The sequence below is a fragment of the Panthera leo genome, chromosome E3 (genome assembly GCF_018350215.1).
Source record: "Panthera leo isolate Ple1 chromosome E3, P.leo_Ple1_pat1.1, whole genome shotgun sequence".
Classification (NCBI taxonomy): Eukaryota; Metazoa; Chordata; class Mammalia; order Carnivora; family Felidae; genus Panthera; species Panthera leo.
The window spans coordinates 15,285,239-15,400,042 of record NC_056694.1 but is presented as its reverse complement, the minus strand read 5'-3'; the positions used below and the strand labels follow the sequence as shown (position 1 = coordinate 15,400,042).

General features: G+C 40.8%; 2 protein-coding genes across 5 annotated transcripts; both read left to right on the top strand.

Moving 5' to 3' along the window:
- Window positions 1-301: 301 nt before the first annotated feature.
- RABGEF1 (RAB guanine nucleotide exchange factor 1) lies at window positions 302-61,510 on the top strand. 3 transcript variants are annotated; one of them, XM_042923053.1, is made up of 9 exons: window positions 302-395; window positions 19,843-20,028; window positions 23,423-23,589; window positions 33,928-34,097; window positions 47,551-47,632; window positions 48,963-49,095; window positions 50,368-50,459; window positions 55,239-55,495; window positions 59,182-61,510. In XM_042923053.1, the coding sequence occupies exons 2-9, from the start codon at window positions 19,850-19,852 to the stop codon at window positions 59,578-59,580; spliced, it is 1,479 nt and encodes a 492-aa protein (XP_042778987.1). In that variant the 5' UTR covers window positions 302-395; window positions 19,843-19,849; the 3' UTR covers window positions 59,581-61,510. The 3 variants fall into 3 exon arrangements, with proteins under 3 accessions (XP_042778987.1, XP_042778986.1, XP_042778985.1); XM_042923052.1 differs by having other exon boundaries at window positions 19,840-20,028; XM_042923051.1 differs by lacking the exon at window positions 302-395 and having other exon boundaries at window positions 33,931-34,097.
- Window positions 61,511-73,966: 12,456 nt separating this feature from the next.
- Window positions 73,967-114,399, top strand: TMEM248 (transmembrane protein 248). 2 transcript variants are annotated; one of them, XM_042921484.1, is made up of 7 exons: window positions 73,967-74,164; window positions 102,564-102,740; window positions 106,048-106,333; window positions 107,936-108,086; window positions 109,191-109,374; window positions 110,742-110,885; window positions 111,655-114,399. In XM_042921484.1, the coding sequence occupies exons 1-7, from the start codon at window positions 74,063-74,065 to the stop codon at window positions 111,673-111,675; spliced, it is 1,065 nt and encodes a 354-aa protein (XP_042777418.1). In that variant the 5' UTR covers window positions 73,967-74,062; the 3' UTR covers window positions 111,676-114,399. The 2 variants fall into 2 exon arrangements, with proteins under 2 accessions (XP_042777418.1, XP_042777419.1); XM_042921485.1 differs by lacking the exon at window positions 73,967-74,164 and adding an exon at window positions 83,341-83,585.
- The last annotated feature ends 405 nt before the right edge of the window (window positions 114,400-114,804 follow it).

Sequence of the window (114,804 nt, the reverse complement as noted above, 5' to 3'; positions counted from 1 at the left end):
CCCGACAGCACCGCAGGAAGCAGGCTCTGAAGAAGACAGGGCACACCGGCTGCTCCGTCGGCTCCTGAACGCTGCAGGTCGGCACTGCAGGGCTAGCCTGGAGGCCGCCCTCTTCTCCTAGACCTCCGACACTGCGGGTGCTGTCAGTCACCCCCGCGTCCGGCTCGCGCCACCCAGCGCGGATGCCGAGAGGACCCGCAACAGCACCCTCCCACTCCGCGCCCCAGGACCCGGAAATGACGTCTGTGCGTGCGTGACGAGCGCTCGCGGCGCCGGGGGCGGGGCGTGAGGGAGGGAGGGCCGGCGAGAGGGCGGGTTGTGGACTGGCGGAGCCGGGACCCACTCGAGCTACCCGCGGAGAGCGGCGGCCCGACGCCAGTGGAGCCGCAGGCCAGGTACGGAGCAGAAGGACGGGGGCCCAGGATCTCGGCTCTGGGCGGCGGGGCGGCGGCGCCGTCCGGGCGGAGGCTGCTGGGTCATTCGCCCGTGCCGTCTACCCGGCCGGGGCCGTTTCGCTTCGGTGCTTCCAGCCGCCGTCGGTCCCAGCCCGGGGCCCCGCGGCGCGGCCCTGACCGGCCCCAGGCGGTCGCCGGCCGCCTTAGTCCTCGTCGTGCTGAGCCTCCCCCTTTCAAGCGTTCGTCGCCAAGTTCTGTACGGCCCGGCCCAACTCCGACGGACAGACGCTTGTCATTTCCTGGCCGCCTCCTGCCACCCGTCCACCCCTCGCGGGATGGCTTCCTTTTGGCCGGCTTCCTCTTCACTGTCCAGCCCGTGCAGTTGGAGGGGACACCTGTGGTGGCGGCCCGTCGGCTCGTGCCCTGGGTCCCTCGGGGGTCCGTCCGGGTTGGCGGCTCAGACCCAGAGAGCAGCCCGGCCTTGGCAGGGGCTCCGGGGCTTCAAGAACCCGCGTCGTTCTTGGGGAGGAAAGGTCCCGGAGCCGGGAGGGTGCAGTCCTTGGTGATGCGGGGACTTGAACACCGGTCCTAACTCTCGCGCCGTGGTTGAGGGGGAAGTTGTGGGCCTGGAGTTAGGAGCAGAACTGGTTTAGAGGAGAGCAGAGGTGATGCCCATCACGGAAGTTTAGTCACGGGGAGGGAGGGACTCAGCTGCTTTAGAGAGTAGGTCATAGACATCTGGTGGTGCCTCAGCGCTGGTGACCAAGTCCTGTCGTTGGGAAGTGTGTCAGTGGGCTCTGATGGGCTCCTTTTACCCTTTAGATTAGATGTGAAAATTGTCAAGACGAGTTGACAGCATCACCAGGGGAGTCGTTTTTTGAATATGAAGACTTTTACTTTTGTTTGTGAGATTAAAAAATAGTTGTACTTTTTTTTTTCTGTAAACTTGAAACTGCTTTTTAAAAAAGCCTGTTAATGTAAAATAGTTAAAACAAGAAAGTTTGCCTGACGGGTAAGATTTGATTGTATTGTTAGTCCATTTAATGACAAATAATGTTACTTTGTAAGAGTTACTGGTTGTTGTGCGGAAGATTAAACCGAGTTCAGGATTTGAAATTTCACCGATCTTCCAAGCAATCATGTTTCTTCTCTCTAGAAGTTAGAGAGGGACAATAAAGATACTTTCAATACGGTGTGGTAAATAGAGCTAAGACAGAGCGTGAGGAGGGACACTGCAGGGTATGGAGGGTGAAGAAAGATAATCAGGGAATACTTTATGGAAGTATCTTGAAGCACGATAACTTTGAAACTAACAAGGTTGGGTGGGAATTTTAGGGATTGGTTGGAATGTGGGGGTGGGACAAGTAACAGGAGAATAGGCCAATAACTAACTACTAGGAGATGGTTTTTGAAAAGTAAAAAAGTGCAGGGCAGAGATTCAGGAGCTGATGACGACAAAACCGAGGAAGGGTTTTAAGGAGGGTCTTTTCATGATTAAAATGGAATTTTAGGTAGATCTTACACACACACACAGACTGCTGCTATTTGGCTGATGAAGACTGTGTGGGCCCAATGTGGTGCTTGATTATGTGCTCATTAAATGTTTGAACTGAGTTGTTTGCTCATTTGCTAGTTGTTTCATTGTGTAAAAAGTGTCCGACCCTGCTAATTTGTAAGCTTCTGTAAACAGGAATTCTCCTTCTATCTGTTTGCATTCTCAGTCCGAGCTGGGCATTCACAAGTGTTCTATGAGTACTTGTTAACTTGATGAGAATTCATTGATTTCTGATGTTGGTTTCCAGTGGGAAAAAAAATGATCAGTACTTATTTTAATATCTACATAGAGAAGAACTAAGACCTTGTTTCATTTACTTGTGTCAATCTTTGGAGACAGAATTTCATCTTGACTGTGAATTTAATTTTTGGCACATGTGTTTTTATTGTTTGCAAAGTATACATCTGTAGCAGAGATGACCTATCCCTAAAATGGAGAAGAAAGCTATGTGACACACCTGTCTATTCTGTGATTCAGAATACAAATGCTGTTAAGTGGCTTTCTTAACCCGTAAATAAAGTTCTCACACTAAAAGCAAGAGTTTCACAGTAGAAGTCAAACATTTTGAAAGTCTTATTAAATGCTTATTTTTGTCATAAAGCGTCGTCGAAACATTATGCATATTTCATATGACTGTTATGATTGGAAATAATTTAGAGTATCATCGGATAAACACTTAGGAGAAACAACAGTGGACTTACCTTCATCCCACTTGATATTATGTAACTTATATTTTATTTGCTTGATATTTGAATAAAGCTCCTAAAATGCTTTAAGAAAAAGCTGTACTCTTATGATGCGGCTTCCAAGTTACCCTGTGAGATTCCTGTGTTTGATGAAGTTCCTATTGGTGGGGTAGAAAGTATAATTTTTATTGTACAGTAGAACCTTTTTTCATGTTTCTGGTAGCATAGCTTCCTTGTTTATGGTCACTAGGAGGGCAAAGAACTGTAATTATCATCAGTTAGATAAGTACGTGGTTAGAAGTCAGAAGTTATGATCAGAGTATGAGTTCATGAATGGGTTAAATTGCACACACTAAGAGTCTTAAGCTTTTTATTTTCCTCAGATGACATCAAGGAGATTGCTAAAATCCCTGAAAGAGGGCCGTAGCACAATGCCTAAAGCAGGAGTGTAGCAGGAGTCTTTGGGGCCCTGAATTCTGTGTGGTCTCACCTTAAGGTATGGTTGGCAGCATCCTCTGTGCCAGGCACAGGGCAGCACAGAAGGAATTGAAGCTCCTCCTTTTGAATCATCTTTGAAGCTAATCTCTCTAGTTCCCTTTATTCAGAATAAATCATTGAAATTGCATTTATGGTGATTTGGTCTGTGTTTTAAAATTAAACATGACTTTGGGGGGATTTTTACATGAGATATATTTGTAATTTTCTGTGTGCTTCAAAGTTAAAAATACATAATGAAAGTTTTATTTTTGTAGTTCCTGTTGTTAGAATTTCCTAATTTTAGACACAGTATTTGCAATATTTCTTTCTTTCTTTCTTTCTTTCTTTCTTTCTTTCTTTCTTTTTTGGAGCACAAAAAAAAAGGTAATGCCTTTAGAAATTGAACTCATAAAATGCTTATTACTGGAAGAAAGTATCTTATTGTGCTGTAATGTTTTTTAAATGGAGCATGTCATTTACTTATATCACATCGTGTTCCAGAAAGGATTCATAATTACTTACAAAGATACAACATGTTATTGAGAACATACAGAAATAAGGAGCTGATGAATTTAGCACGGAGGGAGAAAAATTAAGATGAAAACTGAGGTCTGTAAGATCTTCATTGAGATGGAATGAGATATGTGCACAAGGTACTTGGACTGAAATCTTAAGTATTTGTTAGAGGGCTACAAATTTGACTCTGCCTTTTAGTAGCCTATTCAGAAAGCGATATAATCAGTTGTATAATTCAATGATCATAAGATAAAAGACCAGTTTCTCTTTGGATTCCCAGACTCCTTGTATTGACAGATTTCTTAGCTACATCCTTAAGTAAATAACAGCATGCATTTCAAAGGGCTGAATTGTGTTTTACTTTTTTTTTTTAATTTTTTTTTAATGTCTTATTTTTGAGAGACAGAGACAGACAGACACAGAGCGCGAGTGGGAGCGAGGCAGAGAGGGAGACACAGGATCCAAAGCAGGCTCCAGGCTCTGAACCGTCAGCACAGAGCCCAATATGGGGCTTGAACTCAGGAACCACAAGATCATGACCTGAGCCGAAGTCAGATGCTTAACTGACTGAGCCACCCAGGCGCCCTCGTTTTACTTTGTTTTTTAATTAAAATTCTTTGTTGCCTCATTGTGTAGGTTGATGACAAAACATAATTCAGTAAAAGCAGTTCTGGTGCTGGCAAAATAATGTGATCTAAGTATGTAGATTTCTACAGTGATTTAATTTAAGGATCTGTTTTAGATGCTCTAGATAAGTAGATGGGGACTGTACATTCTTTAGGTTCTCTTCCATAAATATTTTGTTTCTCAATGGAGCTTTTTGTTATAAAGTTATCAGCAAATCAGGGATTTGAGTTTGTGCTTCCTGACAAGTCCCGCAAGTACATTTATTTTTTATGTTGTCGTTTTATGTTGTCTAATCACAGAACCATATTTTTCATGGGGAGCGTGAAAATGGAGGAGTCTGACAAGGACGAATACTTAAATGAAAGTCACCTCACCTCCACATACAGATGGACTTAGGGAATACCAGACACAGACCTAAGATTCATTTCTGGAAGTAGATTTGGGGTGTTAGCTCCAGCATAGAGTTCAAATTTATCAAGTGCTAGCATGGGCCAGGCACTGTGCAAGTAATAAGCCCTTGACATGCATTATCTCAATGTTGTCCTTTCCCTTCACCCTCCTTCTTAAAAATACAAAGAAATGTGGTTCAGAGTAGTAACTTGTTTCAGGTCATACAAGAGGTGATGGAGATTTGAACTCAGGTAGTCCGACCAACTCAGTGGTCTGCACCTAACCATGACTTTATATTAACCTGCAGCAGACTGGACCATGAGCTCCCAAGGTGGGAACAGACATATACAGTTAATAGAGGTAAGCATATTGGCAAGTATTGGAACCCACCATTACAAAAAGGCCTTTCACAGGATCTTCCTATCCAAATAATGGTCAGGGAGGTACAACTTCAAGTCATTTGGCTGTACTTTGTAAAGCTGGGGAGTGGGGAGTCTTCTAAGCATCAATCGGGATTGGCAGAGTGGCGATATTATTTTATGTGTTTGTTTGCATCTCAAATGCATATATTTTTTCTTTGTGTCTGCTTTGAATTTATCTCAAGATCAGGAAAGTCACAATGATATTTATAAAGATAGTGGACCATTCTAGGAAAAGAGATTTGTATTTAAATTTTAGAGTAAAGCTTAAGCTGGTGATCTCACTGCTGTGATTTGAGATGAACTTAGGTTATAGTTTTGTAATGCCATTAGTAGGTGTATGTGTTCTTAACTCTCATTTTGTTCTGTTAGGAATTGTATTGCATTAGAGTTGTACAGATAAGTAAACCATCATTTATTGTGCATTTTCATATGTAGCTGTTTCAGGTAATTCCAGATTGTTTTGTTTTGTTTGAAGTATTAGAATACAGTTCCTATAGTATATTGTAAATTGTGACCTAGCCTCTGAAACTAGAGAATAGAGAACATCCTTATTCACCTTTCATCAGTAAACAATGGGTGGAACTGTTGTTGCCTAAATGTAGTTATGTAACTTAATGGTTCCTTAATTGCATTTCCATATCACTTTTGACATTGTTTTTTAAACATGTTCCTGAAAAATAAGTTGGGCTAGTGACCACAGTTTTGAATAGGATATTATAAGAAGAATGCAAATAAAAAATGTGAAAAGAAAAAATAAAACTGTAGGCTGATGAAATAAAATGTCTAAAATCCATTATAATTAGTGTCTCCGGAAGTAATATCCTTGGCTTCTACTTAGCAAGATGGATTATATCTTTATATTAATTAATTAGCCATTGCAGTTGTTCTCGTGGTGTGGTAAGTGTATATAGATGTTATTATTACTCTAGGGCTTTGAATGTTGTGTAGTCATGGGTGGACACATCTTAAGTATCACTTATGAGGAATAATCAGATGGCAAAGTGTTTTCATACCTTGTGCTAACTGCTGATGTTCTTTGAATATCAACTATATGTGGACACAACTTTCTCCAAAGAGCCTACTTTTGTTCTTGGACATACTTGAGAACAAAATTGCAGATACTTTTTGTTGTTACCCATAAGAAGTTATAGGCTATTTCTTTGAAGAAGATCTTGTCAATCCCTGTATGGGCTACCAAAAAAGAAAGAGAGAGGGAGGGAGGAGAGGGAAGAAAATTATTGTCTTTCTAGTACTTTGGTCTAGTAATTGAATAAATAAGTTAGAAAATAAAAATCTCAGCTTACTATTTTATTTATATGTAAATAAAATAGGGCTTGAGAAATAAGCTGAGATTTTTGAAGTTTAAAGTTCTTAGATTCTAACAGAAAAGCTAATCAGGAGGTTGGATTCTAGGCCTAGCCAGTTCCAGCCCCAAACAAAACCACTAATTGTTATGATGGTGAGTCTGCCATTTAGGTAAGTATAATGCAAAGATTTCGGTTTCATGCTTCAATCAACACTTGAGCTATATTTGGAGAAGAAGAATCTGAGGTGTTTTTTTTTTTTTTTTAAGTTTTGTTTTTTCCTTTTTCTGAGGGTTTAATTTCAGGAAGTCTAGTTTTTATAGATATGAATTTTATAGATATGAACCTTATCAAACTACTCAGTCTAGTAAACATTTTATTACCCCAGAATATCTTCTGATCTTTATTAATGTTTGTTTGTAAAACTGTCTACCTTTTATTTTGTGTTAAAAAAACTGTTTACTAGTTTAAGCATTTCAGAATTCACATAAGGTATATGCATGAGGTTTGTTTTTCATTTTTTTGGAGAGAGAATGTGCGAGCGAGCGTGCGCAGGTGGGGAAGGGGCAAAGAGAGAGGGGGACAGAGAATCTGAAGCAGGCTCTGCACTGACAGCAGCGAGCCTGGTGTGGGGCTTGAACCCACGAGATCACAACCTGAGCCAAAGTTGGATCCTCAACCGACTGAGCCACCCAGGGGCCCCTGTTTGAGTTTTATCGTATTGCCAAGAAGTCTGGTATTTATGCTCTATATTAATGTGTAGTTCTACCCTTTGAGCTGCCATAGATTTTTCTAAAAAGAGTTGGTTGCAGCAGTTGTTTTGCATTGGCCTTCAAGGTCGTTGGTAAGAGTATGCTTCTTAGCTCCCAGTGATTACTAATGTCTAACCACTTTGCTTACATTAGAATTTTCTTGGTGGATTAGCACTGTTATCTTTTAATCATTAGTAGTGCTTTTTGCCTTCAAGTCCACTTTGTATATCAGTATAGCTTTACTAGCTTTCTTTTGGTAAATGTTGCATGCTGTATATTCTTCCATCCTTATAATTTCTGTTTTTTTTAATTTTGTCCTTGAAAGCATCGTGATGATTGAATTTAGGTTTTTTTTCTTTAGTCTCTTTTAGTATTTAAATTATCATATTTAGTCCATTTTCATGTAATGCGATTGTCACTATATTTCGTGTTAGATCTGCCATCTTTTGGTAAGTTTTCTTTTTGACTCACCAGTTTTGTTCCCTTTTCCTTTTTTCTTGCCATCTCTTGGATTATTTTTTTTTTTAATTTTTTTAATGCTTATTTATTTTTGAGAGAGAGAGAGAGAGACAGAGTGCAAGCAGGGGAGGAGCAGATGAGAAAGGGAGACACAGAATCCAAAGCAGGCTCCAGGCTCTGAGCTGTCAGCACAGAGCCCGACGGAAGGCTCGAACTCACGAACAGTGAGATCATGACCTGAGCCAAAGTCGGAGGCTCAACCGACTGAGCCACCCAGGCGCCCCTCTTGGATTATTTATTATTTAATTATTTAATATTTTCCCTATAGTAATTGCTTAGTTACACATTCTTTCGCTATTCTTTTTGTGATTATACTAGCAATTGTAATATATACCCTTGACTTACTGCAGTCTAATACAAATTATAACTTTTATCACTTCTCCAGTAATGCTAGAGCTTTAGGTACTAACTCAGTTTGGCGTTTTCCTGCTTTGTTGCATTATATAATCAGTATTTGTGTGGATTTACTTACATATTTACTGTTTCCATTACTCTTCGTCCCTTCCTGTATGTATTTCTGTGTTTCTCTTTGGGATAGGCTAATTTTTCTTCCCATTTGAAGAGTTCCCTCTGGTATTTCTTCTAATGCAAGTGGGCCCATAATGAATTGTTTCAGTTTTTGTTTGTCTGTAAATGTCTTATTCTGCCTTTATTTTTAAAGGAAATAGTCACTGAGCACCACATTCTAGGTGGGCATTTTCTTTTTACAGCACTTTTAAGAGGTCATTCTGTTGTCTTATGGCTTTTATGGTTTCTTTGAGAATTTAGCTGTTAGTTTTATTGTTGCACCTATGAAAGCAATGTGCTTCTTTCCCACTGGTTACTTTAAAAAGTTTCTCTTTGTTTTTGATTATCAACATTTTAAGTATGCTATATCTGTGTGTGTGTGTGTGTGTGTGTGTGTGTGTGTGTGTGTGTGTGTCTTTCTGCTTTTAGGTTCCCAGAATTTCTTGGATTTGTGGGTTGTCTTTTCATCAATTTTGAAATTCTCATTCTTTCCTTTTATTTATTTTTTTAATTTTGTTTTAAAGAGAGAGAGCACATGTGGGAGCAGACGAGAAGGGCAGAGGGGGAGAGAGAATCTTAAGCAGGCTCCACACTCAGCACAGAGCCTGACGAGGGGCTTGATTCTTGAACCCATGAGATCATGACCTGAGCCGAAATCAAGAATTGGACAGTCGACTGACTGAGCCACCCAGGTGCCCTGGTTCTTGCTTTTAATATTGGTTCTGTCTTACTCATTCTTTCCTCTTCTTTTGAGGGACTCCAGTTACATATTTGGTAGACTTTTCCACAGTGTTCCTCATTCTCTTTACACTGCCCTCCTCCTGCCCCTGTGTTTCCTAGTAGTTTTTCTCTCTGCTTCTGTATGGATGTATTTTATTGACTTGGGTTCCAGTTTCTAATCCTCTCATCTGCTAGGCCTGGTCTGTTGTTAAATCTACCTTTTGAATTTTTAATTTTAGTTATTATACTTTTCAGATCTAGCATTTCAGTTCAATTCTTATAGATTACAATTCTCAGTTGAAATTCTTCATTTTTAAAGTATGTTCTTACCCTCCTTTTTTCACCTATTTTAAATTTATTTTTTACCTATATTTTTAAATAGGGAATTTAAATAGCTATCATTATTTAAAAGTCTTTCTTTTTTTTATTGTTTATTTTATTTTTTGAGAGAGAGCGAGAGAGACAGAGAGAGAGACAGAGCATGAGCGGAGAGGGGGAGAGCTAGAGAGAGACAGAGACAGAATCTGAAACAGGCTCCAGGCTCTGAGCTGTCAGCACAGAGCCCTATGCAGGACTTGAACTCACAAACAGTGAGATCATGACCTGAACTGAAGTTGGACACTTAGCCAACTGAGCCAACGCAGGTGCTCCTACAAGTCTTTCTTTTGGGGCGCCTGGGTTGGCTCAGTCGGTTAAACATCCAGCTTCAGCTCAGGTCATGATCTCATGGTTCATGAGTTTGAGTCCTGCATCAGGTAAGCTTGTGCCCTGCTTCTCCCTTGCTCCCTCTCTCTCTCTGCATCTCTCCCTCTCTCCCTCTTTTCCTGTCTCCCTGTCTCCCTCTCTCCTTGTTCCTCTCTCCTTCTCTCCCTCTCTCCCCTCCCCCTCCTGGGATTTCTTTCTGTCTCTAAAAAATTAAAATCAAATAAAAAGTCTTTCTGTTAACTCCATTGTCTGGATCATCTGAGCATCTGTTTTTTTCTTTTTGGCTTTTAGTTAGGTAAATGCTGGGTGTTGTGAATAAAATGAAGCTCCAGATGATGCTGTTCTTTTTTTTTTTTTTTTTTAAGGTTATTTACTTATTTTTGAGAGAGAGAGAGAGCACATCCCAAGCAGGCTGTGTGCCATTGGTACAGAAATCAAGAGCTGGTCACTTAGCCAACTGAGCCACCCAGGCACCTCGGTACTATTGTTTTAGAGAGGAAATGTCTCCTCCCTTTTACTAGCCAGGTAGAGTAGGGACTTATCATCTAATCCTTTTAGGGACTGAGCTAATGGTTGAAATTGGGTTGATGGGTTGATAAGGCTAGGTTTCCTTCTGGTTTGCCTTTACCACTACCATGTGGGGCTTCCAACTGATAGTTTAGTGAATTCACAGGCATCTCTTCCCCTGGTGGTTTCTATGCTGTAATCTTTGTCTCTTGAGAACAGTGAGATTACTGAAAATTCCACTCTTTTTTTTCTTTAAAGATTTTATTTTTAAGTAATCTCTACACCCAACGTGGGGCTCGAACTTACGACCCCAAATCAAGAGTTGCATGCTCTACCAACTGAGCCAGCTGGGCTCCCCTGAAAATTCCACTTTTGATTTTCAGACGTTTTCAGTTTTGTTTTGAAGTCCTCTCTGTGCAGCTGTAGAACTTGGTAAATGTCCTTAGGGAAAAACCAGCCTTGTGTTAGACCTTTCTGGCTCTTTGACTCTCCACTTTCCCTGGGATTTTGGCTCCTTGATTCTTGCCTTTGTTTCATCTCTTCCAAAAGCTCTCATGGTTCCTCTGTCTGTAGTCTGGATTCTCAGCCTTTTGCCCCAAAATCAGCAAACGTACTTGGTGAAAAAGTGGCCACAGAATGTCACTTTGTTTCTCTACCATTCGTCTCTTTTTCCAGAATCCAGAGGCTTCTAGTCTTGATTGCTTCATCTGTTTTTTGATGCCTTTAAACATTGATTTAAAAAATGTATCTAGCTTTTTTCATTCTCAGTAGGAGTGTTGGTCTGCCACAAGCTACTCCATCGTATTCAGAAAATAAATCCTCCCACTAGTAATGAAATCACGAGAAGAAATTAATCTATTAATAATTGTTATGCTTACTTTATCACAGTGGTTCTCCAAGAGTAATCCTTAGCCACATCACCTGGGAACTTCTTAGGAATGTAGATTCTCTGGCCCTACCCCTGACCTCCTGAATCAGAAACTGGGGGTCGGGAGCCAGGAAGTACTCTGTGCCTTAACAAGTCCTCCAGGTGCTACTGATGCATGCTAAGATTTGAGAACACCTGCTTTGTAAGTTAGTCATTTTGCTGTTTAATTTTCGACTCTTACCTGCAGTGGGCCCTGGAGAGTGTACATGGGACAGAAGTGAAAGAAAATGGTCTATGCAGGTACTTTGTTGGTCTTCTGAATAAATAATTTAATAAATTTAGGAACTATGTATGGATTATTCACTCTGTTCCTGGCAGAACAGTGCTATGCTGTGTCTGTGTATGTGGAATGGCCACATAAGCAAGTTATTGTAATAGAGTGTATTATAATAGCTATATATATAAAATGCTGTAAGAACCAGAGGGATAGAATTAATCTGTCAGTGGGCAAAAGGGAGTCAGATGCTATTTGAACAGGATGGAATTTGAAGGTGGACTACAGGAGGGTTTTCTAGGCTTGTTCATAAATAAGATGACAGTGTAATTTATTATCCAGAGCAGATGACTTTTGAGAATCAAATGGATGCCTTTTCGCTAGGACAACAGGCATAACCCAGGACTGTTCTCATGAACTGGGAGGGAGATGTGATTATCCAGTTGATAAAGAGCAAGTGATGCTGTGAACCCATAGTTCTCTGTTAACTTGTGGAAACCTCATTTCTTTCAATTATTTGTTTACGATTACAGTTTACAATTCTTACTGGATGATTTTTATAGTTTCCTAGGACTGCTATAAACAAATGGGGTGGCTTAAAACAACAAAAATTTATTCTCTCATCATTCTGGAGGCTAGAAATCTAAAACCAAGGTGTCAGCAGGGCCGTGTTGTCTCTGAAGGCTGGAGATGCTGGCTGGTTGTCTTATAGTTCCTTGGCTTGCAGCCACATCACTGCGATCTCTGCCTCTGAGGCCATGTGGCCTCTGTGTGTATGTGTGTGTGTCTTTCAGGGCCTTTTTGTAAGGACACCAGTTATTGGATTTAGGGACCACCCTAAATCAGTATGATCTTATTCTGTAATTACATCTGCTTATTTCCAAATCAGGTTTCATTCACAGTATTGAATTCAACCTTTTTTGGGGACACAATTTAACCCACAACAGACAGTATGGTTTTAGCTTTTGAAAATTTCTGCAGATTAATTGGATTAAATTTTTATTACACACAAGACACTTCTCGGAGGCTTAGAACATAATACAGATATATAATTCATTGCGCTGGCTAATAAATCTGAATAAATGCATTTTCCATCCAGGCAGTTAGTTGCTTTTTGTATTTCTCTTATGATATATGTGTGTGTATCACTTTGCTCAGCCACAGCAAATGGCTGAGGGTGAAATGGCTGCAGCAAAGCTAAACTGAGATCGAACTTTGAGAAAAAACAAAGCTGTTAGTGGTTGAAAGCATGTTATGTGTTGCAGTTTGTTGCTAGTTTGAGTAGAGTTAAGCCAGAGAATGTTTGGTCATTTACTTATCGAGTAAACTCGCCTTTTGGGGCATTGGCTGCTGCCATGGAAGAGAGGATGGAGCATAGAAGGAAGTAGACCAGAGCAGCCAGTTTATTTGGTGTGCAAGTTTGAGTTGTTAGCCTGGGCAGTGGCATGCTCAGATTGGAATCATAATTTCACTTATCTGGAGAGGGTGCGACTTAATACAATAGAAGATTGTTGTCAAGAGCTCATTCTGTAAGAATGCTGCTCTGCCGGCTTTGCTCATTCCAGCAGTATAAACTCTACATTATATTTCATGGGTTTGATTACCACTTGGAATTATTTGGGCAGGCTAGTGTTTGGATGCTTTGTTTTGTTGTATTTAACATTGGAACTGTGCCACTGCTTCTCTGTGTGGTATTTACATTCATTTTGGAAGCAATGTATTTAATGATACGAAAGTTAGTGAAACTTGGATATAGATTTGAAATATTAACTCTTTGATTAAAACAGTGGTGTCTTGGGGCGCCTGGGTGGCTCCGTCGGTTGAGCGTCCGACTTCAGCTCAGGTCACGATCTCGCGGTCCGTGAGTTCGAGCCCCGCGTCAGGCTCTGGGCTGATGGCTCAGAGCCTGGAGCCTGCTTCCGATTCTGTGTCTCCCTCTCTCTGCCCCTCCCCCATTCATGCTCTGTCTCTCTCTGTCCCAAAAATAAACAAACGTTAAAAAAAAAAAAAAAATTAAAAAAAAACAAAACAAAACAAAAAACAGTGGTGTCTTCATAACATAAAGTGACGGACTAAAAGACGACATAAAAAGAGCACTTATAAAGAGAAAAAAAAGATTATATGTCAACTATACTTCGACTGAAAATAAAGGAAAAAAGATGACACAGAAAAATGAGCAAAAAACACAAATGGTTAAATTCTTCAAAGAAGATATGCTAATGACCAGTAAATATTAAACATGGTTTAGGAAGCGCATATTAAAACAAGAAATGATTTATTTTTTTGCCTTTCAGATGGACAAAATAAAGATTAGTAATATAGTATTTATTTATGAGTTTCCAGGAAAGTAGATTCTCTAATACACAATAGGTGGGAATGTAGATAGACACAGTCATTTTGTGAAGCCACTTTGGTAGTATATATCAAAATTTTAAATGCAGAAATCTTCACAGGCTCCTGGGTGGCTCAGTTGGTTGAGCATTAAACTCTTGATTTCAACCTTACGGTGTGGGATCAAGCCCCACATCAGGCTCCATGCTGAACGTGGAGCCTGCGTGGGATTCTCTCTGTCTCTCTCTCTCTCTCTTTCTCAAAAATAAATAAACTTTAATAAAAATAAATAAAAATAAAATGCAGAAGCCCTTTGACATTCTGTTTCTATTTCTCAGAAGCTTTTCATGTTTTGTGATTGGTCTACTCGTATCCTTATCCTGCATATCAGAGATTTACAGTTTCTTTTTATTCATATAATTTTAAATATGATAAAATACTTCATTGTCCTATTTTCTTAAAATATTTGCCTATTTTCTTTTTTTAAATATTTATTTTGAGAGAGAGAGAGGGAGAGAAGGAAAAGAGAATCGCAAGCAGGCTCTGCGCTGTCAGCACAGAGCCCAGTGTCAGGCTCAATCTCACGAACTGTGAGGCCATGACCTAAGCTAAAATCAAGAGTTGGACGCTTAACAGACTGAGCCACCCAGGTGCCCTTGCCTTTCCATTTTCTAAGTGGGCCTTTTAAAAACTAGATAGAAGTTTAAATTTGTGTATTTGAATCTTTTTCTTTTTAAAATTTTGCTTCAGTTTTTAAGCTTAAATAGCCCTTAGTCCTTTAAAAGTTTCGTAAGGTGCGATTAAGTCAGTTAAGTGTCTGACTCTTGATTTTGGCTCAGGTCATGATCTCATGGTTCATGAGTTGGAGCCCCGCATAGGGCTCTGTGCTGACAGTGCGGAGCCTGCTTGGGATTCCTCTCTACCGCTCTCTCTGCCCCTCCCCTGTGTGCTTGCACACTCTCTCTCTCCCAAAATAATTAAATAAAATAAACTTTAAAAAAACATCTTTTGAGATTTTATTGTCATTTGTAGTAAACTTGAAATGTTTTAAACATTTGCCATTTATATATTTAATTTCCTCAGTAAAAATTGGTATGCCTTACCTTACCAACTACTTTAGCTTTCTTTAGTTCTCAATATTTATTGTAAATCACGTAATTTTACTATTAAAGTATTTCCTGGGTGGTTTTACATTTTGATACTATTGTGAATGGGATCTTTTTATATTTACAAACTTGTTATTGTTAGACTATTGTAAGAGTTCCATAGATTTCATTTACACATATTTAGCTTGTTTTACATAAATACAAATTTTTATGTGATTTTGTAATTCTAAAATTAATTATTTCCTCATTGTTCATAGTGTTTTAAATTCTTCTTTCAGGCCTTCTAGATATATAGTTATATCTCCCATATACTACATAGCAGGTGCCAAAATGACGGAAACTTTACTTTTACTTTTGTAAAGTGCCTGTCATAGAGTGTAAATCAGTGTATAATTATTTGTTAAATAAATGAGTGATGAGTAGAGAAAGCACTACAAGAATATAGTGAGTGTCTCTGGGTGATGTTTTGACTTTCTTTATACTTTATTTTCTACTTGTCTATATATATCAGGTTTTATAGAGTAAGCATCTTATACTTCCATAAGTGGAGAAAATCAAATTTCAGGAAAAAAGCTTAGCTATTAGTTTTATTTCTTAACTGAGGTCAAAGGACAGTGTATCATTTTAGTAGAGTTGATTGGAAGTTTCTTGTAAATTGCGGCCTAGAGGAACGGACTATGAGAACATAGCACTGAACCCAAGAACAGGAAGTAGGACTCTCGTAAGGAAAATAGTGGGAAGCTACTCAGATCCACAAAATGTTTTTTTGTTTTTGCTGATTTTATGAGATCAATCTGGCTTTATGCAGAGTCTTAAGGAAGAACACACCTAACTCTGGGATTTGTATTCCTCTGTCCTTTTTTTTAGTGTACCTCAACCCAGATTGAATACTAGCCTGGGGGCAGAACTCACAGGGCTCTCCATTGTCTCAGCAGTAGAGATCATTTTTACTCTGTCTTCTCTAATGTAGTGGGCCAATTGAATTATGCATTTTTTATGCCCAGGTTGCTCAATAAAAGCCTGCTTATTTGAGTGCAGTGCTCAAACAGGATCTGGATATGTCCCTCTGGCCTTCCTCTTGGGTGCAGTGGTGGTGGCAGCTTGCCTCTGGATTATGGCTCCACTGATTAGGGAGAGAGAGGTCTTTCTGTGCGGGAAAGACAGAATGGAGTCTCAGGCGGTTGATCCCCGTATGTTTCTCCATAACCGAAGGGGATATGCTGTTTACATGTCTCTGATGTCTAATGTAGGTGTGTTGACTGTACCTGCTTTGCCCCACTGAAACAGAGCTATCATCACCACTACATAGCCTTTCAAATCATGGCATGCACTTCTGGCAGTTCACTTGCTCTCTTTGTTTTCCATATTTAGAAATAACCTGAGTTATCACTGTTTAACTGTCTCATATACAGTGGTTCAGTCATACGTGTTGTCATTTAAAATTTAAGGGGAATTTTTTAAACCTCTCTAATTGGAAATGACAGAGTAACAGGAAGTTGCAAAGATAATACAGAGAGGCCCTGTGTACTCTTTGCCCAGTTTTCCCCAAAGGCTACATTTTACATAACTATAGTATACTCTCAGAACCAAGAAATTGACATCTGTCGTTTGTGTGTGTATAGCAGTTTTGTGTCACGGTCAAGATACCGGACTATTCTGTAACCGCTAAGAGCTCTCTCATGCCACCCCTTTATAATCATACCCTTAGTCCCCAACACTCCCCCCAAGTTTGGTAATTTGATGGGATTCATAGAACTCCTGTTCTCCTGGTGATGTTTTATAGCCAGGTGAGAGGATACAAAGCAGGATCAATAAAGGAAAACAGTGCACTGGGCAGAGTTTGGAGGATACCAGGCCTGAGTCTTCTCATGAGTCTTCTCCCAGCGGTGCATTTGATCCCCCAGCAACAAATTGTAGCAACGCGTGTGAGGTATTTTCCGTTAAGGAAACTCACTTATGCCTTGAATTCCAGGGTTTTTTTTGAAGTTTGGTCACATAGGCACAAGTGCCTTCACAGTATGACCACAGTTAATGCGACTCCGGATCCCCCAGAATGAAAGCAGGTGTTCACCATACATCACACTATTTGCGCAGACTGTCTGAAGTGTGGTTCAAAGCCCCGAGCATACAAAACATAGTGACACTTATGACATAAAGACATAAAGACTTCCATTCCCAGAAGCTGACCATGAGCCAGTACACAAGCAGGCCTTTCTGAGAACGTGCACGATTTTTGAGCAACTCAGGCCTGCTTGGTTAACTCTTTCCTTACCCTGCCTTGTTCAATATAGGTAGGATATAGAGCAATAATGCCAGCGTGGAGGTGAGAGTTGGGGATTTGGGGGAGGTCTTCCTGACAGTGCGATGTGAAAGCTAAGACCTACAGTAGGAGAGAATAATCACCATGTGAACAGCAGGGCACACAGCCCTGGGCAGCATTAGAACACATGTGCAAAGGCTCCCAAAAAGAGATGTGGAAAAGAGGCCTGTTAGTTTTCTGTTGTTGCCATAACAAATCGCCACAAATTTAGCAGCTTAAAACAATACCCATTTATTATCCCCAAATTCTTAAGGCAGAAGTCCTGCCTGGCTCAGCTGGGTACTCTGTTAGAGATCTCAAGAGGTCAAAATAAAGGAGTCAGCCAGCCTGGGCTCTTTTCTAGAGGCTGTGGGGAAAATCTGCTTCCAGACATACTCATGCTGGCAGAATTTAGTTCATTTTGGTTATAGGACCGAGGTCATTCTCAGCTTCTAGAAGCCACCCACATTCCTTGGCTTATAGTCGCTCCACCTGCAAAGCCAATATTGAATCTCCGTGACTTCCATCCTGCCTGCCCTCCTCTGTTGAGTTTCACAGGCATACCTTGCTTTATTGCACTTTGCTTTATTGAGCTTCACAGATACCGCATTTTTTTCACAAATTGAAGGTTTGTGTGGCAACCCTGCATTGAGCAAATCTGTCCGCGCCATTTTGCCAACAGCATTTGCTCACTTCCGTGTTTCTGTGTCACAAAAATCTGGTAATTCTGGCAATATTTCGAACGTTTTCATTATTATTTGTTATGGTATCTATGATCAGTGATTACAATTCACTGAAACCGCAGATGGCAGTTCGCATTTTTTAGCAATAAAGCATTTTTTTTAGCAATAAAGCATTTTTAATTTTAATTTTTATTATTTTTTATGTTAATTACTTTATTAAGTACATAAAATGTAGCAATTGTAAGTCTACAATTAAAATAACTATGTATACATCAGTAAAACTACCACTCAGATACTGAACATTTTACATATGAATGCCATGTTATTTACCACATAAAGCTTAAATCCTACAGTTTTATACTTTGTTATAGCTAAAACTCTGATAAAAACGTTGCTCCTACTTCAATTTCTAGGACTTTGTTTCTTTGCTGTTTTTCACACTTCCTCTCCAATCCATAAAACTGGTATATTCTAATTTACCTGTAACCTTATTTCAGTGTCAAATTTGCATTTTTAATTTTTAGAATTGAACACTAAATGGACTACAGTATAGTGTAAACCTAACTTATATATGCACTGGGAAACCAAAAAATTTATTTGACTCACTTTATTGTGACATTTGCATTATTGTGTGGTCTGGGCCTCAACCTGCAAGATCTCCAAGATATGTATTTTAAAAATAACTTTATTGAAGTATAATTCACATACCATAGAATTCACCCATTTAAAGGTTAAACAGTTCAGTGGCAACCATCATGACATCCAACTTGAGAACATTTTCATCCTCTCAAAAAGAAACCTCATACTCTTCAGCTATCTCCTTTATTCCCACCCTCTCCCCCTTAGTCCTAAGCAACTGTAATCTATTTTCTGTCTCTGTAGATTTCCCCATACTGAACATTCATATGAAGGGGATTATATAATACGTGGCCTTTTATGACTGGATTCTTTCACTTAGCAAAATGTTTTCAAGGTTGATCGTGTTGTGACATGTATCAGTATTTAATTCCTTTTTATGGTCAAATACTCCATTGTATCGATATACTACAATTTCTTTATCATTCATCCCCTTTTGGCTATTATGGATAATGTTTTAAACACTTGTGTACAAGTTTCTGTGTGGACATATGTTTTCATCTCTTTTGTGTACACACACACACACACACACACACACACACACACACACCTTGGAGTGGAATTGCTGGGTCATATAGTAACTCTCTGTTTAATTGCTTGAGGAGCTGTCAGACTGTTTCCAAAAGCAGCTGCACTGTTTTACATTCCAGGCAGCCCTGTATGAGAGTTCTCCACATCCTTGCTAACACTTGTTATTATCTGACTTTTTTTTTCATCATAGCCATCCTATTGGATGTGAAGTGGTATCTCATTGTGGTTTCGATGTGCATTTCCTTGATTAGTGATGTTGAGCATCTTTTCACATGTTAGTTGGCTATTTGTATATCTTCCTTGGAGAATTATCTATGCAAGTCCTTTGCTAATTTTTCATTAGATTATTTGTTTTTGTTGTTGTTGAGCTACAGGAATTCTTTATGTATTCTGAATATTAATCCCTTAGCAGATACATGGCTTGCAAATATTTTCTCTCATTCCATACAGGTTGCCTTCTCACTCTGTGGGCTGTTTACTTTTCCATGCAGAACATTTTAGGTTAGATACAGTCACATTTGTCTGGTTTTCCTTTTGTGGCTTGTGCTGTTTTTGGTGTCATAGCCAAGAAATTATTGTCAAATCCAATGTCATGAAGTTTTTTCCCTGTGGTTTCTTCTAGGTGTTTTATAGTTTCAAGTGTTACATTTAGGCCTTTAGTCCAATATTAGTCCTTTCTTAAAGTGTTGTATGTATTATTGAGAGGGAAATAAGAAATGTTTTCTTTTGGATGACTGTGTCAAGAACTTGTTTGCTTTATTTTTTTTTAAGATTTTTATTTTAAATAATCTCTGCACCCAGTGTGGGGTTCAAGCCCATAAACCCAAGATCAAGAGTTGCATGCTCTACCAATTGAGGCAGCCTTGTGTCCCAGGAACTTGCTGTATTTAAACTCTTTCCCTCCCTCACAGCCTTCCTTCCCTCCCTAATAGCTTGAAGATTATGGACTCGCTCATATTTTTGTTCTCAATTCCTGTGCTGATAGAAGAATGATAGTGCAACAACACTTTCTTTTTTATACTTGATTAGCAGAAAGAAGATGAGCCTGAAGTCTGAACGCCGTGGAATTCACGTGGATCAGTCGGAGCTCCTATGCAAGAAAGGATGTGGTTACTATGGCAACCCTGCTTGGCAGGGTTTCTGCTCCAAGTGCTGGAGGGAAGAGTACCACAAAGCCAGGCAGAAGCAGATTCAGGAGGATTGGGAACTGGCAGAGCGGTAAAAGGACTTACCTAGGGGTGGTTTAACAGCGATACAGTTAGAGATATAGCTCAGTCATTGTCAAAATCCATTTTTCTCCCCTGTTGTGAGCTATCAGCAAGTCAGCTTAGTATTAGAAGTGAATTTTTTCTCTTCTTCTTCTCAGTCAACATTTAATGAATAGCTTTCAGTGATTTCTTCATTTTATCTTTGTCTTGTAATTATTTTGTGTTTAGAGTGTGTTAGACTGAGTTCTTTTAGATAGATAAAATAGACTTCTCAGAGAAGAAGAATGGAGATACACAGATTTCATGGTGAACATTAAATGCAGTAGTCTAGCTGATGTACCAAGCACATGGCTCTCATCAGGCATCATTTTTTTCATTCTTTTTTTTTTAATTTTTTTTTAATATTTTTGTTTATTTTTGAGTCAGAGACAGAGTATGAGCAGGGGAGGGGCAGAGAGAGAGAGAGAGACACAGAATCTGAAGCAGGCTCCAGGCTCTGAGCTGTCAGCACAGAGCCTGACGCGGGGCTCAAACTCCCCGCTCAAACTCAGACTGTGAGATCATGACCTGAGACGAAGTTGGACGCCCAACAGACTGAGCCACCCAGACGCCCCTCAGTTTTTTCATTCTTAAAATACATCCAGCATAGCTCCTGCCATGGTGATAAACACATAATAGTAAAAACTTTTTTGATTTGTATATAGAGCGTGTGCATTTTGGAAATTTAACTGTTTCTTAAAAATGAGATTTGTTAGTCCAAAGTAGTTTATATTATCCAGAAATATGATTATGATAAAAACTAAAAGATGGAATGGCTGGTGAGTATAGAGATGAATAAAACGCCATGAATGATGTTAATCTCTTGCCAAAACATTCTAGAAACAGTAAAACTTCTCCATAAAAGAACATCAGACTGAACTCTGACATCTTTTGCTAGTTTTTTAATACCTAATCATCCATATTTGAGTGACTACTTTTCTAGCATCTGTGGTGAACTTGGAGAATTATAATGCATACTCACTGCTTTCAGTAACTCTATGGTCCAAAAGAGAAAATATAGAACATTAAGTATTTGCTCAGATTTCCCACTGCACTCCTGAACATCTCAGTAGCTGATCCTGTTTCATGAAGAAAGCAGCTTTCTCCCCTCTCCACAGCGAAATGTGCTCCTATCTTGATGCTGACTTCTATTTTGTCTCGGAGAGAGGTGTATCCTTATTCCATTCTCAGACTAACACTTCTACCTATGACTTCATGGTTTTTTTTTTTTTCTGCTTCCATTTATGACCTTGCTTGAGTTTTATTACAGCACTCCTTCTCAAATTTGAACAAGCATGAGAATCACTTATCAAAACAGGGATCACTGGACCTCATTTTGGAGTCTCTGACTTTAGTAGGGTGGGAGTGAGGTCTGGGAATTTGCATTTCTAGCAAGTTCCCAGGTGATGCTGCTGGGCTCAACATATAGAACCATTGTTCTATAGATAGCTCTTTAGATTTATTATAAATACCTCAAATACGTTGGACCTGGTCCAAGGTCAAATTTCTTTCTTTTATTTACTCAATCCCAACATTTCCTCCTACCCTTCTTCTGTATCAGTTAATGACATCACTATTTTATTCAGTTAGCTAAAAAATATTGGGAGTCATTCTTTTTTTTTTTTTTTTTTTTTTCAATATATGGAGTTTATTGTCAAATTGGTTTCCATACAACACCCAGTGCTCATCCCAAAAGGTGCCCTCCTCAATACCCATCACCCGCCCTCCCCTCCCTCCCACCCCCCATCAACCCTAGTTTGTTCTCAGTTTTTAAGAGTCTCTTATGGGGGCGCCTGGGTGGCGCAGTCGGTTAAGCGTCCGACTTCAGCCAGGTCACGATCTCGCGGTCCGTGAGTTCGAGCCCCGCGTCAGGCTCTGGGCTGATGGCTCGGAGCCTGGAGCCTGTTTCCGATTCTGTGTCTCCCTCTCTCTCTCCGCCCCTCCCCCATTCATGCTCTGTCTCTCTCTGTCCCAAAAATAAATAAAAAATGTTAAAAAAAAAAAAAAAAAAAAAAAAAGAGTCTCTTATGCTTTGGCTCTCTTCCACTCTAACCTCTTTTTTTTTTTTTTTTTCCTTCCCCTCCCCCATGGGTTTCTGTTAAGTTTCTCAGGATCCACATAAGAGTGAAACCATGTGGTATCTGTCTTACTCTGTATGGCTTATTTCACTTAGCATCACACTCTCCAGTTCCATCCATGTTGCTACAAAGGGCCATATTTCATTCTTTCTCATTGCCACGTAGTACTCCATTGTGTATATAAACCACAATTTCTTTATCCATTCATCAGTTGATGGACATTTAGGCTCTTTCCATAATTTGGCTATTGTTGAGAGTGCTGCTATAAACATTGGGGTACAAGTGCCCCTATGCATCAGTACTCCCGTATCCCTTGGGTAAATTCCTAGCAGTGCTATTGCTGGGTCATAGGGTAGGTCTATTTTTAATTTTTTGAGGAACCTCCACACTGTTTTCCAGAGTGGCTGCACCAATTTGCATTCCCACCAACAGTGCAAGAGGGTTCCCGTTTCTTTGGGAGTCATTCTTAATTTCTCCTTTACACCACTTATCTGACCAATAAATAGAATTTATTCCAGCTCAAAGAAGTTTCTTGAATTTCATCCTTTCTTAGTTTCCAGATCTATATTTTCTCACTTAAATCTTTGTATAATATATTCTTAATTATTGCCCCTCAAGTTGTCACATAGCAACCTGCATTATTTTTTTAAAGTACAGATCTGATGATGGTCATTTATTGGATTTACAGTCTTTCTTGGTTCCCCACTACATGATAAAATCTAGGATTATAATGGGCTCAGTAGTCAAGGTTTCTTAACCACCTGGTCACACCGGTGACTACGCTGATCTTGATCTGCAAAGGAAACCATATGCCTTCACATTTGTAGTTCCCTCTTCCTGGAATGCCCTTTCACTCAGTGGAACCCTATTCACCTCTTAAGACCGGTGTAAATAGCACCACTGTAAAACCTTCTTTGTCTCCTCTAGCAGATTAAGTTGTTCTTTCCTATGTTCTCATAGCAATTAGGTTTTACTCTACTGTAGGAACTATCACATTATATACTTATCTTTTTCCTTTTCAACCTTGAGCTTGTTAGGGAAAAGGACTAGAGTTCCTTTTATGTAACCTTAGTATATTGTTAAATGAATATGATCTATGGAGAAGGTTCCTTTTGAAGTCTAGGAGTGTGTGGGATAGTTTCATTCAGGCACTTCAGACCTATTTGATATGTTTAGCCTCCATTTCTAAAAATTCAAGATCTCCCTGCAATTCATTGAGTAATAGCTTCAGATACAAGGAAAACTTGGAGGATGTCTGGCTCATTCTTAATCTCTCTTGAATTGCAGACTTCAGCGGGAGGAGGAAGAGGCCTTTGCCAGCAGTCAGAGCAGCCAGGGGGCCCAATCCCTTACATTTTCCAAGTTTGAAGAAAAAAAAACCAATGAGAAGACCCGCAAGGTTACCACAGTGAAGAAATTCTTCAGTGCTTCATCCAGGGTTGGATCAAAGAAGGGTAATTTTCCTTTTTTCTTCTGTGCTCAGATGAGATACAGAGTAGACCCACAGTGCATGTGGGCTCTGCTTTTTAATTTCTGTAAGTTGTTCAGTGGACATCAACCCATATTTGAAACCAAAATTGGGTTTAAGGGTCACACAATATATGAAACCAAAAATCTCTTTGGTTGGAGGACATTGTGTGTTAGAGAAACCTGTTTATTACTCTATAGGAGGAATGAAGAAAATTGAAATGGGTAGTTTTGTTTATAAAATTTATTCCCATCCAAATGGCTATCTTTTTGGATGTTTTATTTTTTATGCCTTTAATTTTTGGATTCTGGCTTATTCTGCTTTGTATAATATCCTTACTTAACCATATCTTGTCAGAACTGACTATTTCTAGGCTTAAATTCATCTAAGAAAGAGGTTTTCTGAGAGTTTGAGAGACAGCTTGCATCTTGAAGAAATATATAGAGAATATAAAGGAGAAGGTTTGCTTTAGGCGCTTGGAGGGGTGAAAGTAACCCATAGAAGGCATTTTCTGGTGCATGATTTGTATGTACATTATCTTTTTCATCCGCTTCTTAAAATGCTGTACACCCCGCAAAAGGATTGTTGCTAAAGTTACACATGTTCTACCAGTCAGCAGACAGGCTAGTTGAAGTGGCCTAACTGGAAGCAAGAAAGAATGTCTGTTGTCAGCTTTGTCTTTGAACCTTTATGTTGGTAATCAGAGTTATGCAGTAAATTTGAAATGGTGATGGAGACAAGACTGATGCTATCTGAAGAGATGTTCTCTTGGACAAACCCTGCCATCTGGGGTAATTGTCAGGAGGTTTTTTGTCTGCCTAAAGGCAGGGAAATGAGTAATAATATCACACCTTAAGATCTTTGCTGGCCTTGAGTGCCTGGGTGGCTTAGTCGGTTAAGCCTCAGACTTTGGCTCAGGTCACAATCTCACAGTTCATGTGTTCGAGCCCCACTCTGGGCTCTGCACTGACGGCGCGGAGCCTGCTTGGGATTCTCTTTCTCTCCCTCTCTGCCCCTTCTGTGCTCTCTCTGTCCCTCTCAAAATAAATAAACTTAAAAAAAAAAAAAGAACTTTGCTTGTCTTTCAGATTTAATGGCGTTGTTTGTTTTATTAAAAGAAAAGGTTGCTGGGGTGCCTGGGTAGCTTAGTCGGTTGAGCATCTGACTTTGGCTCAGGTCATCTCACGGTTAGTGAGTTCAAGCCCGTGTTGGGCTTTGTTCTCTTAGTGTGGAGCCTGCTTTGGATTCTCTGTCTCCCTCCCTCTCTGCCTCCCCTGCCCCCAAAATAAAGAAACATTAAACATTTTTTTTTTAAAAGAAGGAAAGGTTGCTTATTACCAAAAACACAGCACTTCTCTTTAATAAAAGCAAATCTTTAAATAGTCTTTCTGTTCACATGATTAATTTGAAATTGTTTCTTGGTCGGCTGTCACTATAGCAATTTTCTCTATTGTAATTAGAATGGGAATAATCAGGACCTATTAGAGATTAAATGAAGAACGTATTTGACTCATGCTTTATTTATTAGGAGGTAGTATAGTATGGTGGTTAAGAGCATAAACTTTGGAGTCACCCTTTTTTGCGTCTCAGCTTTGTGATTTACTAGCTGTTGTGACCTTGAGCAAGCTAATTTCTTTAAGCTCTGTCTATTCTGAGGGACAGTAATACCTATTGTAGGCACGTCTTCAGAATTAAACAAGCTGATCCAATTAAAAGAGTTCAGCACAGTGCCTGACACACTAAGTCTCCAATAAATGTTAGCTAGTTGAAAATACACATTGTTTGGGGCTCCTGGGTGGTTCAGTCGGTTGAGCGACCAACTTTGGCTCAGGTCATGATCTCACGGTTTGTGAGTTCGAGCCCTGTGTCGGGCTCTGTGCTGACAGCTCACAGCCTGGAGCCTGCTTCACATTCTGTCTCGCTCTCTTCTCTGCCCCTCCCCTCTCATTCTCTGTCTCTCTCTGTCTCAGAAATAAATAAACATTAAAAAAGAAAAAAAAATACACATTGTTTTTCTGATTGAGTAATCTCTACTAGTAAGAAGCTCAAGGGTATTGATCAAAACCATTCATTCCTATTTAGCTTAAATTTTGTTTTTTGCTTTGGGAAAGTCTCATTAACCTTATGAATTTATGATATAGAGTGAAATGGTAAACTATGACAGCAGATGAAATAGTAAAGAAGTTCTAAAGCCATTGGCTCTAACTGCCTCATTTTACAAATGACAGTATGAAAGCGCATAAAATATTAGCCCAGCTTACTCAAGGTCCTGTAATATGTTGATATATGAGAACTCAAGTCTCCTGGTTCCATTTTTTTTCCCATTATATCCCTTGACCTCTAGTATATGTATGTGCATGTATATCTACATCTGTATGTATAGCTACGGATAGATATTTAATGAGGTTTCTGTTCCTGAAGAACTTAAGAGTCCTACACATTCAGTGACTCTCCTTGACACTTTTAAAAAAATTGTATCCTAAGAGTGCGTAAAATGTGCATTATTTTATGAAAGAAGATTTGTACTTTATTATTTTTTTTTAAGTTTATTTATTTTGCGAGAGAGCGCACAAGTTGGGGAGGAACAGACAGGGAGAGAGAGAATCTGCACTGAAAGTGCAGAGCCCGATGAGGGGCTCGAACCATGAACCGTGAGATCATGACCTGAGCCGAAATCAAGAGTTCAGACGCTTAGCCGACTGAGCCGTCCAGGCACCCTGATGATTTGTACTTTAAAAGAAACAATCCCAAGTTATTTTATTAAAAAAAAATATTTAGCCAGTATACTTCTTAGCTTCTTTTCACATGATAGATTCTTACCTTAGATTTTTAATCTTTAGTTGTTTCTGGTCTGTAGAAAGCATATGGGGATAAAGACCTCAAAGTATTGAAAAAAGATTAATGTGTATGTATTACAAAAGAAGATTCTGTTTGATCTTCTGTTTCACAGACTGCTTACATAACTTTGCCAGATGAACTTTGCATTTCAGACTGATTATTTGGGCTTTGCATGTGGATAAGGTTAGCCTATTACTAAATGTGGTTTTAATTTATTGAGTCTCTACTAAAATAGACCTTTTGTGTTCTGTATTCTTTATTTCACTTCATTAATACACAATGCCTTTGCTCTTGATATTTTTCTTGCTTCCATTGGTGGCATGAAAGAAAGCTCTTAAACCAGTGAAGGTTGGTTGTAAACAGAACATAAATATGGCTTTCTAAGGAGTTTGAAGAATATTTAATATCCTGTTAAGAGTTGGGTTGCCCTTCAGAGAAAGTTAATGGAATAGCTTGACTGTAAAGACTCAGAAAGTTTATTTAGAGTTTTAAAATCTCTAAAGTAAGATTGAGTGAGCTGTATTATAGCTTACACAATAAATCATAGTTGGTTGACCAAGTTGAAATACTTGCTCACACATTTTAAAAGTCCTTTTTTTTGAGAGCTCAACTAGATGTTGTTGCCCTGAGTAGAATCTTGTACACGTCTTTCACAAACTAATCTAAAGGCAGTGCTCATAGGAAGAATATCTTTTCCATTTTTAGAACAGAAACATACCAATTTTTCCACCCAGACCTTAGATTCTAAATATTAATCTTCACTAAAGTGAACTTGAGGGTCCCTTGGAGAAAAGACTGATTCTGGAGCTGGAGCAGGGGGGCCGCCCAAAATTTGGGGACATGTAAAAGACCCAGCAGCCATCTTCTGTGGATTTCCACTGGTCAAATTTGAGTATTAAGTAAGGACAATAAATGGAGTATACCTGAATAAAGTAATCCACTAGTCCTTTCAACTAATAAAATAGATAAATGATTAAATAAAAGAGAAGAGATAACTCTTTTTTACCATAGAATGTTGACTAGTAAATTTGGAAGGAGAGATGGAGATAAGAAATCACCATTTTGCAGTCATCATACTAAGAATTGATTCAGGCAGATTTCACCAGTGAATGTTAAATCTGAGGTGAGAGAAGTTTTCTGAGGAACAAATTATGAGCATGATCTCAAATTAAGTCCCACAGCTAATTTGTTAATTACAAATAGAGAAATGGCAACTATGTAATGATGGGAAATGGACCTTATGTGCCTCCAGATATCCTTTGAGAAGAACATACCATGAATTATGTTAATACTTAAGCTGAAATTTATAACCTGAATCCAGTCATGAGGAAAGAAGAGAGAAACCCAAACTGAGGGGCATTCAATAAAATGACTTGCCTTTTTATTCTTTAAAATTGTCAATATTACAAAAACAAAGGAAGGCTAGGAGCCCTTAGAGGTTAAAGGGAGACTATGCGTGACCGCCAAACGAAGATGTGACCCTCCATTGGATCGTATGTAAGAAAAAAACCCACGCACTTTTTTTAGTAACTGTACTATAGTTATGTAAAAGCATATCCTTGTTAGGAAACGCTCATATTAAGAGATAAAGAGCATGGGAGGTGGGAGGGAGGGGAGGGTGAGTGATGGGTATTGAAGAGGGCATCTTTTGGGATGAGCACTTGGTGTTGTATGGAAACCAATTTGACAATAAATTTCATATATTAAAAAAAAAAGAGAGAGATACAGAGCATGCTATATACAATCTACCTGAAAATTTAGAAAAAATAATAGAGATGTAGCAAAAGGTTACAATTTCATGAATCTGAGTTAAAGGTATAAAGAAATTATTTGTAACAATCTGACAGCTTTTCTGTAAATTTGAGGTTATTTCAAAATAAGTTAAAAATAAAACTATAATCCTCCAGCATTCAGTGCTGTCCCAAGATGTCCCAGATGCTAGTTAAATAGAAGCATAGTGTTGATTACATCATCTGAAAGATCACTAATAAATTGCTACTTTAATCATGAGGGCCTGTGTGGCACTTAGATGAAACTGAGGTAATGATTCCCCAAGTTGAATTTAGAACTGATTTTATAATTGTGCCTGTTTTCTGATTTTCATTGATAAGGATTATGAGAAATTGTTTCCCCATTATCGCATATTTAGTGTCTTTTATTCTTTGACACCAACTGGGTGTCCCAACAATTCAGTCCTTTTTTGACACTACCCAGAGTCAGCACAAAACCCACAGGTTAAGGGCTCAGTTCCACAAGACTGTCTCCACCCTAAGAGGCCAGCTGCAGCCCCCATGAGTTGGGCACCCATACTCCTGACCAACCATCTAGAAGTTGGGGATTCCCACAGGCCTCTTCTCAGATTTGACAATTTGCTAGAATGACTCACAGAAGTCAGGAAAACACTTCATTAATGCTTATGGTGTATTACAAAGACTACAACACAGGGCTAGCCAAATGGAAGAGTTGCATAGGGCAGGGTATAGGGGAGCGGGCACCAAGCTGCCATGCCCTCTCTGGGTGTGCCATACAGCCAGCACCTCGTTGTGTTCACCAATGTGGAAACTCCCCAGACCTAATTCTTCAGGAATTTTTATGGCAACTTCATTTCATAGGCATGGTTGATTAAATCATTGGCTGTTGGTGATCAAAAATGTCCATCCCCTCTGCATTCTGAAAGTCAGAAGTCAGGGGGTGGGTGGGACTGAAAGTTTCGAACCTCTAATCGCAGAGTTGGCTCCTCTGGTTCCTATAATATTCTGCTGAGTTGCCCCTATTGATTTTTTTTTTTTTGAATAATCTGAGAAACATGGGATTTTTCAGTAAAATTTTTAACATTGAGATATAAAATGTTTTTCGTCCTAGAAATGGTGTTAATCATCTTTACATGATCATGTCCTTTTTTGATAACTGGCATATTCAGATTGTCTTTACTCTTTCATACCTATTCTTCAAACAAATTTAGTGAAGATTTTGCTTTTACAGGTTTACTTTATATATCAAAGACTTAACTGGATTTAGTGTGATCTGCCTTTGCAGGCAGCTTTATGTAGTAGATACTGAATTGCTACTCAATGATTTGCTTAAAAGGGAATAAATAGATGCTGTAATAATAGTAGGGACGTTATGGTGTGGTTGTAAAGAACCCGGGCTTGGAAATTAAGCAGATCTGGTCTCAGATTTCAGCTTTTCCTCTACTTGTGTGACTTGAGGCATATAAGTGACTTAACTTCTCTAACCTCAGTGTGTATGTGGCTTAAAATGGTAGATATTATTATTTCATATGATTTCAGGAATCTAAATTTTTAAGGACTAATGAGAATATATAGTAAAGCACAGTGTCTGCAATATGGAAAATTCTTGAAAGAGCTGTAAATATTGCCAATATAATTCAAAAGCATATGTTATTCTGCTAGGAAGACTTTTTTTTATTATTGTTTTTAGTTTTTATTTAAACTCCAGTTAGATAACATACAGTACAATAATATTGGTTTCCGATGTACAATATAGTGATTCAATACTCCCATACAACACCTGGTGCTCATCACGACAAGTGCACTTCTTAATCCCCATCACCTATTTAACCCATCCCATCCCCCACATCCCCCCTGCTAACCATTAGTGTGTTCTCTATAATTAAGAGTCTGTTTCTTGGTTTGCCTCTCTCTCTTTTTTCCCTTTGCTCATTTGTTTTGTTTTTTAAATTCCACATATGAATAAAATTGTATGGTATTTTCTTTCCCTGACTTATTTTACTTAGCATGATATTCTCTAGCTCCATCTTTGTCATTGTAGATGGCAAGATTTCATTCTGTTTTGTGGCTGTGTAATATTCCATTGTGTGTATGTATGTATATATGTATATGTGTGTGTGTATCTTTTTTATCCATTCATCAGTTGATGGAGACTCGGCCTGTTTCCATAATTTAGCTATTGTAGATAATGCTGCTATAAAAATTAGGATGCATGTATCCCTTTGAATTAGTATTTTTGTATTCTTTGGGTAAATACCTACTAATGTAATTGTTGGATTGTAGGATAGTTAAGTTTTTCAGGAACCTTGCTAGGAAGACATACATTCATTCATTCATTCATTCATTCATGTATGTATGTATGTATGTATGTATGAGAGAGTACACACGCAGGGGAGGGGCAGAGAGAGGTGAGAGAGAATCCCAATCAGGCTCCACACTGTCAGTGCAGACCCCACCACGGAGCCCTTTCGCGTGAACCATGAGATCACGACCTGAATCGAAATCAAGAATGGGTCACTTGACCAACTGAGCCACCCAGGTGGCTCCAGTTAATAATCTTTTAAAGAAATTTTACTTTAATGAGAAATTGTTTTTTTATATTTGCCATTGCTGATGTTCTTTGTTCCTCCTGGCTGTTTGGAAGTGAATTATTCCCAGTCATGTGTGCTCTGGGGATTGTTATTGTTCTGCCTGCTTCTTTATGCAATCTTGGGTACTTTCTCACATATACATGCAGTACTCCCTCAAAGACTCACAGGAATCCCTCTGCAGTTACCTGGAATTTTTTCTCTGCAGCCCCATCCTCTCTGTATTTTGCCATGCAATTTCTAGCGACTTTGGCCTCCCTCAGCTCTAAATGCTGTTTCCCAAATTCAGTAGGTCTGCTAGGCTCTGTTTGAGTTGCCATGGCCTAAAAACTCTCTGTGCAGAGAGCTGGGGTACTTGGAAGACTTACCATATTTGTCTGCTTCTCTCAGGGGTTACCCTCCCATCCACCTGTTGTCCGATGTCTGAAAAGCATTATTTCGTGTATTTTGTCTGATTTTCTAGTTGTTAAGGGAGTAGGGTGAACCCAACCCCTGTTATCCCATCATGACCAGAAGTGGAATTATCAGATTGAGTGAAGGATTAAGCTAAGTGTTAAAGAACTTTTTATTTCTTTTTTCTTTTTAAAGTTTTTATTTATTTATTTTGAGAGAGAGCACACATGTGCATGCGGGGGAGGGGCAGAGAGAGGGGGGGTGAGAGAATCCCAAGCAGGCCCCACACTGACAGCGCAGAGCCCAATTCAGGGCTCGAACTCATGAACCATGAGATCATGCCCTGAGTCGAAACCAAGAGTCAGGTGCTTAACCTACTGAGACACCCAGGCACTCCTTAAAGAATTTTTTCTAATCATACAGACTGTTGAATACACCTTTTGGTATTCCATATTGGTAAAAATGTTTAGAAAGGGTGCTTCCAGTTTTTGTTCTAAGTTAGATTGTACCTGATTAATTTATTTGCTTAAAAAAAAATAAGTAGTACATTCAAATGGCTACAAAATAAAAGGTGTATGGTCCCTCACCCATCTAGTTCCCAGCCATCACCACCATTGTTCTCCCGTATTCAGACAACCTTTGTCATTGGTTTCTTGTGTATCCTTAGGTGCTTTTCTTCATTTCTAAACACATATATTTTTATTATATATACTCTGTTCTATATTCTTATTCACATACTGTCGTTTTTTGTTTTTTGTTTTCACTTTAGCAATATGTTTTGAGAACTCTTTTTTTTTTTAGTACATGAAAAGTACTTTATTTTAAAACTACATAGTATTCCCTTTTATGGATTAAACCACAATTTATTAGTTCCTTAGTGGTGTGCATTGTGCCATTTTTAGTCTTGCTGTTATAAGCAGTCCTAAAATGAATAGCCTTGTATATATTTCATTTTGTACATGTGTGGTTATATCAGAAAATTTCTGAGAAATGGAATTATTGGGTCATAGGATAAATGTATTTTTAATTTTGATGATTATTGCCAAATTGCATTTCATTGCAGTTGTATCATTTTACATTCCCACCTCCACAGATGAGAATGCCTTTTTTTTACCCCATACCCTCATCAACATCAACATCAGATTTGTGTCTGTTCATTTTTAAAATGGCATCTCATAGTAGTTTCGATTTGCATATTTGTTACGAGTGAGACTGAGCATGTTTCCTTTGTTTAAAATACATTTAGGTTTCTTTTCTGTGCAATGTTAGGATTCCTTACCCATTTTCCTGTTGAACTGTTTTTTTTTTTTCTTCTTTATAGGAGTTACTTTACATTAGGGAGAGTAGCCCTTTCTTTGTCTGTGATAAAGCTTACAAGCATTTTTTCCAGTCTGTTGGTTGACTTTTGACTGATAGTATTTTTAGCCATAGATATAGTGGGGTTTTTGTGTGCTTTTTTTTTTTTTTTAATTTTATTTTAATGTGATTTTAGGGCTTCTATAGTTCGAATCATAATTAGGAAGCAGCTGATAATCTGAAAGATCTGCAAATACTTGATTTGAAAAGATAACTATAATGTGCAACTTTGTTCTGCTAACTACTTAATAGTACTGTTGGGAGGAGAAAGGGTGTTTTCACCCTTACTTTGAACATAAGTCCAACAATTTAAGTACCTCATTGGTTTGATCACCAGCTATGTGATGATACAAGAGAGGTAGAATCTTTACTTCACCATAGTTAATAGTATATTCTTTTAGGTAGTCTACATGTGTTTGTCTCACTTGAATAATCCAGTCTTCTATTATCTGAAAACTTTACTGCAACTTCTTTATTGAAATATATCTCAGGTACTACGGTTCAAAACATAAGATGATAGGAAGTTACTCTGAGTAAGCAGGTAACAAGTTGATTTCAGTATCTTCAGAAGATACTTTCTCTTCCTAATGATCTTTCTTTTTATGTATAAAAGGGAACTGTGGGGATATGAGTCATTTAATTCCTTACAGTTATTGGATTAGCAGTTGAATATCAGGAGGCTAGAATGTGATCAGAGAGCGCCTACTGTATTGTAGCACTGTTATCTTTATTCTTTAAAGGTCCCATTTGAAGAGGGGAAAGAGGTGTGTGGCCACTGATTAGACAGTGTTTTACTTACTTTGCTTACCTCTTTGCTGTTCGCTCTGTCATGATTGCTATGTTGGATGCGTTCTTGCACTTAGAGCAGTATGACTTGAAAAATTTTTTTGAAAACTGGATTATGGGTCAGGAATTGTTAGTCTCCACATAAACAAATGAGCCTTTGCCTTTTTGAGAAGTAGAATGGATTTGGAAGAGTTGTCTCACATCTTATAAGTCACCTAACATTTTTGTGCTTCTCCTGATTGTTATTTTGCTAATTGACTAGTTTTGTAAATTCATGCAGTCTTTGAGAAAGTTGTTCAAGATAGTGCCGCCATTTCAGTATTTATAATTAAGTATATGCGTCAAAGTATGATATATTTTGGCTAAGAAAATATTAGTAGAGCAACTTTTATTTGAATGGGAATATCTTTTAGATCGTGTAGTTTTATCTGCTTGTACTTCCTCGTCATAAAATAGATTGAGCTTACTTTAAGTGGTCCAAATATTTAAACAGAATTTAAATTCAAGTTTAACTTTGATTAAGCATAATTTAAATAATCAAGTTACATAGTTTAAGTAATTCCATGCATGGATCTTCTATGTAATGAAACTTACTATGTTTAATTTTCCCAGCAGAAATTCAGGAAGCAAAAGCTCCCAGTCCTTCCATAAACCGGCAAACCAGCATTGAAACGGATAGAGTGTCTAAAGAGTTCATAGAATTTCTCAAGACCTTCCACAAGACAGGCCAAGAAATCTATAAGCAGACCAAGCTGTTTTTGGAAGCAATGCATTACAAAAGGGTAGGTTGAGAGTAACCACTTAGAAACATAGAGTTTTGGTTTTAGGAAAGGTCTTAGAGATAATCTAGTATAACTTTGTCATTTTACACCTGGGAAAATCAGGATCCAGAGATGTTAAGTTACTTACCTAAGAGATGTCACTGAACCAAGTTAAAACCCAACTCCCAGGCTAGTACTTTTCCACTGCAACTCAGTGGTATCTGGGTCATCTTTGCATGGAAAGTCTGACATCGAAGCCACTTGTATTGTGTACTTTAGTAATAAGCCTTCCTAAATTGTCACCTTGTATGTAGTTTAAACCACTAAGGGAACATAGTAGACCTTGAACTCTAGGTAGCAGTAGTTAGGCCAATAGCGTTCATTTTAGGGTTTTCTGTTTTTGTTTTGTATTTTGTTATAAAATACCTCTCCTTGATCAGGTGGGAGAAGGGAAAGCCAGACTTTAGATGTTGAAAGGGACCTTAGCAACTATCCAGTTTCAGTCCCTTTTGTTTTATAGATGGGGAAGGTGGGAGCCTGAGAGGATGAGTGACTTGTCAAGGTTACACAGTTAGATTTTGCCAGTGTCAGAACTAGAACTTGTGCCTTCCACAGGTGTCTCTTTAACCTGCAATTTCTAAACTGTAATCTCAATTGCAGTAATTTTTTTTTTTTTTTTTTACGTTTATTTATTTTTGAGACAGAGAGAGACAGAGCATGAACGGGGGAGGGTCAGAGAAAGAGGGAGACACAGACTCGGAAGCAGGCTCCAGGCTCTGAGCCATCATCCCAGAGCCCGACGCGGGGCTTGAACTCATGGACCGTGAGATCGTGACCTGAGCTGAAGTCAGATGCTTAACCGACTGAGCCACCCAGGCGCCCCTCAATTGCAGTAATTTATAAGACTACTTGTAAAGGGACTCATTTCTGTAAACAACGATCAATTTATTTGTAACATTCTTCACCCATTAAACTCAGAATTAGCTCTAAAAGTCCCTTCTGGACAGTGAGGAAGTCTTAGGAAAAGAGAATAAGAAAAGCAGCAAGGTGATTAACTGCTTAGCTGTATTTCAGCTGTGGTCACTATCACTAGGCTAATAAGCAAACAGCTTCTGCCAAAATACTTTTTAAATATTGAATTCAGTTAATAAGGGAGAAAAGAAGCTTTCTCTCTTGTTTTTTGGTGTGCAGTTATACTGAGAATAAGCAGTCCTGTTTTCTCCTCAGAGTATTTGTAAGCAGGGGTGCCTGGGTAGCTCAGTTGGTTAAGCATCCGACTTCAGCTCAGGTCATGATCTCATGGTACGTGAGTTCGAGCCCCACGTTGGGCTCTGTGCTGTCAGTTCAGAGCCTGGAGCCTGTCTTCAGATTCTGTGTCTCCCTCTCTCTCTGCCCCTCCCCCAGTCACTCTCTGTCTCTATCAAAAAATGAATAAACGGTAAAAAAAAAAAATTTAAAGCATTTGTAAGCAGATAGTAACATTTAAAGAAAGCATATATCATTGATGGGTTTTTTGTTTTGTTTTGTTTTTGTAACATTTATTTTTTTTTGAGAGAGTGTGAGTTGGGGAGGGTCAGAGAGAGAGGGAGACAAAATCTGAAGCAGGCTCCAGGCTCTGAGCTGTCAGCATAGGACTGGATGCGGGGCTCAAACCATGAGATCGTGACCTGAGCCGAAGTTGAAGCTCAACCAACTGAGCCACCCAGGCGCCCATAATCATTGATGTTTTGAGTTAGAAGCAGTGATAGACTTCCTTAGTATGGAATCTTCAGAGGTCATGTGGTATACAACTTTCATTTTTTTTTAATATATAATTTATTGTCAAATTAGTTTCCATACAACACCCAGTGCTCATCCCAATAGGTGCCCTCCTCAATGCCCATCACCCACTTTCCCCTCTCCCCCACCCCCATCAACCCTCAGTTTGTTCTTAGTATTTAAGACAACTTTCATTTTTTTAGCCATAAATAAAAACTAAGCCTTTGTAGTTATTTATTCTTTTTTTCAAAATTTTTTCTAATGTTTATTTATTTTTAAGAGAAGGAGACAATGTGAGTTGGGGAGGGGCAGAGAGAGAGAGAGAGACAGACAGAATCTGAAGCAGGCTCCAGCCTCCGAGCTGTCAGCACAGAGCCCAGGGTGGGGTTTGAACTTGGGAACGGCAAGATCATGACCTAGGCCGAAGTTGGACACTTAACTGACTGAGCCACACAGGCACCCCTGTAGTTATTTTTTCTTTAGTCCATACAGAATGTTTACAGGATATTCATACTATTTTGGCCTAGAGACTACAGTACATATAGCATATATACTGTGTAATGCTATATTTTAGAAAAACAATAAGCTCATTTGATCAGCTCATCAGAACTGATTTGTTCATTTTTCTTTTGCTCAGAACTGTAACGTGCCCTTGTTCTGTAATAATTTAGTTGACTTTTAAACCAATATACTAAAGTAAAACAGTAATTAACTGGGGCAGAATACCATCATGCCTAACTGTTTTCAAGGCATCACTAACCCGTATCTGAGAACTGAATGTGGCCTCAGATTCCTTCCATTTGAAGAGCCATTGTGCAACAGTTTTCTGTTTCTACACTAGCACTAAGTGTTCTGTGGCTAAGTGTCCAAGTCTTAGGCAGGTATGTGCCACAATACCTGGCACATACCTGATATTGAACAGATATTTGTTAAACTGAAATGTCCAGCACTTCTCCAGGAAGCCCTTTTGCCTTTGGCTGCAAGTTAAATGTCCTTTTAAATAAATAAAACAGTTTTTATACCAGAATGAACCAATCTTACCTAATAAGCTTCAAATCACTTAATCATATAAATTTCTTGAGAGGATCTGATTGAGTGCAGTTGGGGATAGTTGCTGAGGTAATGAAGTGTGTGAAAGGTGTCCTCTGTACTCAGGTAACCAAAACTCAAAATCTTAACTTAGGCTTAGACTTAAGGCTCAAAAAACTTAATTTAATGTTAGTCTCACCAAGTAGACTTTCTAAGTCATCTTATTCTAGTGACCTATACAGTATGAAAATTCATTTCCTATATGTTTGAACCCACCCTGTTGACGTTGCCATTAACTGGTGATTCTTTCTTCTGTGCCCCACAGTAGCAGTCTTCCCCAAATCTCTGAGGTCCAGAACAATGGACCGCTCTTGCCCACATCTTTTTCTACTGCATTCCTGTTTTCTCCAATCTGAGTGTATGTCAGTGGTGAGCAGCCTTTTCCATATCTGGCTCAAGTCTAGAAAATTAAATATTTACAGAATTGCATTAAAAAGGTTGGGTTTATTTTCAGCCGTTTTATCTTTATCACAAAACACCTCATCTGCACTCAGAATTTTTTTTTCTTTTTTCAATTTCCTCATCCCAAAAGGATGTCTCTTTGGGATGAAATTTCATTCAGTCCTTACATAATTCATACACACTGCAGTAATACAATGTAATGCTTTACTGTTCAACAAATATTGTTGGTTGCTCAGACTCTTCTGAAGGTGGTTTATTTTGTCATTTTTTCTGTTTGGTTAATCTTATTAGCTACTTAAAATATATATTTCTTATAGTTCCTTTTCATATTATTTAGAATAAGAGGTATTTTTATTGCAAACAAAATAGGCAGCTACATCATTAACACAAAATCCATTTATATTTATGTTGTCATCAGCCACTTTTCTCTTCTTAGAAGTCATCATAGCAAGAATTTAAATTTTACTAAGAAAATGACTGATGGGGGACTGGCATATACAGAAGAAGCTAAGAAGAATTTATAAGGTTTAGTGCTTTAAACTTCTTATCATTACAAAAATAACTAGAATTTAAGAATCTCACTGTAAGAGCCAAGCTTCAGATAGGTCTAAGAGTGGCCATGGATTCTGGATGTATAGGGTCACCAATGAAATGAAGGATGTATGGGTTTCTTTTTGTCATTCGGACAAAGCCTTTTTATGTGGCCAGGGTAATTTTAAAGTATTATATAGAGCCAACTTTCAATATTAACCTTTTCCATCATAACTAGAAAACCCTATTTTCTAACTTAGTAAGATCCCTTCCTTGGTGAAGTTTTTTTCCCATAAGTTTATTTATATGAAAACATTTTCAAAACACAAAACAGACTGCAGTTAAATCAAGAAGTTTCTTTTGCTGCCCCAAATGTTTAAATCCTGCCATTGTTAATTATTAATAAATCACTCAGAAGCACTCTCCCCTATTCTGAAAGTGGAGCCTACTCTATTTTTAAAAGTGGAGCTTATTATACCCTCTACTTCCTTAAAATACATACCTTCTAATTTATTAGATATTGAATTAAAGCTTCTTGATAAGTGAATTTTGTGGATTTCTCGATGCATTATTTTTTTGAGAGGGAGAGAGAAAATCCCAAGCAGGCTCCATACCCGGCATGGACCCCCATGCAGAGCTTGATCTCATGACCACAAGACCACAACCTGAGCCGAAATCAAGACTCAGCGCTTAACTGACTGAGCCACCCAGGTGCCCCTCAATGCAATTTTAAAAACAAGATTCCTTTATTAGCAGTCATTCAAATATTCTTTTTCCTTACTAAAGAAGCAGTCAAGCACAAACGTAAGACCTTTTGTTACTTTCATCATTCTTTTCCCAAGCATTCATTCTATAAAATTCTGATATTGGTTATATTATATAAACTTAAAATTTTTCCCATGTCAACTCTCTTGAAAAACTATTTTTCTAAACCTGAATGAGGAGAAAAAAATTGCAGTTTACAACATAGCTGTATCTTCATTTATCTTCTCTTTCCAAGAATAAATAGAAAGCTAGGTGTCCTCCTATACCTTAAAATGACTTCACTATTCTAGGGGTGCCTGGGTGGCTCGGTTGGTTATGCATCCAGCTGTAGATTTTGGTTCAGGTCATGATCTTGCAGTTTGTGAATTCAAGCCCCATGTCAGGCTCTGTGCTGGCGGCATAGTGCCTGCTTGGGATTTTCTCTCTCCCTCTCTGTCTTTGCCCCTACCCCACTCACATTCTCTCTCTCTCTCTCTCTCTCTCTCTCTCTCTCTCTCTCTCTCTCTTTCTCTCCCTCCTTCCCTCCCTCCCTCCCTCCCTCCCTCTCCCCCTGCCTCTCTCTCTCTCAAAATAAATAAATAAACATTATAAACAAATGAATACACTTTATAAATAAACTTTTTTAAATGTTTATTTATTTTGAGAGAGAGAGAGAAGCAGGGGGAGAGGGAGTGGGCTCCATGCTGTGAGCACAGAACCCAATGTGGGGCTCGATCCCATGAACCATGAGATCATGACCTGAGCCAAAGTCGGACACTTAACTGACTGAGCCACCCAGGTGCCCCTAAATAAATAAACTTTTAAAAATGATTTCACTATTCTAAACCATATATGTGTGCAAGGAGTAGTTTGACCTGCTGTGTATTTACTGTTAGGAGAGCAGAGGTTTGTATCCAAGGCAAGGAAATTTTAATTAACAAAATAGGCTTTAATCATGATTAGAAAATTGGGGAGCTGGGCTAGAGGAGAAACCCAGGACTCAATTTTAAAGTTAGATGAGAAGTGAGGTGACAAGACCGTGGGAAAGCATCTGAGCTGATAGAATCTGTAAGTTGTAAGAACTGAAAATAGATAAAAGGTTGAATTGATAATTATGTTGAAAGTGATGAGTGAATAAAATAAGAATGTATCATAGAAGAATATAGCGATATGTACGAGAAAACTTAAGACATTAGCAAGGGGAACCGTGATGGCTCAGTGGGTGAGGCTGGCTCCCAGCTTTGGCATCGTCTCTCAGGCCCTCTCCTGTTGTGCACAGCTGCAAAAGAAAAGAACGGTGCCCAGAATAGAAGAGGACACGGGTCAAAATGGAACGGAAGAGAGGTATTTCCTCTACAGAGAGGATAGTCATGGAAGAGAGAGTCATTAGAAGAGCAACTAAAAGAGTGTACGGAAGAATAAAAGCAAGATTTGGCAGATACAGAGAACTTTTTGCCAAGGAGCCAAAAGTGGTGGAGGAGGCATAATTATATGGTATTTAGGAATTCTGCGAGGACTTGCTAGAGGTTGTAGGCATTTTAGAGAAAGCAACACAATGTGTGTTCCAAGAGAAAAAAATTAAAGATGATAACCCTATAAAACCTATAGAAGAGCCCCATAATGACAGAAATCCACATCCAGAAGATGTTCAAAAATCACGGCTTACTCAAATGAAACCAGTTGTGGTTCAAACTGAGCCAAGTTTGACCCTACAGATGTGAGGCTTTGTTCTGCATTCTTGTTGAGGGGAAAGAGCTGGGCACAGCAGTGCTAGTTAACAAGGCGAGGTACAAGCTGATGGCCCACACCAGGACCTACCTTGGTGGGCGTGGTGAAAGGAGCTTAGCTGCCTCTAACTAGCTGCTATAACTCTTGAAAGGCTGATTTGTCTTTTCTCATCCATGAGTACTTTTGACCTTTCCCCAAACTTTGTTGGAAAAACCCAAGTGGCTAAGCACACAATTCAATTAACGAACTCTAATTCAGGAGTCTGTTCATTGATTTTTAGGATTCCATGTTTTGTAGTTTCACATACTTAGAGAAGAAGCCACTTGGACACTGCTAGTCCTCTAGAATATCATGAATAATGCTATGTTTGCTGAAATTCTGGTGACATCAAAGTATCTTAAATGAATACAGTGTCTTCTAGGATCCTGTGGGGTTACTTGGCCGTGCCTCGCTGCACTGTGGTTCTTTCGCATCTCACTGTGTAAATGAAAGGCAAGAGTATAAACATTTTTCTTGCTAAAAAAATTTAATGCTGACCTTTGTGAAGAACATATGTGAGCTCATTTGTAATTACTAACTAACCAGGTGCTAAAAATGATCAACTACTGGCTTTACCTTAGAGATGTGAAATGGACATAATGTACCTTAACAATTCTCACCATCTTTATTTTGGCAGTAATTGGATTTGACAAAAACCAATTACTTTTGCTCTGTTTTGTTCATCTAAATGTAGAAATGTTTAAATCTGTGTTCAACTAGCTACTAGTGACCTCAGGGTATATTCCCTAGTAAGATGGACTATCTCAAACTATGAGAACCACATGCTTGGTCTACTTTAAATGTTAATATTTAATTTTAAATTTTTATTTAAGAGGATTGAAGCACCAATGTGTTTATTTTCCTTAAAAAAATTATTGAAGGCAACAGAAACTGGCAGTACAAAGCTAAAACCTAAATAAATTCAACAGTTAACTGCAGTACAAAAGAAACTTAACCCAGAAAACAGATTATGGAATTCTAAATTCTAATGATGAGATGTGCCAGGTGAACTACATAGAAAACATGATTAAGAAAATAGGCAAAGATTTTCAAAACAGAGTGAAAAAAAAAAAAAAAAGATTTCAACCAGACAATTAAGAAGGTATACAGAATACCTCTCCGTATTAATAGTCAAAAGAATACACCCACTTGTCAAACTTTCAAACAAAACAGGAAAATTTTTTAGGAAAAAAATAAAATGACTTTACACACAGACATTATAGAAAAGATGATCCCAGTCAATAGTTTGAAAATACTTTAGGAAAAGTAGACTTTGGTAGACTGTAATTTTTCTTAGAAAACTGAAAAAACATTTTGGAATTTTGTAGAACCTAAAAATTTACCAACACAAACCTGCTTAGCTCCTTTGAGAAGAACTGTGAAGGATCTGAGATTTTCGCTACTCTCAAGTTAACAAATTAGCCTGCCATCATTCCATGGATACTGGCAGAAGCCATGAGTCCCCTGGGTCAGAAAAGAAGGCCAGTTTATTACTCACAGCAGTAGCCATATCTAGAGTATATTAGCCTTTGCACCAATTCCCTGAGTGTCAGTTCCCACAGGGTAATGCAAAGACCAGGTAATGCCTGTGCTTGCAGTGAGTAATGTTAGATAAGAGGATGTTTTAAACTTGTCTGACCTTTGCCTCAGATGGAAATGTTATCTTTATTATACTGGACAATAAACAGTCTACCCTTTTACTTGAGGGAGGTGCTATCTCTGTCTTCCAAGGCTATTTGCTATTTAGCTATCCTTGAAAAGATAGTGCAGAACAAAATCAGTGACTCTCCTCACAAGATCTGTAGAAATAGAAGAAATCTATGTAGAATTGTCTCCGAGTGTTTTTACAGTATTACAAAGAGAGGGGCAATGATAAATGGTCACATTTATTTCTTCATTCGACTAATTGAGCAATAGCCCTATTCCTGGCTCTGTTGTAGGAACTGAGGATATTGGTGGTCAACAGTCCCCTCACGGAGCTCACATTTTAGTGGCGAAAATAATCAACAGATTTGTAATATAACATAGTGGTAAGTCCTACAAAGAATCTGAAACAAGATAAGAGGACAGAGTAGCAGGGGAGTTATTGTAAATTGTAAAATAAACAGTCTAATGTAGTGTAAGTCTGTGTGATATAAATAGAAATATAAAAAGAAATTTTCTGAATAGTAACATAGAATTGCGGTGATTGTGTGGAGCCGGGGGAGGAATAGGTGACTCACTGCCACTAGCAAAACAGGCCATTTAGGCCTTGAAAAGGAGGTCACAGTGTTTTTACTTAGAAGTGAGTACCACTGGGGCACCTGGGTGGCTCAGTCAGTTCAGCGTCTGGCTCTTGATTTCGGCTTAGGTCATGATCTCACAGTTCATGAGATCAAGCCCTGCATCGGGCTCTGTGCTGACAATAAGGAACCTGCTTGGGATTCTCTCTCCCCCTCTCTGCCCCTCCCCTGCTTACTAGCGCACGCTCTCTCTGGCTCCCTCAAAATAAATATTTTTTTAAAAAGTGAGTACTAGTAATCATAAGAATCAGTGTACTGTGGTTTGTTCTAAGTATTGAGATATGGTGCAAATGAAAGGTAACCATGTCTGAGGCATCTAGGAGATAAAAAAGAATAATCTATTGCAGAAAGTGCATAAACTGAAAGAATAACAAGTAAAATTATAGCATGCTAAAGGAAAATTAAAATATTACTGTTAAGATGTTAAGTGAAGCCCCCATATTATAAAAATAAAATTAGATTTATAGTCTTCATAATAAAAAGTTTCATCTCACAAACTCCATAATGATAGTCCTTTTGTTAATTTAAACATAGTCTGCTTATTGAAAGGATTTGAAAAGATTTACAAAATGATTTAAACTAAGAATAGGAGAAGAAGGGACTAATTTGATGGTATTTAGAATTTACAAACATGTTCTTATGGACACATTCTTCATGTAGCTGCTGCTTATAATTACCCACATGAAAGTCCAGGCATAGTATTAAAACTAGTTTTCTGAAGAAATATTACCAGTGGACTTAAAATTGCTCAGTCCATGGATCTGTTTGTCTGGTTATCTACTTTAGTGCAGGGATGAAGCTTATATTTACAATACAATATATTTACAATATATTTACAATATCAAAAGTTTCATTGATCCATTCATAGACAAGGGCTAGATAGGAAGCAAAAAATTGAAGTCTCGTTGGGAAGCGGCAGTATGGAAAGCGGAGCCACGTGTTGGACAAACTGAGCATGCTCTGATAGAGTCCCATCCTCCAGCAGCAGGAGGAGGTGGGTAGAATCAGGACTTTTCTCACAGAGTAGATGTGATCTGCTCAAGTTCAGACCCCAGAGCATGGAGACATCCTGTCTCGTTGAGCTTTACTAGAAACGTCGTTCCTATATCACATAGATATTAGTATGAAATAAGAATACTTACTGCTACAGTATACCCATACCTATTTCGAGAGAATTGTTGAAGGTAGATGCAATAAAAGGAGAAGTGAAGGATTTATCATGTGGCCCATGGCACTTTTTGTCCTTCTGGTTTTTAATTCTCATAGAATATTATGATTACTTATTTGCGTTCAATCTTCCCATTCAAATGGAATGCCTTCTGGGCATTTTATTAATTTTGTTTTTAATACCTTGTCTGGTACAGTGGCTAGCAATTCTGATCATACAGCAAGTGCTTTTTGAGTGAATAGAAATAAAATTTCCATGAAATTTAGGAAAAATGATCTTCTCAGGAAAATCTAAGTGTACTAATAGAGGTGTAAATTTATCGGCATAACAAGATAAATTCATAAAGTTCAGTTACAGTATGACATACTGGTGATAAAAAGCTAAAGAGCCTAGCACAGTATTAAAAAATAGTAATTTGGGGGACGCCTGAGTGGCTCAGTCAGTTGAGCGTCTGATTTCAGCTCAGATCATGATCTCACAGTTCTTGGGTTCAAGCCCTGCATCGGGCTCTGTGCTGACAGCTGAGAGCCTGGAGCCTGCTTCAAATTCTGTGTTTCCCTCTCTCTCTGCCCCTCCCCTGCTCACGCTGTGTCTCTCTCTCAAAAATAAACCTTTAAAAAATAGTAATTTTTAAATATAATAGCGATAAATAGCATTAAATATTAGTAAAAGTCTAATAAGGAAAGTTAGTTCATACAAAGATTTAAAAGACTAAGGATTGTTGGGGCGCCTGGATGGCTCAGTCAGTTAAGTGTCCAACTCTAGATTTCAGCTCAGGTCATGATCTCATGGTCGTAAGGTCAAGTCCCATGTCAGGCTCTGCACCGATAATGCTAAGCCTGCTTGAGATTCTCTCTCCCTCCCTCTTTCCCTCTCTCTCTCTCTCTCTCTCTCTCTCTCTCTCTCAAAGTAAACAAACATTTAAAAAATAAAAGACTAAAGATAGTATCTTGGATCTAGGTAAGAAAAATTTAAATTACAATGTTATGTTTATTCTAGAAAAAAAAGCAAATATATAATCTTTTTGTGTGGTGGGTTTGGGAACAAGAATTTGGTAGGAGAGGTTTCTAAATCTAGCAGACTTCAAAATGTATCCTAAAATGAAAGACATCACAACTAGGTGAGATTTTAATTAAAAAATTAAAATATAGGACAGTGAAATAAACCAGGGATTCCAGAAATAAATTCAGTTTCTCAGGAGCAACTGGGGGAACAGAGGGAGCAGTGTTGCTTTTTACTTACTATCTGCTACTGACAAAGGGAAGTTTGTATATAGATTACTTACGGTCCATATTTCATACTTGCACCTTACATTTCAGAGTTAAACATGAAAAAACTTAGAAGTAAATTAGTGAAGTCGATTAGGATATTTATTTGTGCTGGAGAGATACTTATTTCTGTGGAGAAATTTAAAACAGTTTTCAAGCTGCAGTTGAACTTTTTAAATATTGTTCTTAAGGATCAGGTAAAAGGTTTAGTGGTATTCACTTTTTAAAAGCTGTGTAACGTAAAATAAAAGGTAGAATGGAAGGCAGCACTGGAAAATGGTGGTAAATACAAATGAAAGCAACATTTCAAAACGTCTAAAGTTTACTTAGTATCAAGTTCTTGCTTAGACAAGGGATCAATTTTAATTCAACCAAAGGACTCTTCTGTAAATACCTAGTTAAGAAAGCAGCAGGTGCACTGTGAGTGCTGTGAGGCCCACAAGGCTGTTTGGACTGAGGGAATGAAAGACCGCTCTTAGAAGTAAGGTATGAACACAGCCTTCCTCGGACAGCTGTTGGAAGACTGGAGAGGAGTCAAAGTAATGCAGGCAGAGAGTAACTTTATAGTGTTGGAGAGGTGGAATAGCCAAAAGCAGACCTCAGAACAATTGGGTAACCTGGCAGGGTAAGCGGGAAGGAGGAAGGGGTGGTGATTCTGAGTGCAGGCTTCGGCATTCATCTGATGGACAACCATTGGAAGTATGACGCTCCGATGATTAATCTCATTCTGTGCTCAGATCTGAATCTCAGATGATCAGTTGGACTGTGGGGTGCAGGATAGATTGAAAAGTGAGAAACGTCACAGTTGGGGAGAGCAGCTATACTCGAGGGGAGGGTTGCTGAGGCCCAAACCGGGAAAGGATACGTGGGAGGGACATCGTAAAAGGCAGAACGACACGATCTGGACCCTAATGCGTCTTTCGGGATTTAAGCCAGTGACAGGGTCTGCATGCTTTCACCAAGGCCTTATGGGCCCTTGCCGGCATGCTGTCATTGGCCTGCATAGAGGCAGGCTGTGAAAAACGGTCCTGTGGAATTTGTCCTGGGCCATGATCATGCCCTTCTACAGTGAGTCTTTAGGAGAACCCTTGAGAGAAATTTCTGGGTTTGGTGTCAGAATTTCACCTGAAGGGTTCGTTTGCATTTATATTTTGAACACCCAATTATGTGACTATTTTTGTCTTGGTGTTGATTGCTAGAAAGTTTAGTTAGAGACTAAACTGGACTGACTGGACTAATTTCTCTCTCTTTAAGGACTACGTTTTCTGTTGTTCCTGCCTCTGTATTCTGTTTCTCTCCATGTTTTGTGTTTCTTCCTATCATCTTCTAGTTGTTTTTAAGTGTTTGTTTATTTATTTTGAGAGAGAGAGAGAAAGAGAGAAAGACAGAGTGCAAGAGGGGTAAGGGCAGAGAGAGAGGGAGACACAGAATCCTAAGCAGGCTCCAGGCTCTGAGCTGTAAGCAGAGCCGACACAGGACTCGAACCCATGAACTATGAGATCATGACCTGAGTCAAAGTTGGACCCTTAACCGACTGAGCCACCCAAGCGTCCCTATCATCTTCTAGTTAACTGTGCTAAACTGTGTTTATATTTTTTAATGTTTATTTCTTTTTGAGAGAGAGAGAGAGAGAGAGAGAGACAGAGACAGAGTTCGAGCAGGGGAGGGGCAGAGCGAGGGAGACACAGAACCTGAAGCAGGCTCTAGGCTCTGAGCTGTCAGTACAGAGCCCGATGCAGGGCTTGAACTCATGAACTCATGAGCCACCTGGGCTCCCTGAACTGTGTTTATATTTTATGTAGACTTTATTCTTGAAAAGAAAGTAGGGAATAAGTATACATATTATACCACATAATGAGTAAACCCAAATAAAAATTACGAAGACCATTATTGTAGGGGCCCTGGAGAAATAAATATACATACATGGCTAATGACTCTGCATTGGGAGTTTCTGAGGATTACAATCTAGCAGTAGATACTTAGAGATACAAAGTTGTTCATATTTATGAACTGTTAATGTCACTCTTGAAAATGTATCACAAAGAAATAACCCAAGAGAAACAGTCCACACAATTGTACATAATAGTGAAAAAAAGAGAGGAGCCCAAACGCACAATGGTAGAGACTGGTTAAATACATCATTTAATATAATGGGATGTGAGAAAGCCACCAAAAATGATTAAGTAGATCAGATAAATAGAAATGCACATAAGTGTGTAAATTATCAACATATGCATTATACCCATGTAGGAATACATATATACATCAAAAGAAATAAGAGGTCATGGGGTGTTGTAAATAACATTACAGGACAGACTTTTCTTTTCTACAGGGTTATGTAATTGGTAGGTACTTTTGAGATTAGCACCAATTAAGGAGTGGATTTTGGAAACTTTATAAAATTTAGAGCTTTATGCGTGATCTTTCTTCAGCTACCAAGCAACCTCTTTGTCCCTTTTTTTCAGGATTTAAGCATTGAGGAACAGTCAGAGTTTACTCAGGATTTCTACCAGAATGTGACTGAAAGAATGCAGACTCGTGGAAAAGGTAATACTTTGGTAGCCAGCCATTAAGGGATTGCTGGTCAGTTGTACAGAGTCTGACCTTTGAGTCTTTTAGAACTTTCTCTGTTTCTCTGATGGCCTGGCTGGTTTGCCAACTCTGTCCTGTAAATGACTCCACTGACATCCTGGTAGCTGGTCTTATCCTTAGAGTGTCTTTCAATACCACCATGTGTATCATTCCAAAGTAATCACAGCAGTTGGGTCATTTATTGAACAATGTTTAATAATTCCATTGGGGCAGGGGCAGAGTCGATTAAAACCCATTTAGGAGGCTTCTAAATGAAACCCCCATCTTGGAATCACCATTATGGTGAGTCATTTTTCATGATTATGTATTCCTCAGATGGGTGGGGGTGGAATAAAAATTGAGAATCAGTGACTTAGAGCTGTAGGGTTTTCGAGATTTTCTTGAATTTGACTTCCATTGATGTTGGGTTTTAGGATATACTTAGCATACATGTATAAATGAGAAATAAGCCCCACCTGTACACCTCCAAATCTCCAAGGTTTTATAGTAAACCTCAGAAAAAATGGAAGAGTGGGTTGCTGTCATTCTGTTTTGGGAATTTCAAGTGCTTTTCTAATGTAGCAATAGTGTGAGCCATGCTGAGGTCTTCCCACTTGGCAAGGCATACAACCTATTAGGTCCCGCCAAGCAGCTTAGGTTAGAACTGGCAGTTCTGTGAGAGGCAGTCCCAAAAATTGAGGTTAAGTTTTTAAAGGGTATTTTTTATTTTTTTATTTAAAAATTTTTTTTTAAATATTTATTTATTCTTGAGACAGAGAGAGACAGACAGACAGAGCATGAGTGGGGGAGGGGCAAAGAGACAGACACACACAATGTCTGTCCAGGCTTTGAGCCTGGCTCCAGGCTTTGAGCCGTCAGCACAGAGCCTGACGCGGGGCTCGAACTCACAAACTGTGAGATCATGACCTGAGCCAAAGTCAGACACTTAACCGACTGAGCCACCCAGGCGCCCCTAAAGGATATTTTTTAATGTAACATCTTGTACTTTTGTTTCTGGGTATATTTAATGTATTAACTAGTAAATTAGTTTTCTGCTATGTCAGAAAAACTATGAAAACATATTCTTAATTTAAACTGTCCATCCCTGAGCACCGGGTGTTGTATGGAAACCAATTTGACAATAAATTTCATATATTAAAAAAAAAAAAATGTCCATCCCTGGATGAGCACTGGGTGTTGTATGGAAACCAATTTGACAATAAATTTCATATATTGAAAAAAAATAAAAATAAAAATAAACTGTCCATCCCTCTCTTGAGCTTTTGTGTCCATTTGGATATTTCAGTGCCTCCGGAAAAAGTTGAGAAGATAATGGATCAGATCGAAAAGTACATCATGACTCGTCTCTATAAGTATGTGTTCTGTCCAGAAACTACCGATGATGAGAAGAAAGATCTCGCTATTCAAAAGAGGATCCGGTAGTTGGTTGTTTTGCTTTGTCTTGTGTTTACTACCTACCATGGGAAGAACACACTGTGGGAGAACAGAGCACTTGCATTTCAAACCTTGAGGGCAAATAACAGCAAAGGGACCTGCCAGCCTTAGCACTGAGCTTCTTTGTGGTGTCAGAAAGACAAGGAATATGGTAAATTGCTAGGAGGAAAGGCCTGAAATCACCTTCTTGCTTATCCTTCTGACTCCAGCAGCTTTAGATGAGAAGCAGATCCAGTGTTTGAGATTGTTTCAAAATCTCCAAAACTTCCAAGGAACAGGTGGAAATTTCATTACTTCTCATTGCTTTGTCCTGTCTTGTGAGGCAGGAAGTTAAGCTGGACATACCCATATTAAGGTGTCATGATTCCCTCCCCCCCCCCGCCCCCCCCCCCCCCCCCCCGCAACCAGTGGTGCTCCTTATTTAGCTGTTCCTCCAATTACATCCTCCCCCTAGCACTGGGTTGGTAACACTTCCCAAAGTGCTTAATCTTCCATGGGCAGTAGAGTGGGCTCTATTCCCCCAGGGCTCTATTCTGGTGGCAGTGAAACACTTAGGAAATAGGCCATCTAAATGTGGGAATAGGTCTGAGATTGGTTGTGCACAGGTGTTTCTGGAGGAGGGGCCCTAGGAATCCAAACGGTGTTCCCAGACAGTGGGGCTGGTAATTGGTAGATCTGTTCTTGGTAGTGTCACCCCAGAAGTGAGTACTTGGTATTGGGAAGGTGCCACATGGAGCCAGAAGGAGCTAGATGGGCTTTGGACTGACATGCAGGGTGAGAGCATTTGTCAGACAACCGGTGAGGGTCAGCAGCAGAGTCTCTGCTGGGAAGCTAGGGTGTGGCCAGGAAATTCAGTGATTCAGACTAGGGCGACACACACTTGTTGACCTCTTACTCAGTCTCATAAGTTGAAGGCAGAGCCTAAGTGGACATTAAGGGTGATGGACAGTGAAGAGAGGAAGCAGCAGATTCTTCTCAGATCTTTATCCTCAAATATCTCTTCAGCCTCAGTATAATCTCATTTCAACCAGTAAAGTTGTCTTCTGCTTTCCTTGTGATAAGTGCCGAAGAGAAGCCTCATTTAAGGATTCTAGTTACTTCAGCTCAGCCCCTAATATGTTCAGCAGCGATATGCTTGGGCCTACGATGGCCTCATTAGTCAGTGGTGTCCCATATTTCCCCTTAACTGAAGGACATGACAAGACAAATGGCTGCAGTCTATTCTTGGGATTTTTACTGTCTTTCCCTCTTTGTAGAGCCCTGCACTGGGTCACACCTCAGATGCTTTGCGTCCCTGTTAATGAAGAAATTTCCGAAGTATCTGATATGGTGGTGAAAGCAATCACAGGTCAGTGAAACTGAGAGCTTTCTTATCTGGGTGTTTCTCCTTGAAGTTAACATAAATCCATACTTAGGTCAGTGAGCAGCCAGACAGTAAGGTATATTGCCAAAGGTATATTGGAATGTGGGAAAAGCCTTTTGCAAGAGTGCTAGTTTTATAAATTTGAAGTATTCACCTTAGCAGGTAAACTACATTTCCCCTTTATTTTCTGTGACCAGGGTCTCTTATTTCTTGGGCATTGAACTAAACCAAGGTCAAATGCAGCTAAGGCTAATTTCTTAAAACTCAATGGCATTTGTATATTCAAGATAATTTTAGAGGGAGGAAGGGAGTTGGTGGTACAAGGTACTCCCCGAGCTGAAGTTACATATTAAAATGATGTCTCTCTAATTGGCTAATTAGAGATGTGCTTTGGATTATTTTTCTGGTTTGTCTAAGAAGTAAATGAAGTGCCCTGAATTTGTGGTTCCAGCATCCTGGACAGGTCTAGGCACCTAATAAGGTTTCTGTTTCTTAGTCATAGGAATAGCTCAGCAGAAATAGCCCATGAAAATTTTAAAAAAGCAAAGAACCAAAACAAATTGCTCCTACTAGAGAAGACATCCAACCTTGGCCAGCTTCTCCTCAATTAAGAAGAGTTGGAAAGACTTGCCCATTTAGAGATTGTTGGTGAAATTCTGCTGGGAAAGAAAGTTAGTTGCTCAGCTGCTGTTAGCAGTGTTGGAGGCAAACCGTTAGGTAGGCTCCTTTGTTGTAAGAATTAGAGACTCACTCATGTTACAGGAAGAAATAGGGGGTTACTTAAGAGATTATCAAGGTAGGAAAGGAAGCCACACTCTCATGGAAACTTAGCTCCACAGCCCCTCTGGGGACTGGGATATCTGCTGTTAACATGATTCTTGCGCTCTTTCAGGTTCTGCTTCTCTTTGTATATCTCTGCATTTTAACTCCTGTTATTAAATGAATTGTTTTCTGTAATTCCCCTTGCAGAGTCTAACTGGCCTAGCTAAATACTGTCATCTTTGTTGTTCAAAGCTTTTCTGCAAGGCTGTGTTATAGGCTTCATGAATTGACTCCTTTGGGTCAAGGCCCACCCCCACTCCTACCTTTTGCTCAGGGAACATCATAAGAGATTGAAGGTGAGAAGCCTGGATATGGACATTGTACTTGTGTTTTTTCCCAAAGACTCTTACCAAGTTCAAGACCAATTGGTTTATGTTTAAAGTACTTCAAAGGAGTTTATGTTTGGGACTCTTCTGAAATGCCATAGGATAGACCTTATAAAACCAGAAACTACAGGAGCCAGACCATTGTTTGCTTAAGAATAGAACTAAGAGGATTTTAATACATCAACAGTTTGTTAATAGAATTTGAGAGATGAAACTTTTTTCTCTCAAGTCATCTGAGTTGGAGTTTGAAGAGATATTTTAGTAGTAGAAATTTGGCCACAAGATTTTATTTTATTTTTTAATGTTTGAGAGAGAGAGAGAGGGAGAGAGAGAGGAGGAGCAGTGAGAGAGAGAGAATCCCAAGTGGGCACCACACTGTCAGCACAGAGCCTGATGTGGGTTGGAACCCACAAACCATAAGATCATGACCTGACCCAAAACCAAGAGTCAGACACTCAGCCAACTGAGCCACCCAGGCGCCCCTGGCCATAAAATTTTAAAAGCCTTCTTACTCTTCCTCATCTTAACCCCCATATCTTGCCAATCCAAGTACAGATACGTTCTGCCTCTATGAGGGCCAAAGGTTCTAATGATCACTGTGTTCCTAATCTGAAATTGTTAGCCTAAGTACAGGAGTCCCAGAGAGGACGGTCTGTAACAGTGGTCTTCAATATGGAGACATCAGTTAAATGTCTCTACATTGTCCCAGGTGCTACCAATCAGCACTGTCAGTTTTGTTGATAAATATACCGAATAAGGCATTTTCCGTTTCAGTTGACATCTGTCATCTAGAAGTGGAGGCCACGGATGCTATTAAACATCATGCAAGACAGGACAGTCCCCTACAAAAAAAAAAAAAATTATCCAGTCCAAAATCTCATTAGTGCCAAGGTTGAGGAATCACGACTTGGAGCTACAGCCTACTTTGTTTACAAAACTTGAACGATAAATCTAAGACTTCTGCTAAGATGGAGGACCCACCCTCAGCCTGTCCTTCCTACTGACTACAAGTAAAAGCCCTGGATGGCAGACACAAAGCAGTTATCTGAGGATTCTGAAAAGTAAATAAGAGCAGACAGATTAGGGCAGGAAATCATTGCTCGAAGAAGTAATACGGTGGTGAGTTTCCTGTTGTTATTTCCTCCCGGATCTCCTCCTTTAGGCTTTAGAGCAGTGCAAATCATGGAACTAGCTACAAAAGGGGGGGGGGGGTCCAAAAGAGTTCCCCCCAGAAAACTTCCTTCAGACTAAAGGATTCTAGAGGAGGGGTTGCTGCAGGACAAAGAGTGTGACGGAAATCTATACCCCCTTCCCTCTTTTTTTTCTTTTCCCTTCCCTTCTCTTTTTACACTCTTGGCCCTCCCTCTTGGCAGTGGCAGCTACACATGCATCCAGATAAAAAGTAATTCACTTTTATTTATTTTTTTTTAAGTTTTAAGTAATCTCTGCATCCCACATGGGGCTCAAATTCATGTCGCCAAGATCAGGAGTCCCATGCTCCTCCAACTGAGCCAGCCAGATGCCCCATTTGGCTGAGTCAGTAGAACATCTAACTTCGGCTCAGGTCATGATCTCACGGTTTGTGGGTTCGAGCCCCACGCCGGACTCTGTGCTGACAGCTCAGAGCCTGAAGCCTGCTTCGGATTCTGTATCTCCCTCTGTCTCTCCTCCTCCCCCGCTCACGCTCTGTCTCTCTCTCTCTCTCTCAAAAATAAATAAACATTAAAAAAAAAAACAAAAACTTAAAGAATAGGACCACCTGGGTGGCTCGGTCAGCTAAGTGTCTGACTTCGCCTCAGTCATGATCTCACAGTTCACCAGTTCCAGCCCTGTGTCAGGCTCTGTGCTGACAGCTCTGAGGCTGGAACCTACCTCGGTTTCTGTGTCTCCCTCTCTCTGCCCCTCCCCTGTTTGCATGCTCACGTGCACACGCATTCTCCCTCTCTCTCTCTCTCTCTCTCTCTCTCTCCCAGAAATAAATAAACTTTAAAACTTTTTTTAAACAAAACTTAAAGAATAAATAATGAGACAGTGGTTTAAAATGAGAGAAAGGTTTAAAATAAAAAATAAAAGCCAACAATAAAGGTAGAAAGCTAAACAGGATAAAAACAGTAGTAAAAACAGTTTTTAAAAAGTCTCAAAAATTTTTTTTTCTCAATGTTTTTTCTTGAGAGAGAGGAGGGGGGAGGAGCAGAGAGAGAGAGAGGGGGAAACACAGAATCTGAAGCAGGCTCCAGGCTCTGAGCTGTCAGCACAAAGCCTGATGCAGGGCTCAAACCCACAAATCGTGGAGCCAAAGTCAGACGCTTAACTAACTGAGCCACCCAGGCGCCCCCCTGCCCCAGATCTTTTTTACATACATTCTACTCAAATAGAAAAAGAAAATAGTTTGAGACATAGTAACAATAATTACAACCCATCATTGAAAGAGTAAAGGAACTAAACCATAAAATAAACAAAAGCATACAATAGACATGTATGTACAGGGACTAGAAGCGTTAGGAAGTTAAAATACAGCCTCTGCACTGTCGGGTGTTTCTGTCCCATACATTAGTCTTCCATGGCTGGTGGTCCGTGAGGATTCCTCCCAGTGACCGACCTCCGGGATGAGAGCTGGGAGCAGAAAGAACCGTGACATGCGCCATCACCCCACCTAAATCAGAACCTTTTGTTGCTGCTGTTGACCAGAAATTGCTTTCAAATTAACCTGCCTCAGCTCTCTTCTTTCACGCTGCTCCAGATGGCAGGCAGAAACGCCGATCCAGAGGCGCACTCCCTCCTTCCTCTTCTGTTGTTCTAGTGGTGCTGAACTCCTCCCCACCTCCCGGTCTTTGTGGCACAGAGTGTCCATTTGCAAGAGCCTGGCACTTAGTGGTAGTTTGGGGCAGTGAAGTAATTTTTCTCTGAAGGGAATGAATGAGAGTAAATGTATACCCTTGCTTTATCCCCTGTGCTAACTAGTAGGTTATAAATGTCATAAAAGTGCTGTAGGTGTTTGTAGCTGGTGGAGATTTATATGCCGTGGGGACTGGCCGCTATGGACTATACATGTGATAGATTTTAGCAGCTGTATTTTTATATCCAATACAATGGTGCTTTGTATAGTACCCACCTTTCTAAAAAGCAGTAGGCTTCCTAAACTGACTTTTACAGTGTATTAGAGGAACAGAAGCAGGAAAAACGCTCTTAATTCTCCAAGGAGCTCATAAGCAGTTCACCATTGTGATTAAAGGCATGCGTTAGAGAATCAGACTTGAATCTGCCCTCTGTCACTGGCTGTCTGTATAATTTTGGGCAAATTATGGAACTTCTCTGAATCTCAGTTCCCTTCCTACAAGTAGTATCCATTGTACAATCTGAGGATGGAAAAGAAATAGGCTTGTGGAGCACAGAAATAATGCATATAATGCCTGGTCTGTGGTTCTGTGCCTGGTTACACATTCTGTAATGATGAGCTAGTGTTTACAGTTTCTGTGGTCAAAGTTTTTTATATACTAAGTTACCTGGTGGAGAAAGGGTTAACCTCTGTAATTTGATAGACTAAAAAATGATTATTCTAATACTTCTTTTATGTAATCATTTTCTCATTGGAAGCAGTGTCTTTTCTGCTTTATAGATATCATTGAAATGGATTCTAAGCGTGTACCTCGAGATAAGTTGGCCTGCATCACCAAGTGTAGCAAGCACATCTTCAATGCCATTAAGATCACCAAGAACGAGCCAGCGTCAGCCGATGACTTTTTACCCACTCTCATCTACATTGTTTTGAAGGGCAACCCCCCACGCCTTCAGTCCAATATCCAGTATATCACCCGCTTCTGCAACCCAAGCCGATTGATGACTGGAGAGGATGGCTACTATTTCACCAATCTGGTAAGGATTTGATTTCCTGGAGTTACAGAGAGGAACCGTGAAGGTATTTATTTTAGGGATGTGACACATCACTCACAGGCCTGGGACAGTTTACTGCCCGTGAGTTGAGGAATCAGTAAAGCTAAAGAGGCTTGCTTGCTGTCACACAGCACACGTGACTGGGCCGGGCAAACACCCCACCTCTCAGTACTTGACCAGAGACTGTGATCCTCTTACAGAAGACACGATAGTCACGTGGAGGAGTGTCTGGTGCTGTTGGCCATCACTTCCCCAGGTCCTGGTTCAAAGGGCCATTCGCTTAGTTGGGTTGTTTCAACCATGAATAAATCAGATCATGGACTTTGACTTCTTTATTGAAAGACTTAAGAATTATTTTTTGCTTTATTTCTATAAATGATCTCTTAGAACTGAATCCTGAGATTTTAGGCAAGGGTCAGTCTAGAGGACGTGAAATGATTTTCGACTGTTGTTAACCGTGCTGATTGATTCTAGGCAAGATGGCATTAAAATATGTGTATCTAAGTTGTAAGGCTGAATACTTCCTTTTACTGACCACTTAACTTTTGTTTGTTTGCTTGAGACTAGATTTACTAATGGATTTGAGCCTCAGGATACCTTATGTGCCTTCTTTCCTGGGTAGGAAGTTGTACAGGGTGATAGGGAGAGGAAACCAGGTTACATAAGGCAGCGTTTCTAGTAAATTGTCTAAAAAGACAATTGAATCTAAAAAGACAAGCTTGAATCTCCCAAGCTTCCAGAAATTTGTTGTGATTTATTTTTAAATGCTAAATATGTATTCCCTTTTGTTCCTGATTCTGTATTTTGTTTTCCTTTAAGTGGGTTCCCAAAAGTGTATAAATTTCCAGTGCTGCAAAAACCTGGACCTGCCCCGGTTAACCTCACCCTCAGCCATGGCATCCAGCCGCTCATGACTGTTGTGGTAGCATCTGGGGATGTGGTTTGCGGGGAGCTGGGAATGCTCTTTTCCTTTTTGCAAGCTCTTATGAAATTCCAGTTAGTTAACATGCACCGTAATACTAGTTTTAGATGTAGAATTCAGTGATTCATCACGTACAACACCGCGTGCTCATCCAAGTGCACTCCTTATACCCATCACCCATTTAGCCCGTCCTGGGAATGCCCTTTTTCAAAATGATGCTTGTTCCATTATTTGCAGTAGTTTTCATCCTCCCAGACACATGGTGGTTTAACTATACTCCCCCAAAAGCTTAAGTAGCTGAAGTAAGCATTTCTTAACATAAGTGAAAACATGCACTTGACTGCCAGGAAGAGCCTTTTGGATTTAGTTCTTTATCCAGAGAACATGAGAAAGTGTGGAAAATCCCTGAGAATTATGAAGATGGAGATGTGGCTGGTAGTAGAGAAATGAGCAGGGCTGGGAGGTGTTTGAGGGTCGTCCTGGTGGTCAGCAGTGGAGGCTGCTGGCTCCCCTTTTCCCTGCAGCTTCCCAGCACCTTGACCTACAGCCCTGTTAGCACCTTATGTCTCCGTCCTCTTGCTGATTCAGAGTCCGGCTTCTGATCCCTCTGCTCCAGTGAAACTGCTCCGGCAGAAGTCAAATCCCATGAAAACTGTCAGCCTTCATCTTACTTCTTTAACATTCTTGGTAACTCCTTTGTTCTAGAACTTCCTGCCTTTGGATTTCAGAGTTCCACTCCTTACTTGTCTCCTTGTGAGCTTTGTGTCTTCTCAAGTTGGGTTTTTCCGTGGGGTGCTGTCCTCTATGCATCTCTCTCCCTAGGCTGTCTGCTCTGGTCGCCGCTCTGCTGTCATCTGCACAGTGATGACACACACACGTCACCTGCTTGCCCTCCTGCTGAGCTCCACTTCTGGCTATTTATTGGGCCTCAAATTTAATTTTTTCAAAACTAAACCTACTTCCCCACCAAATGGTTTTCTCCTTTCTCATATACGCTGTTTCCACTTGGGGCAACAGCATCCATCCATGCCAGGAATGTTAGAATCCTCTTAGATTCCTCCTCTCTCCGGGGACTGCAGCACATCCACGGACACCGTGGGCACCTGTATGGCAGGGTCAGATGGGCCCATTCTTGTCAGATGAGTCCGTTGTAGTAGATTTGCTAAATATTCCTCAAAAAGATGATTCCCTTTTTTATGTGTAATAATGTTGGATCCTGGGAATGAGTTCTCAGAAGAAATTCTGAGAGCTGCCCGTTTCCCTCTGTTTATATTGCATGTCTTTCTTGTGAAAATAGTTTTTTAAGAAAATGCGAAAATTCATTTTCTTTGTCAAATTAAATCAATATGAGAAAGTATAGCCAACAGATGTCTGTTTCACTGAGCATTTGCCCAAGGATTCTGTACTAATAATTGCTCCCGCTTGTTCATTTCTTACTGCCGACCTGTGAGCTAAGCACGTTACACGTGCTGGATTGCTTCATTCTCACAATAAATCTGGGTGGTATTTCCCGTTTTACAGATACAGGAACCCCAGAGACAGTAGGTAACTTTCCCCAGGCTCACAGAAACTCCTGGCCAACATATGACGGAGGTGACAACTCAGGTTGCTTGATTTCAAAGCCTGTTCTTTCAACCACTTGACGTTAAAGCACCAAAGGTCCTTAGAGGACCAGAGGTCTGTGTGCCACTCCAGTACCTGCTGATGTGCCCAGTAGCTGGCCAAGCCCTGAGTGAGCATTGTGGGGCTGGCAGGACCTCAAAGGGGAATGGCTTTATAGGACATGTTCCCCAGTCACTTGCCCCTAGAGCTCCCAGTCCCAACAGTGGTTCCTCTTCCCTGCAACATGGCAGGGAAGCAGAGAGTCTCCGAGTTTGAGGAATCATTCAGTTTTTGTCCACGGGAAACTCTGTAGCCAGTGTGGAACAAACACTGAAGGTGCCTCCCCCAATATTTCACTCTGTATAAGACCCCTAGACCTTTGAACAACCCAAGGAGAGGACTGAATTTCTCACAGGCCCAATGGGAGTTGGCAATGCAATTCTTTTTTTTTTTCCTAAGGAAGAAATGTATTATTTCAGGTGGGAGTATAAGGAAACATGATTGGGATGCCTGGGTGGCTCAGGTAAGCATCCAGCTCTCGATTTTGGCTCAGGTCATGACATGGTTGTGAGGTCAAGCCCCACATCGGGCTCTGTGCTGGGCATGGAGCCTGCTTAAGATTCTCTCTCTTTCTGCCTCTCCCCTGCTTGGGTGTGCTCACACTCTCTCTCCCTCAAAATAAATGAGTCAATAAAAGAAAGGAAGGGAGGGGGGGAGGGAGGAAGGAAGGAAGGAAGGAAAAGAAAGAAAGAGAAAGAAAAACAGATTTGCTGTGAGTTGTTAATTTTGTTTTGTTTGGTTTATTTATTTTTGAAAGAGTTCAAGCAGGGAAGGGGCAGAGAGAGAGGTACAGAGGATCTGAAGCAGGCTCTGCACTGACAGCAGGGAGCCCAACGTAGGGCTTAGACTCACAAACTGTGAGATCGTCACCTGAGCTAAAGTTGAGGCTCAAGCGACTGAGCCACCCAAGTGCCTCTGAGTTGGTAATTTTTGAAGCTGAAGTCCATGGTGGGTCATTACCTGTTTTTTCCTACTTTTGATTCTGTTTTAAATTCACCATAATAAAAGGATTTAAAAAGATGTATTTGAATATTTGTACCTTTCCCCTTATGGCTATAGTAAATAACCTTCTGGTTTTTTCTAGTGCTGTGCTGTGGCTTTCATTGAGAAGTTAGATGCTCAGTCTTTGAATTTAAGTCAGGAAGATTTTGATCGATACATGTCCGGCCAGACTTCTCCCAGGAAGCAAGAATCTGAGAATTGGTCTCCTGATGCTTGCTTAGGGGTTAAGCAAATGTATAAGAACTTGGATCTTCTGTCTCAGTTGAATGAACGGCAAGAAAGGATCATGAGTGAAGCCAAGAAACTTGAAAAAGACCTCATAGAGTGGACAGATGGAATTGCAAAAGAGGTTCAAGACATTGTTGAGAAGTATCCACTCGAAATTAAGCCCCCGAATCAGTCTTTAGCAGCTATTGACTCTGAAAATGTTGAAAATGATAAACTGCCTCCACCATTGCAACCTCAAGTTTATGCAGGATGATAAATATTTACATGGGTAGTATTTATTTGAGCCTAAATTGTAGCTAGCCCTTACTACAGTCCATGATTGGGATCTAGACTATAACTTAATGCTTATAAATGCCAGAGCGTTTTTAAAGGTACAGTTTGTGGGGATTGTTCTGTTTGTTTTGTTTTGTTTTGTTTTTCCTGGCAGGGGAAGCTTAGTAAATAATAAAATACTATTTATTTGAGTTACTGAAATAGATTCATTTAAGGCTTATGTGAAAGTTTTGTCTAAATCTGTTTTTTGTCCATGGTTTTCCTACGTGCTTCCTCTGTGGCATTCACTGTGGTTTGGATTTGGGTAAATAATTGCCTTTAAAGGATAAAACAAATGAATGCTACAAAATGTATGGTACCACTCTTCTACAGTTTGAAATAATTTTATAATTGTAAAGATAGAAGATATATTGATAAGTAAATATGTAAAATTGTAAATATGTAAAAAAAAAAAAAAGGAATGGTGTCTGCTGTGCATGGCGTTTCATGCGTTAATTTTTTTAGTTTAAAATGAAGTATATTGAATGTTTGCCTTTAACACCATTTTATTTGGTTTGCCCCACTTGAATGAATCTAGAAACGTTAGACATACTCCCCTGAAGATATTGACTCTATCTTTAACAATATGTTAGCCTAACTTTGAGGTTCTGTATAATCAGTCAGAGACTGTGACACCATTGAGGTTCAGAATAATTTTTAGGTCGTATCAAGTTACTGTTCAAGATAGTCATTTGAAGACTTTGAACCACGCCTCTTGCACCGTCGTCCTCCACTCATTCAGGAGGTATTTATAGAGGTCTTCGTAAAGGAGCTGGTCCTGGGTCTAGATCAGAAGACAGGAGTGAACGGGCCTCCACTGGCGAGAGCCGATGGGGAACTCCTCAGAGCTGTAGCACCCTTCTTTCTGCCTCCGTCTGCAGCAGACCTTTGACTCTATGGGCGACCCAGACGCATGTCATATAAACCTCTTTCAGGGTTTCTCCACCTCAGTGCTACTGACATTTGGGGCCTGAGGACTTTTTGTTATGAGGGCTTCCCTGTGCATTACAGGACGTTTAGCAGTATTCCTGGCCTCGATACCCACTAGACACTAGTGGCAACCCCCACAGTCGTGAAAAATCTCCTCCAGACATCGCCGAATGTTTCCAGGGTGGAGTGGGCGCAAATTCGCCCTCAGTTGAGAACCACTAATCTATTGTGTAGACAAGGAAGCTGTCCTCCTTGTGGTTAATATGATGTAACCAAAGAACATTGTATTAAATGCACAGTGCGGTCAACTGATACTGAGGCTTTACAGCCACTGGCAGTGTGGAACCGTTTTAATCCTAACGGAACCCTTCATAACCTAAATACGCCACGTGTGATCCTCCTTCCAGTCAGTGATTTCTATAGATTATCAGCGTACCTGTGAAATTGTGCATAATTCCGGGGCATCGTTCTGAAACAAGGTCACATGACACAAGCAGTATCTCAGTATCTTCCTAACAGTGTACCACACAGATTTGTAGCGCAGTAATTTTGGAATAAAACTAGGGTGAGTATAAAACTCTGTATCCTTTACTTAAATTTCCCCGTAAGGGCCATGCGGTTGACGTACCTGTTGTCACGAAGCGCTAAAGGCGTGAAGCAGTTAACCGAGTCAGCCGATCACGGAGCTCATGTGGAGTGCGAGGAGTTACTATCCGATGCCAGTGAGAATCTGCACTTAGGAACCCGAGCCCAAGTGATTTTTGCAGAAAGCTTTCCCCCTCTTCCGTTGTTCTTTTCTATGTACTTTCTAGGTGCTAATCCAGGTATACACACTCTGAATTCTCCTGGGAATATATACAGTTCTTTTAGTCTTGTACATTATGTTTGTTAAATAAAATGTGCATATCAGCCTCCCACAAAAACTGTCTTCTTTTGATTTCTTGCGTATCTTTAAGGGAAGCTGTTGAATTGATTTCTTTGTACGTGTCTCATATTAGTTGAATTCTGTAGATAGGAAATCTTGCCTTAGGTAGAGGCTTATATTTAAGTTGGCATCAACCCTGTGGCCACATTTTCTGTTTTCTCAACAAGAGAGTATCGCTATTTTATGTACTATAAACGTGATTGGAATAAACCTTTGGAACGGAAACCCATATTAACAGGGTCTCGTGACCCATCCCTCTTTCAGCTAGATTGAGTTTTAGTTCTTTATTTTAGGAAAAGATACATTACTAATATCCTCATGTTGCAAAGGTTTCCGTTTTAAGCCACAACCGTCAGTATCATACTTAAAAATGAAGCATTGGACATTCCAGTTAGAATCAAGAACAAGAGAAAGATGTTTGCTGTCACTACCATTAGCGCTTTTCTGAAAGTATTACCCCAGGTACTCAGTCTTCAAACAGAAATGAAGGGGGCTTAACCTAACCTATGTAGAAATGTTCTAGCCTTGTGGTTGAGGCTTGCGGTTGGCTCTGAAATTTTGGCTAACACGTAGACATTAGTTCTTTGGCCTTGGGCAAGTCTCTGCTCTTTCACATACCCAATCTGTGAATCGGGTGTGACGATCACACCAGCTTCAAGGGCTTCTGGGGATTAGATGACATACAACAGTACCTAGCAGTGCTAAGTGCTCAAGTGATAGCTATTTATAGGTGCTTTTTTCTACTTAGAAAGCCCAAGAGAACTGATACGGAAACATTACATTTCACTAAAATGGTGAGATATGACATGAGAAGTAGCCATCAAAAGCAACAGTACAAAATGATATTTCTATATCTCATAACTGTCCAGTTAGCAAATACAATGGGAAAATTGTGTTCACTGTAGAAACCTATAAATCAAACAGCAAGAGCTTTTAGGATTTATATGGGAAAAAATACAAAATTGAGAAACAGAAGACATACTCGGACCTGTGCTCAGAAGTTCCCTGCTCTGGGGCTTTAATGTTCTGTCTCTGCCATCTTGGATATTCTTAATAATGTTGTCTTTGGATTCATGTTTTTGAGTGAAGTCTGAGGGGACAATGGAGCATGCACGGTGCGGCTTAGAGCCTCGGTTCATGCATAGTCCTGCCTCCCACCACCCTCCTGGATGAGATCTTGGTCTTACCGCTTCCACTCTGTGACCACTGTAGCTGGGGCCTGGGCGCTCAGGAATGGTCACAGCTGGGTATGCATGCATGGGGCATTGGACCAGGACATGATGGCGCATTTGATGGCTTGCTGGCTGACAGCCGCATCTTGGCCAGTTGGGGAGTGGGAACAGGCGTCACTCACCCTTTATCCAGCATGTTCCGTGGAGAAAAGGCTGGATCTACAGCTAGGTAAGTTAAAAAATGAGTGAAAAGTATCTTTTTGGTCTCAAAGCAAGAAAGTACTTTAAGACTAATGGGTATATCGCAATAGGACATTGGAGTCAGATGGAAGGGGTCCCATTGGACAGTTTGGGGGCAGTCTGAATAAAATGAGGAGTTGTGAAAAACATTGAATCAATATGTCATTAAAAAAAAAACAAAAAACACATGCCTGGATGGCTCAGTCTGTTCAGCGTCCAACTCTTGGTTTTGGTTTAGGTCACGATCTCGTGGTTTATGAGTTCAGGCCCCACGTCAGGCTACACGCTGATGGTGTGGAGCTTGCTTGGGATTCTTTCTCTCTCCTCTCTCTACCCCTCACCCCAGCTTGCACTCTCTCTCTCAGGATAAACCCACACATATTGGAGGTTACCATTATACCAACCAATTTTGAGGAAGAACTATAGTGACACCCAGTTGATGGAAAGCCTTCACAGTAAAATGATAGCTAGTAAAAGTAGGGGGGGGGGAATATAATTTTTAAAAAAAGTTTTTAATGTTTATTTTTGAGAGAGACAGAGTGCGAGCAGGGGAGGGGTAGAGAGAGAGGGAGACACAGAATCTGAAACAGGCTCCAGGCTCTGAGCTGTCAACACAGAGCCCGACACGGGGCTCGAACCCACGAACTGCGAGATCATGACCTGAACCGAAGTCAGACGCTCAACCGACTGAGCCACCCAGGTGCCCCGGAAAATACAACTTTAAAAATCTCACTCATATGTGGAATTTAAGAAACAAAACAGATGAACATATGGAAAGGGGCCGAGGGGAGAAGAAAGGGAAACAAACCACAAGAGACTCTTAATGATAGAGATCAAGCTGAGGATTGACAGAGGGAAGCAGGTGGGAGATGGGTTAAATGGGTGATGGGCATTAAGGAGGGCACTTGTGATGAGCACTGGGTGTTGTATGTAAGTGGTGAATCACTGAAGTCTACTTCTGAAACCAATATTGTGCTGTATATTAACTAAAATTTAAATCAAAAAAAATAATTTTAGTCCAGGACCAAATGGCTTCACTGGCGAGTTCTACCATTTAAAGAACTGACATCAATCTTTCTGAAGCTCTTCTTAAAAATTGAAGAAGAGGGAATACTTCTTATGAGTCCAGCATTGCCTGAGGACAGTCTGAGAAAAGAAAACTATAGACCAATTTCCCTGGTGAACATAAATGTAAAAACTCTCAACAAAATATTAGCCATCAAAAGTAACTAAGTAGCCATCTATAACACATTAAAGGGGTTATACACCATGACCAAGTGGGATTGATTCCTGGAATGCAAAAATGGTTCAACTACAAAAACCAATCAATGCAATACATTAACAGAATAAAGGAATCAAACACCATATGATCATCTCAACTGAAGCAGAAAAAGCACTTAAATACACTTCTTGAAAAAATAAAGTAGGAATAGAAGAAAACAAGAATATAATCAAAGGCATATAAGAAAACCCACAGCTAACATCATAATGGTTAAAGACTGAATGCTCTTCCTCTAAGACCAGGAGCAAGACAAGGATGCCCACCTTCACCACTTCTATTCAAGATATTATCTAACGAGAAATTTTAAGACACCATCATAAAAATGCATCAGTGAGCTAAAATGAACATGCTTAAAACAAATGAAGATGTAGAAAGTCCCAGCAAAGCAAAGGTATAAGGAAGAACCAAATAGAAATGTTAGAACTGAAAACTACAATAACCGGGGGGGGGGGGGGGGGGGGGGGGGGAAGCAGGCGCACCTAGGTGGCTCGGTTGAGCATCTCCTAATTTCGGCTCAGGTCCTGATCCATGGGAGGGGATCAAGCCCCATGCTGGGCTCCACACTGAGCATGGAGCCTGCTTGAGATTCTTTCTCTCTCTCCCTCTGCCCCTCTCCCCCACTTGCTTCTCTCTCTCTCTCAAAAACATGTTTTTAAAAAAAAACTGATAAATTGGACTGAGTCCAAATTTAAAACTTTTGTTCTATGAAAGATCCTGTTAATAAAAGGACAAGCTAGAGACTGAAAAAAAAATTGCAAATTACATGTCCAACCAACAATTGATATCCATGATATATAAAGAATAGTCTGAACTCAACAGTTAAAAATTTTTTTTAAATGTTTATTTATTTTTGAGACAATGTGAGAGACAGAGTGTAAGCAGCAGAGGGGCAGAGGGAGACACAGAATCCGAAGGAGGCTCCAGGCTCTGAGCTGTCATCCCAGAGCCCGACGTGGGGCTCGAACTCACAAACCATGAGATCATGACCTGAGCCACCCAGGCGCCCCAACAGTTAAAATTTTTTTTTCAGTTAAAATTTTTTTAATGTTTATTTGTTTTTGATAGAGACAAAGCATGAGTGGGGGGCAGGGCAGAGAGAGAGGGAGACAGAATCTGTACTGTCAGCACAAGAGTCCAATGTGGGGCTCAAACCCATGAACCATGAGATCATGACCTGAGCCAGAGTCAGATTCCTAACCTGAGCCACCCAGGTGCCCCTGAACTCAACAGTTAAAAAAGAATTCATTTAGACAATGGACACAAGACTTGAACAGAAACTTAACCATAGAAGATACATGCAAGGCCATTCAGTGGGAGAAAGGGCAATATTTTCAATAAATGGTGTTAGGAAAATTAGATAACCTTGTGCGAAAGAATGAAGTTGGACCTTACACCATAAACAATTCAAAGGATCAAAGACTTAAACATAAGAGCTAAAGCTATAAAACGTATAAGAAAAAGGAGGGGGAAATCCCCACGACATTAGGTTTGGCAATGATTTCTTGGATATGACACCAAAAGCACAGTCAACAAAAGAAACAATGGATCAATGGGACTTCATCAAAATTTAAACCTTTTGTGCCTCAAAGGACAGTAATAAGAGAGTGAAAAGACAACCCACAGAAAGGGAGGGGAAAAAATTTAAGGTGTACATATTTAATGTGCAACTTGATGAGTTTCAGTATACATCTGTGAAACCATCACCAACATCCAGACCATAGACATATCCATCACCTCTCAAAGTTTCCTCCTATCTTCTTTATTATTATTAATTTTCATGGTGGGGAGTAATGGTGTTAAGAACACTTAAGATCTACCCTTCTAGAAAAATTTAAATGTATAATATAGTACTGTTAGCTATAGGCATTGTGTTGTATAGTAGACCTCCGGAAATTATTTATCTTGTATAATTGAAATTGTGTATACTTTGAGCGTCATTGCCCATTCCTTCTTCCCCCAAGCTCCTAGAAATCACTATTTTACAAGAGAATATATTTGCAAATCATATACCTGATAAGGGTTAGATATCCAGAATGTATAAAGTACTCCTTCAATTCAACAACAATTAAAAAAAAAAAAAAAAAAAAAAGACCCAAGCAGGGGATCCTGGGTGGCTCGGTTGATTAAGTGTCCGAATTTGGCTTAGGTCATGATATCATGGTTCGTGGGTTTGAGTCCCACATCAAGCTCTGTGCTGACAGCTCGGAGACCAGAGCCTGCTTCGGATTCTGTGTTTCCCTCTCTGCCCTTCCTCCACTCGTGCTCTGTCTCTTTCTGTCTCCCTCTCTCAAAAATAAACATTAAAAAAAAAAAAAAGCAACCCAATTCAAAAATGGGCTTAAATAGACATCTCCAAAGAAAATACACAACTGCCCATAAGCACATGAAAAGATGCTCAACACCAATAGTCATTAGAAAAAAAGCAAATCAAAATCACAGGGAGGTACCAATTCACAGCAGTCAGGATGGTTTTTGTCAGAAAAGCAGAAGATAACAAGTGACGATGAGGGTGTGATGAAATTGGAACCCTGGTGCGTTGCTGTTGGGAATATAAAATGGTGCCATCATCGTGGAGAACATTTCGGTGGTTCCTCAAGGAGTGAAACCTAGGATTACTAAATGATCCAGCAACTCCATTTCTAGATATAGTACCCAAAAGAACTGAAAGTACGGATTCAAACAGATACTTGCTATATTATTAGGGCTGACCTAACCAGTACCAAAAGCTGGGTAGCTTAAACAACAGAAGGCCATTTTCGTACAATTCTGGAGGCCAGAAATGTGAGGTTATGGCGTCAGTAGGGTTGGACCTGAGGCGTCTCCTTGGTTTGTGGGTGGCCATCTTCTTCCCGTGTCTTCACATCATCTGCCTTCTGTATATGTCTACGTCCAAATTCCCTCTTCTTATAAGTACACCAGTCATACTAGATTAGGGTCCATCCTAAGGACCTTATTTTTTTTTTTTAATTTTTTTTTTTAACATTTTATTTATTTTTCAGACAGAGAGAGACAGAGCATGAACAGGGGAGGGTCAGAGAGAGGGAGACACAGAATCCGAAACAGGCTCCAGGCTCTGAGCTGTCAGCACAGAGCCTGACGCGGGGCTCGAACTCACGGACCGTGAGATCGTGACCTGAGCCGAAGTCGGACGCTCAACCGACTGAGCCACCCAGGCGCCCCCTAAGGACCTTACTTAAGATTGATTACACCTGTAAAGATCCTGTCCCTAACTAGAGTCACATTCTGAGGTGCTAGGGGTGAAGACTTCAACATAGGAATTTTTGTGGGGACACGATTTAGTTTGATGTTTACACACCAAGGCTCAGAGGAGCATTATTCACAACAGCCAAAAGGTTGATACAACTCAGATGGCCATCAACAGATGAATGGGTTAAAAAAATCGGGGTATCCCTGTAGTGGAAAAGATTCAGCCTTAAAAAGGAATGAAATTCTGATACGCAACGCATGGATAAACTTTGAAAACATTCTGCCGAGTGAAACAGACCAAGACGAAAGGTCAACTACTGTATGATTCCGTTTATGTCTGGTAACTAGAATAAGCAAAGATACAGAGACAGAAATCAGAACAGAAGGTACCAAGAGTTAAGCGGGAGGAGGAATGGACAGTTAGTGTTTATCGATACAGTGTTTCGGTTTGGGATGATAGGAAAGTTCAGGAAATGGATAGTGGTGATAGTTGCATAACATCGTGAATATAATTACTGCCACTGAATTGCACACTTACCGTGGCTAACGTGGCACATTTTGTGAAGTGTATTTTACCACAATTTAAACAATTTTTAAAATTAAAAAGAAGTGAAAGGAACTATACTTGATAAACAAGGGAAAATGAACCCAAGAAAAAGAAAACATGGAATCAGAAAAGAGAAAGTGTAGAATGCTACAGCCACTCTGGAAAATAGTTTGGCAGTTTCTTGTAAAACATATACTTACCTTCCAAACCAGCGATAGCACCCCGGGGCATTTATTCCAGAGAAATGAAAACTCCTGAACATACAAAAGCCTGTGCACAAACGTTAAAAGCAGCTTTATTTCGAATAACTTCAAGCCAGCGACGTTCCTTATGTTCTTTCACAGGTTAAACTCACTGTGGCACATACGTACAATGGAACACTACTCCGCATGTTAATACCTGCAACAGTTGGAGTGAAAAGCAATCCAGGCTCAAAAAGTTACATGCTGTATGATTCCATTTACATAGCATGGTTGAAATGAGAAAATTATGGACATGGGGGGAAATTAGTGGCTGCTAGTGGTGAGGGACAGGAGCGGAAGGCAGCCCGAGGGAGTTGCTTTGTGATGGTAGATCTTGATCTTGTGCTGTCTGTTGGTGATGGTTAAACATCACCAGGGCGACACCCTTGAATAGAGCCAGCTTCAACAGTAAGATGTCTCAGTGGTAGAACGAAGTCTAAGAATGACCGAGGAAGGAGATGTACAACTCCCAGCTGGCTGATTTGCACCCTCCTCCTTGTCACAAGTCATTTCTTTCCACTCCCCAATGGTACACTACAGTATTACCAATTTTTGGTAAACAATTAAAGTAGAACTTCGTCTCACACTATCATGAATATAATTCCTGATGGATTAAAGAGAAATATAAAGGAGCGCCTGGGAGGCTCAGTCAGTTAAGCGTCCGACTTCAGCTCAGGTCATAATCTCACGGTTCATGGGTCCAAGCCCTGTGTCGGACTTTGTGCTGACAGCTCAGAGCCTGGAGCCTGCTTTGGATTCTGTGTCTCCCTCTCTCTCTGCCTCTCCCACACTCATGCTCTCTCTCTCTCCCTCTCTCTCTCAAAAATAAATAAACATTAAAAAAAAAATTTTAAAAGAGAGACAAATATAAAAATATAAAATGGTAAAACAACCAGTGTAAAATATATGTAAATATTCCCTTTACCTTTTGTTGTTCTTAAAATGTTTTCATTTGCAGAATGCATATTCCATAAAGGTGGTTAAGTTGGGGAAGTTCATTCTATGTATAACATCAATTAAATATAAACACTATTAAATGTAAATGGATTATATCCTCCAACTCAAGGCATAGAGTGGCTTTCTGGATAAAAAGAAGGTGCTGCCTACAAATGACTCGATTCAGTTTGAAGAACACACATAGACTCAAAGCGAAAGGATGGGAACAGATATTTCATGCAAATAGAAACCAAAATAGAGACTTATATCATACAAAATAGACTTTAAGTAACAAGAGACAAAAAAATTCATTATATAATGATAAAGAGGTAAATTCACAAGAATATAACAATATATAATATGTAATACGCATATATATGTATATATGTATATATGCATCCAACATCAGAACATCTAAATATATTAAGCAAATACTAACAGATCTGAAGGGAGACATTGCCAACAATGCAACAATAGTAGGGGACTTGAAAACACTTTCAGGGCGCTTGCATGGTTCAGTCAGTTGAGCATCTGACTCTTGATTTCAGCTCAGGTCATGATCCCAGGGTTGTGGGATCGAGCACGCATTGGGCTCCATGCTGAGTGTGGAGCCTGCTTGGGATTTTCTCCCTCTCTCTCTCTCTCTCTCTCTCTGCCCCTCTCCCAACTTGTGTGTGCACGCTCTCTCTCTCTTTTTAAGTTTTATATATTTATTTTGAAAAGGCGGGGAGGTCAGAGAGAAAATCCCAGGCAGGCTCTGCACCATCAGTGCGGAGCCCAATGCGGGGCTCAAACTCCCAAACCATGAGATCATGACCTGAGCTGAAGTCAAATGCTTAACTGAGCCACCCCGGCGCCTCTCTCCCTCTCTCTCTCTCAGTCTCTGAGAGAGAGAGAAAAATTATTTAGCCATAAATAGAATCCTGCCATTTTCAACAACACGGACGGATCTTGAAGGCATTATTCTAACTGAAATAAATCAGACGAAGAGAGCCAAATATTGTATGATCTCACTTATATGTAGAATATTTTAAAGAAAAATCAACTCCTAGATACAGATGACAGATTGGTGGTTGCCACGGGCCGGGTGGGGAGGGAGGTTGGTGGGAGAAATGGGCAAAGGTGGTCAAAGGCCCAAACTTCCAGTTATAAGATAGATAAGTCTTGGGGATGTATCGTACAACATGGTGACTATAATTAACAATACCATATTGTATATTTGAAATTTGCTAAGAAAGTAAATCTTTAAGGTTCTCATCAAAAAAGGAAAATAAATTGTAACTATGTGTGGTGATGGATGTTAAACCCATTGTGGTAATCATTTCACAACATACACATTTATAAAATCATTATATTATGCACCTAAAACTAATACAACATAATATGTTCATTATTTCTCACTAAAAATTAAAAGCAAAAAAAAAAAAAAAAACCCTTCTGTGCAGCAAAGGAAACCATCAAGCCAATGAAAACTAACCTATGGAAAGGGAAAAAATATTTGGAAACTATATATCTAATAAGGTGCTAATAGCCAATATATATAAGATACTCCTACAACCCAACAGCAAAAACAAAAACAAAACTCAAATAATCTGATTTAAAAATGGGCAGAAACCCTGAATAGACATTTTTCCAAAGGAGACATACAAATGACCAATAGATATATGAAAATATGCGCAACATCAGTAATCATCAGGGAAATGCAAATCAAGACTTCAGTGAGATATCACCCCCACACCTGTGGGGATGATTGTAAAAAAAGATGAGAGATAACAGCATTAGTAAGTATGTGGAGAAAAGAGAACCTTCGTGCACCGTTGGTGGGAATTTAAACTGGTGCAGTCACTGTGGAAAACACTGTGGAGCTTCCTCAAAAATTAAAAATGCAGTTACTATTCGATCCCGCAATCCCACTTCTGTGTATAGACGTGGAAGGAGATGAAATCACAGGATCTCAAAGAGGTATCTGTACCCCCATGTCCGCTGAAGCATTATTCACAGTAGCCAAAGTTTGGAAACAACCTGTGACGGCTGACAGAGAATAGATACAGAAATGTAAAATTCAGCCATAGGAAAGAGGGAAATCCTGACAACATGGATGGGCATTAATGCTAAACGAAATAAATCAGAGAAAGACAAATACTGTACGATTTCACTTGTGGAATCTGTATGTGGAATCTAAAAAGGCTGAACTCATGGAAACGGAAGGCAAAACTGTGGTTGCCGGGGGCTGAGGGGTAGGAAATGGGGACATGTTGGTCAAAGGGTACAAACTTCCACTTACAAGAGGAGTGAAGTTCTGAGGGTCTAATGCACAGCATGGTGACTATAGTTAATAATTACTGTATTACCTACTTGAAAATTGCTAAGAAAGTAGATCTTAGAGGCTCCTGGGTCACTTAGGCAGTTGAGCATCCGACTCAATATGGGCTCAAGTCATGATCCCTGGGTCACGGGATCGAGCCCCACATTGGCTTCCACACTGAGCCTGGAGCCTGCTTAAGATTCTCTGTCTCTCTCCCTCTGCCCCTCTCCCTTGCTTGCGTGTGCTCTCTCTCTCTCAAATTAATTAAATTAAATTAAATTAAATTAAAATCTTAAATGTTCTCACCAAAAAAAAAAAAATTAAATTAAAAAGGTAATTGTGTGAGGCCATGGATGTATTAACTAACCATTTTGTGGTAATCATTTTGCAACATAAGTGTGTATTTTTTTTTTAATTTTTTTAAATGTTTATTTATTTTTGAGACAGAGAGAGACAGAGCATGAACAGGGGAGGGTCAGAGAAAGAGGGAGACACAGAATCCAAAACAGGCTCCAGGCTCTGAGCGGTCAGCACAGAGCCCGACGCGGGGCTCGAACTCACGGACCGCGAGATCATGACCTGAGCTGAAGTCAGACACCCAACCGACCGAGCCACCCAGGCGCCCCAACATAAGTGTGTATTAAATCATGTTGTACACCTTAAGCTTACCAATGTTATATGTCAATTCTATCACAATAAAGTTGGGGGTGGGGGAAGAAGAAAGACAAATTACCAATACAAATATGAAAGAAAACGGAAGTACTTTTTCAAATAAGAAACTTTAAAACATTTTAACCATTTAAAAATTCACAAACGCGGGTGGCTGGGTGGCTCAGTCGGTTGAGTGTTTGACTTCGGCTCAGATCATGATCTCGTGGATCGTGAGTGTGAGCCCCGCACTGGGCTCGCTGCTGTTAGCTCAGACCCCACTTGGGATCCACTACCCCCCTTTCTCTCCCCCTCCCCGCTTGCACTCTCTCAAAAATAAATAAACATTGTTTTAAATGCACAAAGGACATGAACAAACAATTCACCATTTAGACTCACCAATAGACAGCAACAGATGAAAATTTCAACCCCATTAGTAATCAGAGATGTAAAATAATTTAATAACGTGTTTTTTTGCCTGTCAAATTGGCAAAAGTGAAATTTTATAACGTTTTAGGACTATGAATGTACAGAGAAATGTGCCTCACTGATGGAAGCACAGATTATAAAATTTCCAGATGGCCAATCAGCACGATGTGTCAGAGCCTTAAAACTCTTTTTACTTTTGGGCACCTGGATGGCTCCATAGATTGAGCGACCAACTCTTGATTTTGGCTCATAATCCCAGGGTTGTGGGATTGATCCCCTCATCAGGCTCCACGCTGAGTGTGGAGCCTGTTTAAGCTTCTCTCTTTTTCCTTCTGCCCCTCTACCCTGCTTGCCTACTCTCTTTCCCTCTAAAATGAAAAAATATACGGGCGCCTGGGTGGCTCAGTCGGTTGAGCCTCCGGCTTAGGCTCAGGTCATGATCTCAAGGTTTGTGAGTTCAAGCCCCGCAGTTGGGCTCTGTGCTGACAGCTCAGAGCCTGGAGCCTGTTTCAGATTCTGTGTCCCCCTCTCTCTCCACCCCACCCTTGCTTGTGCTCTGTCTCTCTCTGTCTTTCAAAAATGAATAAACATTAAAAAATTTTTAAATAAAAAAATATATATTTTTTTAACTTTTTGGCACAGTAATCCCATTTCTGGAAAGCTATGCTAAAAAAAAATCATAAGAAACACAATAAAAATTTACATTAAAAATAAGGACTACAGAAGTTAAAATTTTTCAGTGTTTAAATTGTGTAGAGGGGGATGTTTAAATCAAATAATAATTATGTAGAAAACTATCCTAGCATGATGTGAGGCATAGTTCCGAATTTGTTTTAAAATTCCATGCAATGCTGGAAAAAAAGGAAAAAAAATACAGCAAAATCTTTCTTCTTTCTTTTTTTGAGTTTACTTATTTATTTTGAGAGAGAGAGAGAGAGTACACGCACACACACAAGCAGGGGAGGGGCAGAGAGAGAGAGAGAGAGAGAGGGAGACAGAGAATCTCAAGCAGGCTCCTCACTGTCAGCACAGAGCCCGACTGGGGGCTTGAACTCACGAACCGTGAGATCATGACCTGAGCTGAAACCAAGAAGCCAACGCTTAACCAACGGAGCCACCCAGCTGCTCCAGAAATACAGCAAAATCTTAACGGTAGTTACCATTGGGTTTGGTTATTACAGATGGTTTTAATTTCCTTTTTAATATTTCCTAAAGTTTCCTAACTGTATACAATACAATGGTTGTTTTGTAATCAGAAAAATGGAAAAATTATTCTAAGAGCATAAAAACAAACGCTGTCCAAACCACCACACGACACAGAATTGTAATCGTGCACATTAGCTCTTAAAGGAAGAAGTTTGTCTTAAAATGATGCAGCTGATGTCTAAACAGGGTTTCCCAGGCAACCCCTCTGCGGTTGCCAATATAGAATGCCACCTCTGGGGTAGAATCATCCTCCTGGAAGGTTCTGAGGCCTCCTCCTCCTTAAAAGAATAACGAGCTGTTTGCAGGGCTAGGTGTCTGGTTTAAATTCCCTCTATGGAAGTACACACCCGCTGAATGGTTTCACTGCCAGAAGAAAAGTGCTACTCCCGTAATAAAAAGTCAGTGAAGCTGAAAGAAATCGAGTTTCTTGGACTTGGGGTGGCAGCTGGAAGATTGGTAAGCATTCTCAAACACGGAGGCATCTCGCCTGAGCTCTGAGTCCATGGTCAGAATTCACCTGGAATTCTGATGGTCCCTGCTGCGGAGCGCAGGACAGGTCTGGGAGGGGAAGGAGTCTGGTCGTTTCCTCCCGATTTTGAAAAGTCAGAGGGGGTGGATGGACACGGTCACTGTCAAGTGAAGAGTTTCTCTTATCATCTCATAAGTCATAGTGACTCATTCTGAAAGCTCTGTCTTTTTAAAAGTGTGGAGATGAGGACGCCTGGGTGGCTCAGCCGGTTGAATGCCCGTCTCTTGGTTTCAGTTCAGGTCAGGATCTCGGGGTTTCTTGGGTTCAAGCCTTGCCTCAGGCTCGGCCCTGGCAGCGTGGAGCCTGCTCTCTCTTCCTCTCAATCTCTCTCTCTCTCTCTGCCCCGCCCCCCCCCCCCCACTTGCTGTCTCTTTCAAAATAAGTAAACTTTATTTAGACGAGTCAATCAGTAGCGTGCTGGATTAGGTGGTCTACTGAAGATTCTTCCTTTAAAATTTTTTTTCAACATTCATTTATTTTTTGAGAGACAGAGAGAGACAGAGCACGAGCAGGGGAGGGGCAGAGAGAGAAGGGGACAAAGCAGAGTCCAGGCTCCGAGCTCTCAGCACAGAGCCCACTGCGGGGCTGGAACCCATGAACCGTGAGATCATGACCTGAACCGAAGTCGGGCGCTTAACCGACTGAGCCCCCCAGGCGCCCCAAGATTCTTCTTTTCAAGACTGTATTAAAACTATGCCCTGTATATACTCCAGCCCGGGCTACATAGCGTGGTGCTGGAGGGGCTGCAAAAATTCACACGTCCTGGACTCTGCCTTCAGCTTATTCCCAATCCAGGAGAAATGGGAAGGTGCAAAAACATGACAAGTTAAATGGCTCAAGACTTAGCTGAGCGTAAGATACAATGAAAGTGACAGGCAACAAATGCCTGTTTAACTGCCTAGTGGAACAATTGCAACATCTTACATGTATTTAGCCCTTAGGTACTGTGCTAAGTGAGCATTTAAAGATGTATTACCTCTTGACTGTGTCTAAGAAACCAAATTTAGTAGGAATACTAACAGGTAGCATTAATTAGCGCTCGGTACATGCCAGGCACTGTGCTAAGTGCCTGACATGGAAGAACTTGTTTACTCTTCTCCGGTAGCCTGCAGGTCAGTCGTGCTAATTGTCCTGAGGCACAAAGAGAAGCTGGTGCGTGGAGATGCCTGGGCATTGCACAAGATCACAGAGCTGAAGCGGGGAGGCAGCATTCGAACCCGGGGAAGACTAGCTCCAGGGCCCCCACTCTTTTTCTTTCTTTTACTTTTTAGTGTGGTGACAACACTTAACGTAAAATCTATCCTCTTCACAAATATTGGAGTGTGTGTTATTGTTGACTCTAAGTACAGTGCTGCACAGCAGGTATCTAGAACCTTAACTGAAATTTTTGGACTGTTAATTAATAACAGTACGCCCCACCCCAGCCCCTGGTAACCCCCATCCCAATCTTTGATGTTATGAAATTGGCTATTTTAGATACCTCATGTAAGTGGAATAATGCCTTATGTCCTAAGGTCCATCCATGTTATCCCATTTTGCGGAATTTCCTTACTTTTTTTTTTTTTTTTTTTTTTTTTTTTTTTTGGCCAAGTAGCATTCCACTGTATGAGTATACATTTTCTTTATCCATTCATCTGTCGATGGCCATTTAGGTTATTCCCGTGTCTTAGCGATCGTGAACAATGGTACAATGAACACAGGGGTCCAGATATCTCTTCAAGATCCTGACTTCTAATTCTTTTGGATAATAAACCCAGAAGTGCTGGATCATATGGTAATTCTACAGTTCTATTTTTAATATTTTGAGGAAATGCCATACTACTTTCCATTGCGGCTGTGCCATTTTACATTCCCACAGAGTTCCCATTTCTCTTTTTTTAAATGTATTTATTTTGAGAGACACAGAGAGAGGGTGAGCAGGGGAGGGACAGTGAAAGGGAGAGAGAGAAACCCAAGCAGGCTCTCCACTGTCTGCGCTGACAGCACAGAGCCCGATGTGGGGCTCGATCCCACAAACCACGAAATCATGACCTGAGCTGAAATCAAGAGTCGGTCGCTTAACAGACTGAGCCACCCAGGCACCCTGAGATTTGAAGAGTTTTTATTAGGGTCAAGATGAAAAAGAGGAGAGGATGTTTTCAGTGGGGCGTGGCTGTTAGGTCATCAGTTGTTGGGAGATTAGGATAATAGCATCTCAAGCTACAATATTTGATTCACATTTTAACACATGCTGTCAATTCCTGAGCAGCCATGAATTTCTAGTTGACTGTAGGAGGCAGCAGAATTGCCCTGAGTTTACCACAGCCTGAAGCAGAGGTCAGAAACTATGGCCTGCAGCCAAATCTGGCCTAGCACTTGCTTTTGTAAATAAGATTTTATTAGACTACAGCCACTCCCCTTCATTCTGTGTCTTTCACAGTACGTGGCAGAGATGAATAGTTGCGACAGACACCGTATGGTCCATAAAGCTTAAAATATATATATTTTTTGCAGAAAGGTTTGCTGACTTCTGGCCTAATGTATCACAGTGATTGTTATTTTTTCTTCTAAATTTTTATTTTGAGAAGTGTCAAATCTACAGAAATACTGAAAGAATACTATAATGAACATTTGTATGCCCTTCTCCTTGATTCAATACTTAACATTTTGTCACATTTGCTTCCTCTCTCTCTCTCTCAGGTGCGGATATCATAATTCAATACCTCTATTTAGTATATATCTAAATATAGTATATATCTCCTAAGAATAAGGACAATCTTTTACGTAACCACAGGAATTTAACATTGATGCAGTCAGTAGACCATATCCAAATTTTCCCAATCCAGGTTCCTGTGCAGGATTGCTTTTAGTGCTCATGTGTCTTTAGTGGTCTTTAATCTAGAACAATTGCCCAGGTTTATTTCTTTTTTCCTCAGCTTATTAAGGTAAAATTGGCAAATAAAATTATGAGATATTGAAAGTGTACATCATGATGATTTGGTATACATGAATTTGGCATACATGTCTTTCTTGTTTTCATGACATTGATGTATTTGAAGAGTGTGGGATAGGTATTTTCAGAATGTCACTCATCCTGGATTTGCTTGATCACGTCCTGAGGATTATTTTCAGGTTTTAGCATTTTGGCAGGAATGCCAAAGAGGTGATGTGTCCTTCTCAGTGCACCCCATCAGGAGACCCAGTGATCATTAGTGCAGCAAAACTCTACCTATGGTGGTAGTCAAACAGGATTGACTTGCTCAAGACCCAAAATGACAGGGCTCAAAATGGCAGTGCTTACCTATCTACAGTCTATTCCTGGAAAGGGTACTAGGTAGCAACAGCATGGAAATAAGGAAATCACAGCCAAAGGCTGTCTCACCCTAAGGGTCTGGGACGTCCGGGTGCAAGGTCCTATTACCCACCCCTCTCTTGGTTCAGGAACCACCTACACTCGCACAGAACACCTTGGAACAGGTACTCCGTTCACATAGAAGATCCAAACGTGCACACGGATTTCAAATGTTTGCAGTCATCTGGGGGGTTGGCATCCATTTGAACAGAGAGCTGATCCATCCACTAATAAATAATATGAGCACAAATGTTTCATACTTGACAGTCCTGTTCCTCCCTGATCACTGGCTATCTGTGCTTTGTGGCATACTTCTGTTGACTGATTAAACTACAATCAACCAATTTTTTATGATGTCGTCCCTTCCAACAAAATCTACCTTTTCTCATGTACCATAATTGCTTCTCATAGCAGTATAAGTCAGAGGCCTTGTCTCTAGTATTTCCTGAGCAAACGTCAAATGCAGACCCAAAGACATAGTCCCGTTGCAATTGCTGCCTTGTGGTCACACAGACCTCACACCTGGTCATCGGTTGTGAGGACACAGACCACGCGCAGAAGGTCATTAGGTTGGACGTTGTCCACTCGCGTGGTTTTTTTTTCTTAACGCGGTGAAATGTTTCCAACTCACACCAACACTTTTAGGGTGTCCAGTTCAGTGGGATTGAGTGCATTCGCAATGTCACGCAACCGTCACCACTGCCTGTTTCCAGAACTAATAGAAACTCTATACAATGAAACAATAGCTCCCCATTCCCTGCCTCCCGTGGCCCCCGATGACCTCTTTTCTACTTTCTGTCTCCATGACTTTGCTGCTTCATGTAAGTTAAATCATGTAACATTTGTTCCTTGTGTCTGGTTTGTTTCATTTATCATAATGTTTTCATTTCACATAATGTTGCAGCACGTGTCAGAGTGCCCTTCCTTTGCAAGGTGATATTCTTTCGTATGTGTAGGCCAATTTGTTTGCCTATTAATCTGTTGGTGACCATCTGGGTTGTTTCCACCTTCTGACTATTACAGATAATGGGGTGATGAACATCGGTGGGTACGCATCGGTTTTAACTCCTGCTTTTTGTTCTTCGCGATGTACACCTAGGATTAGAATTGACGGGCCATATGGTGATTCTATGTCTAACCTTCTGAGGGTCCACCAAACGGTTGTCCGTAGTGGTCAGGTCACTTGTTGGCTCTTCAAAAAAGAGGAGCTTTTGACACAGTTCTTTGCCCCCAGGACCTTCAGAGTCAAAGCTAAGAGACCATATTTATTCCCTTCCTCTAAGCTTCTCAACCAGCCATGGAGATTTGGTTAGACTTTCCCTTTAACAAGCTATTGGCTCCCTTTCCCCTGGGAGCAATTGCATCTTCTTCCATATATCGTCAATTTTAAGCCAGTCTTTTCTCTCTAAAGAAGGCCCTGTGGTTCCCTACCGTGCCAATATACTGCTGGCAGCAACAGGAGATGGGCAGGAGCCTTCTCTTCAGTTTACTTCGAGGGTCTGATTGGATACGTGCAGAGAAGTGCATCTGGCCCATCCACTGGGCAACAAAACATCTCAGCAGCCAGCTCCACCGCTGTGGGGTGCGGGGAAGTGACCGTCAGTCCTATCGATCCCTTTGAAATCCTGCCGTTAGGTCCAAATTTCCGGACATGGTATCTTGTTGTGGAATAGTCCCAGCCTCTGGAGCCCTTACCCGAAGTTTTAGTGCAGGTTCAATGTTGAAAGAGAAAACAGAGTGCAGCGGGGAAGGCCCCTGTGTGAATTCCTCTGCCACCTCCCCTCCCCCCTGCCCTGACTCCACCACAAAAGCATGGCAGGTAAGGGAGACACCATCACAGCATACATTTATAAATCACATATTCCAACTTTTGACCAGACTTTAATTCTGGTCCCTTTTACAGTAGCGTCCCCATAGCCCCCTGGATTAATTCTATTGCCCCTATGGGGCTTGTTAGCAGGCCGAGGCAACACTGTAAATGTGCTCCACGCCCAGGAGATCTAGAAGAGTTACTTCTCCACCTCTGGCCATTTCACCACCCATTGTTGGTAAAAGACCTTGGGAACCCCACTGGGAGTTGAGTCAAGAGGCCCCGGCGTTTTTGTCTTCTTCCTCCATGATGACTTTTTTTAAAGTTTGTTTATTTTGAGAGAAGAGAGAGTGCACGAGTGGGGTAGGGGCAGAGAGAGCGGGGAGAGAATCCCAAGCGGGCTCTACACTTACAGCACAGAGCCTGATGCGGGGCTCAAACTCACGAACTGTGAGATCATGACCTGAGCTGAAACCAAGAGCTGGATGCTCAACTGACTGAGCCACCCAGGCACCCCAAAATAATATCCATCTTAAGGAAAACTTGCAGGTATTGGACAAAGAACTACTACCTTTCTATTAAGAGTATTTTAGAATCTAATGCTGTAGGCTCACTGGAACCATATTTCTTTCTGGAATTTCCCCAAACCTTTGGATTTTCCATCCGAGGGGCTTTGAGGAGACTTAGATGTGGGATCTCCAGATTTTCATAAAGGTTTTGGTGGCACTTTCTCTCTCAATTTCTTTCTTTTTTGACTTTTACAACTAGCTGTCTAAAGATTCCCACATGATTAGAGGCTGAATTGTTAGTCCCTTTCTTGTGTTGACTTCCTTTCTTTTGTAAAGTTCTAACTTTTTTGAAAACATCTTTACTGAGATGTAATTCATATACCATGTAATTCACACAATTAAAGTGTATAATTCAATGGTTTTCAGTGCATTCACCGAGTCAATTTTCAAGTGTTTTTCTTGGCCCCAAAAGAAACCCTGTTCCCCTTTAGTTACCACCTCCCACCTTTGGCAACCACGAATTCACTTTCCGTCTCCATGGATTTGCCTCTTCTGGACATTTCATATCAAATGGAATCATAGAATATGTGGCCTTTCGTGACAGGCTTCTTTCATTTATCACGCTTTGAAGCTTCATTCCCCTTTACGGGTGAGTAATGTTCCACGGTATGGATGTACCACATTTTGTTTATCCATTCATCAATTGATGAACATCTGGGCTGTTTCCATTTTTTTGACTATTTTTGTGTTGACATGCTTTAATCCTCTCGGGTCTCTGGACATGGAATTGCTGGGCTAAAATGTTAACTCCCTGTTTCGCTTTTTGAGGAACTGCCAGTTTGTTTTCCAAAGTGGCTGTGCCAGTTTGTTTTTTTTTAATCCTCCGTGTGGTAGCTGGGATAAAGGATTTGAGGTTGCCTCTTTTACGTTCTCCTGTGGTCTCAATATCAAAGTCATACGTGGTGCTAGTGCTGGCGGGACGCCTTGAGTTACAGTGTTGGTCGTAGCCTGGGTGAGGGGCATCCCATTAAGGAGCTCGATTCTGTCATTATATAGATAGTTCAATACTGCCTACGCCTGCAGTGTTTTTGCAACTTTAGTATTGGTTGACAACGGAGGGGAAGTGACATTGTCTTTCTCTGGATAAGCATGATGGATCCTTCTCTTAATCCATTCTAGAAACCTAGGGGCTTCCCTATGAACCATCCCCACAAAGGTATTAGCCAATAGTTGGTGGACCAAAATATTCCCCTTCAGTCAGAAGTGTTCAAAGCAGAGACACTGCTCCTCATTCTAAAATTCTCTAAAATTCTCAGGAATCATTTTAACAAAGGTTTATCAGGATGATGTCTGTAATGACCTGGAAAATTATTCAGTTCCCTCACTGAATAATCCCTTATTTCCCTAGTTTCTTGCCCTCCCTGTCATCTTGCCCAACTTGAATTATCTTCTTTGTTGTCCTAAGTCTCACAGAATTAGCTGACTCATCAAACATATGGTGCCAACCAGAGAGGACACAGCTCACCCCAAGGAGATTCTGAACTTAACTTTCATTTTGCTGATGCTCAAAGCAGCAACCACAGATCTGAATTTTTAGCTGACCTGGTATCAGTTTGCAGTTCCCTGCTGGTCCATTTTTCTAGCTCCTGAGGTTCAGATTCTTTCAGTTCCAGATTTCACTGGAATGTTTTACTACTAGTATCTAATTTCAAAGTCTGTGCTGCTTCAAACCAAGAGTAACTTGTTCATTTTCATCTTTTTTATCAGAATCACCCCCCCCCCCTTTTTTTTTTCTAGTAATGCCTTAGCCATATTTTGAGCTAAGAATGAGTCAGGGTTTTTTCAGTAAATCCTACATCTGACACCAGCTGCTGAAATGGTTTAACAGGCTTTGGTTGCTAAAGAAAACTCATAGATCCTAACAAATCTACAGTTTATTACAGGACAAAAAATACAATACACCAATAATATTTAAGTAAGGGCTGGAAAGGCCAGGTGCAAGGTTCTATTATCCTTCTTCTGTAAGAGCCCAAACAGATGGCGCTTTCACTCCTGGGGCAGGAACCACCAACATGTGCATGGAACGCTTTAGAGCAGGGAGCCCAAAATTGAGTCTGCTGGTTTCTTTTCTAATGTTTTTTCTGGTCACACAGCATAGGCATATCCCTGCTTGTAACTAGCCCCAAATGCAGAGCCCTTTGTCTATTATCAACAAATAATGCTGATAAGCTGACATAAACTACTCTGAAGCTCCTTGAACCCATAAAATAATACTATTGAATCGGTGTGTGTCATACCGACCAGGGGTCAGTGCCCTGCAGGAACTTTGACAAACAGCTCAGGTCCTACCGTGGTTAGCTCTCAAAGCACATAACTTATCTTTGGATAGTGCTTTACAGTTTTACAGAGTGGAGGAATTTAACGAACTGGAACAAGCTGATGTTATCACCCCCACCTCAGAAACCAAGTACAGGAGGCTCAGAGCGCTTGTGACTTGCTCAAGGTACCTTGAAGCAGCCTGTGTGCTCCTCCCCCATTCTATCCTCTTACCACTTAACATGAAGTTTGTGCATCTCTTCCTGTTTTTTGTTTTTCGTTTTTTTTTCTGAATTCCACCAGTCACGTATGCATCTCTAAACAATGCGTTGATTAGCATGTTTGGGGGATTTTATATAATGGAATTATGCTGCAATGTATCGTTTCGTGGCTTGCCCCCCGCCCTCCCCCCCCAGCATGTTATGCCCTTAGGGTGAGCCCGGATGTTGTCAAGCTGTTCTGGATAATCTTCGCTGTCGAAATTGTTTATATAAGAATATACTGCCTATTTTTACGTTTGACTGTATGGAGGTTTGTTTTCTCTTCAATTCTTAGTGACTACAAATAACGGTGCTATAAACATTCTTTATTCTGTCTACTTGCGCAGATGTGCAACTGTTTCTCCGGGGTAATATATTCTCCAGAAAGAAGGCACATCTTCAAGTTTCCTGGACGATGCCAAATTACCTTACAAAGGGATTGTATTAAAATTATACTTTCATGGGCAGTGATTAATGCACGGGCACACACACACACTACACACCTACGTATGCACACACGTTATACTCCTAACCATCACACACAGCACTGAACACGCACACGGACCCACAAACGCACAGCACACACGGTCTTTACAGAACGCACTGACACGCAGGTCCACCCACGTGCACTAGGCACGCGCACTCACCACGATGCCAGCCTCACCACACCCCGCTCAAACACAGACACAGAAAGGCAGGCCCCGCGCGCCGTGTCAGCACGCACGCAGCCCCGGTACTCGCACGCAAGCCCCCACGTAGCCCAGCCAGGGGGCGTGGTCTCCGCAGCTCGCGACTGAGGAATCTTGTCCCGGCCGCGCCGCCGTCGGACGCCAGGTGTCGGAGGTCACGGCAGCGTTGGCGGTGGCGTTTTTTTCTACCCGGAAACCACGGCTGCCGGACCCTGAGACGAGTCTGTGTCGCGGCGGCGTGAGCCGGACTGGCCTCTGGTCCTCGCCTGGGCCCCGTGGAGCCCGAGGCCGCCCCCGGCGCGGCGGGGAGGATGGTGCCGAGCGGCCCCCGGCCCGCCGCGCGCCGCCGCGAGTGATCTCTGAGCGGCCGCGGGCGTCCGCCGAGCAGCTGGCCCGGCCGGGCCCGGGGCGCGCCGCTGCCCACCGGGGCGGGGTGAGCCGGGGTAGGGCGGGCCGGGGTCGGGGCTCAGCCGGGGCTGAGCGCGGGGTCGGGAGGGCGCCGTGCTGGTCGGGAGCGGCCCTTCCGGCCGGGTGTCTTCACCGCCTCTCGGGGCTGCAGCCCCCGCCCCAGCTGGCGGTGGGGGTCGCTCCGCCTTAGCCCAAGTCTGGCCTGCGCCGCTGGCGTGGGCCTGTTTACCCGCCCCCCCCCCCCCCCCCCCCCGGGTTGGTCCACCCGCATGCCTGGAGCCGGGGTGCCCTGCCGCCCTCGAGATGGCGGGACGTCCCCCGTTCGGACCTGAGGCCTGGATAATTTGGATTTGGCACGGGGAACATTTTGGTAGTTTGCCATTTTTGACTTTGGGTCGTGTTTGCGTTACTTCTCTATTTGCAAATCATGTACGTCTCAGGAAGAAGATGGGATAGACTTAACCTATGTGCAGACACTTGAAATAGTGGTATATTATGTGTCAGGCTTGGTAAATACCCAGAGATGGGGTGGATAATCGTCTTCACTCATATTTTAATAAAATAAATCGAGGAGTGGCTGCAGGGTAATTTAGAGGCAAGTAGTTCTGTTTCTCTTGATAAACAGCATTAGAAATAAAACCAAGCCTATTGTGCTGTTTTGAACTGTGTGAACACCATAACCGGGGGACAGCTGGTGAGGGGGCCTTTGTTGAAGAATACGATGCCTGTAGTTTAGTTCTCAACTAGCAGATTACAGCCCTCGTTCAGCGATGAATGGGGAGCTTCTTTGCAGCTTGCTTTAAAGCAGGGAAGATTGTGGCTGCTCCTGAACTGCTACTTTCCTGCCTCAAAGGTGAGCCTCTGTGGGAGGCAGTGGGAGGAAAAATTCCAAGGCTGGAATTTGATTAATTTCAAGATGGATATTTAATAACTTTTTTTGTCCCGATAGCTCTCTGGTTAGCTTGGGGTCTGAGCATTTGTATCCTGTGTGTGGATGAAATTGCTTGAAGGGTAAGAACACCTTCCAGTTTCCTGATTTAAGGAAAGGAAATAGACCGTTGTGCAGCTAAGATATACTTGATGACTGCAAGCTCTTTACTCCCTGGGATAAGGAGGCAGTGTGCTGACTTCCTAGTAAAGGTGGAGGAAGAATTTCTGTGGCCTAATTGAGGTGGGAGGACTGGAAGCCCGGACTGCCTGCCACCCACGTCTGGGTACTGAGATCCCCAAATGCTGATTGAGCCTCCCTGTGTTAGGGCAGCTGGCAGCTGTTGCACGGAAGAGAGACAAGACCTAAGTGCAAATACAGTTTCTGCCCGCAGGGAATGTACTTAGAGAAAGCAGTAGGCTCATAAAAGTGGCAGGACTGAATGGCCACGTGGAGATAACTATCAGAGGTTTTTGTTATGGTTAGGCTTCATAAAGGAAGTGACCCTTGAGGTGGACCTCAAAAGATCTTGAGCATTTGGGTCAGAATTAACTGGGAAATGAAAAAGCTAGGGCCAGGTGTTGGAACAGCACTCAGGCTAGGTAGCTGGGCAGTAGAAACCTGGAAGCAGTGGCAGAGGCAGTCGGTAAGAAGGGTTAAATGCTTTTCTAAGACAGAAAAAGCACTGGCTACCCAGTCTGGCTTCTGGTAGGTTTCTGAGTTCTAAAGAATTGTTTTCATTTGGTGGGTTTCTTTTGTTCTGTTACTCAGACAATGACACAAAGCAGTGCTTAACTTATTTTAAGGACAATGAAAAAGATGCTGATTGTGATTCCTGTCTGGTATTAACAGTCAGGAAATTAAATTTAGTGTCTGCACGTTGTTTCTGTGCCTGTGTTTAGTTTGTGGGAACTCGGCTCTAGTATGATCTTTGCCACTCTGGCTACTGCCAATTGATGAATGGCAGGCTTTTAAGCCAATTCCTGAGTGTTTTGTTTTAATTTTTAAATGTTTACATATCTATTTATTATTATTTTTAATGTTTATTTATTTTTGAGAGAGAGAGCGCGAGCAGGGGAGGGACAGAGAGAGAGGGAGACACAGAATTCCAAGCAGGCTCCAGGCTCCGAGCTGTCAGCACAGAGCCCGACAGAGGGCTCAAACTCGTGAACCGAAAGATCATGACCTGAGGCAAAGTCAGACGCTCAAGGGACTGAGCCACCCAGGTGCCCCAGTGTTTGTTTATTTTTGAGAGGGAGACAGAATCCAAAGCAGGCTCCAGGCTCCGAGCTGTCAGCACAGAGCCTGACGCAGGGCTTGAATTCATGAACCACAAGATCATGACCTGAGCTGAAGTTGGACGCTCAACCAGCTGAGCCACCCAGACATCCCCTGGGTGTTTTTACTGACGTCTAGTTCACCGAGATGTGGCTGGTTTCTCTTACACAGTATTGTGGAAGATCTTTGAAGCCATTCAAATAGGATGCCATGTAATTGCTCTGCAACATTATGACTAGTCTCAGGACCTCACTGGCTTCAACCTTAGTCTTTCGTTAAACACTCTCAGGATTGCACCATCTTAACTTTTTGATATTTCTTTTAGACTCTTCTTCCCTTTCTAGCCACTGCTCTGTCTCCTTGTTATAGACATGCGTCTGAAAAAGAGTGGCCTTTACAGGAGACACAGCATGACATAGTACAGGGATGGCCAGTCTGCGGGATGTTTTTTGTCAGTAACATGCTGCAGAATCCCATTGCCATGTAAGACAGCCTTTATAAAAGTATTTTACTATGACATTTTAATTAAAATGAAAAAGGTTATGTGGAATTTAGGAAACAAAACAAATGATCATAAGAAAAAAGAGCAAACCAAGAAATGGACTCTTTTCTTTTTTTAATTTTTTCTTTTAATGTTTGTTTATTTTTGAGAGAGAGACGGAGCACGAATGGGGGAGGGGCTGAGAGGGGGAGACAAAGAATCCGAAATAAGCTTGAGGCTCTGAGCTGTCAGCACAGAGCCTGATGCCTGGCTGGAATTCACAAACTGAGATCATGACCTGAGCCGAAGTCAGACGTGTAACTGACCACCCAGGCACCCCTGAAATGGACTCTTAATTAATAGAGAACAAACTGATGGTTACTAGAAGAGAGGTGGGTAGGGGCTGGGTGAAATAGGTGATGGGGATTAAGGAGTGCGCTTGTGAGGAGCACTGGGTGTTATATGGAAGTGTCGAATCACAGTGTAGTGTACTCTTGAAACTAATATTACACTGTATGTTAACTAACTGGAATTTAAGTAAAAACTCAAAGAAAAAAAAAAAAAGAGCCCAGTATCATAGTGACTTAAAAAAAAGGAATGGAGGAAAGATAAGAGTTTTTAGCAAATTGATTTTCCATTTTGGATTCATTTTGATAAATATGGAAATCTTTAAATTCTCCTTCCTTGGTACAGATTGAATAAATTTGACAAGAGGTCTGTAGTTCTCTCTGTGTGTAATTCCATACCTAAATGTAGTCCTGGGAGTGTACATCAACCTTTGGTGATGACTGTCTATGAATTATGGTCATTTGGTTGGACCTTTACGCTGTTTGGTTAAAAGTGCTGTTTTCACAACATCTGCCAGTCTTTACACTGAGTTTGGATGTTACAATTTCATATTGAACTTTTAGTGTTGATTTAATCTTGTCATCACTCATGATCTGTTTTTTTAAATATCTGTTAATTAAACTCCAAGTCATTAAACTTTAATGTGGGGATACTTTTAAATTTGGTTTCTAAGATGCTCAATAATTAAAAAAAAAAAAACTAAAGAACAAAGATAAGTTATTTTCCGTTTTGGAACTATGGTGAATTAATTTTTTTAAAAGGAGAGGGAGGCATGTTGGAAGTTACCATGATTTTATATTATGCCTTTGAAAATGGAGCCATGCGTTTGTTAATTATAAGTGAGTAGAAATACAGCTAGAGTCTGAATTTTGGAACTAAGTCTGGTTACAAACATGTAATTATGTCAGCCCATGTTGTTCCTTTTTGTCTTTATTCGAGTACTGGTGTTGCCTAAAATGCATTAAAACTTTATGCTTCCTGTTGTAATTTATCTTGATCATTTAAACTTGTTGTGAGTTATTGTGAAAGTCTTTTCTGCACTATGAAATGTATTAGCTTGAGAAACAGGAAACCATTGAGAGAAGATTCTACTCATCTTTGCTTTATATTCTGATTGATGAGAGTTGTGAGCTATGAATTGCCTTGCTTAAAGAGGGGGAAAATAAGTTAACCATTTTAAACTTCAAAAAAAATCAGTCTTGTGCTTTTATGACTAAGATAACACCTTATATAGCCATGGCCTAAGAAAATTTTGTTTCTTTTCAGCTTGGCATTAGACTTGAAACCTACTTATCAACCCTGGTATTGTGATTGATGACACAGCTTTTAGAGTGAGAAGAATTAAGTCAGAATCTCTCTCTTGCCACTTATTACCTAGCACAGATTACTTAACCTCTTTTGATTCAGTTTCCTCATCTGTAAAATGAGGATAGTAACATTTACCTGGCAGCGTTGTGAGGATTAAAAAATATGGTGTATGTACTTGGCATGGTGCCTGGCACAGGGCATGTTTTAAGTAGTAGCTGTTAAAAATGATACTCTCTCCTTAGCCCTTTGGCATCTGGTTTCTGCCTTTATCACATCATCTTAAAGGGGTTTCACTTACAAAACTACTGATGTCTTAATTGTAAAATTGTATGGATACTCTTCGGTTTTCATCTCATTTGGTGGGGTTGACTCGGGTTGACTCTTAATCTGAACCCGTAACATTTATTGGGAGGCAGTAGTCTGCTTCCTGGTTGACGCACCAGTTCTGGAGGCTGACTGGATTTGAATCCAGGTTCATTTACTATTGTATGACCTTGGGCAAGTTAGCTGACTTCTTATGCCTTAATTTACCCCTCTGCGAAATACAGATATTGTGAGGATCACATACAATACACGCAAAACTCCTAAACAGGGTGCCTCAGGGTGCCTCTTTCGTAAAGAGTGAGCAGTTATGTTAGATGTTCTTGTTAAGCAACTGCAGAAACATCATGGAAACAAGAGGCAACATGAACAGGATACATCTGGCTTTCAGTTTGGCTGAAGAAGGCAGTATGGGGGGGCGGAGGGGGGTGTGTGTGGAGGAGTACAGCCTCTTGTTAGAGACATTTACAAGGTGGGAACTGCTTGACTGGTAACTGATAGCTGTTTATAGGAGAGAGAGAGAGACTCAAGAATGGCTGGCAGTGATCACTGGCTAGATGGCTGTGTCTTTCATTATGAGGAGGAGCGGCTTTGGTGACTTTGGAGAAGTTTTGACCTTGGCTCAAGGTGCCTGTGGGTCAGCTAAGTACAGAGCTCCTGTATGTGGATGTTTGGGTCTGGGCACGGGGATAGATACAGAAAATTGCAGGGAATAAGTGTGTGTGCCTTGAGCAGAGGCCCAGCCGCGAGCTCAGGGGGAGAAGCAGCTCTTGAAGAAGAGGGAGAAGGAAGGGGTGGCCAGTTAAGCAAAAGGAAAGCCCGGTGATTGATGTCCTGGAGGTGGAAGACATTGTGTCTGTGTCAAATATTGCAGGGAGGGGAGTTAAGGACTGCAGTTCTGGCTTGGCTTTACCAACTGAGACCTCACTGGAGACCTGGAAGTTTTCCCGTCTTCGTCACTACTAATTTGCCTCTCTGAGGGTCTGTTCTGCTTCATGGTGGGGGAGGAAGGATGGTGGCTGCGTGCTTGAGATTGCACAGGTTTCTTTGATATTAGCAGGTGCCCTCATCTCTGCTAAGTGTTGGATAATCTAGTTTCACATCCATTAGTGCTTTTTATTAGGTTCAGGATATTTTTTAAATTTTTACATTCAAAGTGGGCCCTGGGGCACCTGGATGGCTCAGTCAGTTAAGCATTCGACTTCGGCTCAGATCACGGTTTAACGGTTTGGGAGTTTGAGCCGGCATCGGGCTCTGTGCTGATAGCTCATCATGGAGCCTGCTTCAGATCCCTTGTCTCCCTTTCTCTCTGTCCCTCCCGTGCATGCTCTCTCTCTCTTTCTCAAAAATAAATAAACATTAAAAACAAAACAAAAAACCCACAATAAACCAAGTGGGCCCCTCTCCCACATGGAGGTGAGTTCCTGATATTCTTTTAGCACAAGAGCGGTGTATTTCCTGGGGTGGGCACACACAGCAGGCTCTCCAAGCCTCCCCTGGCATTGCCCCCAGCCCCCACCTCCTAGTCACTTTCAAACTTTGAGAAGGACATGACTTTATAGGGAGAGTTTTAAGGAATTTCCCTTTGGCCTGAGGTCGAAAATCTAGTTTAAAATGAACGGTGGTTTTGTTGTTCACATAAAGTGAACTTTTTGGTCTGGGTCACAGGTAGTGGTTTGGCAGATCTTAAATTCGAGTTTTAGATTGTAGTTTTAAATTTGGGCAAGTAGCTATGTGGTGTACTTGGAGAAAGGGAGACCCTGTGAAAGGCTCCTTATCTGGCATAGTCAGTGTTAATTTCCTTTCTAATAAGATACTATAATCAATTACAAAATTGCATATTTCAGCTGTCACTGGCCCCTTGGGCAGCCTTCCTCTTTTAGTGGCTCTTTTCTCTGGTTACAAATGTGTCAGTTTCCTCACTTCTTACCCACTGTCTCTTGTCCCTTTCATTTGAGGCGTGGTGTTCACCTGTTGTCTGTCTCCTCATCCTTGTTCTTCTCTCCTCACCATTTGCTTTCCCCCTGCCAGAGTGTGGTTTTAGAGGTCACCGGTGACCTTGCCAGGTGGAGCATTACGCAAGCTTAGTTTCACTGGAGTATTTTTTAAAGCGCAGAGAGGCTCAGAGATCCTTTCTTTTCTTAATCGTAATACTTACTTCTCCGTACCTCTTCCTTCTTGAAACACTTGCAGGATACCTCACCATCCTGGGCACCTTTTTGGCTCATGGTCACTTCCTCCCCTCTGTGGCCTCCACTGGCCTCTCAACCTCTGCCCTAATGGAGGGGCCCATGCCTGTCTGGAGAACTTCTGTGCCCACCTGCCCCGGGAGCACACAGTACTGGGTTGTCTGCAGGAGCCTCACCTAAATATTGTTTGCTATTCTTGGTTTCTCACAGATCCCTCTGAGTACAGATGACTGCAAGTTAAGCTTTGCCTTTCTTTAGCACCAGGACATGCTAGAGGACTGTCCTGCTTTCTGTTTTTTGTTTTTTTTTTTCTAGTTTGGTTTAAGAAAGTTCTGGGGTTTTTTTCTCCTATTTCTCACCTTTATTAATGAAGAAAATGAAGAGAATTAAGATTTAAGGAAGTTTTATTTTGGCCACGAGACCAGCAGGATCTATTGAAGATTATTTACATTTATAAATTTTATTGTTAGAAAGTATTACAAAAGGAATATATATTCATGATGGAAATTTTTTTAAAAAAGAAAAAAGATCTATGTAATCTGAGGGATTACCCTAGATTGGCTAGCCTACCCTAGGTGGCTAGAGGGAACCACCATTGTTTACATTTGAGGGCATGTTATTTGTCTTTTTTTCCCGGATGGGTACTTGTGTGCACCAACTCTCATACTTAAAAAACCTGAATAGCCTCATTCTGTGTATGTTATTTTAGCTGCTGTGTGTTTAATGACCATAGTGTTTCTGCTGGGGATATATCATGCTGTAACCATTTCTCTGCTGTTGTTGGGTATCTAGTTTTTCGTTTTTTACTATTTTAAACACTCCTGAGATAACTGTCTTAGTAGTTAAATCTTTGTTTTCAGTATTGTTTTCTCAGGTGAAGTTTTTAGAAGTTGAACAGCACAGATAAGAGTATGTTGGGTTGTAATGCTGTTGATACGTGTGGCCAAGTTCGTCTGTAGAAAGTTTAACAGCTCTTTTCCTCTTCTCTTCTTTTAAAGTAACTCTGGTGTTTCTCCTAACTTGTGGGTTGCTCGAGGTAACTCCAGTATAATCTTGGTATTGCCTTTTGCCTGCTTAAATTGCCACCCGATGTTTAGTGTTGTCATTCAGTTGGTCTCAGAGCTCTAGGTACTCCGTCAATGGACTTCAGTCACATACTCTCACATGTAACTGCATTTTGGCTGTGTTCTGCGTACCTTAAATCCCTAGACTTTTCCCAAGAGGCAGCCTTACAGCCCTGGTGGTTTCTCTCTTTATCCTTGTGAAAGCCTCTAATTGGACTTGGGATGAATTTAGGAAAAGGGGCCAGATAGTGTGCTTTCTCTCTATGTACGTTTCTTAACCCCATACAGAACTTAACCTATTCTTTAATTAAAAGTGATATTTACTATGGTAAAGATCATAGAAATGTTCTTTTAATTCTTTCCAGAGGAAATACATTTGTTTAGCTTTTGTTAATTATTTGAAAATGCTGGTGAACGGTAGGAAAGGAATTTCAAGTTTGTGAAATATTTGACTTTTAATTGTTTTATTAAAAAAGAAAGTCTTTCACTTTTAAGTGAATACAGTTGGCCTCCCCTGGAACTTTCTCTGATTAAATTAGCTATATTGATATTTGCTGATTTGTAGGTATTTATGTTGATATATAGATGTTTACATTCTGGTGTGACGTGGTTTTAATGACTGTTAGTTTTCTCTAGAAGTGAACTTATTTTAGATTTTTGTACTTTTCTAGATGTTTTATCATTGTAGTTCCAGGTGGTGAATGGTTCCTATTTATTTTTATATGTGATTCAGATTTTGTCTTTCTCTTAATAAACTGTATAAACATATATAAGAGCTTATTATAACTTTAAATAAACTTATGGAACTCTCATTTACTGTTGATGTTTTTGTTTCTCAATCTTAGGATTCTTAACCTAACTAATGTCATTTTTTGTTTTTATTTTAAAAAAAAAAGACTCAAGTTTTTAAAGGCAGTTTTAGGGTCACAGCAAAATTGAGAGGAAGGTACAGAGATTTCCTGTATAACACTGTCCCACACACATGCATAGCCTCCCCCCTTCAGCATCCCCCACCAGAATGATACATTTGTTACAATTGGTGAACCTCCATCACTGTCATTCAGAGTCCATGATCATACAGAGTATTTTCACTGACCTAAAAATCCTCTGTGCTCCATCTGTTCATCCCTCCCTCCCTCCTGCAGCCTCTGATCCTTTTACTGGCTCCATACTTTTGCCTTTTCCAGAATATCATATCATTGGAATCATAGGGTTTGTGGCCTTTTCAGATTGACGTCTTTCATGTAGTAATATGCATTTAAGTTTCCCCCTTGGCTTTCATGGCTTGATAGCTCATTTCTTTTTTAGTACTGAATAATATATTCCACTGTCTGGATATACCACAGTTTATCCATTGCCCTACTGAAAGGTATCTATCTGGGTTGCTTCCAAATTGTGGCAAGTATGAATAATGCTGTTGTGAACCTCCATGTGTAGAGTTTTATGTGACCTAAGTTTTGAACTACTTTGGGCGAGTACCAAGCAGTGCACTTGCTGGATATTGTGGTTAAGAGTGTGTTTTAGTTTTGTAGGAAACCACCAAACTACTGAAGTGGCTGTACCGTTTTGCATTCCTACCAGCAATGAATGAGAGTTTCTGTTGCTCTGCATTCTTGCCCGTGTTTGGCATTGTCAGTGTTCTGGGTTTTGGCCCTTCTAGGAAGGGTAGTGGTATTTCATTGTTGTTTTAATTTGGATTTCCTGATAACCTGTGATGTGGGGCATCTTTTTGTATGCTTATTTGCCATCTGTATGTCTTCCTTTTTGAGGTATGTCTGTCTGTTAAGATCCTTGGCCAGTTTTTAAATTGTGCTGTTTTCTTCTTATTTTAAGAGTTCTTTGTATATTTTGGATAACAGTCCTGCATCAGATATGTCTTTTGCAGTATTTTCTCCCAGTCTGTGCTTGTGTTCTCATTCTGGTAACAGTGTCTTTCATAGAGCAGAAATCCTTAATTTTAATGAAACCTAGTTTTTTTTTAAAGTTTTTATTTAAATTCTAGTTAGTTAACATGTAGTGTAATGTTAGTTTCAGGTGTACAATTTAGTGATTCAACACTTCCGTACAACACCTGGTGCCCATCATAACAAGTGCCCACCTTTATATCTATCACCTAATTTTACCCGTCCTCTCACCCACCTCCCCTTTGGTAACCATCAGTTTGTTCTTAATAATTAAGAGTCTGTTTCTTAGAGCGCCTTGGTGGCTCAGTTGGTTAAGCGTCCAACTTCAGCTCAGGTCATGATCTCACAGTCCGTTGGTTCGAGCCCCACGTCTGGCTCTGTGGTGACACCTCAGAGCCTGGAGCCTGTTTTGGATTCTGTGTCTCCCTCTCTCTCTACCCCTTCCCCACTTGTGCTCTCTCTCCCTCTCTCTCAAATAAACATTAAAAAAAATTTTTTTTTAAAGAGTTCTGTTTCTTGGTCTTTGTCCCCTTTGCTTGTTTGTTTTGTTTCTTAAATTCCACATTGGAGTGAAGTCATACGGTATTTGTCTTTCTCTGATTGATTTCATTTAGCATGATACTCTAGCTTCATCTGTGCTTTTACTAATGGCAAAATTTCGTTATTTTTTGTGACTGAGTAATATTCCATTTTTTAAAAAAAGTTTATCTATTGGGGCACCTGGGTGGCTCAGTCAGTTAAGTGTCCGACTTCGGCTCAGGCCATGATCTCACCGTCTGTGAGTTCGAGTCCCGCGTCAGGCTCTGTGCTGACCAGTTCAGAGCCGGGAGACTGCTTTGGATTCTGTGTCTCCATCTCTGTCTCTCTACTTCCCCCACTTGCACTCTGTATCTCTCTCAAAAAAAAAAAATTTTTTTTTTTAGGTTTACTTATTATTTATTAAGAGAGAGAATCCAAAGCATGCTCTGCCATGTCTTACTCCTGTAAGGAGTCTGACACAGAGCTCAATCCCAAGAACCATGAGATCATGACCTAAGCCAAAATCAAGAGTCAGATGCTTAACTGAGCCACCCAGGCACCCCTGAGGAATATTCCTCGTATGTATATGCTACTTCTTTTTCCATTCATCAGTTTATGGAAACTTCGGCTGTTTCCATAGTTTGGCTGTTGTAGGTAATGCGGCTATAAATATTGGGGTACATGTATCCTTTTGAATCATTATTTTTGTATCATTTGGCTAAATACCTCATAGTGCAATTGCTGGATTATAGGGTAGTTCTATTTTTTAACTTTTTGAGGAACCTCCGTACCGTTTTGCATTGCCACCAACAGTGCAAGAACAGTGTGGTTCCTGTTTATCCACATCCTTGCCAACACCTGTTGTTTCTTGTGTTTTTGGTTTTAGCCATTCTCAAAATAATTTTCATTAAGTGTATTTATTTTGAGAGAGACCATGCACGCACGAGTGCAGGAGAGGCAGAGAGAGGGGAGAGAGAGAATCCCAAGCAGGCACCATGCTGTCAGAGCCTGACATGGGGCTCAAACCCACAAACCGTGAGATGACCTGAGCCAAAATCAAGAGTTGGATGCTTAACTGACTGAGCCACCCAGGCACCACCCCCTTTTAAAAAATATTTATTTATTTAATATTTTTAATAACTTTTATTAAGTTACTTGATTTTAGCCATTCTGAAAGGTGTGAGGTGATATCTCATTGTAGTTTTTATTTCTCTGATGATCAGTGATGTTGAGCATTAATGAAATCCAATTTATCAGTTCTTCCTTTCATGGATGGTTGCCTTTCGTGTCATATTTAAAAAGTCATCACCAAACTCCAGGTCATCTGTATTTGCTTATATGTTATCTTCTAGGAGTTTTATAGTTTTGCTTTTACATTCATGTGTGATCCATTTTGAGTTCACTTTTGTGAAGGGTATAAGGTTTGTGTCTAGAGTCTTTTTTTTTTTTTTTAAAGATTTTATTTTTAAGTCATCTCTGCACCCACTGTGGAACTCGAACTCACAACCTGGAGATCAAGAGCCACATGCTCTTCTGACTGAGCCAGCCAGGCTCCCCTAGGTTCATTTTTTTGTATGTGGATGTTCAGTTGTTCCAGCACTATTTGTTAAAGAGATGTGGCTTTGCTTCATTGTATTGCTTTTGCAAAGATCAGTTGCCTACATGTAGGTGGGTCTGTTTCTGAGCTCTCTGTTTTGTTCCGTTGACCAATACTCTAGGGTCTTGATTACTGACAGTAGCTTTATAGTAAGACTTAAAGTCAAGTAGAGTTAGTCTTCCAGTTTTGTTTTTTTGCTTTAGTATTGTCTATTTTGGTTCTTTTATCTTCCATAGAAACTTTAGAAGAGTTTGTTGATACCCACAAAATAACTTGCTGGGATTTTTTATTGGGATTGCGTTGAATGTATAAGTCACGTTGGGAAGAACTGACACCTTGACATACTGAGTTTTTCTGTCCACAGATGTGGAATATCTCCATTCGGTTCTTTAATTTTGTTCATGAGAGTTTTATAGTTTTCCTCGTATTGTACATATTTGTTAGATTTATACCTAAGTGTTTAATTTTGGGGGGTCTAATATAAGTATTGTGTTTATAATTTCAAATTCAGCTTGTTCTTACTGTTATATAGGAATGCAGTTGACCTCTGTATATTGGCCTTGTGTCCAGCAATCTTGTTATAATCACTTTCTAGATTATTATTTTAGTTTATGTCTTAAGTCTGGATTTATTTGATGAATTCATTTAATGAACTTGTGCATTTTAAAACATAGCCTATTTTGTGTCTGGATATTGATTATGCAGAGACAAGTAAGACATTGTATCTGCCGTTGAGGGGCTTACGGATTGGTTCGGAAGATAGATGTATATACACACAGTTGCAGTGAGGTGTTTCAGTTTCTATATGAGAAGTTTGCAGAGTATAGTGAGGGGATATAAATGAAATTAGTCACTTCTTCCTGAGGGGCTGGGTGGGGGGAAGGGCCAGGAAAGGTTCCATAGAGGAGGTAACCCATGAGCTGAGTCTTGGAAGAGGCAGGTGAACTAGTGGAAGGTGGTTCATGAAGGTCAGGAGGACCAGTGGACTCAAAGGCTTGAAGCTATAATATTGTCTAATATGTCCTGGGAATTGCAAGCAGTTAGATCGTTGAGAAGTAGGCAAGACCTAGCTTATGGTGGACTGCCATTCTAAAGAGCTTGGACTTTTTATCCTTTGGTCATCGGAGCTCTGAGAGATTTAAGTGGTAACATGACCAGGTTTGCATTTGGAAAAATCACTCTCACAGCATGTGAAGGATGGATTATTTGATGCAGATCCAGGTGTGATTCTCAGTGATAGTTATAAGAAAACGATGATGAGGGCTTGAACTAAGGGCCGGTGCCAAGGAGTATGGAAAAGAAGAGGAAGGAAGAGATATTAAAGAAATAGAATCTTTAGCACTTAGTAATTGCTTGGATATGGCGGGAAGGCCAAGTAGTCTAGAATGTTTTCCAGAGATCTGTATTGAGATGGGGATACAGGGGGGAAAGTTACATTGGCAGGAAAGCAGATGAGTTCAGTTTTGGACATGTTGTGGAATGTGTAGGTGTAGAGATAATGCACTAGACACTTGGATATAGAAGTCTTAGGGCTGTAGAGAGCTAGTACATCTTCACAAGAAGATGGGGGAAAGTGGGTGAATCTGAGATCTATTTTAGAAAGAAAATGAGATTAGCTAATGGATTGGATTGGTGGTAGTGGGAAGGGCATGAACATAATTTAGGAGTATGTTGCAGAAATTTATATTCTTAAATGCTTATCTCAGAAAAGAAGAATAAAAATTCTGAGCTAAGATTCCAACTGAAGAAGTTGGAAAAATCAAACTGAGTAAACCCAAAGAAAGCAGAGGGAGAAATTATTTAAAAAAAAAAAAATACATGTAGAAATTACTGAAATGGAAAACAAATTATTTAGACACAGTCTACAAAACCAAATACTGGTTCTTTGAAAACATCAATGCAATACAGCTATGGTAAGATTGGTTAAAAAGAGAAGGCGGCAAACACACAAAAACATTTGTAGTGAAAGAAACATAACTGTAAGTAAGTTAAAAATTGAACAAATCACAAAATAATACTGTGCCAGAAATATTAAAAACCAATTATCAAAGGAGTAATTTCCTAGAGTAACACATCTTACCAAAACCAACTCAGTAGAAATAAAAAACCTAGACTGGCCATCATTAAAACTGTGATGAAGCATTTAAGACAGCTCAACCAGATACAAAACCAAACAAAAACTTGGTGAATTCAGGTGGTCTTTTTGGTCAAGGTCTGTCAAGCTTCTAAGAAAAATAAAAGCTAATTTCTTACATATGTTCTAGAAAATACGTGTCTGCACAGATTCATTTTATGATACTAGGATGACTTCATCCTACCAGTCAAGGAGTGTATATAGTCAGGGAGAGTGTGATCATGGCTGATCATTTTCTTATCTCACTTACAAGTAGATACTGAAAGGTCTGAATAAAATTTAGCAAACATAAATCAGCAATGTAGTTTTAAAAAATCATGATTGATCATATTAAGTTTATCCAAGTGGAAATATGAGTCCGCATGAAAAAAATCAACATAGTTCACGTCAACAGATTAAAGGAAAAAATTTAAGTTGCAGATAAAAGCATTCATTAAAATGTAACACTTGTTTATAATCTGTTTGCATACTTGAAACAGAAGAGTACTTCCTTAACTTGGTGAGGGGTTTCTTTTAGAAACCTTTGACATATACTGTATTTAATAGTGAAGTGTTTCCTTTAAAGGTGGAAATGAGGCCAGGATTTCTACTCTTGCCACTTCTATTCATCATTTCTCTGAAGATTCTAGTCAAAACCGTAAGAAAAATAAATGAAATAGGGGCTGGAAAGAAGAAACAGTTACTAGCTTGTAGTGTGACTGTTTACATAAAATAAGAGAAGCTACAAATAGCCTAATTAGAATTTAAAAGATTTCAGCAATGTGTCTAGAATCACGATCAGTATACCAAAGTCTTTCTTGTGTATACATTAACAACAGAAAATGTAATTTTTAGAAGATACTGTCAGTAATAGCAGCATAAATTAGTATGTTTTTGAGTCAGTCTAACAAGATGCATAAGAGAAAGTTTTTAAAAATTATTGAAAAAGAAAAGTGGACCCAAAAAAATGGAGAGAGAGAGAGAGAGAGAGAGAGACCCTGTTCATAGATTAGGGAACACAGTGTTATAAAGATGTCATTTCTTCCCTAAATTAATAGTCTTTTTGGTGCAATTCCCGTTTACATCTTAACAAGATTTTTCTGGGAACTTAACAGTTGGAACCTAAAATTCATATGGCAGAGTAAAGGGCCAAGAATAGCTAAGACAATTTTGAATAAAAATAAAACGGTAGACTTCTTGTATTAGCAAGATTTCATACAGGTGGGAGATACAGACATGGTGATGGAACGCAAGAAAAAGCCTAGAAACAAACCCACACACATATGGGAGCTTGATGTATATGAGAGACGGCATTACAAATCCATGGGACATCTACGTTCAATATAAAACCATGTTCAGGTAATGGAATTGGACAGTTGACCACCTGTGTAGAAAAGGACTAAACGAGAAACCTAGATTCTGGAATCCCAAATCAATTCCAAGTAGATTAAGAGACACTAAAAGTCAAAAGCGGAACTCTAACCCTGTAGAGGAAAGTAATGATAAAAATCTTTCTGACATGTAAAGATACCCAAATAATACATACATACACATAATCATAAAAGGCAAAGGTTGATACATTTAAATATGTTAAAGTCAAGGACTTACAACTATTGAGGAAATGTAAATCAAACCACAGCGAGATACCACCTCACATCCAGTAGGATGGCTCTAATAAAAAAGGTAATAACAAGTGTGGGTGAGGTTGTGGAGAAATTGTAACACACACGCTACTGGTGAGAATTCAGAGTGGGAGTTGCTTTGGAAAATACCCTGGCAGGTCCGCCAAAGGTTGAACGTGTTACCATATGAGCCAGCAGTGCCGCTCTTAGGGTATATAGGACAGATCCAGCTAAGAGAAGTGGAGACTTATGTCCACACAAGACACATGTATGTTCTTAGCAGCAGCATTCATAATAGATGAAAAGTACAAACAAATGTCTATCAACTGATGAAGAGATAAGCAAAATGTATGAAAAAAATTTTCATACAATGGAATATTTGGGGCAATAAAAAGGAATGAAGTACTGGTATGTGCTACAATGTGGATGAACCTTGAAAACATCATGCTAAGTGAAAGAAGTCAGGTCACCAAAGGCCACGTGTTATGATTCCATTCATTTGAAATGTTTAGAATGGGCAGATACATAGAGACGAAGTTCATTAGTGGTTGCCTTAGGGCTGGAAGGAATAGGAGGTTACTGCTAAAGAGTATGGGGTTTTTTTATGGGATGATGAAAATGTTTGAAAATCAATTATAGCGATCGTTGCCGATCCTGTGAATTGAACTGTATATATTAAATGGCTGAATTGCGTGGTATGTGAATTATATCTCAGTAAAGCTGTTTAAAAAAATCAAGAACCTCTCGTATGGCAAGAATACTGTGACTACATTAAAGAAAAATCCACAAACTTGGAGTAGTTACATACAACATAAAAAATTGGAAAAGACTTAGTATCCAGAATGTAAAAAGAGCTCCTGAACATTAATAAGAAATAGACAAACATCTTAACTAGTAAATGGCAGTTTACCTAGGAAGAACCTAACTGGCTGATGAAGTGAAAAGATGCTCAGTTCAAGGGAGATGCGATTTAAAGTAATGATGAGGTAGCTCAGTCTGTTGAGCGTCCAACTCTTGATTTCGGCTCAGGTCATGATCCCAGGGTCATGGGATTGAGCTCCGCATCTGGTTCTGCACTGAGTGTGGAGCCTGCTTAGGATTCTTTCTCCCTCTCTTCCTCTCCCCCTCTTGCGCTTGCTCTCTCTAAAATAAAAATAATAAAATAAATGATGAGATAACATTCCACATCGGTCCAAATCAGTAAGTTTACTTGAGAATATCAAGTGTTGGTACAAGTGTTGGGAAACTGAGCAAGCCCTTTCATTGCTGGAGGAAGTGTAGACCGGCATGGCTTCTTTGGAGAGCCGTCTGGTGTGACCAGGTCAGGTTGCACATGGGCCTACCCTGTGACCTACTTGTGTCAGAGCCACTCTTGTGCCTGCCGCAGGGCCCTGGCTGAGGCAACCCAAGAAGAATCTCGCTGGGCTCCTCAGTCCAGCCAAACCCAGCTACAGCTGCATATTACACAGCAGATAAATTCAGTAACTAGATCTGCATAGGTGAACAGATAAACTTCCAAAACCGAATGTTGGGTGAAAATAGCAGAAGGATATAGTCAGTATATCATTTTTCACAAGTCTTCGTATGCAATATTAGTAATTGTATGTGATTAGACATATACATGTAGTAAAAGTACACAGAACATACATGGTTGTTGCCTCTGGGGAGAGCACAAAGGATATTACTTTCCATCTTAAAGGATTTTCGTGAGGGCGAACGAATACACAGCCTGCCTTATTGCAAGTGGTTGCTGTCAGTTCTTAGGAGGTGTGGATCCATCTTTTTTGCTCTTAAATTTAAAAGCTGTCACAGATTTTTTTTAGTTGCTTTGTTTAGTGTTGTAGTCTGTTCATGTATATAATTGCTTATGACATGTCAGATTGAGGGGCCAGGGACCAGGGCCATCACAGTGATCAAGACTGGCAAAATTCCTGTTGTCATGGAGCCCAGAAACCAAGGATGAGAGACAACACACAAGTGGAAAATTAATTATACTCTTGACTGGCACTTAACAGTGTGAAGGGACTAACGCAGGGTACTGGGAGGTGAGGGGGGGAAGGGGGGCTGAGGGTGGTCAGGGAAGGCTATTGAGTGGAAACCTGTGTTTTACAAAGAGCAAACGTGGAAAATGTGGGGGGGGGGGGGGGAGGGAGAAACACCTTCATAAAGGACATGTTCAAAAATTCCAGGAAGAATAAGATACTTAGGAATACATTTGGCAAAAAAAGTGTAAATGTATACTTTGAAAACTACAAAACTTCTTGGAATAAATGAGAGAAAATCCAAACGAATGGCAAGGTTCACGGACTGGAAGACAATACTGTTCAGATGGCAGCGTTCCCCAAACTGATCTACAGATTCAGCGCGCAGTCTCCGGCCGAGTCCCTGCTGACTTCCTTGTAGAAAGTGACAAGGTGATCCTAAACAATAGCAAGGCCAGTGTGGCCAGAGCGCGGTGAGGGAGGGAGCAGGGGAAGTGGTGCCACTTCTGGATCATGAAACCCTGTGGGCCACGGAGCTATCACCGATCTCATCCTAGGTCCAGTGGGAAGCCTTTGGAGGGCTCTAAGCAGGGGAGTGGTATAATTAAATATTTATTACGTGCCTCTCTGCCTGTCACTGGGATGGGCATGAGTATGGCAGTGAACGGGACAGAATTGAACAAATAGAAGTCAGCCTTTGGATGGTAGGAAATGAGAGCATCCTCAATTTCTTTTTGTATGTGTTGGCATGTATTTATATCATATTACTGACCTGGTTCCGCATTATCTTAAGTGGCAGTATCAAGTGCTATTATAATAGTGTTTATGGAAGAGTAAGTGTTCATTATAGAATAATTAGATTCAGATGGAAAGAGAAATGCGTATCTTTCAATATCTTACTACTTTGACATAATGACAGTTCACATTTAGTGTTTTTGCCTTCTAGACTTTGGAGTGGATTTATGATCAAACATTTCTCAAGTTCAGTAGTGAGTGACCTCATTACCCCCAACGCCATTTCTTTTATAGTTTCTTTCTTTTTTTTTTTTTTTTTAAGTTTATTTATTTTGAGAGGGAGAGAGAGAGAGAACATGTACGTGCGAGCCGGGAAGAGACAGGGGATGGTGGGGAGAGAGAATCCAAGCAAGCTCTATGCTGTTAGCTGAGCTAGGCTCGAACCCACGAACCACGAGATCATGACCTAAGCTGAAATCAAGAGTTGGACGGTTAACTGACTGAGCCAGCTGGGCACCCCTCACCCCTCAACACCATTAAAGGAAACAACAATGGGGATCATAGGGTTTCTTGGGGTGAGTCAGTCCGTGAGTCTTCTGATTAATCCCTTTTAGGTGGAGCTGATCAGAATAATGTTCAACATCAACCCCCTGGAGAACCTGAAGCTGTACATCAGCAGCCGGCCTCCCCTTGTGGTCTTTATGATCAGTGTCAGCGCCATGGCAATAGCTTTCCTGACCTTGGGCTATTTCTTCAAAATCAAGGAGATTAAGTCACCGGAAATGGCAGAGGTATTGTATATTTTAAGTTTTCCTGTCAGGCTGGCCCGACCTTACCCAGTGGGAGAACACCCTCGCGCTCTCCACACACCTTTCTTTGGTGGGGACATGTTAACCCAGTGAGAAAGAGCAGCATTTATTCACAATCTTTTGTCTTCCCTGTGACTCACTTTGTTAGAAGGTATCTAGTTAGGTAACTGTTGATTTAAATAATGCTATCAGTTTCAGTTAGACTATTTCAGCAATGAAGCGTGTATTTTGGAAAATATATTTGTAAAAATGTTTGTGTCAGGAAGACCAGGAACTAACATATTTGCTGTTATTAAATTAATAATAAGTAATTTAAATTTATCTTAAATTAGCTAATTGCTATTTTTGAAAACTGTAAATATTTGTTATTTTGAAGCCACATGTCATGGAATTTCTTTTAGCTGTACCGATAGCTTTTTCACTGCCAAAGAAGGGATGCTAAAGAAATAGAATACCTGGGTCTTATTTCCAAATATATTTGTCTTTTTTATTAGGCCGAATTTCAGTTATCTACAAACTTGCTTTCTAGATTTTTATGTTGTGGTCAGTTTAAATACATTATTAGGGTATTGCTCTTTAATCCTTAATCTAGGCATATAATAGTTTGAACACTCATAATACAGATCTTAAAAGGTGTATTTTTGCAAATACAAAGAAAACAATACAAAATTAACAATTCTTAACAGAAGTGAATGATAATGTACCTATTAATAAATATATTTTACATGTTAGGAATAATGCTGAATTAATGATACGGTGAATTTACTGGCGGATAAAGTTTCTTTTAGGACAAATGAGTACCTGTCATCGTAGATTCCCGGAGTTCCTTCTCGTACCCTTTTTCTTCTTGGGTGTGTTCCTAGGTGGGAGTAGGAGCGGGAGTGGGGGTTGAGACTGCAGCGTTGCCTCATTTTGTGTGCCTCGTGACTAAGAGGAGGGTTCTACCCTGTGTAATGGGGATCGTGGCCTTTTCTGCTCTCTGGTATTCTAGATCCTAGAATACCTTGACAGGAAGGGCCACCTTCACAAGTGAACTCTTTCACACAGTTTAGGTAACAAGTTTCAGCTATTTCTACCATGAAACCCTTTCAAAGAGTTTCTAACCAAGAAGACACCTACTGGCTGGCTCCGTTTTCCCTCTTTTCTGACTCTGAATCTTTAAAGGTTGTGCAAATAGGCTGTACTCACATTAGGGCTGAAAATGAATATTCTAGTCAGAGCCAGGGCTCCGCAGCATCCTGGCATTACTTTTCTTCAGAGCCCAAGGCCATGTTGAACACTCAGCCAAGCTAAGTGATTAAGAGGTAGCCTGGATAATTAGTCTTTAATAATCAAAATGGAGCCTGACATTGGCTTTGACCAGCTGTTCAAAATGGACTTGAACTCTGCAGGAGAGCAGTGCCAGGATACTGCAGAACTTTGGTTATGATTAACTTAGTGCTTTTCTTTTCAAATGAGGATCTGAGGAATATGGGAGAAGTTTGGGGCTGTGAATCAAAAAACTTAATCCAGATTGTGCCTTCAGCTGTGGGACTGGAGAGTCCTTAAAGTTGCTCTGGGCCCCAGTTCCCTCACGTCTGGAGTATGAAGGGATGGGACTAGAATGTTCATTTTCAGCTCTAATTTTCAGTTCAATTTCAGCTCAGGTCTCCTGAGTTTGTAGGTTTGGGGAGAATGTAATTTTATACATCGAGTTGCAGTCTTACTAAATACCATGCACTGATCCGCTGATGCTGTAAAGGTACTCACTTGACTGCTCAAGGATTGCTCAGATGGCTTTGTATTTAATGCAGCAAGGAAAAGGTTTTTTGAGAGGTAGCCTCATGAAGGGACGAGAGAGAAAGCCTCAAATCCGCCTCCCTGAAGGAGAGTCAGGGATATCAAATAGCATTTAAAAAAATTTTTTTTGATGTTTATTTATTTCTGAGAGAGAGAGCACGAGTGAGGGAGAGGCAGAGAGAGAGGGAGACACAGAATCCAAAGCCGGCTCCAGGCTCGATGTGGGGCTCGAATTCACAAACTGTGAGATCATGACCTGAGCTGAAGTCGGACGCTCAACCGACTGAACCATCCAGGCGCCCCTCAAGTGGCATTTTTTAATCAGTGGCTAGTGTTAGAGTAATTGGAAGTGTAACTGGGTTTGTCTTCACATTTGGCAACTTTTTGTAGACTAATGTTGCTGGGACAGAGAAGTTCTGTCGGACAGCCTAGGTTAGTTTGTTGTCACTGTTTCAGCCTGAGTTCATCTTTGCATTTCTGTGAAAATTAAAATAGAACCAGGTGGGTACTTTACTAGGTTGGTTTCAGTTTAATCATGACATAATGAGCTGTATGTGTTTTTAAAATTGCTTATGATTTGAATCATCAGTACAGACCGTAAGAGAAGCCTGATAATATCTTTTCTCTTCCTTTCTGAAATTGTTCTGTTTTAAGGTGGTCATGTTCCAAAGTCCATGACAAGGGGGGGAAGTACCACATGAATATTGGTATTGACTACACTTTTGCATTCTACAGAGAGAAAGCAAGATGTATAGAATAGCCCTTTTGAGGAATTATTTTAATGCAGCCGTATTTATTTATTTATTTTTTAAGTTTTATTTATTTAAGTAATCTCTACACCCAACATGGGGCTTGAACTCACAACCCCAAGATCAAGAGTTGCATGCCTTTCCTTCTGACTAAGCCAGCAAGACACCCCACGGCTGCCTAATTTTTAAAAAATAACTAATTGTGGGGCACCTGCTGGCTTAGTTGGTAGAGCGGGTGACTCTTGAGCTTGGGATTGTGAGTTCAGGCCCCACATTGAGTGTAGAGATTACTTAAAAACAAAATCTTAAAAATAATGGATTATTTTTTTGGCTAATTAAATTTGGATGAATGCTTTTAATTTTTAATTTTAATTTTTATTACTTTCATTTAAGCTTTCTTTTCAGGTTTGGTTCTGAAGCTAGATCATTGTCTATAAGTATGTGCTATTTTGGTTTGTTTTCTACACAGTTTCTTGAATAAGTTGGTTTAATCTCCTGGTATATTTAGTATCTCATGCCGGTTAAGGATTCATATTTTAGATTGTGAATATGAGAGTGATTTGGAAACCCCACTGTTACACCAACACAAGAGGCTGATGGCTGTATTGTCATTGCTGTTTTAAATGAGTGACTCAGAAGTGTCATTCCCCCGCAGCCCTGTGACACCACACTGGGGGGTCATCAGGTCGTGGCCAGATGGTGTGGTGGCAGCACTTTCCGACTTTCTCACACTTACTTCCCTCTGTTGCATTTTACTGCAGGATTGGAACACGTTTCTGCTGCGGTTTAACGATTTGGACTTGTGTGTATCCGAGAATGAAACGTTAAAGCACCTCACAAATGACACCACGGCTCCGGAGAGCACAATGACCAGCGGGCAGGCCAGAGCGTCCACACAGTCCCCTCAGGCCCTGGAGGATTCAGGCCCAGTTAACATCTCAGTTGCGATCACCCTAACCCTGGACCCGCTGAAGCCCTTTGGAGGGTACTCCCGCAATGTCACCCATCTGTACTCGACCATTTTAGGGCATCAGATTGGACTTTCAGGTGTGTGAGTGTAGCCATTTTCCTTCCAGATTTTCTTAGGCAACAACTCTTCGAAGGCAGAGTATTAGTAGTATGTGGTCTTTACTCATCAGACTGTTTTTATTTTTGCATGTCTCCCCTTTTCTTGAGTTTGAACTAAATGAAGTCAAGAAGGAACTATTTCTACTACATCTTCACTTAAAGTGTTTGGTATGTAGTAGGCGCTCAATAAAAGCAGCCGAGAAGCAACTTTAAGGCCTCGTTCTGGTTTTAATACTTACAAGCACAAATTTTTATTCAAGTTTTTCATCATGGAGTTTTCAATACATACTATAAATATTGTTAATAGTCTACAAATATAAATATTGTTATAGTCTACAAATTTTTGCATGCCTACATTAGCTCAGCCCTAGCTGCTGAAAAGAACTAGAAAAAGGCTAAGGTCTGATTTTGTCCAGTTGGAATTTTAGGATTATGGAAGAGACAAGGATAACATGAGTTAATATCCATCAGGTACTTACAATAGTTCGTGGCACAAAGGAAATGCTATATTAAGTGCGTGTTAAGTAATGTTAAAAATTAACACCTAGGGGCGCCTGGGTGACTCAGTCAGTTGAGCATCCAACTCTTGATTTTAGCTCCAGGTAGTGATCTCACAGTTGTGAGATCAAGCCCCAAATTGGGTTTTGCGTTGGGTGTGCAGCCTACTTAACATTCTCTCTCTCTCCTCTCCTGCCCCTCTCCCACTTGCGCACCCTCTCTCAAAAAATAAAAAAACATCTACAGAACAGTGAGCACTGCCCTTTGACCAATAGTGTCCTCTGACCATGACAGACTATTAAGTGATTCAGGAGAGTGTTGAGGAAGCAGCGGAAGCTGGGATAATTAGGAAAGGCTTCATTGCAGAGGCCTGGACCTTAGAAGAAGTATCTCTGGTTCTTTGTTACCAAGAGCCTCTTAAAGTCCTCAGGTAGCTTAAAGTGCCTGGCAGCCTCCCGCTGGTTTTACAGGCGAGAGCTGCTCCCGTGGGACTGAGGTGAGGGTGACTTCTGGGCATCAAGTGGGCCTTCCGCTGTGGCATCAGAAGACCTTCATTTTTGTTTAAGCTTCTTTAGCCCTTACCAGTTCCCTGCCCTTCCTTAAGTCCGTTAGACCTTCTGATCCTCAGTCTGCTCCTACGTGAAAGGGGAACATCAGTACTCCTGTGGTCACGTTCACGGGCTAATGGCACGCTTTACGTGAAAGAACACATACAAAAGCAATTTGAAAATGGTACGAGTGCTGTTCACATGCGAAAATGGTGGTGATCATGGCTCACCCAGCCCCCAGCTTTCCAGCTCAGTCACTGTGGGCCCTTGCCTGACATCTCCAGGCGCTGGCAAACAGCGGCCCCTCTCCATTTGCCAAGCTGTGGCTCTACCAGGTGAGCAGGCCTCAGAGCCTGGCTCAGAACCCTTGTTCCTAAAATCCCACAAAGGCAGGTGTGTTTCTTCTGTGGGCTGATAGGGGATTCCTGGGTGGGTTTGATTCTAGGATTCATTGAAATCCCAGAACATAACAAATATATGAGTGTCTTACCTTTGTTTACCAAACACCCCCCCCACCCCGATTTCTCTTTCCTAGGCAGGGAAGCCCACGAGGAGATAAACATTACCTTTACCCTGCCTACAGCCTGGAGTTCGGACGACTGCGCCCTTCACGGTCACTGTGAGCAGGTGGTGTTCACAGCCTGCATGACCCTCACGGCCAACCCCGGCGTGTTCCCCGTCACCGTGTAAGTGGCTTCCTGGGCCCAGTGGTTGCGTGTCACGAGCTCCATGTACCAGAGTATGACTGGGGCACTTTAGCAGCAGACTCTCAGGGTGGCTTCCAGTCAATTACTCTGTAGGACTGTCACAGCCAGACGTGGCTGAAGGATTATTTAAGTTGACTTTGGAATCTTACAGGTAGAACTTCTGCATAGAGGTATTAAAGAGCGAGTGAGTCCTTCCGCAGGTGGTAAAAGCATCTGGTTTTTGTTCCATGTTCTTAGGCTGCCTTTCCCGTTGGTGGAAGCATGTCACAGAAAAGATAAGTAAGAGCTGATCCTGTGACCGGAATGACATAACGAAGCTTCCCGAAACGTGAAGTTTTGGTCTCCGTTATTCAGAAGGAGTTATTTTTTAAATCGAGAGCATAAATGAATCTTATTTTCTGTGAAATAGTTTCTGTTGGTGAAATTTCTGCTTCGAATTTTTTGCGTGGCTATCAGTGTTACCACTTGGTCTTTTAAGGTTTTGGGGGTTTTTTTGCCTCTCCTTTCTCTGTGAAGGATACAATGATCTATAGATACATAAAATACATAAGACGTAGCCTATTTAAAAGAATTCTGTGATGAACCCTTTTTTAAATAAGAATAGTTATCCTGTGATTTATCTATTTGAGACATTTGGAGATTGTAGGACAAGAGCAGGTAAGTTAAACATTTGCTATTGGCTGTGTATAACCAATTATGTATAATATAATGGAGTCGTCTGTGCATAAAACTTCCAGTTGTGACTAAGAATTTAGATAATTTGAGAAACTGGGCTTAAAAAGAGCAAGTGTCTCTTTGGCTACGTTGTATGCGAGAGAACCGTGTTGACTGACCTGTGGAGGCAAAGGTCTTAACAACCGGTCTCGTGAATGTGACACGCCGATTTCTTATTCTGTTACGTGTTTAATAATTTTTTAGAAATCTGTGAACGAAAAACATCATGTGATTTTCCTTAAATGTATGTCTCTTATCTCTCCTTTCCACGCATGTGGCTGTGCTCAGTATTGTGCCAGGGCTGCGGGGGAGACACGAGGAGCCGTCTCAGGCCACTGAGCACATGTCTTTGCCACTCTTCCCCTGCAGGCAGCCACCGCACTGTGTTCCTGACACATACAGCAATGCCACGCTCTGGTACAAGATCTTCACGACTGCCAGAGATGCCAACACAAAATACGCTCAAGATTACAATCCTTTCTGGTGTTACAAGGGGGCCATTGGAAAAGTCTATCATGCTTTAAATCCCAAGCTTACAGTTATTGTTCCGGATGTAAGTGAGAAAAGTAGTGTGTGTGTCCCTGCGTCTGAGAACTATTAGTGTAGGCCCTCTTTACCTCGGTGGGCTAGCTTAGCTCATGCCATTCTAGATTTCCAGCTGGGTCGGGAGACTCGAGACTTGGGGAAATAGGCCACCTTTTTAGCTAACCAGCCCTGCATTTGTTGCTCATTTTCTGTGCTGCTCGGCTGCAGTCGTTGAGCAGCTGTCGTGTGCCCAACCCATGGGGGTGACGAGAGGTGCTTATACCGTCTGCTCAGTCACACCGCCACTCAGAATATTTGGTTAGCGTCAATTTGAGCAAAATAAATAAGTTTGGAATTTAGAAAGGTAGAAGTAAATAGGAGGAGCTGAGTCTTTGGCCAGATATGGAGAGCTGGAGAGGATCTTACTTAATAAGGAGGAAGACCAGTGGATCTGGACCAGTGGATGGGAGGCTCATTTAGCCTCCTGCTTAGACTTGAACCTGCTTTTAACAGACTGCACGGATTATTGTAAACGCCCTTACTTTTGTTCTGGTCACTGTATGTCAGGTGGGTTTCTTTTCTCTTTGCCTGGTCCTTTTCTCTTACATCTCATTTTATCAAGTTGTAGAAGTTGGTGGGCTGGGTCCTGCAAGGAGTCACCAATGGAGATCAGGCTGGATGCTGGGCAGAGGCCAGGTTCCAGAAAGACCTTTATGCCTTGCTGAGGGAAACTGTAGGGTCTTTGTGAAGCAGTGTGTTAGGAAGGCTGGTCTCCCACCTGATGATGTGTTTATGCGATGGAGCCCAAGGCTTGATGTTTCAAGGCCTGGAGACGTGTGAAGGAAAAGGGAGGGAAGCATGGCTGGGACGCGGCAGCTGGCAGGCCTGGTGACTGACTGCACGTGGGAGGTCAGAGAGGAGTGAATCAGGGACTTGAAAAGTGGGAGAAAGGCAGAGGAATGAAGCTGCCCAAGGGGAGAAGCCTTCCTGGTGGGGGAGTGACAAGGAATTAGGAACACAGTCTTGGGCTGTCAGCCATGTGACCTGAGGGCAGTCAGAGGACTCAAGAGAAGGGTCTGGATTAAGGCCTCTGGTCTCTGGGAACTTCAGGGGTGGGGGGAAATGGGGACAGGGCATTCTTGAGTTCCTGGGCAGTATAGGAGTGCAGAAGCCAGGGCAGGGGGCTGCCTTAGGAAGGAGTGGGTGGTTCCAGGAATACCATCTTTACTTAGACCCAGCTTTAATAGTTTAGAAGAGAAAAAGAGAAACCTTGTTTCAGTTTGAGAATTAAAGTTTAGGCGAGTCAGGAGGTTATGAACCCTGTTTCCTGAAACCCAGCATTAAAATCTTCCAGTAACTCAGTGCAGATGTTTCTGGTTTATTCTCTTCATTTAGGATGACCGTTCATTAATAAATTTGCATCTCATGCACACCAGTTACTTCCTCTTCGTGATGGTGATAACAATGTTTTGCTATGCGGTTATCAAAGGCAGACCCAGCAAATTGCGTCAGAGCAATCCTGACTTTTGTCCTGAGAAGGTGAGCAGTGGGTGGGGTCTGGCCGAGATTTTGCTGGAGATCTCTGCAGACAGGAAGTCCCCACTTAGTCCCCGTTCCATTTATTATGGATGGCACCTTTCCACCAGAGAAATTAGTTACTGTCTTTTTTTTTTTTTTTTTTTTTATGTTTGTTTCTTTTTGAGAGAGAGACACATACAGACTGCAAGCAGGGGAGGGGCAGAGAGAGAGGGAGACACAGGATCTGAAACAGACTCCAGGCTCCAAGCTTTCAGCACAGAGCCCAACATAGGGCTCAAACTCACTAGTTCGATTAGTGAGACTCGTTCCTGTCTTTTTATTAGATGTAGTCTACTCTCAGCCTAAATGATGATTTTGGATTTTCAGTCGTATACCCAAGCCTTAGCTGGCAAAAGGTACTGATTGAGAATTGTTCTCAAAGTCCTACTGGAGAGCAGCCGACCCCGAAGGGCTGTTTCCTCTCGGTTTCTATCGGCTTGAGAAATCCTCTCCTAGAATGCTGATCAGGGTTTGAAAACTGTTAACTCTGTCTCAGCATGGTGGTTCCACTAGATCAGCTACTTCCTGCAACGGACTTTGAGATTTCTCTTCATTCTCTGCCAAGTGACATTGTTTTCTTAGGGATTTAGTAATTCCCCTGCCTGATCGATGCATTCCGTGTGGCTCCCTGGTGTTTGGTTGGGGACCCGAACTCAGTAAGAGTACTGGGCGGGGCTGAGTTACCTGGGCTTTACCGTGTGACCGGATTGCTCCTCCTCTTCTTTTCTAGGTGGCTTTGGCTGATGCCTAATCCCACAACTGCCCGTTTTCTAAGAGAGACTGAGAGAACCATAATCATTGCCTGCTGAACCCAGCCTGGGCCTGGACACTCTGTGAATATATTATCTTGCAATGTTGGGTTATTCCAGCCAAAGACATTTCAAGTGCCTGTAACTGATTTGTATATATTTATAAAAATCTATTCCGAAATTGGTCCAATGATGCACGTGCTTCACACTGGGTGCAGCGGGAACCCTTCAGCCTCACCTGTGGACTTGGGATGGTTCTGCGTAGCGCCAGAGAGGAGCGTGATCTTACTGCTGGGGAGCAGACCATGCCGTCTTTGCCAAGGTCACAGGGGCATTTCATTGCTGGTGGGGTTGAGGTTTGCTTTGGTTCTTGTTTCAGCCCGATATGTACAGAACGTTCCAAACAGTCTGCACCTTCGATATGATACTGCATTTCCAAAGCCACCAATCCATTTTGTGGATTTTATGTGTCTGTGGCTTAATAATCATGGTAACAACAATAATACCTTTTTCTCCATTTTGCTTGCAAGGAAACATACCTATCTTTCTTAGTTTTTTTGTTCTGTTTGTTTTTTTTTCTTTGAAGAACAAGTAAAATAGTCACATTTTAATACTACTCTAGTTAGGACAGACTTGTGCTTTTATCTTGAGTAAAGAGTTAAATATTTAAAAATCACCTACATGGTAAAGATCTAAGTTTCATTTTCCACATGGATGGTGAGGAACCTGGTCTTGTTTGAGTTGAGTTGGCACAGAATGTGCCACTGTCCTTTTCTTCTCTGTTGTCCCTTCCCTCCTTTATAAAAGTTAAAGCAGTGTCCTCACTCAAAAGAGCTTAAAAATTAAGTAAATGGCTCTAGAGTAGAAATTAGCTGTTCTGTTTTCTGGAGTGCAGCTGGCAGTATAGAAAGAGAGACAGATGATTCAGTCTCATAGTTGTAAAAGAGCTTCTTCTTTGAAGAGGGAGTGGATTTTTTTTCTTCTTTTTACTTTTTGCATATGTTTTTATGCAGTGAACATATCTTCAGAAGGAAAATGGCAGCTCGTAGATCAGTAACGTGGAAACAATGCCTGTGAAATTTGAGGAAAGGACTTCTGATTTGCCACGTATCAGGAAAACCCAAAGCATTTTTCTTTCCTGTGGCATTTGGATGATCTAAATCTTTTATCCCTTTTTCTTTCTGCTCCATATTTATGTTTTAAAAAATTGTGTTACTTTTTCTAGTCCTTTGTTGTTTCTTGTCTTCTTACGGTTTTTCCTTAATAGCTCTTTGCCTTAATAAGTCCTTGTCATTACTGACTTCTGTGTTCTCCTGAGCAACATTATGTAGCAGAAGGGCAATTAAAACCTTAGACGTGACTCGCAGCACTTTTTCCCCTGAACTTCAGGTCTGTAGTCTGTTCCCAATTAGAATTAGTCCTGCAGTCTGAAATAATTGGCCTAGAACATTTGATCCCAGGCATTCTTGAATGGAAAACAATTGGTGGGCTCTTACTGAAGATTATTAAAATAATCACTGTAGTAACTTAATATGTTAATATCCCTTTTTTTTTTCCTTTTAGTACATTTCAAGTGTAGTGATCATACTTGTCTATCCAGTTTTTTTTTTTATGAGTTGCTTACATGATGCATGGCTAACCTGGTCCTTTAGTTTTCTCTTTAGAGACTTGGAGACTTTTATGAGACAAGATTGAGAAAGAGCCATTTGGCTTGGCCTTTAGAAACATCAGTATCATTAAGACCAACAGATTTTAGGTTAAGCTGCTACTGAATTGATAAAATCCCCATGACGTTGAGTTACAGGGATAGATTTATAACTGGCAGGGTAACATAAAAGGAGAAAGACAGGTGGAAAACGTCAGTTTCACTGGTTTGTTCAGTCCAGCTTGTTGCTAATGTTAATTACACTTGTTTTAATAACAGGGAATGGCTGGAATCTCTAGCCAGGGGAGGAAGGACTCTGTTAGGCATGAGGGAAGGAAGTGCCAAAAATGCCTGGACAGTATGACTTGTCCATGAGGCCAGGACACACACTTAAAAAATCCAGCATTTACTCTAGCAGGTAATTCTCCAAGATCTTCTAGAAACCTAGAGTCAGTCAGGCGTATAAAAAGAAAGCGGGGAAGAGGAGAGGCCATGGGCCTGGGTGAAGAGGTCTAGGAACCGGAGAGACTTTCATGGAATCTCAGGAAGTCCAGAGTCCTGTTAACATCTGGGCACTTGGAGACAAGGCCCAGTCCTCTGCTGCGTCTTGCTGGGGGACCCTCAGGATTAGAAGAGCGTCCCACACAGGGCCCACAGGCCATTCTGAGTGACCCCGCACGGGAGCACTGGCGCGTCCTCAGGCATCTTGGACTGGAGGTCCAATTAAAGGTTAGCAACTTACTATTAAATGGTTGTTTCAGATCATATTGATCTCTTTCCTTTTTCCTTTTGTGCTTTCACTGTATGACTTGAATCAGTTTTGATTCTATTTGTAAGTTTTTCTCGTCACTAGGAGCCTGCCGTTTCGGTTGCATTTTCTTTGGCAGTCTGTAGGGATTCAGTATCCTGGTTTTCCACCCTCCTGCAGGCGCTGTGGGCTTAGAAGGGCCGGCGGACCCATCTCACTTACCTTGCTGCATGATGGTCAGTAGCTGATCTGTTACGGCATTTACTCCCAGATTCATTTTCTGTGTTTGAAATATGTGCATATGTGCTTTACAGAATAAAACATCTGAGTTTATTTGCCGTGTCTCTGTTTTTCTCCCATCTGATGGGTGTTTTCTAAGGGAAGAACATATGTGATCAGTTACTGGGGGTGTTTTGCAACCTGTTTTCTCCATGTGTCGCTCATCGTCAGGATGCGGGGTGGGCCGCGTCTCCTACTAAGCTGGCCTCAGCGAACATACAGGTCTTCTCCCTGAGAGTACAAAACCTCTTTGACGGCCCTGGAAGACCAGCAGGTGCCCACAGACTTAACCCAAATCCTGCCCAGAAGTGAGTAAACTAAGCAATGGAGACCACTGCGGAGCATGTGAGTAGACGTGGGGATGTGAAGACGCCCTTCTCAGTTACATAAGCCCTTCACGTGTACTTGGCCTGAGTCACCGCCAGAAGCAGACGCCAGCCGCTCTGCCTTCTCCTGTCA

What these genes read in the sequence shown, in the direction of transcription:
- RABGEF1 (XM_042923053.1), top strand. Translation starts at nt 19,850, where the DNA reads ATGAGCCTGAAGTCTGAACGCCGTGGAATTCACGTGGATCAGTCGGAG. An exon ending in CAGGGTTGGATCAAAGAAGG is followed by an intron (nt 23,590 to 33,927) that starts GTAATTTTCCTT and finishes TAATTTTCCCAG; the next exon opens with CAGAAATTCAGGAAGCAAAA. An exon ending in GCTATTCAAAAGAGGATCCG is followed by an intron (nt 49,096 to 50,367) that starts GTAGTTGGTTGT and finishes CCCTCTTTGTAG; the next exon opens with AGCCCTGCACTGGGTCACAC.
- TMEM248 (XM_042921484.1), top strand. Translation starts at nt 74,063, where the DNA reads ATGGTTTCACTGCCAGAAGAAAAGTGCTACTCCCGTAATAAAAAGTCA. An exon ending in AGTCACCGGAAATGGCAGAG is followed by an intron (nt 102,741 to 106,047) that starts GTATTGTATATT and finishes ATTTTACTGCAG; the next exon opens with GATTGGAACACGTTTCTGCT. An exon ending in CTGACTTTTGTCCTGAGAAG is followed by an intron (nt 110,886 to 111,654) that starts GTGAGCAGTGGG and finishes CTTCTTTTCTAG; the next exon opens with GTGGCTTTGGCTGATGCCTA.